Consider the following 144,179-nt stretch of genomic DNA (forward strand, 5'->3'; position numbering starts at 1 on the left):
TAAAATAATTATCCAATAAAATTTGCTACTAAAACGAGAGCAACTGCATAATTAGAAGAGTTATTATTGACTATTGCAAATACTATACGAACCATTGTCGTAAACCAAGAGTTAGTGGTAAATTCTTCCATTGTATCACCAACATATATACAACTTCTTTCATGCATTTTGATTTCGAAATACGACATGTCCTTTTACACTTGTGCTGTCAAGTACTTGTCAATTTTTTCGTCGGGTCAATCGCACTACTTTTCTTTCATACAGTTTATGACTTTGATATACAGTCTCTCTAGGTTGTCCACATTTTCAAATAATTTTCAATTTAATTGAAAATCTGAACATGCTTGTCAAAAAAAAAAAATAAATAAAAAATAAAAAAAATCAGAGAATGTAACTGCAAAAAGATGGTCCAAAACGAGTCCAGCGTTGATTGAGATTTGAGAATAAGGAAATGCTCGGCTCAACGAACCAGACAGAACTCCTCACCGTCCAATCTCGCTTAGCCTTCCACGTGTACGCATGCACTAAGCCACAGCTCCACTAGAAAACATGTGAAGAGATCCAAAACCAGGCTCTGATTGGATAAGAAAGGCCGTGACGTGACTTTATTGCTATAATTAGAAAGGAAAGCATTCCCGCTAAGGCCGACACGTGGACACCACGTGATGTTGCCGTTATGTAAAGACTTAAATTCACACTAGTTCCTTTGCCACCTCACCAGGGCGGTTCAAAGCAAATATCTATGGGGCGGTTAGTTGTCTGCCACCTGTACACTCCTCCAGTCACGCAATAATGCATTTCCCTGTAGTATCACTGTATCTGATCACGATTCTCTCTCTCTCTCTCTCAAAATGTATGTATGTGACTGTATATATCATTATCATATATCCATATCATCGTCAAATACAATAATAGGGATGGATGTGAATAATGAGCGAAGTTGGAGACACGTAGTGCCTGAAGTGCCATCACAACTTTGAAAAGCTATTAATCCGTCTCAACATGCGAAATATCTGTTGGCCGAAAACATAATTTCAAGTGCGTTATTTTAGTGACACGGTTGGTGAAGTGTCCTCCTTATTCATCGAATTTTTTCCCCCTAATTTACAACCCCCAAAAAAAAAAAAAATTCAAACTTTTAGGATATGGTCAAGTAACTCAAGTTTCATTTTAGGATTAAATTTGAGTGACACCCTTAAGTTTTGAATAAATTTTATATAAGATTATTTTTAAAAAATTATCATCACTCACACTCAAATAGCTTTTCGTCATACTAAATAATAATTTTACCTCTAATATTTTAATACTTTTTACCTCTAATATTTGAGTATAGACTAAATACTACTCAATTATCTCTCTCCAAAGCTTTTTAAAAAGGTCTTTCTACCTTATCATTCAAAACTAGCATAAACCAACATATCTCTCTCTCTCTCTCTCTCTATATATATATATATATGTGTGTGTGTGTGTTACATATTTACTTATTTAGTGAACCTGTAAATATGGTTGGAAAAGGGGATTTTTTCAGCTTGTAACAAGGTAATTTCAGATTAATATGTGTAGTGGGTGTGAATATTTTTATAAATATGTTTTGATATATAGAGAGAGAGAGAGAGAGCAGTGATCTCTTACTTTCTGTAGAGCAAAAAAATTCTATTTTTATTTTTATTAAAGAGATTAATAGATTTCTAATTTTATTTTTTTAGTACTTACCTTTTATTGTTATAATTAATGGTATTAGTAAATATTAAATTTGAATACTAGAAATTGTGATAGTAATTTTGCATTAAAAGGAAAGCCAGTATAAAAAGTGCAGAAAAGCAAGAGATCATTACTCTCTCTGTCTCTCTCTCTATATATATATAGTTAGTGGGAGAAGGGGAGAGAGAGAGAGAGAGGTGGGGGTAATTTTGGGGTATTTTGGTCACTTAAAATGACTCGCATGGATAATTATGTCATTTTGCACCTAAAACTCCTTTTTTGTAAGTCAATAGCGATGTCAAATAAATAGCATAGTCATTTTGCATGTAAAAAAGTATTCCCACTCTGTTATATTTGAAAAGTGACATTTAGAGTATGAGTAAAATACAAATAAATTTTTCAAAATATGAGTGCAAATTAAAACTAAAGTATCTATTTACGTGAGATTCAACCCAACCCCCGAGAGGGGTATCGGTGTAATTTGGCCTAGAGATTAATACGTAGTTCTCAACAAATGATGAAAATAATGCTGTTGAGTTGACCTCGAAAGAGACCCGGAAAATTATTTGAGAGTGAGTGACAAAAAAGAAAAAAATCAGTGGGGCTGGGTCTTGAATAAGTCCGTGCATGAATTGACCTATTGTGTAGATTCACGCAATATTGTCCATCGTCGCAATCTCTATGAAAAAAGTGTATGTTATGCACTAATAACAAACTTTTCTTCTATTTTCCCAAAAAAAAAAAAAAAAAAAAAAAAAAAACTTTTCTTATCTATGTGAATTTAGTCTTGTTTAACTATTTTTTGATTTAAATCTACCCTTAAATCTAGCATTTATTTACTAAGTTTGTGGGGGGAAAAAATATTATTTACCTTTCAGTAAAAAAAATAAAATAAAATAATTTCTACCATTTATTTGAGTCAATTGATTCCTCCATTTGGGGGTGATTAATTTCAACATCAATGAGAAAAAAAGGTCTTAAAATGTTGACAAGTGATGAAATTGCTTCTTTGGTATGGATTTGGAGTCTTTCAAATTCATTGATGGTGCGCCTTGCTGGGCTTTTACAAAGATGGAGCCAAAAAAACCAAAAGTAGGAATAGGAGGTGAGTACAATTGTGGTGTCTGCAAAAGAAAATGCTCTCCTCCCACTTTTCTTTTCTTTCTTGTGCTATGACTTCTTTCCTTTTTATTAACTTTTATTTTTTTTATTTTTTTTGGAGTGTTCTTGTGCCTCGGATGGAAAGAGTTTTGGACATATAAAATTGAGGGTTAGCACCAACCTAATAACTTAAGCTTTTAAGTCAAATTGCGAAACACTTGATCCATAACAAATGGTATTAGAGCAGATCTAATTTTTAATCTAGTGTTGCGCCAAGTGCTCCCATGAAAGTGTCCTAGTTGGGAATCGGGTATCCCGCCATTAGGATGGATGTCCTATCAGGTCCCGCACTATTCGGGTGGACCAACCTTAATGAAGGCATTGTGAATTTGAATGAAGAAAAATATTATGAGTTTTTATCCACATCATATTCGGATGAAGAGAGTCCCATTGTTCATTTATAATTCTGATAAGAACACATTTATTGAACTATTGAAAACATATAAATTTGGATATTAATATCTTTTGAATGTTCGTCTAATGACTTAAGCTTTTAAACAGCTAAATACTCCCATGTAACATCTTTTGAGTGTTATGCCCACGCTTTTGTTTTGCCAGGAGAAAGTTGCAATTAATGCCTGGCTGTGGTGGCGTCCAGTGAGAGAAGATTATAAATGAGAAAAGAAAAAGAATGGGGAAAAGAAAAGCGATGGCATCAATGAATCAGTCCTTTAGTCAAATAATTTTGTTTCATGTCCTTAATTGTGCACTGAACATTGTCAAAACTAAAGTGCTTAACAATGATACGAGTTCATGTCACATCCGATAGTCTCAATGGTCGCTTTTGAGGTATTATCCAGTTACCTATAGATATAGAGCATCAGCTTACTTGTATTTGAGTCTCTATTCTCCAATTTATCAGGAAAAAAAAAAAAAAATTTTTAACTCCTTTGAACTTATTTTTTAAACGTAACCTTAATGATGCCAACATTTGTCCCAAAGAACTTTTGAACGAGACGGACTCCCATAAGTCATCAGATTTTTAGAATTCTTTTGATTATTTGTATAGATTGAAGTAGAATGAGATATATATATATATAATGTGTGTGTTTATATATATACATATAAACACGTTTAGAGATATATTTTGGCTCATAAGGGGAGTGTCCCTGTGTGATTGCTATCCCAATTTTGCTTATAAGTCCTTCTATTTTTGGTAAAATATGAATTGCACCTCGAAACTTTTGACCAATTATGAAAAGACCCCCTAAGTTAGTTTTTATTTTTATTTTTATTTTTATTATTTTTATTTTTTTGAAATAGTTCTAAAAATTTCACAGTAGATTAATATAGACTTATAGACATCTTTAAACAAAAGATCTTATATAAAAATTTCATTTAACGAAACAATATACCTCTGATACCAAAATTAAATCGAATGTCGTATCAAGCTAGAAGCATGCAATAACATAGAAATAAATTTAATAATTGAATCACAGAAATGACTATCGAACCTGATAACACTATAATAATGCCCGAAAACAAATGCCAAGACACCGGCAAGACTGGGCCAACAAGCTAACAGTTCGAGTCAACTCATAGAAGGAATTGCTAAATTAAAACTAAGGTAGCTTGTACTGGTTGAATTCAAAAAAATTCTAGGATCTACACTGTCTGGCTAAAAGAAATCGATATACTAGATCTTTTTGTTGACATAAATCTTTTGTCCGAAAGAAAAGAAAATACTGAATAAGGGGAAGGAGATTCTAAATAAAAGCAAACTGGATGATTTTATTACATGAAAAATATATATATGGATACACACTGTTTATACATGGATTCACTCTCACACAATATTTTACAAAAAGAAGCACACTGAAAGAAATCACAATACGAAAATACACTAGAAAGCTGTTGCTGAAGTCTGGAATTCTAGATGGAAACTCGATGTCTGGAGCACTCTATTATTCTCTTGGGATGAATGGTTCTTTTTATAAGAAAATGAGAGATGGATCAACATTTGAGATTGCAAATGCTGCATAGACGGCTAAGATTCAAGATACTTTGATGATAAGATCTAGCTTGAATTATTACTGAACTTTTTTTCCTTTATACTGTAGCATTTTGTCCTCTTATGCGACTAATGAATCTGTTTTTTATCCTTACATTGTTGGAGAATCTGCTTCTATCCTTACACTGTTAGAGAATCTGCTTTGTGAATCTTCTTTTTATCTTTACACTATTAGAGAATCTGCTTTCTATCCTTACACTGTTAGAGAATATGCTTTGGATGCTTTCTGGATGCTTCTGGCGAAATTATTACACCTCTAGCATATTAGACAAATTTCTTTCTTCAATGTTGTCTGGTGAGCTGTTGTTGTCATAACGAGCATGTAGACATTTGTTGAGTTCTTTTTCTTTGTCCATTATAGCAACTACTTCTAGTGAGATTTTGATTTCTAGGGGAGATCTGATGACATATGGAATTCTGGTTTTGATAAAAAATCTCCATATTAATGTTATGATCTAAAAATTTGAAACCGTGATTGAAACTTGGGTTAATTAAGTTGCCGGTATGCTTTGTAATACATTAGATGGTCATATGTGGCTGGTTCTACGTGGTTACGAAAATCATTAACAAAAGGGGTATGTTGTAACTGATTCTGAACTTCCACTAGCTCTAAATTAACGTAGATCTTATGTTGTCCAAGAATTACAACTCCATAATTTACCGATTTAAGGGGAATGCTGTGGATTTGAAGGAGAATTGGACTTTCTGGCACGTAATTTTGGTGCCAATGAGATTGTTCAAAAAGAATTGCTTGGTTCAATTTGTTAGGAAAATTGAAAACTTCTAATACTTCTAAAGGCATGTCTTTATGTATGGTAATGCTGTTGACCATTCCTAGTTCTAGAAGCTTACATGTGTGGCATCTGGTGGTTTTTGTTAAAAAACCATGTCTTTCTGATGATATCAAAGGGAGAATAATGTATAAGGTCTATATCTAACTGAACTATGGTAAGTACATCATTATTCTAGATAAATCTTAGGAAAATAATAATGGTAACGGGTTCCTTTAGGTGGACAATTGTTTCTGAGGTAATTTTGGATTTCAACCCATTCATTGAATCCATCAAACTTTGTTTCTTCAAAGATAAGTTCTTTTATGTCTTCGACTTACTGTCTTAGGATTTCTCTGTAAGTCGGAGAAAAAATGGGTAGTAGATTGACATACTTTGTTTGTACCTGCAGAAATTGAATTTTTTGAAGATTTTCATCTTCATCAGTCCTTTGTTCAGACATGGTTAGTTCAGTTGTGGTGTTTGCTGCTGCATTTTGGTAGGCTAAATTTAGCTTTTTAAAATGAGAAATGAGCACCTTGTGTTCTTGCTGAAGATTATGATATGCTAAGTTAGACGCTACAAAATATTAACTTAAAGTATTTAAATTTCTGACGAGGGCTCTATCGGGATTATTTCTTGTAAACCAAATATTATCTAAAACAAGTTTTTGGTCTAGAAAAAGTTTATTTCTAGCACGGAACTGTTGAGCTGGATTTTGGATAATCAAAAGTGGGTTAGAAGTGCCTGGTATAAAAGCTATAACTATTGTTGCTACTCTTCTCCATTCCTACAAAATTTAGCAATCAATTAGTAAATGAGATAGACTATCTGCTAGATTATTATCCTTTCCTTGGACATGTTCAAATGTAGGTTTAAAACTTCTACTAGTAATGCAATCAATAAAGGAAATCCATCTTTTTGCAGACATCCTATGTTGTTTTGTTTTATGTTGATCCTGAAGTCCCTTAAGCATTGTTTGCCTCTTTAATGTCAAAAATCTGTGTGGCAGTGGCTTTAAATGGCTTCTTCATTGTCAAAGTTGCTTGAAATAAGTCTTAAGGATAGTGTGGTCATTTTCTAATCAGTGACTTATCCTTCATAACTGTCTTAATGTATTTATCACAGTATGTCTATCTGTTTCTGCTTAATTTGCTGAGTATTGTGTGGATTCAGTTCATGTAAATTGTCACAAATGGTTCCAGGGGTAGCGTTGTCATTTCTTAGTTGTATTCAACATATACACGTATGTTTTGGATGCTGCATTGCACTGGATTAACCTGAGTGAATCAGCATTGTCATTGATACAGTTTCAGGATTTTTCTTAGCTAAAAAGTTAAAAATCTGTTGCAAGGGTATTCTGGTCATTTCTTACTATGCTCATTAGTGTGACACATTTCAGTGGTCCTAAAGTAAGTGACTATGCAAGAATATTGCATTTCTTGGAGGTTAAGTCTAGAGCTGAATGGAGTATGCTGCAGTGTTATGTGTATGTGTCAATTTCAGTGTGCATAGAGACAAAATTGCTGAGGTGGCCTTCTGTTATTGGTTCTTGCTCTTGAAAATATCTGCATTATGCCTTACCAATGATTGGCTTAAGGTGACAGGTGTATTATGTGGGTGCATGAAGTTCTGTGCACTTTGTGATTCCATATATATATGCTGTTATAGTCATTTTTAGGGTTTAAGCCTTGTGTGTGAGAAGTGACATTGAGCTGCAGCCTGAATTATCTCGAGAGCCTTGATTGAACTAGTTTTTCTGAAGTTTTTGGTGATGATTCAAGCCAAAAAAACCCACTGATTCGAGCTATGTGATTGTTATAGCAGAGAAGATGTTGCTCCTGTTATTTTTCACTGCTGCAAGGGCTGAACTGAGTATTGGATTTTAGTTCCAAGGTGCTGAGGTCTTTTCAGAGAGTTGACACAGGTATCAATCACCTTTATACACTTGCTCAGTACTGAATTATTGTTGGAATCATGCTGAAATCAAAAATGGACAGTGAGCTCATCTGTTTTACTTAATTTTCTGAGATATTCTTGGATTCAAGCACTGATTGGTTATGCCTTGCTATATTATAAGATTTTAATCCTCTAGCAAGTGTATTTTGATGAATCTTGTATGTTGAAGTTAGTTTTGTGATAGAAAATTGGTCTGCTGCTTTTCAGTTTTCAACCTTTAGTCATAGACTGTGTTTTTTGCTGAAACAAGGGTTGTCTTGGTTCTATATGCTTAACTCATGTTACACTTCAGTGATTAAAAGTCATGAACATGAATACCACAGTGAATGAAGACTAACACTGCAACCAAAGTAAAACAAAACCACACTGTGTTTGTTAAGGCATCTTCAGGAGAAGTGTATGCAAGATTTCTAATCATAAAACCCTCAAGAACAAAGTTACCAAAATGTATGTAAAGAAGTCTAACATAACTTCAGTTCAGAAAGTTAAGGATAATAGATCTCTTGTAAAGTCTAAGATGATGTGGATACCAAAGAGAATGAATGCTGTGAGTATGTTAGGTGTATACTGCTTTCAAAGCTGGTAACACAAATGACAAATGGTATGTTGACAGTAGCTGCTCGAGACACATGATAAGTGATGGTTCCAAGTTTGTATCTTTTAAAAACTTTGATGGAGGAATGTCATCTTTGGAGACAATCAAAAGGCCAAGATTATTGGTATTGGCACTGTGAGTAAGTCTGATGAATTACCTGAGATCAAAGAGGTATTACTTGTTGAAGGCCTCAAACATAATCTCCTAAGAGTAAGCCAACTATGTGACAATGGGAAGAAAGTCTGTTTTGATAAAGAAAGATGTAATGTGGTTGATATTGAATCTGAAAAAATCCTATTCTCAGCTTGCAGATCCTCTGGAAATGTGTACACAGTCTCAGAAGAAGCTATTTACTGGAATCTGACCTCTCTAGATGAAGCTATACTATGGCACAAGAGACTAGGCCATCTTCACTCTAAAAATCTAATCAAAATCCTGAAATTGAAAGTTGTGAAAGGTCTACCTGATATAAAATTCAGTGACAATCATCTATGCAAAGCATGTCAATAAGGCAAACAAACTAAAGTGTCATTCCTTCCAAAGAAATCAACACATCCAGAGCTCTTGATTTGATACATATGGATCTCTGTGGTCCTACCAGAGCTACAAGCATTGGTGGAAGTAAGTACTTTATGCTACTCATTGATGATTTCAGTAGAATGGTATGGGTTTACTTTTTGAAAGAAAAGTCTGAGGCTATAACACACTTCATTAAGTTTGTAAATCTTGTTGAAAATGAAAGAAGCTGTACTGTGAAGAAGCTTAGATCTGATTTTGGTTCTGAGTTTACAATGAGGGAATTTGAAAGTTATTGTGATGTAAAGGGTATCAAGAAAGAGTTTTCAGCTGTAGCTACTCCTCAACAAAATGGGACTGTGGAAAGGAAGAATAGAATTGTTCAGGAAATGGGAAGAACTATGCTACTTAAAAAAGGTCTTGCAAAGGGATTTTGGGCTGAAGCTATTAATACAGCTGTGTATATCATCAACAGGGTACTTCTTAGACCTAATTCATATAAAAATCCTTTTGAACTATGGTATGGAAGACCTGCAATAGTTCATTACTTTAAAGTGTTTGGCAGCAGGTGTTTCATCCTCAATCATATAGAGAACTTAGGAAAATTTGATTCCAAGGTTGATAAAGGGATATTCTTAGGGTACTCTACAAAAAGCAAGGCTTACAGATGCTACAATCTTAGATCCTCCAAGGTTATTGAATCAATTCATGTTAAATTTGATGAAACTCCTCAGTTCAGCATAAATGATGACATTAGTTCTACACCAGGATCAACTAAAGCCAGTCCATCTCATTCTATTCAAGGGTTAGATAAATCTGTTAAATCTACTTCAGAACTTGATGATCATAGAGAAGTTACTTATCCAGGATTACAAAAACAGGTTCAAGCTAAAAACATCATTGGTTCTCCTCAAGCTGGTGTTCAAATAAGAAATAAAAAGAAACTCACTGAATTAGAAGTTGATGATGGTGAAGAATATAGTCATTTTGCAATGTTATCCTCTATTAAACCAAAGTCTTATTCTGAAGCATAGAAAAGTGAAGATTGGATGGTTGCTATGAAAGAAGAAATTAATCAAATTCACAAGAATGACACTTGGACACTGGTTCCTAGACCTGCAGCTAAGAATGTTATTGGTTCCAAATGGATTTACAGAAACAAACTTGATGAAAAAGGGACAGTTATTAGAAACAAGGCTAGATTGGTGTGTAAAGGATACTCTTAACAAGCTGGTATTGACTATGATGAAACTTTTGCCCCAGTTGCTAGGATGGAATCCATTAGAATGCTCTTGTCCTTTGCTTGTCACAAACAAGTCAAAGTGTATCAAATGGATGTTAAGTCTGCCTTTTTGAATGGAGAGTTAAATGAAGAAGTATACCTGGAACAACTTGAAGGTTTTAAAGATCCCAAGTCTCCCTCCTATGTTTTCAAGTTAAACAAGGCCTTGTATGGTCTCAAACAGGCTCCCAGGGCTTGGTATGAAAAACTGCATTAGTTCTTGATTGAACAAGGTTTTCATAGAGGAAAAGTGGATAACACTCTTTATGTCAAGCTTCATCAAGATCAGTTCCTTATTCTTCAAGTCTATGTTGATGACTTTATGTTTTGTGGCTCAAATACATCTTTAGCCTCAGAGTTTGCCAATTTACTAAAAACCATATTTGAAATGTCTCTTTTGGGAACTCTTAGATACTTCTTAGGTCTTCAAATTCATCAAACCTCCAAAGGAATTTTCATCTCTCAACAGAAATATGCCACTAAGTTGCTTACAAAATTGAATATGACTGAGTGCAAATCTGTTTCAACCCCCTTATGCCCTAATTCCAAGCTGTCTCTTAAGTGTACCACAGAATCAGTTCCCTCTACTCTTTATAGGTCTATCATTGCTAGTCTATTGTATCTCACAACTTCAAGACCTGATATCATGTATTCTGTGGGGTTGGTAGCAAGGTTTCAAAGCAATCCTAGACTCTCTCATCTTCAGGCTGCTAAAAGGATTCTGAGATATGTCAAGGGTACTATTTCTTATGGTCTACATTATATCTTCTCATCCACATTGCCTATTATAGCCTTTTTAGATGCTGATTGGGGTGGATCCTTACCTGACAGAAAAAGTACATCAGGCTATTGCTATCTTCTTGGTTCCAACTTAGTCTCTTGGTTAAGCAAGAAGCAGGATACTGTGTCTCTGTCTATTTCAAAAGCTGAATACATAGCTGCTTCTCAGGCTGGTTCCCAACTTCTCTGGATACACACTACTTTTGCTAATCTTGGTCTTCAATTCTCAGGTCCTCCTAAACTCTACTGTGATAATCAAAGTGCCATTGCAATAAGCAAGAATCCCACACTTCACTGGAAGAGCAAACATATTGACATCAAGTATCACTTTCTTAGAGACAAAGTCCAGAAAGGCCTCATTGACATTACTTATTTACCAACTGAAAATCAACTGGCAGATATCATGACCAAACCTCTTCTCCCTCAACGATTTTCAACCCTTAGAGCTCTTCTCAGGGTTGTTCCACGTCCTTTCTAAGCCTCTCATTGTTGGTCCTTCTCACCTTTTGTCCTTTAATGTCAAAAAGGGGGAGAATGGACTGAACTAAGGGTAGTGTTTCAGCTATCCCTTCTCTTACTTGCTGCTATATGATTGAAGTTTTGTCATTAAAGGCAAAAGGGGGAGATTGTTGGTCCTGAAGTCCCTTAAGCATTGTTTGCCTCTTTAATGTCAAAAATCTATGTGGCAGTGGCTTCAAAGGGCTTCTTTATTGTCAAAGTTGCTTGAAATAAGTCTCAAGGATAGTGTGGTCATTTTCTAATCAGTGACTTATCTTTCATAACTGTCTTAATGTGATTATCATAGTATATCTATCTATTCCTGCTTAATTTGCTGAGTATTGTGTGGATTCAGTTCATATAAATTGTCACAAATGGTTCTAGGGGTAGCATTGTCATTTCTCAGTTGTATTCAACATATACACGTATGCTTTGGATGCTGCATTGCACTGGATTGACCTGAATGAATCAACATTGTCATTGATACAGTTTCAGGATTTTTCTTAGCTAAGAAGTTAAAAATCTGTTGCAAGGGTATTCTGGTCATTTCTTACTATGCTCATTAGTGTGAAACGTTTCAGTGGTCCTAAAGTAAGTGAATATGCAAGAATATTGCATTTCTTGGAGGTTAAGTCTGGAGCTGAATGGAGTATGCTGCAGTGTTGTGTGTATGTGTCAATTTCAGTGTGCATAGAGACAAAATTGCTAAGGTGGCCTTCTGTTATTGGTTCTTGCTCTTGAAAGTATCTGCATTATGCCTTACCAATGATTGGCTTGAGGTGACAGGTGTATTCTGTGGGTGTATGAAGTTCTGTGCACTTTGTGATTCCATATGTATATGTTGTTATAGTCATTTTTAGGGTTTAAGCCTCGTGTGTGAGAAGTGACATTGAGCTGCAGCCTGAATTATCTCAAGAGCCTTGATTGAACTAGTTTTTCTGAAGTTTTTGGTGACGATTCAAGCCAGAAAAACCCATTGATTCGAGCTATGTGATTGTTATAGCAGAGAAGATGTTGCTGCTGTTGTTTTTCACTACTGCAAGGGCTGAACTGAGTATTGGATTTTAGTTCCAAGGTGCTGAGGTCTTTTCAGAGAGTTGACACAGGTATCAATCACCTTTATACACTTGCTTAGTACTGAATTATTGTTGGAATCATGCTGAAATCAAAAATGGACAGTGAGCTCATCTGTTTTACTTAATTTTCTAAGATATTCTTGGATTCAAGCACTGATTGGTTATGCCTTGCTATATTATAAGATTTTAATCCTCTAGTAAGTGTATTTTGATGAATCTTGTATGTTGAAGTTGGTTTTGTGATAGAAAATTGGTCTGCTGCAATTTTCAGTTTTCAACCCTTAGTCATAGACTGTGTTTTTGCTGAAACAAGGGTTGTCTTGGTTCTATATGCTTAACTCATGCTACACTTCAGTGATTAAAAGTCATGAACATGAGTACCATAGTGAATGAAGACTGAGTATGATACTATTGAATGAATCTCGTGAGGAAATTCCCATTTTACCGCTCAAGATCTAAATGCTGAAAACTGATGTTGTGAAGTGGTAATTTGGCAGTCTGAGTTGTCAGCCTTATTTCAATTGAAGAACTTGTGTTTGCTATTTTACATTTGCGATGATGTATTTAGTGAGCTTAAAGAGCTTGTTTGGTCCTGGCAGGGTTGCCTAGGATAGGGGGAGTGTGTGTTTACACTTGTTAAGCTAGTGTGTGAGTAGATTGTGTGAAAAACTAGTGTCTACTTCTGTGACAAGGGTGTGTGCAGAGAGTGAGACAGCTGAGTGTGTAACTGTTTACTTGCAGCTAGTGGATGATTGAATTGGCATTGGCCAAGAACCAAGGTTTTCCCTGATTAAGAGGGTTTCCTTGTAATTTCTGTTGCAGTGATTACTATTTTGACTGTTTTTAAGTTGTTTTTTGAAAGAATGTTTTGACCAATTCACCCCTCTCTTGGTCCAACATTTTATTTGCAAATTTGACAACATTATCACAATCTGTTCTTATGAGGAATACTTTATTAAGAAAAATCTAAATTTTTTCTATAGAGTTTATTACTCTTAAAATTTCTAGATCTGTTGATGGTAATATAGATTGAGTTTTATTAAATGTTCCGCTTGCATAACGATATATTTCTTCTTCTTCTTGAGAAAATTCTTTTGTAAGTCTTTGAAGGAGTAAACCTACCAATCCATGAACGGATGCATCTATTTGAATTATCTTGTAACTATTTTCAAGTGGGAGTTGTAGTGGTTCTACTTGAGAAACTATAGTTTTTATTTTCTTAATAAGTTCTATATCTTGTGTATTAAAATATTTTTGACTATTTTTTTTCCAATTTAGAATTTAGCGATCCTACTAATTGCCCTAATTTCGGAATAAAATTGCAACCATAATTTAATAGTCCTAAAAATGCTTGTAATAAATTGGTTTCTTGTAATTTGTCAGGGAAACTCAAAATCTTTTTAAGAATATGTGATTGTAGCTCTATTTTGCCTCCTTATATATATAAACCTAGGAATTCTAATTCTTGTTTTTCTAATATCATCTTTATAATTAGTCCTTGAGTTATAAATTCGTTTAATATAATTTCAAGATGTCTTCTATGTTCTTCTTTAGTTTGACTGAAGACTAGAATATCATTCATGTAAACACAGTAGAATTTTGAATGTTTATTAAATATGGTATTCATTTTTCGTTGGAATTCTTATGGTGCATTTTTTTAATCCAAAAGACATAACAAACCATTCATAATGTCCTTTAGGACATGTAAATACAGTCCATTCAATAGATTCGTTAGGCATATGGATTTGCTAAAATCCTGATTTGCAGTCAAATTTAGAAACCATTTTTTATCTTGTATTATGTTAATTAAAACATCTTTATTTGGGATTTTATAGCTATCATCATAAATATTATCATTTAATCTTTTATAATTTATAACCATTCAAGCCTTTCCTCTTTCTTCTTCCCCTTTTTTTTTTTCGTGTGACTTCTAACCATAAAAGTTGGATTCCGATGTCTACTATTGCTTTTTCTTATTACTTTTAGCTATAACAGTTCTTTGATTTGTTTCTGGAATTCTTCTTGGTCATCTAGAATATAAGGATTTTCTTGAATTTTTATAGTTATAAAGGGATTTATTATATTTAGTTTTGCATTTTTATACCAATGTTTCTGAGGATCTTCTCCTGACATCTCGGTTGTTTCAGCTAATCGTAGAAGATTGTCTAAGTTTAATTTAGGGTTTTTAAGTATAGCCTTATTATTTAGAAAAATCTTTGGTTCGTCTAAATAGCTAAGAAACATTAATGCTTCAGAGATATTTTCTAAAAATTCGGATACATCAAATAAATGTTCTGTAGTTTCGTCTATTATAGGAAAAGTATTAACATATGTGACAGTTCCTTTATTCTTTTGGAGAATGTTTGGCATTTTTGACGGAATATAGGTTCCTTTTTAAAAAAATTGTAAATCTGTAGGGGTATACATAAATCCTCCAGTGAGCAAATTTATAAAATTTAGTCCTAAAATAAAATCATAGGTACTTGGAATATCATTTACTACATCAGTTTATGGTAAAGTGAATTTTTCATTATTAATTAATATAAGAATATTTTGGACACAATGAGTTATCGGAAGTTTTTGATTATTATACTGAGTCATATTAACATTGTAGTTTAACTTTATTAATGCTTCTTCTGGTACCACATGTTTTTGGATTATGCTATTCGATGCTCTGGTATTAACATGGCTGAAGTTTGTACGAATTTTTCTTTAAATTCTAAAGTTATGAGGAATAGGATGAGGCTAAATAGTTTATATATTGAATTTATGGATTCTACTAGTGTGCCTTCATATTTAGAATAACATTCATGGTATAATAAGGTTTTATAATGGTCTTTACAATAATGTCCTTCTTCAATGGATTTGCTGCATTGCTTACAATTAAAAGATAAGAAAGGAAAATTAGTTAAAATATAACTGCATGATGAATTACTTATTGTGTAAGCAAAATCTTTCATTGAATGAAATCCTTGTCCAAGATTTTCATCGTTATCGAATTCATTATCTATGCTTTCGATACTATAAATACTTTCATTATCATCTTCGGAATCATAAACACTTTCCAGTTCATATATTTCTTCTATTTGATCTTCAATATCGTCAAGAATATTGATTTTTTCTTGTATCATTTTGATAGGATTCTGTTTGTTCCGATAAGGGCAATTGGGCTTTATATGACTGAGATCTCTACAAATAAAACATTTACAATTTTTTTCTTTTGTGGGTAGTGCCTTATTATCCTTTTTATTATCATCTTTGTGTATTTTTCATTTTTTGTACCAAGGACATTTTAGGAATTGTCTAGGATTATTTTTAAAATATGGTTTTTTTGTTATGATAGTTTTTATAGGTTTTACTTTTATATAGATTATATTTTTTAGGTGTGACGGCCCAAGTTTTTCAACCCGGTGCTTTAGTGATGAACCGAAAGATGACCCGATAAAGGATCCAAAATGCGGAAGTAAAAGACAAAACAACGGTCTCTAGAGATACAACATGGCTCTTAGACACCATTATGACCCTCAACGAGGTCACGGAACCCAAATGAATCAAATAGGGAAGCAACGTTTCAAAAACGAACAAGAATGAACCTAGGGGAAAAATCGTCATTTTTAGCTTAAAAGTGGGTGCCACTGAGCACACCATTGGAAAGACAACGAAAAATTAATGAATTTAGACTCAAGAATCACTTGATTTGGAGTCTGGATGAAGAAGATATGGCTAACGGAAGAAGAAGGGGCAAAACGGTCCAAAAGAGGCAACCCATGAACATCTAACCGGTTAGATGGCCTATCTAACTGGTTGATAGGCCAAAAACAGTGACAAAAACGCTGCCCACACTCATCTAACTGGTTATGAAACCCCTCGTAACCGTTTAGATGTGAAGGGGGCAATAAGGGTGCGACCCAAAAACCTGACAGCAGGGGTTTTTCTGGAAAAAATGGAAATTTGAGGGCTTAGATGACATTTTATGGAAAAACATAAAGAAGAAACCCTCCTCAAAATTGAGTTTTCTACTTAACTAGTGAGAAAAATTGAAAAATACACAATGTGAAATGCCCAAAATGCCCTCCCAAGAAAACTGGTCCAGAGGGTCCAAAAAGCTACTAAATTTAAAAACTGAGAGCTGAATTTTGGATGCGATTTCCAATACCAAGATGGCATTTTCTGGAAAAACACGAAGAAGAAACCCCCCCCCCCCTCCCCAAAATCACATTTTCTAAGTGACCATGTGAAGAACGGAATTTATTTCCCAAAGGAAATTCCCAAAATACCCTTAGGTCAGAATATGCAACAAAAGTGAAAAATGAGTCCGTAGGAGACTCATTTCACCAAAGAAGAATCTTTGCCCGGAAACGACCATGCACGCAAATGTAACTTACCTAATAAGATATGCTACAATGGTCCATGGCTCAAAAATATGGCCGATACAAAATATGAACCCCCAACGGCCAAAATGCCAAAAACGAAGTTTGGAACGAAAACTTGGAATTTAAAACCATGAGATGGTTTCAAAATGCCGTTTGGCCCTTGGCCATACTTCATACATGATTAATGAATGCTGATGAAAGAATCAAAATGGAATTCCCACACCCAATGCGAACATGGTGAAGCAAAAACTCAATATTTTTTAATACTTTCATAATATTCCATGAAGTCAAAATTTACGTAAGATACAAATTATATGTCATTGGCCTCCGGCTTCATCTCTTACATATCAAATACATTGTAAAGAGTGTATTAATGTACACATTACATATAGGGAATCAAATGTACACATGTTGACATATAAGACTACAATTGGCATTTCAAGCCAACCTTCACAAAAATGGAAGTTTCCAAGTCCAAAAACCATCCAAGCATAATGAAGACCTCAATTTTGATTCTTGTACCTGAAATATGCCCTAGTATCGTAGGGGTGAGTAACGTAAAGCTACTCGTAGAAAATGAGCATGCATCGATCTACGTTTTACAAGTTTGCATGATTTAATTATTGTGGTTCATTCCACCTAACGTCTATGTCAAAAGTGAGACTCAAGGAGCATCCTAGCTACCTAAGATCATTTTTAGCATCAATCACCTCCTTCATGCAATTTTAGTAACATACGATCATGCTTACACAAAGTAACAACATAGGAGCATGCTTACACAAAGCAACAACATAGTCGCATGCTTACATAAAGCAACAACATATAAATTCTCAAGGTTATCAACTTGAAGTCTAAAATGCAACATCAACTAAATATAACAATTTAGCATAATTAGAATATCTAATATCACACATCAAGACATAGATTCTCTAGGTTATCAACTAGAAATCTAAAAGTGTGAAATCAACTAAATATAGCAATTTACTATGGATGTACTTAACAACATCAAAATCGCCAATAGCCAAAACCACAAGTTAACAAGGTAAACATGATTGTCAACTTGGAATTGAATGCAAAAACAAATAGTGGAAGACTTGGACATCACGTCTCGGATTTCCGCTGAGAACAAAATGGTTGTTCCGGGCACTAACCCGTAGGGAAAACCAACCTAAGTGCGCACTATCTCAATTGGGGAGAACTCATACCTCCCGCACTAAAGCCGAACTTTAGCCATATCACATGTAACAACAATGTCCCAAGACTCCAAAATAAACCAAATAAGTTCATTACTTATACACATTACTACTACATAGTAACAAGTTAGCAATATAACTCTCAATCGTGCATAATAAGCATTTCATATCCATAATGCAATGAAATCACAAGCCAACAATATATTCATATTAGAAATACACTCTCATGAATATAAACTTAACAACAATGCTCTTCAATGCATATAACACAATCTAGTGAATACATCACAAGTCTAAATCCATGCTCTTAAAATAGAAACAACTTCTAAAACATGATTAGATCCATGGATACACAAGATATAATTTAATTACATCAAAATAATTAAACTCTCTAGATTTCAAATCATTTCCAATTGGCCCCAATTTAATATATGTTAATAGACATATCATGGTTATTACATATATTCACACACAAGCTTAATTAGGCCCATGAAACCACCAAAATAGATTTTAATTAATTCCCTTAATTAAAGTCTCTAGATTTCCAAACTCAACCAAATGCTCTCAAATTAAAGTATGTTAACAAACTTGCCAAAACTTAATTTAGAAGCATAACAAAACTCAATTCCATGCAAGGTATGGCCATGAACTTAAATCTTTCACAAAAAATAAATATTAATTAAAAAGAGCAATTCTTATTTAATTAATCCTAAATTAATATATGTTAACCAACATATTAAAATAAGAGTTTTTACCATGCCACAATTCAAATCAAAGTTACATATCATCATGAATTTTAAATCTTATACAAAGAAATAAAAATTACTAACTTTCTAGATTTGATACAAGGCACATATATGTTATATAATCATGGCAAATACACAATACAACACACAAGAAATCCTAAAACATTCCCTACCTCCATTTGAGATGAAATCTCAAATCCCCACCAAAATAAATCGGCTCCAAATCCGAAGAAACTCCTAGGTTTTGTCAGGGACAACACCACGAACATGAATCCCAAGGAAGCCCCATCAAAAACATAACTTGAATTCAAACCTGAACTCAAGAAATGGCCAAAACAAGATTCCAATCGGTTGGAATCGAATGCCTCGTCGAGGGGAACAAAAAACACAAAGGCATCACCACTTTTTAATAAAGGGAAGAAGTCCAAAAGAGGAGAGAGAAGATGGTAGCCATGGATGGAGCTTGGACCGGCCATGAGAGAGGAGAGAGAGAAAAAAAATTTGATTTTTCTTTCTAAGACCTCCTATTTATAGAAAACTCAAAAAGTGCTCCGACAGGCCCCGCCGGGTCCGAAAAAATGGAATTCGCGCAAACGCACTCAAATGGCAAAACTCTGTGAACAAAAAAGATTCAAAATGAGAAAATATGAACAACGGAGGAAACAGCGTCGAAAACTGAGTCCCGAGCAGAGAGTTATGTCCAAAACAAGTTTGGCGCAAACCGAGGCCAGAAACCCTGAAACTGGAAACATCGTCTAGGAGGAAATTCTAAGAGTCCATGACTCGACGAAATGTGAAAATGAATCCCATACGAGGATCCAGGCTCAAAACAAGGCATTGAGTAATAACTTTCATTAATTGCACAATGGTCACTCCAAAAGTGAAAACTGCGAAACTGCCCAAGAATGAAAATATCTTCCAAAAGATATTTTCTTAGATACCCCTGAAATAAAATATCTTCAAAAGATATTCATGAAAAACACCCCAAGAAGAGAAAAAGTTTCCAAAGAACTTTGCATTTATGCCCCTACGGGCACCGAGAGCAACCAGAGTACTTTCTCACGAAAGTAAAGATACGTATCTCATAAAAATCATTGAGAATGAAGATACGTGAAGTCAGAAACCAACTCCGAACACAAGAAGTGTGGTTACGCAAACAGAGTGACAAACGAGGAAAATACGAAATAGGGAAAAAGACAAAATAGGGAAAAGACAAAAAGTGAATAGTGTCGAAAAACAAAAAATATGGAATTAACTCGGTACTCAAAGGAAGTTGTCAATCCACAGAAAAAAGTCTCAAAAATCACTCCAGAGCACTCGAGATGACACTAATCGACAAGAAATCGAACTCAGAAGGGAAAAGACAACGGAAAAAAAATTATCCGAAAAATTCGGGTCATTAGGTTTATTATACTTATAAGTTTTCTGAGGTATACAACAGGTGGAAAATCTAATCGTCGACAGGTATAATAAAATTGTATCTTAATTTGTTTGGATTCTTTACGTTGTCTACATTCTGCTCTTAACATACTATAAACATGGTAGACTTTGTTTCCTATACTTGGACTATTTCTGCAAGGACTTTTTAACCATTTTCCCTATATTTTTGCTCCTATACTTCTTGGTAATTTTTGAAGATACCTATCTATTAAAGTTAGATCAACTGTTTTGCCTGTGGTCGCAAAATACTCAAAAAATTTATTAGTATAACCTCTTATATATCTAAAGTCATAAATTTGTAATAATTCTAAGTTACGTAGATCTTCTGCTTGAGTTTCTTACAGGAGTCCATCTTCTCTTATTAAAACCTTTTTTATTGGACTTGTGAAGATTTGAATTGTGAAATTATCACGTAAAAAGATATACTCTTCAGTAGCTTGAGCTTTATAAGCTTGCCACCACTTGTTGAATGTTCCTCTTAAAAAAGTTTCACAATAAGCTAAGGCTTGTGTTATATTATCAAAGTTGGTTAGAATAGCTTGCCTAATACAATCTTGTTCCCAATCTTCAACTACCTTTGCCCAATCTTGTGGGTCATGTCATGATATATATTTATATCGTTCCTGATTGCAGCGCTGGTATATTATCATAATGTCTTCAATTTTGTGCCCATGGAAATATATTTGTTATATCTTTATTTTCGACATAAGTCTCTCTTGTTGGGTTTAGACGTTGTCCAGTAGTATAATCATCATTTAATGTATTTGTATTGGTATTACTTGTGCTATCAGGCATTTTTTGTTCTCCTGAATCTATATGTTTTGCTTAAGGGGCTGATGTTCCTGCTAGTTCTTTGCTATCTCTCTATTCTATCTCGTTTAGTTATTCTTTTAATGCGTTTAATTCATTCCTTGTGTAAAAGGATTCGAACCCTACTGTTAAAATATTTCTTTTAATATCTTCATTATTTCCTTGTCCTGGGTAAATGCTTTCTAGTAGCTAGTACTTAGGTTTTGGATACATATCATTTAGGTTATTTATTTCCAGATTGTCAAAATCATACATGATTTTATCTAAAATTTCATCTTCTAATTTATTATAGAGGACATTAATTTCTTCGAGAGATTCAATTTCTATTAGAGTATTTAAGAATTCTTCTTCGATATTATTATCTATTAGGTTATCTTGTTGTTTATAATTATTGAATCATATACATGTTTCTTTGTTATGTTTTGCATATATCTTATTATTTTAGGGAGTCCTTTGGGTTATTTTATTAAGATTTGGTAATTCCCATTCAGTTCCTTCATAGGTCTCACTACTTACCATTCTAGCTTCGATCATTTGAACATATTTACTACTAAATGGCTTGATTATTTCGTCAATTTGAGCTTTAAACTTTAGATTATACTGATTAACTATTTTTCCCAGAAATAAAGTATTAATCAATAAGTTTTCATATTATCCTACCATATTATATCCCTCTGTGGATATTGCTACCTTAATATATTTGCTAAATTCTCTAGTAGTAATTGTAAAATTAGGTATACATCCTACAATTGCTGCGTTAATTGCTAAATCTATCTCTGCACTAGCAATTTGTGCTTGTAGATGGTTAGTCCATCTATTGTCGTATATATAGAAAAGTGCATTGGTACCCACTTCTGACCTATTTAATCATACTATACAGATAATTATTACGCCAAGATGCATAAGATCTAATTTACTTTTATTTAATTCACGATAAGCTTTTGGTGTTATTAGATCAAGTATCACTTGTTTGTTAACTACATTTATCCTTCTTTGGCTAAGATGGTTATATATTTTACTATGGAAATTTAATAGATTATTTGAATAAAGACCGACTTTATTAGATACTTTCTTCATACCATTTTCAAAATAATTTTCAGCATCATACTCACTATCATATAAATATTCTACTTGCATTATTTCTTTGGCTTTTCTAAGGATATGGGCCATTCTTTATAAGGTTGTAGGAGATTTACTCATTTGGTGTCTTTATTTGAGAAAGAATTAGTTGATATTTTTAAATCTTTTATTTTATCAGTTAGTTCGTTTAATTCTTTAGAAGTATGTTGGAGAATGCTTTCTTGTATGACTTCTAATTTTTCTTCAAGCTTACTCACCTTTTCAATTAACTGGAATAATAATTGGATTAAAATGTTATTTTGTCTAATTTGTATGTTGATAGATTTTACGTTTGTCGTAAAACTTGTAAATCCTATGGGTTTATTTATCTATTTTATAGATCTCAGATAAAGCTAGTAAATAATCGGCATTACTAGTGCTCATAAATTATTGTAATAACCATTGGATATCTTCTTTTATTGATTTTAAATAATCTAAAATTATTTTTTGATTTTCAGAAATAGCTTTGAGTTCACTATTTATTTCTTTAATAACAGAAATTATTATTTTATTATCTAAATTTCTGGGACTAGAATTATGATCAACTCGTGTTTTAATATAATCTAGGTTTTCTCCGAGTCGTTTAATTAAAGAGTCAATAGTATTAAATTCTATTATATTAAAAAAACTATTTAAAACCTTTGTCGCTTAACTTCTAAAATATTTTGAATAAGGATAATTTTAGATATAAGTTATTCTATTCGTCGTTGTAAGTTACGTGTTGTATTTCCAAGTTCTAGTGAAGTATAACAGTTCCTAAGTGCCACTCGACAATATTCAAGAAATTCTAAAAGTTGCTCTTTGGACAAATTGTGCGTAAATTAAACTTTATTGGTGAATATATAATTTTAACTAAAGTTTGTGGTAGATCTGTAAATATCTATTAGACTAGCTGTGGTCCACCTGTCCTAGTTGTCTCACCCTGATTGGCTTGGGTATATGTGACGGTACCCTTGGGTATTCTAGTTTTTCCCGCTCTATAGATCCAAGTATCACTTTGTTGTTTGAGTAATTGACCTTCCGCTCAGTTGACCACCTCTGATATGGCACATATGACCAACATTTTATTTGTAACTATTTGGTTGGTGTATGTGGCTAAGGTCCCTCACATTTTATAGGAAGGATAAAAGTTTTGAATGGGCCCCAAAAATTCTCCATAACAGACCGTTTGAGGTCCAACTCATTTTGACCGTTACATACCAGCGACACTACAAAATTCAAAAAATTCAAAAAGCCAACCAGTCCATAAACCACTTTAACAATTTCAAAGTACACACAAGTTGAAATCACACACAATCTAGATCAATCTTTTCTCTTTTAATTTGCTCTGTTTATCGAATGCTCTGTTGTCAATCAAACAGTTTCAGTGGGTCTCTTTCTCAGAAAACAAAAGTCAAGAACATGTTTGGATAGTGAAGAAAAAAAAAAAAAAAATGCTCGTGTCAACGAGGACTCAGATCAACACCAACCCAGAGCAAAATGAGTCCAATCAAGAACACAAAACCAGATTGATGACAGATCGAGACGAAATGCAAACCCATATGGGTCTTCCACTGAGAAACCTGCACCATGGCTTGAAAGAGAAGATGAAGGCATTGACCATTTTGTACGAGCAGCAAAAGCAAGCATCTGCAGCTCTCAAAAACCCACCTTCCAGACCTGAGTTTTCGACCCACCTGAGGGAAGAGAAGGACCCAAATGAATCAAAACAGAGTCATGTATGTCCTCTGCTGCTGATTGATGATGCAAAAGAGAATGTGGAGGTGAGTGATAACAATAGGATTGTTGGGTTTCCGGGTACAGTGGCGAGAAAGCTATCGATGGGAAGCTCAGTGGTGGAGCAGACAGGCTATGGAGAGACCAAGAATGTGCAGGAATTGCAGACCATTACAGAGAAACCACCGGACAGTACTAAAGACGGTAGTAGTAGGATTCTTGTATCTGTGAGGCTTAGGCCTATGAGCAAGAAGGAGAGAGAAGTTGGGTCTCGGTGTTGTGTCTGGATCGTTTACCGGAGAGAGGTTTATCTGACGGAAATGGCGACTGAGAATGATTATCTTCGGCTAAAGAGGATTCAGGGGCGACATTTCACCTTTGATGCCTCCTTTCCGGATTCCACTACTCAACAGGAAGTCTATTCCACAACGTGAGTTTCCAAATAAACAAAAAATGTGATCTTTTTATGTTTGTTCTTAAATTTTTGAGCTGAATTATAAGCCCCAAGTAATAATCTGAAATGAACTCTCTGATTTGTGTTAAAGTCCCGAATTTTGATTGACCCATTTTGCTCGCGAGTCGTGGACCCTATTTAGTAGAAAAAAGAGTGACAGCAAGAGTTAGGGTTTAGGGGCTCAAACTTGTAATCTCCATATTTTCTTATGGTGAAACTTTTCGCAGGATCTTCACGTGGATGTAAGCTTTGTCAAATCACAAATATTTTGTGTTCATTATGTGTAACGTGTTTATTGTTCTGTAATGTTTCGTGATTTGTTCTTGATTCTCTGTGTTTGTCGTAACATAAACTACCCAATTCTTTGTTACTGCTTTTTCACTTGTTTTTTGGACTTCCATATTGGCTTAGAAAGGTCAGATTGTGCTACATAAACTTTGAGCTAATGTTGTTAGTTAACACTTCAGCACTACTTAATCTTTCAAATTCTCTATGATTTTTCAAATTCTATGTGTGCCCAAGTAATAGACAGCCATTTAAGATTACTGTTGGCTTCCATTTCTTTGTTACACTTTATAGTTAAGCTTTACCCTTCCATTTTCCTATGAAAACAATGATATTTTGCTATATATGGTGCTCTAAAAAATTTTAGTGGCTCGAGAGTAATATTTGGTTTTACTCTTCCAAATCCCCTTACAAGAATGTGTTTGATCATGCTATGTATGGCTTAATTCTTAAAGAAGTTGCATTAGTCCTCAACACAAATTATGCAATTCAAATACTTTATAGTCTCATAGAAGTAGTGGATAGGCATTATTTGGTCAGAAGGCAGAACTTAACGGAACAATAGTTAATCATTGGATTTGCAGAACTGCGGAGCTCGTGGAAGCAGTTTTGCAAGGGAGGAATGGGTCAGTATTCTGCTACGGTGCCACTGGAGCTGGAAAAACGTACACTATGTTGGGCACGGTGGAGAATCCGGGGGTGATGGTTTTGGCAATAAAGGATCTTTTCAACAAGATTAGACAGAGGAGCTGCGACGGGAACCATGTGGTTCATCTATCATATCTTGAGGTCTATAATGAAACTGTCCGGGATTTGCTTTCCCCTGGAAGGTCACTGGTCCTTAGAGAAGATAAACAGGTCTGTTTCAGCAACATTGCATAAGTACAACTTGATTTGTAATATATGTATCATATAAATTTTCCCTTTAAGCTTCTGCTATTAATGTCCATTTCCCATTTGAAAGTTACTTTTATGGGGTCTAGTTCGCGACACAACTGTAGATTCATTGGTTATAATAATCTTCATTTAATGAAAAATTATCCAAGACTTCTGTTGAAATCTTATCAAATTGGAGTCAAGTTATATCCCATCTTTTTTGTGTGGTAACTTGAAAGAAGCATCCCAATCTATGAGATCAACGCCAGCATAATCCAAATGCTACCATCTTTCTATGGCCTTGACAATGAGAATCCTTATAAGCATCTCGATGAGTTCCTTGAAATTTGCTCCACCATCTGGTTGCAAAATTTTTACAGAGGGTGCTTTGAGGATGCGTCTTTTCCCATTCTCACTCAAAGATAAGGCTAAATATTAGTTAAATTCCTTACCGGTCAATTCGATCACTTCATGCTCAAATGCAACATGTCACTTTTGTGGCATAACAATGGGAAAGTTTTCCATGAACCCTTTTTGTTCAACAGTCTTTGAATAATGAACCTTCATAATGTCCTTTCTTTGTTCATGTAACTAATATGTTTGACATATTAGTTATAAATTTTCTCCTAAACCAATTAATTAAGTTTTTGTTTCTTTGTAAAATGGTTTAAATACTTCAGGGGATCGTGGCAGCTGGTCTTACTCAATACAGAGCTTATTCTACAGAAGAAGTAATTTTCCTATTTCCCCTTTCTGATGACACAAAATTCTACATTTACATTGGTTTAGTAGAAAGGTCACTTGTGTTTTTGTTTAATTTATGACAGGTTATGGCATTGCTTCAACAAGGAAACCAAAATCGAACCACTGAACCAACTCGTCTGAATGAGACTTCTTCGCGCTCCCATGCTATACTGCAGGTAGTTGCACAAATATGTGCATATTTTTTAGTTAATCTGGCTATTCTAAATTTCTAGTTATTCTTCATTTGTATGTTACATTCAGGTTGTGGTTGAATATCAAATCAGAGATGTTTCTAATAATGTTGTAAACGGAGTGGGGAAGCTGTCACTTATTGATCTTGCTGGTTCAGAAAGAGCTCTCGCTACTGATCAGAGAACACTAAGATCACTTGAGGGTGCTAACATTAACAAGTCACTCCTTGCACTGAGCAGCTGCATCAATGCCCTAGTTGAGGGCAAAAAACACATTCCATACCGCAATTCCAAGCTCACCCAGCTGCTCAAGGACTCTCTGGGAGGAGCTTGTAACACGGTTATGATTGCCAATATCAGCCCAAGCAATCTTTCATTTGGTGAAACCCAAAACACCCTTCATTGGGCTGATCGAGCCAAGGAGATCCGGACCAAGGTTCATCCTCAAAACTTCGCTCTCACTCCTTTCTTTTTCCACTATATTGATTGCTATAAAATGCTATCAATTTTCAAAAATAAGTTACGAAATTCGCTTGACATTTTTAGTTGGTTAATCAAAGCTGATTTTTATTACATGTCTCAAAATTTTGAAAAATTATTTATGAATCATGACAAGAGTAACATATTCATTCTCCTTACAAAGAAATGCAATTCTCTCCCTTTTCTCTATGTTTTCCCATTGGTCCGGAATCCAGCTTCCTTATAATTAATATACACAACTGCAGGCATCTGATGCAAATGAGGGAATATTGAAATTACCTCAATCTGAAGAAGATCAGGCAAAGTTATTGCTTGAGCTGCAGAAAGAAAATCGTGAATTGCGAGTACAATTGGCACGTCAGCAGCAGAAGCTATTAACTTTCCAAGTAAAATCCTTGGCTGCGAATTCCTCACAAACCCCTTCCTCAGTAACCTCTCTCTTGTCTCCTGCCCCACCAAATGAAAAAGAAAAAACCAGATCAAGTTTCTTGGCGAGTAATTTTTCCGCCCTAGAAACAAAAAAGCCAGGAGCAGACGAGACTGTTAAGGAGCTCCGTCAGACTGTGAAGGCACTAGAAGCAGAAATTGAGAGAATGAGAGAGGATCATGCATTGCAAATAAAGCAGAAAGATGATGTCATATGGGAGCTTTCACTAAAGGGTGAAAAACCAGCAAAAGGAGTGGGTGGGGAAGGCGAGAAGAAGGTTGTCACAAGAGTGAGCTTGCAGCCAAAGGAGAAAACTATGGGTGAGTTGAAGAGCCCTAGTCATCGGTTTCTGTCCCCAGCGCCGACAGCTAAGAAACGCAGTTTTTGGGACATTACAACTGCTAATAGCCCATCACTTGTGACGATAAATGGAAGAAAAATTAGAAGCCATGACACTTCTGAACCTGTAGCAGCTCCCTCCATGATTCCTCAGGTACACTGATATTTTCCTTCTTGCTTACTTCCTTGCTAGGTTTTAAAGATTGATAGGTTGGTTTAAATAGGTTCACAATTTATTCAAGAATATATGCGCATGTTTGTTTTATATGTATGTTTCTATGTATCATCATGTATGAATGACACATCAAAACTGAACATGCTAGAGACCCTTTTTTGAATGTTTTTTTGCTTCCATGTGGGAATTCTCCAGGACCTCTCTATCTCCCATTTTAAATATGCTTTTGAGTTCCTTTCTTCTGAGACTGATGCAGCTTTCATGTCCATGTTTCTGGTTTGTGTTCATGTGTGGACCGCATATCATCAAGTACATCATCCAGCCAGGTTTTGCTCGTAAACTTTGAAGCAGTAAAAGGGGGAAAAAAAGGAAGAAGAAATTGATTGAAGAAGTTGAGAAGATGGTACCTTGTTTATAACTTTTTCATCCTTTGCTACACTCTTTCTGCTCAATTTGGTGGACTGACATGGAAGAAAGGTTAGTGATGGCTTGATTAATGGCATTCCTGTTTTTACTACTTTTATGCATATGATCAACTAACACCCATAAAGAAAAGAGAGACTATATATAGTTGCTTATTGTGATATTTTTTGTTGATTATTGATTTGCTAATTCTAACATGCTTATTTCAGAAATATTGGGGTGATTGAAAAAACACATTTGGGAAAATATAATATTTGATTTGGTTTTCTTCCTCCCATAACATTAAAATTTCTAACTCTTGAAAGATAAAAATGACACATTAGTTTATGCATTTTGAGAACTTGATGGGCATATTATTTTCATTTTGGCAGCTTTGATTAGCGTCATTTAGACAATTGCTTTTACAAAACCTCGACTTTAGAATAGGGGATGGGATGAAGTTCAAGATGATTACAGACCCTTGGTGTGAAAATCAAACCTTAATTCAGAGATTTGGGGCTACATTGCTTAGACAAGTGGATAGACAGGCTTTATTAGCAGAACTTATTATCAATGGCAGATGGGATAGACCTGACTTTATACCTGAGACAGTGTTTAATGTTTTTCAGAGGATAAAGATTGTAGCAGGTTCAGACATTATAGGCTGGAAGACTGGTGGATTCTCTCTGAAAGCAGCTTTTAACTCATGTAGATATACAACTCCAACAGTGAACTGGTGTGATCTCTGTTGGAAATATTGCAGGCCTCGAATTGCTGTAGGGGTTTGCATCATTTTACACAACAAGAATTTATCTTTGGTCAACTTGCAGAAACGAGGCATTACTCTTTCTGCTATATGTCACAACTGTATGAGGAATGTGGATTCCAATGATCATCTTTTTTGCACTTGTAGCTATGCTCAGAAGGTTTAGCATGAGATTTTTTCTCTTCTACACATAGATAATCCAGGATGTAATTCTCTCATGCAACTGGTAGAGTGGTTTGGACTGCAAACCAATTCTAACTCTACAAAATCGAAAGTGTTGAGCTCAGTTTTTTCAACTGTCATTTGGAAAATCTGGGCTATCAGAAATGAAGTTTTGCACAATGGAGATCAAACTCAAGCTAATCTTGCTGCACAGTCTATTGTTTGGGAGGTTTTGTCACATCTCAAAATTAGACTTGAAGATTTCCTTCTCATTTTTTAATGAGGAAGGTTTTGTTTTCTGGTCTTATTGCTGGGGCTTGTTCAGTGTGTTTTTCAGTTGGATATGTTGCTGATCTGCTGCAGAGTACTTGACCAAATGGATGTTGATTTGGTTCATCACATTGGACTGTCTTGTTTTTCAGTATCAGAGGTTTTTCATCACAATGGAGATCAAACTCAAGCTAGCTCAAAATCAGACTTGAAGAGTTTTATGGTCTTATTGCTGGGGTTTGTTCAGTGTGTTATCGCCGGGGTCTGTTGTCAGTTGGATATGTTGCTGATCTGCTGTAGAGTACTTGACCAAATGATTTGGTTCATCACATTGGGCTGTCTTTCATGGTTTTTTTTCAGCATCAGAGTTTTGTTTTCTTGTCAAAGCAGGATGAGAACATTGAGTTTTTGTTTTTGCTTTCATTTGTCTTTTGTTTTTTCAATCTTAGATTTGGGTTTTTCTTAGATAATGGAGTTTACTCCATTTCTTGGCTTGTATTGGAGGATTTTGCCTCCTTTTGTAATTGTACCAGGAAAAAAAAAAAAAAGATTAGGATTTTATTGATTTCCTACCTCTAAAGAGTGTGGGTTCAAAAACTATATTATTGTCAAATGACCCTTTAATGTCATGAAAATTCAGTTCGAAGTCTTTTAAACATGGAGCTGTAGTTGCTGATATGAGACCAAATAGGAGAAACGTACACCATGCATATGCAAGGAGGCCTATGCTAGTTTAAATCTTGCTGCAATTTCCTTGAAATGGGTGGCTAGGGATGTATCTAATGCAATACTTTCTTTTCCCAAGTCTACTAATGTAATATTTATTAGTAAGTGTTGGAAGTGCACTACTGGTGCCCTTCTTAAGTTGATAAGAGTTACACAAATACAACATTACAAGTTTAAATAGAACATGAGAGCTACATAACTTGGTTAAATTAAAAGAGAGTAAAAGAGGTACATATGTTACTTATAGTGTCATATGTACTTTTAGTCGTACAATCATTGAGTTCAATTTTACATAACCAAAATAAAACATTAGGGTATATGAATTTAACTTCATCTAACATTAGTTACGTATGATTTCTATAAGCAGCCATTTCTGCCAAGGCTTCAACATAAACATCTCTAATGAAATTTTTTTATTTTCTTTAGTTAAAGATCTCTAACGAAATTTTGAATCGTGCCTATATATGAGTCGTTATCTAGTCAACTTATAAGGAACTAAGCTTTGAAATGTAAAATGAGCTTTTAGAACCCCAAAGCAACGTTCAATCACATTGCGAAGTGATAAATGTCCATAGTTAAACAATTTCTTTAGACTTTGCCAATTTCTACCTCTATGTTCTTGTAAATGATATCTTCGACCACTATACGTGAGGGAATCCAATTGTGCATTGGTAACCAGAATCAACTTTGTAATGTTTGCTACCAAAATATTATATTATTTAAATTTTACTAAGCTAATAATTTGTAATATGCTACTATAGATGTTAAAAAGTCACATAAGTTATAAGTAATACCTTTAATTGGTACAAGAGATCATACAGCAGCTCTTGTAATTTCATCAACAAAAACCCTTGAGTCATTTGTTGTACCCTCGAGAGTAAATGAAAGTAAAAGATTATATCAAATGACCAAGGCACATGACATTCTGTGTTGCTATAGTCTTTCTTCCTCTATAAGGAGTTTTGTGTTGGCAGGTGCAAGAGCACTTACATGTGTGCCATATAGTTCCAACACAATTCTATTTTAAATTAAATGAAGTTAAAACAAAATGCATAAAAGTGCTCATAAAATGAATGAACATAATTCAATTAAAGGGAAGTAATACCTTAAATCAAGGATAGTATTTGAAATTAGGGTAAAGTATAGTCACACTCCCTGAGGTTTGACAAAAAGACACTTAGATGAAACTTTCTTATTTTTTGGATGAAGACACCCCTTGAAGATTAAAAAATGGACAAAGACACCCCTTTACATGAGAAATTGACCAAATTACCCTTTGACCATTTAGGAGACTTTTTTAACTTTACAATTTAATAAATTGGACCAATCTACCCTCATGAACAATTTATGCATAAAAAAAAAGTAACAAAAAAAAAAAAAAAACTTTATATTGTTCACCATTTTTTTTTTAAATGTCCCAACTTCTTAAAAATGTAGACGTCTAAAATGATTTTTTGATCCAATACATATATTTTAAATAAATTATATTTTGTTATTACTTCTTTTCTTTTTCTTTTTTATTTTTAAATTAAGATGCTTAATTCTTTTATCTAAAAAAATTAAACCAATCTATTTTCCTTAAAAATAAAAATTATGGTACCAGTATAACTTTATGCATCTTAAATTATATATCAAATATTATGTATTTCCCAACATAAAAGGGAAAATAATAATAATAAAAAAAAAACAAAGGCATGCATAAAGTTATACTAGTACCTATTTTCTTTTATGTTGGGAAATGCATAACATTTGATATATAATTTAAAATGTATAGAGTTATACTGGTACCATATTTTTTATTTTTAAGGAAAAAAGATTGGTTTAATTTTTTTAAATGAAAGAATTAAGCATCTTAATTTAAAAATAAAAAAAGAAAAAGAAAAGAAGTAATAACAAAATATAATTTATTTAAAATAATATGTATTGAATCAAAAAATCATTTTAGACGTCTACATTTTAAGAAGTTAGGACATTTATAAAGTAAATAACAAAAAAAAAAAAAAAAAAAAAGTGAACAATATAAAGTTTTTTTTTTTACTTTTTTTTTTATGCATAAATTATTCATGAGGGTAGATTGATCCAATTATTAAATTGTAAAGTTAAAAAAGTCTCCTAAATGGTCAAAGGGTAATTTGGTCAATTTTTCATGTAAAGGGGTGTCTTTGTCCATTTTTGAAACTTCAGGGGGTGTCTTTATCCAAAAAACAGGTAAGTTTCCTCTGAGTATCCTTTTGTCAAACTTCAGGGGGTGTGACTGTACTTTACCTTTGAAATTATGACTTATCTAAGAAGGCACATCATCGCATCGTGGTGGATGTATGAATCGTTTTCTAAGGCAACATCTTTCTTTCAACACATGCTAAAAATATATAGAAACTGTTTCACTAGAATGTTGAAAACGTTTGGCTACTATAATGAACATTGTGCCTTATAATGAATGAAAATAGTGTCATTGACTCCTCAACTAAAATTGTATGGGTGTCGTCCCACCATCCACTACATCTCATTTTATAATAAAGTTTCATAAACACTTCTCTATGCATGCACAATACACCGTAACATCGACCGAGACTCAACAGTTTTGAATATTGATGACGTGTTAATTGCTGGGGATAATTAATTCCCTTCAACCTACTCAACGGCCAGGTATTATTAAGAATTAAATCAATCCTTAATCACATACAGCGGAAACATCATCATATCACATCAACAAAAACATATACGGAGATAACAATCATACACATCCATACATAACACAATATTTTACATGGTTTACCCAACTATAGGGTTACGTCCGTGGGAGGGAGAGATTTCACTATTATGAATCAACTCACTCGTCATCTCTTTTGAGGCTACATGTTGTGAGATTTATATGTACCACTCGCAAGTGCACAAATATTTACAGATAGGGCTTACTTGTAAGGGTGTCGTACCCAAGGGACTTGTGTAAAATAAGTTTGTCAACAGATTTCTTAAATTCCAAATTAACTTGAAAGTAGGATAATCAGATTGTGATGATTTATTCTAAATTTAACTAAGTAATAAAATGAGAATAATAATTAGATAGGATGTAGAAAATAGAGAGAAATGACTAGGGGAATGATTTCACCACTAACGTCGCACCACCAATTAATTGCATCAATTTATTGGAGATATATCATATAACATGCATAGGGAATTAATCATGGTTACAAACACATATTAATTCAGTTAGAAAATAATATAATTTAAAGCTAAGCATGGACTATCTTCGATTAGTATAAACCATCTACCTAACTACTTTATTCTAGAGTGTAGCATGGTTTATCTTTTCTAGGCATAATCCATCAAATCTCTAACATTATATTCAGAGAAATACCATTGTGTAATCATCTCATTTACAACTACAAGAAGTGAATGAGTTGTGTTTAATTACAAGATTCAAATATCCAAGACAAGATAGAAAAATATTTGTAATTGAATTAAAACTTTAAAACAGAACTAGGAAAAAAAAAACTTTAAAACCGATTTTTATTAAAAATTTAATTAAAAACACTATAGATTACACAATCATGCATGATAATAATTGTTCTCCAATAAATAAATACAATCAAACCAGTGTACTAAGTTAGGGTTACATCACAACCCTAGCAAAGCGTTTAGCCAAGCATGACTGGAGTGGAATTCTTCATAATTGAGGAAGACATCTTTACCACCATGGATCAATCCCTACTTGCTTCTGAATGCTTCTCTTCTGATCTCAGCTTCAAGCTCCTCTGTATGATTTAATGATGTAGAGAACTCCCTTTAAATAAGAGAAAATAAGCCCTAAAGTTCCCTTTTCCATATAGAAGACATATGGAAATTCTGCCAAACAAGGACTCCAAAATTCGTACAGACTTCCAGCCCAATTTTGATAAGGTAAATAACTGTTTTATAGAATCCTCTTGAAATACAAAATTGTAACTCTTCGAATTTCCTTTCAACCTGCGCGGGAATTTAACTGTTTTGACACTCGAGGAGAGAGATACTGCTAGATTACCAAAATGGGTTCAAGTTACCAACTTTGGCGAAAGTTTCCTTTTTGGAGAAGGATTTTTCCTTTTCTTCTTCTTTCCATTCTTATCAACTTATGGCTTCTTTTGGACTATTTTCTAAGTATAATTTGACTTCGATCTTCAACATTACTCGATCTCATGGAATGTCATCTTTTAAAGCTCGGAGTCACTAGTTTTGACTGATTTTACAATTAAAGTCCTGAAATAAATAAAAACAATAAAACAATGTTAAATGACAAATAAACTACAATTAAGGGCATGTTTGGTGTGGTGGAATGAATTGGAATGGAATGAGAATGGAGGTGGGAATGGAATGAGAATGAGAATGGAGTGGGAATAATGATTCTTATTCTACTGTTTGGTTGCAAACATAGAATGTGTAAAATAGAATCTCATTCGCATTACTATGTTTGGTAAGAAAGTTGGAATAGAATGAATTTATGTTGTTTCTTTAAATTACTTTTTATTATTAGTAAAAAAAATTAACTAAAAAAATTAATTTGTAAAAATAAAAGGGAAAGAGATAATAGAGAGAGAAAATAGACGAGATAGAGAGAAACAAAGGGCTTTCCGATGATTGCAAAAATAAAAGGGAAAGAGATAATAAAGAGAGAGAAAGAGAGAAAATAGACGAGATAGAGAGAGAAAATAGATGAGATAAAAGAAACAAAGGGCTCTCCGACGACTGTAAAAATAAAAGGAAAAGAGATAAATTTCCGATCATCTTTTCCGACGAGAAAAAAGAAACAGAGGGTTAGATAATGACTGAGAAAGTTGCATAACGGAGCACCAAAGCTTATAAAAGTTCAATTACACTATTTTTGTCTCATCCTTGTGTGTGTAAATCGAAGAGAGGGAACAAACGACATATATATACATATTATATATTTTATATATTATATAGTGTGTGTATGCATAAATTATCTATTTAAATTACTTTATTACTTTATTAATTCTTGGTGGGAATGGAATGGTCATTCCACCTCTCAATAAGAAGAATGGACATTCCACCTTTTTGATGGAATGGGCATTCCCTATGAATGATCATTCCACTTTTAATGTAACACACCAAACAAGAGAATGGAAACAAATGCATTCCATTCCACCTTCATTTGACTCCATTCACTCACACCAAACATAGCCTAAGAGAATAAAATATGCAAGTAAAAGGGCTAAAATGTATAACATTCAGTGCCTAACATGAATCAAGGAAGAATATACAACCATATGTCAAAACCTCACTCACTCACTCATCATCTCTTTTGAGACTACATGTATACACTCAGGAATTATATATACTCTCTCATATCCTCACAACACTCACCCTTAAACCCCTTACATCTTTTCTCTATACCCCTTCTCTCTAAACCCTTTACACCCATCTTTATTCATAGAGTCTTCATAACCCAATTCTTTGTTGGACAAGTATTCTCCAACTTGCTTACAAGGAGTTACTATATCAATCCCAACTCTAAAATAGAAACTTAATGAGACACAATTTCTTTTACAAATTTTAGCATTCCAAAATGGAAAAGAAAATTAATTTCTGCACACAATTTTGAGCCACAAGCCCAATAATCTCCACGTTGGCTCGAAATTGGTCTTCACACACTCATCCATAGCTCCACCTTGAAGAAAACTCCATCCATCATCCTCATTGGTGATTGCTCACGCATGGCAACCCACCAATCTTCATCAAATGATTTTCTGGCTCAAAGCAAAAAATATCTCCCATTTACTCTTTATATTCCCCTTTACTCTTTATCATACTAAGAACAAACCCCTTCATTATTCATACCCTTACCCCATCTTGACAATTAGCACCCACTCTTGGTTTGTCCCCAAAACTTGTTCCTCATGGGCTTCACACCTATCACCTTTGCCTCATCTTGGAAATGAGCATCCTTTGGCTTGTCACAAGACTTGTTCCTCGTGGGTTTCACACTGATTAACTTCTTCATACCTTGTGTCATCATCAACTCTGATTGAATCTCCATAGCACCTCATGATCAACCTTCTGCTTTGACAAACCTCATACCAATCTTCAGCTTTGATACCACTTGTTGGGGATAGTTAACTCCCTCCAACCCACTAAACGGTTGGCTATTATTGAGAGTTAAATCCCTCCTTAATCACCCACAGCGGAAGCATCATCACAACACATCAACATAAGCATATATGGAGATAACAATCATACACATCTACGCACAACATAATATTTTACATGATTCACCCAACTCTAGGGCTACGTCCATGGGAGAGAGATATTTTACTATTATGAATCAAGGAAAAGAATATACAACCACATTTCAAAACCCCACTCACTCACTCATCATCTCTTTTGATGCTACATGTATACACTCAGGAATTATATATACTCTTTCCTATCCTCATAACAATCAACCTTAAATCCCTTACATGTTTTCTCTCTCTCTCTCTCTAAACTCTTTAAATCCATCTCTATTTATAGAGTCTTCAAAACCCAATTCTTTGTTGGACAAGTATTCCTCAACTTGCCTACAAAGAGTTACTATATCAATCCTAACTCTAAAATAAAAACTTAATGAGCCACAATTTCCTTCACAAATTTCAGCATTCGAAAATGGAAAAGGAAATTAATTTTTACACACAATTTTGAGCCACAAACCCAACATTAACTGGGAGGTTTGCTTAAATACCTTGGAATAAAAGGAATTCTCAAGCTCCATATCATATTAATAGCTACTTATCAAAAAAAAAAAAAAACATATTAATAGCTATAATATTGAGAGTCATCATCGATCATTGACATCGTTTTCTTGCAACACAAAGGGGAACCTTAATCGGCATTGACCGTTGTGGAATAATTCTGATACAATCTGAAATGACTTTGTTTCTTGCTTGAGTAAAGGCAAAACGCCAAAGAACACCAGTGTGGTGCCTGCCAAAGACCCTCCGATGATTAAGTTAGCAAAATATAATCGTAGGAAATTAAATGAGATATAATTGTACTACTTAAGAGTTGAGTCATACCCATTTGGTAGGCTGAATTGCTTTTTATAGCTAGTCCTTGTGGGAGTAGTTGCGCTCTGAAGAATCTTTTAGGAAGCAGGTACATATTTTTTAATTTAAATTCTTTCCTTTCTACTTACGCTGGCTCAACTATTTGAATTTCAAATGGTCACTTAGCTACAATTACCACCTTATCCTTTGACTATGTTAATTGCCACCTTGTGCTGCCAATATTTCGCCTGTTGAACTACCTTATCTTTTATCCTCTATTAGTTGCCCTCTGTTTTCGTATTCTCTAATGTTCGAGGATCGAAAACGTGATAAATACTCGATATATTATATATAATTTGAGTTTAATATAAATAATTAGTGTAAAAATCAAATCAAGGAAAGCTGGCATAGTTTTTAAGTAGACATATATATACAAAATAATACAAATGAGAATTTTGTACACATATATTTATTATTTTATTTATACATATGTGAATGTTGGCTTACTTGTTGAAGGTTGGCTCATACGTGTGATGCTCAAATAGTGGGTATGATGGCAACATAGGCCTTGAACAGAGAACCATCTTGTTTCTTTCCCTTCCCCCCCTCCCTTTTTCATTTTATATAATCAAGGTAGTGCTTGAATCTGGCTTATTGGCCTTGATCAAGGTCGACATGCCTTGGTTTAAGAGCTTGTCAGCTTGGTTCAAGCCGATGGGGATTGGCGGCTAGATTTTCAAGTCGCTCCCTAAAATTTTCCTTTTATTTTTATTTTTAATAAAGCCTGAAGGCTCACTTCGAGCCGTTTAGTGTTATGGCATCTTACTGATCGAGCTACAATAGGGCGGGTGGCTCATTTCGAATCGCCAAGCCATGTGGTGTCTCACTTTGAGCCGCCCAACTTAGTGCTGGCTCAGTTCGAGCCACCAACCTTTATGGCAATGAGCTTTGCTAATTTTGAGCACTTTTGAGCCAATCCCCCCCTTTTTTTTCTAGTTCTTTTTGTACAAATGGCCTTGATGGCCTTTCAGAGACAATGTATGCTGCTTTTTGGACATATAAACTTTCACGCCACTTTATTTTATATGGTTTTTACTTGTAATCATAATTTTATTAAGGCCGTTCCTATCCCTTCACCCCTAGATTGCTTTGCTATCATTTTATCCATGTATTCCTTTATAACACACAACATTATCTTTCATCTTCATCTTTATTTTCTTTCAGTAACAGAGGAGAATTCTTCATAACAGGTAAGCCCCTTTTATCCTTTCTTTGTTTATGCTTATGTTACACATACCTTCTCGTTTTTATTTGTCTCGATCCTATTGTTTCCTCCATTTTGGTCCACTTATCTCTTTATTCGAAGAGTTTACTAGCATTCTGAGGGCAACTTACTTTTACCAATTTACATGCTCTATTTCCTATCTACTTTGTTTTGCATTGTCTGTTTTTCCCTATTCCTCCATGTATCTTCATGATATAAATACCCTAGGGAGTGGTTATAATTATAACAAGATAACAGAAGCTCTTAGTGAAAGAGATGTGCAAAGTGACCCTAACTAGGAAGAACTTGAATCGGAGAGGGTGGTGACCTTGACCAAGAAGACTTAAGTCGAAGGAGGGTGGTTAATATAAAAGACCTACTTGTAGGGTGTAGTATATCCCAAATATGCTTAACCCTAGTGAGCGAGACCAACTCAGAGCCTTGTACTCCATCTCAAGCTCTGTTGAGCTTTGCTTTTATGAATTTTCTTTTTTATCTGGTATGCGATTTCATGTTCCTTCTTTTGTCAGAGAGCTTATTTGTTACCTTCAAATTGTCCCCACTCAACTTACCTCTAATGCTTGGAGGACAATGATGGGTTGCCTGGTCTATGGATGGCTTATGGTAATGACCCCAAAACAACAAATAAATTTATTTACTTTTATGCTCCCAAGAAGTTAGGGGATTAGTGGTACATTTCCATCAGGGATTGTATGAGGGAGAAGACCCCCATTTTTGGTAATTCCTCCAATTAGAGAGAATGGAAGAATATATTCTTCTTTGTTTCTAGCCTTGGTTAGGATTCTGCTCCCTAAGCGAACTTTTCCTTTGGAGTTAGGAGATCCATCCCTCAAGCATCAGGTAGCCCCTTAACTCAGTTGGTCAGTTTGCTATACACTATTTTTCTATCTTTTACTGATGATATCTATTACTAAAAAAATCTCTATTTACATTTTCAGTTCTTAAAGAGAAACGAGGCCTTTCTCCCAGTGAATTGAGAAGGGTACAAAACGCTCTTAAATACCAAGTAAAGGACTTCTCAATTCTAGTTACTTCTTAGGCTTTATTCACTTACAATTTTGATCTTGAATATGCTAGTAAGTACTATGTGAGACATTTATTTACTCTAATTTACCTTCTTTATCTTATTGGGCATATTTCACCTTATTTTCATTTTTATGGCATGTCGAGAAAAATTGATAAGAAAGCAATCAATCAGCTTTCTACAACCACTCCCCTTAAGAGGAAGCGTGCTCAAACTAACCCAGTTCAAACAAATCCAGCTAGCGGGGCTTCCTTTCCACATTCCTCACAACCTTCTCCTTAATAAGGGAATACGGGCTTCTTGTCTTTCTCACAACTTGGGTCTGGCTTGTCTTGCTAGCTATTCTCCGCATAGACAGCGACAACTCAGCCTACAATGCCACACTATTCGAGTTTGTCTATACTTAATAACCTAGACCTTGTTATTGAAAGTTTGGAAAAGGGGATCATAGTTTAAGAGGATTAGGTTTAGCTAAAGTCCTTGCAAGTGGTCTTTTGAACGATCTTAATAATAGGGTTTATTCTCTTCCATATTTTCGCATAACCCTTCTTCTGTGCAATTTGTAACACAATTTTTTCCTAGAGCCTTACTCGTGCTTACAATCTTTGCAATAAAGTTGTGGCTGACAAGGAGGGTTGCGCGAAGTAGATTACATCCCTTTATGCTTAACACCAACTTGAGATGGGTGGTGTTTATACAGAGCACATAATATAGTAGGATGCTAAGAAAAAGGCTGATGATAAAGCTAGGGCTTTGTCAATTCAAATGAAGGATATTAGGAGGGAATAATTTGAAAAGGTATCTTGTGCAGTTGTTCAAGGCTTTTAAAGAGTTCAAGAACCACGTTTGAAAGGCATACTTTGATAGCTTTGAAGACTTTCGAGCTCATGCTAGCGCCACCTTTAGTCACCTTGAATGGACATTTCCTTCATTTATCTTGAAAGTGAGGGTGAGAACGAGGTCGAGGAAGATGATTAGCTATTTTCTATTTTTATCGTACTATTTTTTTATGTTTAAATTCTTTGAGATACTAAGACTATGTTATTACTACTTTTAAGAATGAGGGCAAGTTCATGAGGCCCTACTCCCTTAAGTAAGAACAACTTCACAGAGCCAATTCATATAAAATTACTTACTAAGGGCGAGTTTAGGAAGGTCGAGGAGAAACCCTATTCCCTTAAGTAAGAACAAGCTCACAAGCCCCACACAAATTTATTATCTCACTAAATACGAGAAACCCAACACTTTTAGTGAGAAAGAACTATTGTAGGTGATGTTAAGCTGTATGATATCAACCTCTTACAATATAGAGCTAAACATCCTCCTCAGCTTAATTCTCATTCTCACTTTCAAGCTAGATAAAGGAAAAGTCTAATTCAAAGTGACTGAAGCTCAAAAGTTTTCAAAGCCATCTAAATACGCCTTTCCTATGTGGTTCTTGAACTTTTTAGAAGCCTTGAATGTCTCAACTGCATGAGATAGCTTTTCAAATGATTCTTTCCTAAGAGCCTTCATTTGAAGTGATAAAGCCCTAACTTTAGCATTCTTCTCCATTATGAGCTCTATAGAGACACCGCCCATCTTAAGTTGGTGCTGGGCACTAAGGAATGTAAACCTCCTCATCAACCATAACATTATCGCAAATATTGTAAACGCGAGTAAAACTTTAAAAAACGTGTTACAAATTACTAGAAGGTTAGGTATAAACAAAGAAAAGTTAAAGAAGAGTATATATGGTACCTGCTCATCAATATCCTCTGCCATACTAAGTGCATAACCAACCGAATCAACATGTGAAAACCTATACTTCTCAGGTAGCCTAATATCCCTCCTAGGCCTATCTCTAGCCACACTATACTACTATAACTCTACATCTTCCTCAGCCAGAAATTGTACCTGCTTATCATTCGATTGAGCAGGACTATCCTTTAACTAAACCTCTACATGCTTCACTTGCTCACTGACTCCCTGAGCTCCCTTTATCTCCTTATGCGGAGTAAGCATCATAAACTCATGAGAGGTCACATCCCTACTAATAAGTATCTTGTTTCCCAAAGCCTTTGGGCACCATAATATGTATCCATTAACCTCGGGCTGATAAATAAGAAATATGCATTTCTTAGCCCTCGGTTCAAGAGTCCTCTCATTACACACAAATATTCTCAAATTACTATAACTAGCAGGATAACCAGACCATATCTCCTTTGGAGTCTTATAGTCGATAGTAGTTGATGGAGACTGGTTCATCAAGTAACTAGCTATAGAAACAGCTTTAGCCTAGAACCCTTTGTCTAACCCTACATTGGACAGTATACACTGTGTCCTCTTCAACAGTATTCTGTTCATCCGTTCTGTAACTCCATTCTGTTATGGATTCTTCCTCACTGTGTGGTGTCTGACAATCTCGCGAGTCTTTTAGAACTCATTAAATTCTTCGTCATAAAATTTGAAGCTATTAACTGTCCTCAAGTGTTTGACATACTTTCCAGTCTGTTTCTCAATCAAGGTCTACCGCTTGAACGTGACAAAAGCCTTATTCTTGTGCTTCAAAATGTGAACCCAACTTTCCGAGAAAATTCATCAATCAGCATCATCATATAACTACCACTACTATGTGAAGTAATCTGAGAAGGACTCCAAAGATCATAATGAATATAATCCACCATACCTTGGTCCTATAAATTCATGTACTAAACTTCACTTTGCACTACTTCTCGAAGACACAATGCTCAGAAATCTAGCTTCCCAGTTTTTTGACCACTAAGCAAATCCTGCTTACTTGGAACATTCATCCCCCTCTCACTCATATACCCAAACTATATGTGCCACAATTTGGTAGTATCTGAATCTGGATTCGAGGACGATACAATAACTAAACCCGTGACTGTACTACCCTGCAGAGCATATAAACCATGCTCCTTCAATCCCTTCATCACCATAAAAGCACCCTTTGAAACCCAAATGACTCCACCTTCAGCCTTTTAAGTGCATTCGATGGAATCGAGCGTACCTAGGAAAACATGTGGTTTAGGATACCTGTAAATATATTTCGTTCAAAACTTTCTCGGATTGAGCTTACGGGTTGAATCTTTGTTTCGAGAATTTCGAAGGCTTCTTGTCGAATATCACCGTAAAGCGCAACATTCAGAATTTCCCCGATTTGAGGTTCTAGCATTAGCGTTGAGAATCAAAGATCTTGTAAAGATCATTTTAGTTCCATCATATGGACTTGGAATTTAAATTCTTTCTTAGGTTTAATACATACCTGACATCAGTTAATGTCTTCACTATGCCGTCATATATCTTGATTCGAACTGTACTGATACCTACAACCTTACACGACGCTTCATTCCTCATCAGAACTTCCCCTCCATCAATAGATCAATAAGAGGTAAACCAGTCTCTATTTGACAAGCATGAAATGGGCAACCCGAATCAGGAATCCGCTCATCGCAAGAGCTACCGACTAAAACTATGAGAATGTTACCACCACCTGAATCATTACCCTTTACAATAGCCAAACTATCATCTTCAAAGGATTTTATATTTCCCTTCTTACATTATGTTTGTATTTCCTAAAGTGCCCTTCTATGCAATAGATGTAGCATCTCAACACCTTCGTTCTATTCTTAGACTAAGAAATATTTATGCTGCCAAACCCTTCCTTCCTTCTAATTCATTCTCCCTTTAACAACTAGCCCATCTGCAGAACATTTTGTATTACCCTCAAATGCCCTTTTCTGTAACTCTTTGGAATTTAGAGCTGCCTTCACGTCTTTCATAGACAAAGCAGTTCTGTCGTAGATCATTGTATCAACAAAGTTCTCAGGCAATCTTCATCCTCTATCTTGACATCTAAGTTATTTAAGTCCATGGTGATACTATTTATCTCATTAAACTGGTCTTTCAGAGACGAACCTTCATGCATCTGAAGAGTGAACAACCATTTCTTTAGATGTAAACAATTCGTAAGAGATTTCGTCACATACTGGGACTCCAACTTCTTCCACAGCCCATCCGTCATAGTCTCTCCAACAATTTCTTGTAGAACCTTGTTTATCAAGCACAACAAAATCGTACTATGTGTTTTCTCCATAACCTCATCTTTGACCTTAATCTTTTCTGGCAGTGCATCCTTTCCCTTTAGCGCCTTGGATAACCTTTATTGAACCGATAGAGCCTGCATTCTAATCCATCATAGGTTGAAATCATTTTTGCCGTTAATATAATGGTCCAGTTTTTTTGACATTTTTCTTTAATTTCATATTTATTATTTTTGAGTTTTGGTTTGCATGCCATGTGAGTTTCAAGTGTCATTTAGGATATTTCATTGAGTTTAGAACTCTTAGAAATGCATTATAGTTCATTTTTCTATTTTTGGGTTTTCGGGCCCAGGAGGCCCCGTGTAGGCCTGCACTCGAGTTTTCGTGCTCGAAAAATTTCCTGGTATCACTTGTGTTTATTAATTTCTTATTAGTGTGTGTATATATATATATGCATATGTGGCTGGCTAATTATATGTATTTGGCATAGTTGTGGTTATAATTAGGATTGGAGGGCATTTTAGTAGTTTTAGTGCATGAGGTGGGGATCACCATTGACTAAAAGAGGATTATATAGCCACAAGTATCATATTTTGGGCATAATATCATCACTCTTCTCTCTCCCTCATCCGGATCTCACTCTCTTTCCCTCTAGCTTTTTTTTTTTTTTTTTTTTCATCAAACCATTACTTTGAAACCCAAATTTAATCTAATTCTAGTTGGATTTGATAGAAATGCTAGTTGAAGAAGTTGTTAAGTATCACAAGAACTTTTATTTGGTACCACTCTTGTATGCATTTGGGCATTTTCGTCCTTGGAGCATAGCTAGGGATGGTTTGGATTTAAGTTAAAGTTTGTCTAACTAGTATATTCCTAGACTCTTCTAAGTAATTTCTTGTTTTTCCCTTATTTAAGCATATTTAGGAAGAGTATAGTTGCATGAATTAGTCATATAATCTTGCATATGGTTTTCATAAGAGCTTTCATTTGGTACCATTCTTGCATGCATTATGGCATTTTCATCTTTGGAGCATAGCTAGGGATGGTTTGGATTTAAGGTAGGGTTTGTCTAACTAGTATATTCCTAGGCTCTTGTAAGTAATTTATTGTTTTCCCCTTGTTTAAGCATATTTAGGAAGAGTATAATTGCATGAATTAGTCATATAATCTTGCATATAGTTGTCACTTGTCTACTTATTTTCAATGTGAGGTTCCGTTCTTACTAAGTGATCAATATGTGATATACATGCTCTTTTTGCATCTTACTTGAGAAATTCCATGTCTTATATGGTTAATTGATGGCAATTTGCCTTAAAATTTGATCAAGTCATGTTAAGCATGCCAATTGTATGACAATATAGTTGTATGAACTACTTTTTGTCATTTATGCTCAATGTTATGCTTAGTGTATTGGAGAATTTATAAATTTATGCAAAGTATGGTTAGAAGCATGCTTTTGATATTTCATTGGCATAAAGGATTTTCGTAAAACCTAGTAGTGAGGAGGTACCTCAAACTCGGAGGTGCTAGATAGCTAATAGGGGCATGGAGAGGTACCCAGTGTGTAATTTAGCGACTTGAGCCCCAAATTCCCCTTTGCTAAGGATGATAGCGAATTCCGCCCAAGGATAGAGGGAGGTACCTAAAGTCCGGCTAGTTAGCACGGTTTCAGTGTGGGTGTGTGTGAAAATGTGGACGTGTGGGTGGTATGCGATTTTTATAATTCATTGCATGCATATTATAATTTAAGATTTATGGTATTCTATTATAAATGATAAATTGAGTTGTAATCTATTTTTCCCAAGCATGACCCCGTTTCCTTTCTACTATGCTTATTATGTGCAATGTGCCTTACTTACTTGACTTGAGGAGATGTTATTTAGGCATTCTCTGTTGAGCGAGTGTTGCTCACCCCTATATTTAACATTTTTAGGAAGAAAGTAGTGGAAGATCCAACCCCCTCAAGCTTAGACGGGGACGTAGTGACTTTTGACTTCATTTTTGTGTTGATGTTAGTTTGTATAGACATTGTCAATGATGCTAGAGTGGTTTCCCATTGTACTTATATTAGTTTGAATTATTATATGCAGTTTTGTCAATGCTATGCTTAATGTTGTTTGTATAAATGAATGCATATGAATGGTTAGGAGGTGGATTATGAATGAAAATAATTTCTTTTGGTCTATTTCATGTATAAAGATGTGAATGATGTTTTTAATTACCTTATTTTATATGTATGGGCTCTTTGTCATAGTTTTAGATCATAATTCAAGGTCATATTTAATATAAAAGAGGTGCTAAGTGCCTAAGGCACTTAACCAAGGTCAAAAATGGATTTCTGGGCACTTTTGGTCGATCGATTGAAGATACCAGTCAACTAGTATATTTGGGGGGTCAAAATAGATGGTTGGGATACCTGGGTGCCTCAACTGGTTAGCTGATACACCTTTCAGCCAACTAGTACACATTTTAGGTCAACCAATACAAACTTTCGGCCGTCCGGTTTGCCTTTTTTCAGTAGGGACAATTTTGAACCTTCAATTTCAAACAACCATATCTCCCTTGTCTTAAATCCAAATTAGGTAATTCTTATGGTCAAAATGAAGGATTTTAAGACAGATTTCCAATGGTATGAACCTCATTCTCAAATTCCAAACACATAGAGAGTTATGACCTTTCTAGTGGGACATACCATGAAACTTCCTAAACTAAAAACGTCTATTTGTGGGAAAACCACCCCACCAATACCCAAAACCCTTAGGAATGCCTTTAAATGTTAAAATGATTTGATTTAGTCCTATTTGAATCATTTAGAGACAACTTATCCACATTCCTTACCTTAAAATGATCATTTTGCCCTTAGTGTGTCCTTAGGTTCAGGTAAGGACCCAGATTCATTTCATCGCCCGGTATTGATTCGGACCCTATGGATTCGGGTCATTACAAATTTGGTATCAGAGCGAAGGTTCAAAAACCTCAAGGATGATGGGTAGGGGCTTACCTAGGATGGGAATGACATTAATGTGCATGGACTGTGTACATATGTGTTAACATGATATATGTATTAAAGCTTGCCTTCTTATTTATTTGCTTATATGTTTTATGCTTATGTGTTAAGTGTTTATTGAGTTAAGACATACCTATGTGACTATGTGTTAAATGTTTGAGGTATGATTTACATATTGTGATGTTAAACATGTTATATAACTAAGTGTTTTATTATTTGATAAAACATGTTCTCTATGATACCTGTTGAGTTATAAAATTGTCACGCCCCTAGACCGTAGTTAGGATTGTGAACACAACACGTAAACAATTACAGTCTCACAATCACTAATATCCCTGTAACCTGTCTCAACCACACATCCACCTATCTAATTTCTTTTTACAAAACCAAGACTGAAAGTAAATAGGTAAGACGCACATATTACAACTTTAAAGTTTTAAAGTTTAAAATAACATTTATTACATGCCAGGAATACTCTAAAGAAATATAAACCAAAACATAGTCTATCATGCGGAACAAAACACAACAACACCAGCCCTGACTTTGTGTACAGCTGAGGAGGAACACCCTCCACACCATCTATGCCATGACCTGAAAAGATGTGTGTAAAATAGGAATGAGCAACCACAGCTCAGTGGGAGTTACTTAAAACGCACTCCTTAATACCTCCGTGAATCTAGACAAAGAATAGACAAAGGGTAATGGGATCATACAAGCTTGGGAAAAACAGAATATAATATGAGATAATAAAATGATGTGTCATGCAATGCCAATGCCAATGCTAATGCCACTAAAACTTCTCACTTCCCAAAAATCCCATTTCCATTACAAAACAAGTTAATGTAATCCGCCCAGGGCTGCTCCCCAGTACCACGGGAAGAGAGTTGGTCATCTATCCTTGATACAAGGCCACTCATTGTGATCATTTGGGGCTCTAGTGACACAATTACGCGTAGAGCCACTCCCTATGTCTCCTCTAGATTCCCATTAACTACACAGACAAGGCAACTCCTTATCCGGTTTTCAAATCATTGATTCAAATTCCTTTTCAAAATTTATAGATACAAGGCACCTCCTTGTTATCCGGTTTTCAAAACCATTTAGTGAAACATTTTCACTTCCCTTTTCATTTCAACATCATCCCCATGCTTATGTGAGATGCATGTACATTTGTATAACATGATATACAAGTAATGAAATAAATATGGAAATCTCAACTCATATACAATATCATGGTATTGCATTTTAATCCACACATAAGCATGTTGAAATAATAGGCTAACTAATCCATGGTTGCATAACATAGGAAATATGTTTTCTATCTCACATTTACCATATAACAACTTCTACAGTGCTTTATAACATTAATAAAACAAGTACAAAACTTCCCATTTCAAGAAATATTATAACTACCAATATTGTAATTTTCAGGTAGCAACCTATGTTTACAAGGTTATAACTTTTTCCACAGTTAGAATCTAAGGCTAAAATTGGTATCATTGGAAAGCTTGTTTCGAGCTAATCAATTTAGACTCAAAAATCGCTCAATTTGGATGTAAAATGAGGAAGTTATGGTCAGTTGAAATTCAGGTTGCTGTGCAAAAAATTCTGCAGATTAAGGCTGAAATTGGTATCATTGGAAATCTTGTTTTGAGCTAATCAATGTAGACTCAAAAATCGCTCAATTTGGATTTTAAATGAAGAAGTTATGGTCAGTTGAAATTCAGGTTGCTGTGCAGAAATTAAGGTTGGCAGATTCGTTTTTCAGCAATGTTTTAAGCACAAAACACACAGAATTGATTCCTTAAAGGTAAAGGGTGTGAGAGTTAAGTAATCCTACCTCAAAGAAGCTTGAAAATCCTTGCAAGAACAATTTAAAAGCCCAAGGATTGAATCAAAGCCACCAACTTTGTAAACAAAATGAAGAACACCCTCTTTGAAATATAACCACCTCTTCTCTTTTTTAAATCAGATTTTGACAACCCCACAGGTGTAAAATGCTCACAACTTCAACATCAAAAAGGAATTCTATGATCTTAGGAATCTTTTTCATTCACAAACCCTCCCCAAATTCTCAACACAAGCATCCCAAATTAAGTTTGCAAAGAAGATAACTAGGGAAAAGAAAACAAAGGCACGAAATGGTTCTGCAGAATATTTCTTTTGTGTATATCTATTGTACTAGATGACACATATCATAGATTTGCATGAGGGCAGCCACCAAGCACTAAGGTGTCAAGCCCACACAATAGTCAAAATCTAGACCATGCACAAAGACTAAAACACCCCTCAATAAACACAAAATCCCATTCATGCCATTTGTATGAAAATGTCCACAACACCCTTTCACAACTAACCAAATGCCAATTATGCTATTTTCCATAATAAAAGGGTACTTTTCCATTCATATCCTATTTGCAAAACAAAAAGTCCATAATGCCCTTTATGAAACAAATAATGACATTTAAATTATTTAACCACATTTGTAACTTAAATCATAATTTCTAATAATAATAAAAAAAACTAAAATGCATGAATGCCACCATGTGTAGAAAATAATAAAAATGCAAAAATGCAAGTCCTCATAGAGTCCTCAACATACAAGGATTTCGTTCCCGAAATCAAGTCGTACCTGGGGAAGAAAACAAACTCGGATACGCAGAACGAACATCCTGTTCCCATTCCCACGTAGCCTCCTCAACACCGTGATGTCGCCACAAAACCTTCACAAGAGTCACCGTTTTACACCTTAACACTTTGTTCCGAGTGTCAAGAATCTGAACGGGTCCCTCTTTATAAGAAACATCCTCATCAATGTCAACATCAACCCAACTCAATACATGTGATGGATCCGGCTCATACTTCAGCAACATCGAAACATGAAACACATTATGGACCCAGTCCATCTGTGGTGGCAATGCCAATCTGTAATCAACCTCGCCCACTCGATCCAAAATCTCAAATGGCCCAATGAAACGGGGTGACAACTTGCCACTATTTCCAAATCGTATCAATCCTTTTCGTGGAGAAACCTTGAGAAACACATGGTCTCCCACCTCAAAGGATAATGGCTGTCTCCGTCTATCTGCGTAACTTTTCTGTCGGCTCTGAGCAGTCAACAACCGCTGCCGAATCAACTTAATCTTTTCTGTGGTTTCCAATACAATGTCTGGCCCTATGGTGGTTGTCTCACCCACCTCAGTCCAACAAACAGGAGAACGACAAGGCCTACCATACAATGCCTCAAAAGGAGCCATCTCAATGCTTGACTGATAGCTATTGTTCTAGGCAAACTCGATAAGAGGTAAATGATCCTCCCAACTACCACCAAAATCAAGTACACAGGCCTGAAGCATATCTTCTAAGATCTAGATAGTACGCTCCGACTGGCCGTCCGTCTGCGGATAGAATGCTGTACTGAAATGCAACGGTGAACCAAACGCTGTATGAAGCCCTTTCCAGAACTTCGATGTGAACTTGGCATCCCTATCCGAGACAATGGACAATGGAACCCCATGCAATTTGACGATTTCCCTGACATATAATCTGCCCAGTGCCTCAGCAGAATCTGTCATCTTAACAGGCAAAAAGTGAGCGGTCTTAGTCAATTTGTCAATAATGACCCAAACAGACTCATTCCCTCTCGGTGACCTCGGAAGTCCGGTCACAGAATCCATAGCAATACACTCCCATTTCCACTGTGCTACTGGCAATGGTTGCAATAAACCTGCAGGTCTCTGATGCTCTGCCTTTACCTGCTGACAGGTAAGACATCTAGCAACAAACTGTGCTACATCTACCTTCATCCCATTCCACCAATACTGGCATCTCAAATTATGATACATTTTTTACCACCTGGATGCACAGTAAGACAAGAAGTGTGAAACTCTCGTAACACATCCTCCCGACAAACTGTAGGAACCACAAGCAAACCTCTGAACCGTAAACCACCATCCATATGCAAGGTCCAGTCCTTTACTGTGTCCCTACCGGAAATCAACTGATGAATAACAGCTAAATCTGAATCCTGTCTCTGTGACTCAATCACCCGTGTAACAAGAGTAGGTTGAACCACAAGACTAAACAAAAAAGCTGATTCATATCTAACACTGTCATCACAACACTGCAGTCCCATCTCTGCCAAATCCTCCAACATCTTCCATTTCCGAATGGCTAACCCAGCCATAACTCCACGAGATTTTTGGCTTAAGGCATCTGCTACCACATTCGCCTTACCTGGATGATACTGCAAATTAAGATTATAGTCTTCCAAATACTCAACCCATCGCCTCTGTCTATTGTTCAAGTCCTTTTGAGAGAAAAGGTACTTGAGACTTTTGTGATCTGAGAACACCTCGAATCTCTCACCATACAAATAATGCCTCCAGCTTTTCAAAGCAAAAACAACTGCTGCTAACTCCAAGTCATGAGTGGGATAGTTAAACTCGTGAATCTTCAATTGTCTAGATCCTTAAGCCACTACCTTGCCACCCTGCATCAACACACAACCCAGACCATAAGCATCACAAAAGACAACATAACCCAAGCCACGCTCAGGTATCACTAGTACTAGAGCTGTAGTCAATCTTATTTTCAATTCCTGAAAAGATGACTCACAAGCTTCAGTCCAATCGAATCTGATCCCCTTTCGAGTCATCCGAGTCATAGGAGCGTCTAAGCGAGAAAAGTCCCTCACAAACCTGCGGTAATAACCTACTAAGCCAAGAAAACTCCGAATCTCATACACATTTTTTGGACGTTCCCAATCCAGAATTGCTTCTATCTTCGAAGGATCAACTGAAACCCCACTGCCTGAAACAACATGTCCCAAAAACTTCACCTCTTGGAGCCAAAATTCACACTTTGAATACTTGGCATACAAATGGTGTTCTCTCAGCATCTGTAACACTATCCTTAGATGAATCTCATGATCCTCTCGAGATCGTGAATACACGAGAATGTCATCCACAAACACTACAACAAACTGATCCAGATATTTGTGGAAGACACGGTGCATCAGGTCCATGAATGCCGCTGGCGCATTCGTCAACCCAAAAGGCATCACAATGAACTCATAATGACCATACCGCGTACGAAAAGCTGTCTTTGGAATATCCTCATCCCGAACTCGTAACTGGTAGTACCCAGATCTCAGATCAATCTTGGAAAATCAAATAGCTCCCCTCAACTGATCAAATAAATCGTCAATCCGCGGTAAAGGATACTTGTTCTTGATGGTTGCATGATTCAATTTCTGATAATCAATGCACAACCTGATAGAACCATCATTTTTCTTTGCAAACAACACTGGTGCGCCCCATGGTGAAACACTAGGCCGAATAAAACCCTTCAGCCTCAAATCATCCAATTACTTTTTTAATTCCTCCAACTCTGCTGGTGCCATATGATACGGAGCTATAGAAATCGGTGCAGTACCAGGCATTAAGTCAATCACAAACTCAACCTCTCTTCTAGGAGGTAAATCCGGAAACACATCCAAGAACTCACAAACAACTGATGCATAAACTGTCTCCACATCACCATCTTCTTCAGCTAAAATGCTAGCTAAGAAGAAATCACAACGATCCCAACCACGAACACCATAACAAGCTGAAACCAAGGAATCACCCCGATCTCCTACAAACACAAAACAATCTCCCTCCGGCGTACACACTGAAACTCTACCACTGAAGTAATCAATGGTGGCACGAAATGATGATAACCAATCCATTCCAAGAATGACGTTAAACCCTATCATCTTAAGAAGGATAAGATCAAAAACCAAAGTCCGCCCAGCAATCACAATGACGTAATCCCGCACCACTCTGCTCACAACTAATGAACCACTGACCGGCGTGTCAATACACATGCTCGGTCCAAGCAGCCAACCTCCAATCCCGAAGAAAATGCAAATGTGCATGAAATAAATAAATGAGATGCACCGGAATCACACAAATTGCGAGCCCAAGATCCAAAGACTGGAAACATACCCCTCACCACTGACGGTCCCGAAGATGACTCAGGAAGTGCATACACTCGGCCCTGGGATATCTGAGCTTGTGAACCTCCAGCCTGAACCCCGGACTGCTGAGCAGTCCCTGAAGAAGTACCCCTCCCAGCTGGTCTAGATCCCTGTGAAGATACAGCTGGCTTTGGTGGTCTAAACCCAGACTGTACTGCAGTAGACTGAGATGGTCTCTGTTGTGTACCATGACCACTACCAAAACCTCTGGCTGAGCTACCAGTCCTCCTCGGACAGTCTCTAACCCTGTGGCCCTGCTGCCCATATCCAAAGCAAGCTCCCGTAGAAAAAGACTGTGGACAATAAGACACATAATGACCAGGCTACTGACATCCGAAACATATAACCTCACTTCTACCTACTCTGGATGGTACGGAAGTAGAAGGAGTAGGTCGGCCTGACTGCTGTCCTCCAGACCTAGATGAACTCTCTTTCTGCCTCTTGTTAGACTGACCCTCAACCCCTGAATCACTGGCTCGTCTTTGCTTCCACTATTCCCGAGTCTGATTTTTATCATTTAGTTCAGCTTCAACAATTAATGCCCTTTCTACAGCCTCAGGATAAGTCTGTAGGCACTGTATTGCCACAAAAGTCCTAATCCGATGATGGAGTCCCTCTACAAACTTATGGACTTTATCTGATTCCTTACTTACAATCTCTGGAGCAAAACGAGAAAGAGAAGTGAATTTATTCTCATAATCTGTCACTGTCATAGAGCTGCTCTGAAACAGAGAGATAAACTCCTTGTGCAGCTCCCATCTTTTAGTCGCAGGAAAGAAGTTATTGTAAAATAACTCTTTGTAAGCATCCCACGACAATGTGTTCACATCCATTCTGTTAGACACTGACTTCCACCACAATTTGGCATCCCTAGTAAAGTTTTAGGTAGCCAACAAAATCTTCAAAGAATCATTTTCAACTGCCAGAGCATCAATATGCTTTTCCACCTGGTCAAACCAATCATCTGCTAACAACGAGTCAGTCCCACCCTCAAACAGTGTAGGCATGAGTCTGACAAATGTAGAAATAAGTTTGAGACGTCTTTTTGTCTCATCTTCCCCTGCAGACATCACTGGTGGTGGCAAACCTCCCTATCCCACAGGGTGAGATGTAGAACTTTCCCCAGACCGTCCAACTGCAGACCCAATCTGTTGGCCTCTCGGTGCCTTGTCCTTCCTACGATGCGGCATACTACAATGAAATGCAAGTCAATAACAATGTCACTATCCACAGTCCTAAACTGACTTATATGAATAAAAGCCATTAAACACATAGCATGCTTACAAGACAAATACTAGATAAACATGTAAGCACATAGGACAATGCAAACCCCTACAGACATAGCTGTAGACAGACCTCTACTCGTTGTCCCTAGGTTATAGGAACCATGCTCTGATACCACAACTGTCATGCCCCTAGACCGTAGTCAGGGTTGTGAACACAACACGTAAACAATTACAGTCTCACAATCACTAATATCCCTGTAACCTGTCTCAACCACACATCCACCTATCTAATTCCTTTTTACAAAACCAAGACTGAAAGTAAATAGGTAAGACGCACATATTACAACTTTAAAGTTTTAAAGTCTGAAATAACATTTATTACATACCAGGAATACTCTAAAGAAATATAAACCAAAACATAGTTTATCATGCAGAACAAAACACAACAACACCAGCCCCGACTTTGTTTATAGCTGAGGAGGAACACCCTCCACACCATCCATGCCATGACCTGAAAAGATGTGTATAAAATAGGAATGAGCAACCACAGCTCAGCGGGAGTTACTTAAAATGCACTCCTTAACACCTCCGTGAATCCAGACAAAGAATAGACAAAGGGTAATGGAATCATAGAAGCTCAGGAAAAACAGAATATAATATGAGATAATAAAATGATGTGTCATGCAATGCTAATACCAATGCCAATGCTAATGCCACTGACACTTCTCACTTCCCAAAAATCCCATTTCCATTACAAAACAAGTTAATGTAATCCGCCCAGGATTGCTCCACAGTACCACGAGAAGGGAGTTGGTCATCTATCCCTGATACAAGGCCACTCCTTGTGATCATTTGGGGCTCTAGTGACACAACTACGCGTAGAGCCACTCTTTACGTCTCCTCTAGATTCCCATTAACTACACAGACAAGGCAATTCCTTATCCAGTTTTCAAATCATTGATTCAAATTCCTTTTCCAAATTCACAGATACAAGGCACCTCCTTGTTATCCAGTTTTCAAAACCATTTAGTGAAACATTTTCACTTCCCTTTTCATTTCAACATCATCCCCATGCTTATGTGAGATGCATGTACATTTGTATAACACGATATACAAGTAATGAAATAAATATGGAAATCTCAACTCATATACAATATCATGGTATTGCATTTTAATCCATACACAAGCATGTTGAAATAACAGGCTAACTAATCCATGGTTGCATAACATAGGAAATATGTTTTCTATCTCACATTTACCATATAACAACTTCTACAGTGCTTTATAACATTAATAAAACAAGTACAAAACTTCCCATTTCAAGAAATATTATAACTACCAATATTGTAATTTTCAGGTAGCAGCCTATGTTTACAGGGTCATAACTTTTTCCACAGTTGGAACTAAGGCTAAAATTGGTATCATTGGAAAGCTTGTTTCGAGATAATCAATTTAGACTCCAAAATCACTCAATTTGGGTGTAAAATGAGGAAGTTATGGTCAGTTGAAATTCAGGTTGCTGTGTAGAAAATTCTGCAGATTAAAGCGCGAACCTGACAGCCTATGTTTGAAGGGTCATAACTTTTTGCACAGTTGGAATCTAAGGCTGAAGTTGGTATCATTGGAAAGCTTGTTTTGAGCTAATCAATGTAGACACATAAATCACTCCATTTGGATTTTAAATGAGGAAGTTATGGTTAGTTGAAATTCAGGTTGCTGCGCAGAAATTAAGGTTGGCAGATTCGTTTTTCAGCAATGTTTTAAGCACAAAACACACAAACTTGATTCCTTAAAGGTAAAGGGTGTGAGAGTTAAGTAATCCTACCTCAAAGAATCTTGAAAATCCTTGCAAGAACAATTTAAAAGCCCAAGGATTGAATCAAAGCCACCAACTTTGTAAACAAAATGAAGAACACCCTCTTTGAAATACAACCACCTCTTTTCTTTTTTAAATCAGATTTTGACAACCCCACAGGTGGAAAATGCTCACAACTTCAACATCAAAAAGGAATTATTTGATCCTAGGAATCTTTTTCATTCACAAACCCTCCCCAAATTCTTAACACAAGCATCCCAAATTAAGCTTGCAAAGAAGATAACTAGGGAAAAGAAAACAAAGGCACGAAATGGTATTGCAGAATATTTCTTTTGTGTATATCTATTGTACTAGATGACACATATCATAGATTTGCATAAGGGTAGCCACCAAGCACTAAGGTGTCAAGCCCACACAATAGTCAAAATCTAGACCATGCACAAAGACTAAAACACCCCTTAACAAACACAAAATCCCATTCATGCCATTTGTATGAAAATGTCCACAACACCCTTTCACAACTAACCAAATGCCAATTATGCTATTTTCCATAATAAAAGTGTACTTTTCCATTTATATCTTATTTGCAAAACAAAAAGTCCATAATGCCCTTTATGAAACAAATAATGACATTTAAATTATTTAACCACATTTGCAACTTAAATCATAATTTCTAACAATAATAAAAAAAAAACACTAAAATGCATGAATGCCACCATGTGCAGAAAATAATAAAAATGCAAAAATGCAAGTCCTCATAAAATTGATGCCTAAACAATAAAGTATGCTTTACATATATATAATATCCTTACTATTTGTTGTATTATAATTTGCCATTCGTAATATATAAGGTTGTTGCTATATATTACATACTATGTGTTTAGCGTACCAATATGTGCAATGAAGATGTGGTATGTGATCCTATGATTATGAGTTTAGATTGCATATGACTTTGGCATTTATCGGCTAATGCTAAGGCTGTATTTTCATGAGCATAGGTTGTGTTGCATGCATGTCATGGCATTTTAGTGTGCTAGATGGATTAGCTAGGTAGGATGTGTGAATCCATAGGTTTCTACCTTATGACTAGGGTTGGATAGATGTCATGGGACGTTTGTGGTATGTGTGGTAGGTGGCATGATAGAAACCTAGTTTGTTAGTCAATGAGAATGGCCAGTGTACGAGTTTCTCTTACCAGATTTATTAGTAAAGGAGGACATGTTGTTGATTTATAAATTATGCTTTGTGTTGGTCTTAATGTTCAAAACAGTTTGCACTTTTAATGTCAAATGAGTGCTCCCAGGCCTAAAACTGCGATATCCCATTGATTCTGGTGTACTCAGACCATCTATGGTATATACATAGGTAGTTTTGTAATTCTACATTCATATGAGCTCATTTTAAATGGGTTGAGGAACGAAACATTATGTTGCAGATTCATTTCACATGCCATTATAGCTCAAATTCTGGTTCAACATGTGTAAATGGGCTACAGAGTCTCTCAAGGGCTTTTGAGTCATTTTACTTTTGTATCTAGTCTTTTTACACTTGCTTAGGATGCTGTATTGTAGTTGACAACTTAGAATTTTAAGTTATTTAAATATACGCAGATGCAACAACAATTTTTAGTAAATATTGACAAGCATCTATTCCAGGGGTATTTTGGTCTTTATGCATGACGAACACTTGTGTGACACGTGTCTAGTGGTCCTTGTCTAAGAATGCGAGGTCTGTTATTTATTTCTTTGGCCTTAAGCCTCAATTCTCTTATTAGTTTACAACTAATGCATGTGTTGATGAGTGATTAAGGTGTGAACAACATGCACTAGTAGATAAAAGAGCTGAGTTGGCAAGGGCCTTGTGGTCCTTTCATTGAGGGAATGCCAGAATATTCCCTTCTCCAATGATGGGTTGATTGTATTTCCTTCTTAGGGTAGAATTTCAGCTCAAGGTATCCTAAATATATACTGTTAAAGCAGTGGCCTGAGGTTCACAGCATTTTGATCCACTTTTGAGAACCCTAAACAAGCTGTATTATGGACACACTCTAGACACTATGAACTATAACCACATTTTTGAGTTTTGAGAACAATTTATGAGTTTAATTTCCCTCAGAAATCTGTATATTGAGTGTGAGTGTTTAAGGATGATGAGGAGCCATGTTTGTTGCTGGTTTTCTGGTACTGAGAGCTGGTTTGAGGAGTCAAAATTTGTCGTTTGAGGCAAGTTTATTTTACCATTTCACATCTGTAGAAGTCTTGTTATTGCATATACTTGTAGTGTTTTGTATTTTTTGATATTTTTTAAATTTCTTATTTATTTTATTTTTGGTTGTTGTTTTACGTGCCATATGGTTTTTGAAGTGTAATTAGGGTATTTTTATAAGTTAGAACTCTTAGAAATGCATTATAGGTCATTTTAGCATTTTTAGATTTTTGAGCCGAGAGGTCCCACATGGGCGCCGGACCTGGATTTTCATGCTTAAGAATTTTTTTGGGTTTATTTTCTTTTCAGCATTATTTATTTAATGCTTTTATGTGTAAAATTATGGATAAATATGTGTTTGTGGCATGGTTGTAATTATATAGTCATAGGAGGACTTTTAGTCATTTTGGTGGTCAAAGGTTGACCCCACCATTGACTAAGCATATGATGAGGGGACACCTTTTGTTTAGACTCTTGTGAGGTGAGTCGTTAGGCGTAGCTTTAGGGCTTTGTGGGTTGATTGTGGATTTGTTGGTTTTGGGCCATGATAAGGTTATGAACCTCTTAGGCTCCTTATTTGTTCGGGATGATTCCTCTGAGATTGTGATTTTCTTGGGTGGGTGTATGGCACTGTCATACTACCGTATTGGCTAGCTACGAGTATAGTTCGGATGGAATCGGTGCAGACTTTTATTTCGGTAGGCGTAGTCCTTTGATCGATGATGATGATGATGTGAGTTTGAGGTTGTTAGGGGCGTAAGATCTCTTGAGTTTTGTTTCGAGCGTCTTATGTTGAGACGATGATTGATGGTTGTTTTGAGGTTAGTCATAGTGATTGATTTGGTTGTTTGATGGTATGGTTATAGTTGCCATTTCTTTTGAGTTCTTTTGTGTGAAGACGCTTTTAGGATTGAGTAGATTAATTGATGTTCTGGGTAGCGAAAGCATTGCATTTTTAGTGTCACTTGTAGTGTCACCTTGAGGTTTAGAGATTGATTGTTTGGGTCCTACCATTATGGTAAGGACTCACGTTTGTTTTGAGACATGTTGTTGTCGCGTTGGTTTTTGGAGTTAGATCATGCCTAGGACTGATCTTCCTTTTCACTTTGATACACTAGGACACGATGTCCATAGGGTTCATTTGTTGCATCATTCTCTGCAGTTTTGTTTACTATCATGTTAGTAGTATTATTTGTTATATCACGATGTATGAGTAGGTGGAGGTGTATCCACATGTATTTTCTTATCGTCTGGCATTCGCATTCCCTACTTCTATGCTTAGAGATGCCATGTTGTTGTTGTGCTTTAGTGACATGATTTTGTGCCTACGTGGAAACGTGTTACATATATCACTAACTTTACTTATACGAGTAGATTTATCTTTATAGCAATGCATTCCCTTGTTATATGCATTGATAGCCATTTTTAGTGTTACCATTGTTTCATTCTCGCATGACATATGGTGTCTAGGCGTGACTTTCCTTTTGTTCACTTTAGGAGAGCACGAGCTAGTGTCGTGTTCCTTTTATCTGCACGTAGTATCTTTACGAGCTTTTGCTGTGGTTTCGTAGTGGAATTCCTTGTTAGGGAATTACCATATCTTATTTCATTTTGGTTTGTCCACTTCCCTAAGGTGGGAAGAATGTTTCATTTTTTGTGTTTATTTTATTGACACTTGTAGGAAAGCAAGGTTTTTCCTCTTTTCATGGTTCGTGTTAGGGATTTCATAAAGAGTGAGTCTCTTTTCTTCATTGCATTGTGTATAATTGTGGGTTGGTTGATCTGTGGAGATCATCATAGTTGTTTTGAGCCCTTGGTGAGGATTTGATTGATTTTGGTCGACTTACTTCCATATAAGGGGTGGAGTCTTTAACCTTGGTGTCTTTCGTTTTAGAGATAGAGTTGTAATGTTGTCCTTGTTAGGACTGGTGGTCTTCATTCCGTGTTTTCCTTTGGGGAGTTTTAGCCATGATCATTTATGGAGTTGCTGTGCTCGGTGTGAATGGTTTGATATGAGGTCATTTTACGGGGATGTGTGTCTATATCATTGAGGATTTGCTTAATTCGTTGAGTGAGCTTGATACTCTTTTAAGAATGTCTTTTGGAGACTTGTTTCAAGTTAGAGTCTTGGATGTGGTGGACTTATGTTTTGAGGGTTTCGTAGTTTATGATAGGGATTTTGATCCAGTGTTGAGATTTCGGTATGTGGCCTTATAGTAGGTCTGTTTCAGGATGGTGTGTGGGACTTTTGATGTAATGTCTTATAGTGAGGGTCGTTGTGATTTTGGAGGTATTGATATTTTCTGATTTTGTGAAGTCCGATCCATTGGCTTGAGGGCACAGACTTGTCAGGCTTTAGATTCGTGACTGGTGTTACTGATTGTGTTGTTTTGAGATGTAGGACTTGTTAGTTTTGCATGTATTGAGGATTTGAGGCCTTAAGTATGGTGGTGCATATGACATTGTTGTCAAAGTTTTGAGATTGGCCAAAATAGTTCGGCCGGACGTCTTTGGACCATATCCGGACTCTCATAAAATGCTTGGTTCCCGTAATGCTTTTGGTATAATTATTTTTGACATTAATGCTATTTGTATCGAGAGGTTTCATGGGTAGACTTAGTGGGGGCATGTTATGGATTAATACTATGTACTGTCGTGCTATCGTACGAAATTCTACTCCGTGGGTAGGTGCTTATTGCCGTCGATGCTACCTTACATTACCCAGCTAGTAATGTAAGTGTGGGCGGGCACTAAGCGCTTTTGATGCTACCAGATATTTGAGTACGTTGTGAGTGGGTTCTTGTAATACCCCTAATTTTACAAAGGATAGTCCTAAAATTTCATTAATTATTTAAGTGCAATTTTTTAAATGATTAATTGTTTAATTGCTTTGATGGTTGTTACTTTATGTACTTGTTTTAATTATTGATTTAGTTGTCGTTAATTTATTTAATTGAGTTACTGTTTTAATTATCGATTTAATTGTTATTTAATTATTTTGTGGTACTTTGTTGTTTTAATTATTACTTCAATGTTATGTTTTAATTATCTTTAATCAGTTTTATCATGACTGTAGCATTGGTTGTATATAGGTTACATAGTTCATAGCTGACATTGAATTTAACTTAGTTTTCTCTATGGGCCGAGTAAATTCAATTAGGGTTTAAGGGAGCCTAGGATTAGTGTGGCCTATAAATACTCATCTAAGGGGTCTGTCTAGGGTTTTAGAATACCATTACGACACAGTAAGGTTGTGAGAAGTTTTAGAGACGGTTGGGAGGAAACAGTGAGATAAACTAAGGTTTCGCTGGAGAATTTAGACGGGGAAAGGCTAAAGGCAAGTTCTAACCTCATCTCTTTCCCTTTTACTCGTGTTCTTTACATGCCTAAGTAGTTCCAGGAAAACATTAAACGGAATTAATTGATTGACTTAATTAACTACGCATGTTTAGAATTCATTATATCAGTATGTATTGAAACTTGTTGTAAACTGCTTATTTTGTGTTCAACTGTGCAACTGCTCTTTTAAAGTACTGTTAATCAATGTATGAAGGGGGTAGATGGGTTTTCTCTGGGGAGGTTTGAGTACAAACAAAGGTGTTAGAAGCTGTAGCAGAGAGGGACGAAAGTAGTGCAGGCAAATGGAGACGAAACAAGCAGACAGATGAGAGGGGGAAGTGGAGGCGGCTCCAAAAGCCCACGGAGCCGGCTCTACATGGTTAGGAGCCGGCTCTACCATGGTTTTGAGCCGGCTCAAGCATAAGTTGAGGCAGGTCCACCTTGTGGGAGCCTGCTCTCCTCGTGTGTTTTCCAGTTTTTTAGTTTTCTGCGGGTTCTGGGCAACTGCAGATGGATTTGTAAAGTTTTGGATTGGTTTATGGGTTGTTCTAGGGTGGTTCAATCTAGTCTAGTCTAAACTTATATTAATGTCTCAGAAACTATGGTAGTACAGAACACATCATTGGGAGCAAGTATAAGACATAGTAGGAGACCTTTCAGAAAGTTGATGTTTTGGTGTAGAGGTGAATGATTCGAGCTGCTCATGGGTTACTGAGCAAGTGCTTTAGGGAATTAATGATTTAAATTGTGTCACAGTATTATGGAAAAATAAGCATGACAAGTATGATAACTTTTTGTTATGCTTAATGAGACTTTTGTTGCTAATTTCGCAGTAACGGATCATGCAAAGTTTCTGGAGGTTGTGGAATGGTTTTGAATGAACATATTAAATTTGACGTTGTTAATTTTATGCTCATAGTGGAACATAGGATGGATTATATCTATTCTCTGTAATTTAAAATTATTAGAGAACCATGTACCAGTAGGGCAGACCAGCATGTTATATATATTTTTGTATACCTGTAATGAATTCTGGTTGCCTGTGTTATGGACTAGTTGATAAATGTTTTCATTGTTAATGTTATCAACTGTGAAATAGTTTGGAACATTTAGTAATTACAATTATTACCTGTGTTGTCAACTGTGGATGTTGGATTACATGCACCGGTATGGAACAGTTGCATGCCTAGGTTTGGATTAGTTTCAAAATACTAAATCCTACCTACACGGAATAAGGGAATGGATATTAACATAAATCCTACTTAGAATTGAGTCAAAGAAGCTGTATATGCTGAATGACTACTCGGATTGCTCGAAAGTTATGTTAAGTCAAAGAAGCTGTACAAGCTGAATGACTAACTGAACTTTGTATGGATGGGATGGACTTTAAATATATATATTATGGTACTACGATCTGAGCTTAAGTCTCAGAGTTGTCGGTTAGGGAGCGTATATGTAATAGGATGCGTAACTGGATATGAACGGTTGAGGTATACCCTGTTAGGTCTAGGTACTCATGCCTACCTTTGGGTGCGTTTTTGCATGTTGCCTTCTATTCAGGTTGAGACCCCCTCCGTAGTCCAGTGAGAGTTCTGTAGTGTGAATATACTTATGTAAGGACTATTAACTACTGTTGAACTGCTTAGGATGTATATGCGTATTGAGTTTCTGCTTGGATTATAGTAGGTTAGAACTTGTTCGTAGGCCTGACCCACTTCTATTTTTCCAGGTACGCGACAGTTCTAGACTTAGACCTGATCGTGCTGAGGAGAGATTACTACTCACTCTTCCGACAACGTAGGACTCTCTCCGTAGTTTATTTTTGGATGTTTCTTCCTGTTATTATTATTTCTTTTTGGATTGTTATTAAGGGTCCACTAGAGATGGATTCCCGAGTTGTTTAAACTATTGGAGGTTTTTGGATTATTGGGATTGAAATATTTATTTTAAAGAATTTTATTTTAATTTCTTTCAGCTCATTATATTATTTCTTTAATCACTTTGTATTCCGTGTTCGTTTTTAACATATTAATTGTTTGATATCTCTTGGGTTTGGGCCTGGGCCTGATCAACCCGTGTCTCGGATCCAAGGGGTATCACAGTTGGTTTCAGAGAACTCTAGGTTCAAGTGTCTCTAGGATGTTTCGTATTAGGTCTTCCGCATAACGTTTTCTCTTGATTAGAGCATAAGTTTAGGATTCATTGTACTCCTTACGGTTCATGTAGAAATGGTACCGATGTCTGTTTATTCCGTGTTAACAGATGGTTAATGCCAGGAGGGGACGGAACTTGCAAGGGAACAGGCAACAGAGGAGCTGCACGTAGGCAGCAGGAACACCTACAGCGTGAGCAAATGGAGGAAGAGCAACAAAGGTTTGGGTTTTAGGATGATAATGGTCAGTTTCAGGACGAGGTTCAGCAAACTCGGGATCAGGGAGGAGATCCAAAGTATCCTCCTCATATCAGTGATCTCATTGCTCGGGCTATAGAAGCTGAGGTAACAGTTGCACTTCGAAATCAGCCTTAGGTACAGCCGGCACTGCTACCAGCACTGGTTGTTTAGATTGATACTTGGGATAAAGTTAGGAGTTCTTTCACAAAGGGAAACCCACCTGAGTTCACAGGCTCCACCGATGAGAGAGCAGCTCACCAGTGGAAACAGGACATCAAGCGACATCTTCACTTGGTTCAGTGCACGGAGGTTCAGAAGCAGATGCTTGCTACATTCAAGCTAGTTGGGGATGCACTACAGTGGTGGGAGTCAGTTACTACCACAGAGGAGAGGATGGCATTGACTTACGATCAGTTTAGTGCACGCTTTGATGAAAAGTACTTTCCTTATGTAGTCAGGGCAGCTATGAAGATTGAGTTTCTAAATCTGCAGCAGGGGAATATAACAGTGGCGGAGTATGAGCAGCAGTTCACACGCTTGTCTCTCTTTGCACCGGAGGAGGTGGATACAGAAGAGAAGAAGCGCAACAGTTTCGTCAAGGGACTGATGTGGTCTATCAAGAAAGCTATTACAGGTAGTCCAACCTATACTACCTATGCTTAGGTGGTAGACGTCGCTCTACAGCAGTATTAGTTGACTGTGGACATCAGATAGGCCAAGGGTGAGAAGCGGGGTGATAGAGACTCTACTAACTAGTCAGCTGAGAAAGGGAATGGGAACGGACACCGACAGAATGACAAGGGCAGATTCCAGGGACAGCAGCCTTGGAAGAAGCACAAGGGTGGTTCAGATGCTCCCAGGGATGTGGCACCTGTTCAGCGACAGCAGAATGGGGGACCACAGAAAGGACAGGGTCAGCCACAGGCCAACCAACAGAGGAGGCCATTTGGTACTTTCCAGGGTAGTTGTTATACTTGTGGAGAGTATGGTCACACTTCCAAGCAGTGTCCTACAACAAGATAGAGACAGAGACAGGGACAGGGACAGCATGTGCAGCAGGGGTAGAGGGCGCCAGTACATTTACCAGCTCCACAGGTTCCACAGATTCAGGGACAGACACATCTGGCTTTACCGGCACCGCCGCAGCCTCAGGGACAGGCACCGCAGCAGTTACATTATGGCAGGGTGTACAACTCTAAGCCACAGGATATGCAGGCACCTCAGGCTGTTGAGGGTAAGTTTCCTATACATGATTTTTATGGACGTGTTTTATTTGATACGGGTGCTACACACTCATTTGTAGCTAGGACTTTTGTTACTTTGTCTGGGATGACGACTCGGGTATGCAATAGACCTCAGGGTATTTCTACACCGTTAGACAATACAACCATTCTTTATGAGAGTGATGGACCTGTGACACTAGACATTGGCAGACTCAGATTTCTAGCCAACCTATTGGTCCTGGACATGCACACTTATGATGTGATACTTGGGATGGATTGGTTGTCTCACTACCATGCCCAAGTTAATTATTTTGATAGGTCTATTGTGTTTACCATACCTGGTCAGGACATGTATGTCGTCGCTATGCCACGTTCTAGTGGGGTCATTAGCACTTATTTGTTCCATGTGGAGGAGGAAACGGAGGAAGGGACTACTGTATCATTGGATAACATACCGATTGTACAGGATTTCCCGGATGTATTTCAGGAGATTCTAAGGTTACCACCTAGTCGCGAGATCGATTTTGTGATAGACTTAGCTCCAGGCACTGCGCCGATTGCTAGGGTTCCCTATAGGATGGCACCAGTGGAAATGCGCGAGCTGAGGGATCAGATTCAGCAGTACTCAGCCAGGGTTTCATTCGTCGGAGTACTTAACCCTGGGGAGCACCAGTGCTGTTTGTGAAGAAGAAGGATGGTTCGCTCCGCCGCCTGTATATAGATTACAGGGAGTTGAACAAGGTTACGGTTCGTAACAAGTATCCTTTGCCCAGGATTGATGACTTGTTTGATCAGTTGAAGGGAGCTACTTATTTCTCTAAGATTGATCTGTGTTCTGGGTATCATCAACTGAGGGTTAGGGAGCAGGATGTTCCTAAGACAGCATTTCTCACGAGATATGGTTCTTATTAGTTTCGTGTCATGCCGTTTGGGACAACTAATGCACCTGCAGTGTTCATGGATTTAATGAACAGAGTCTTTCGGGTTTATTTGGATTAGTTTGTCATTGCCTTTATTAATGATATCTTGATCTATTCTAAGTCAGAGGATGACCATGCTAGACATCTTCGCATAGTCTTGCAGACGCTTCGTGAGCACCAGTTATATGCCAAGTTCGAGAAGTGTGAATTTTAGCAGCGGGAAGTGAAGTTTCTGGGTCATGTGGTGTCAGAAAAGGGGATAACGGTTGATCCAGCCAAGGTTTCAACTGTGGTAGAGTGGGGACAGCCCACTTCACCTACCGAGATTCAGAGTTTTCTCGGTTTAGTAGGATATTATCGTCGGTTCATCCAGGGGTTCTCCAAAATAGCAAGACCACTCACTCATCTAACTAAGAAGGGTGTACAATTCGTGTGGGATGAGCACTGTCAGCGAGCTTTTGATAAGCTGAAAAGGAAGTTGACTTCTGCACCGATTCTGGCTACTCCACAGAGCGGGATAGAGTATCTTGTCTACACGGATGCTTCGTTGCAGGGTCTTAGATGTGTTCTGATGCAGGAGGAGCTACCGATTTCTTATGGATCTCGGAAGCTTAAGCCTTATGAGCTTAATTATCCGACACATGATTTGGAATTGGCAGCTGTGGTCTTTGCCTTACGTATTTGGAGGCATTATCTGCTAGGTAAGTCCTTCAGATTATTCAGCGATCACAAGAGTTTGCAGTATTTATTCACTCAGCGGGAGCTGAATATGAGACAGCGCAGGTGGTTGGAGTTTGTGAAAGACTATCACTTTTCTATACAGTATCATCCAGGGAAAGCGAATGTGGTGGCGGATGCACTCAGTCGCCGAACTGTTGGTAGTCTTTCTGTTTTATTCACCACTGAGTGGAATACTTTGAGGAATATGGATGAGTTATCAGATGCTTTTATGGCTTGTATGGTGGTTACACCTTCCATCATTCACAAGGTTTTGAAAGCTCAACTCACGGATCAGCAGTGCATAGTCAAGGTTGCAGAGATAGCTTCTGGGGAAGTTCCATTTTACTATGTTGGGACTGACGGAGGCTTAAGGTATAAGGGACGCTTAGTAGTACCTTTTGCTGACGATTTGAGGAAGGATGTGATGGCTGAGACTTATCACTTTGAGTTTTTGGTTCATCCAGGAGGGGATAAGATGTATCAGGATATGAAGAGGCAGTTTTAGTGGGCTGGTATGAAGAGGGACATTGCACTTTTTGTTTCTCAGTGTAGTACTTGTTAGATGGTTAAGATTGTTCATCAAAGGCCGCCGGGAGCTCTACAGCCACTACCGATTCCGGAGTGGAAATGGGAGAGCATATCTATGGATTTTGTGGAGGGATTGCCGAATTCTTTCAAAGGTTAAAACTCCATTTGGGTCATTGTGGATAGGTTGACTAAATCAGCGCATTTCTTACCTATTTGCATTGACTACACCTTAGAGCAGTTGGTGAGGCTTTACATTTAAGAAATTGTGAAGCTACTTAGTATTCTATTGTCTATTATATCAGACAGGGATTCGAGCTTTGTGTCTGGCTTTTGGAAGAGTTTTCAGCAGGCTTTGGGTACAAAATTGCACCTTAGCACTGCCTATCATCCTCAGACTGATGGACAGACTGAGAGGGTTAATCAGATTATGGAAGATATGCTACGGTCGTGTGTTCTTGATTTCAAAGGCCACTGGGAGGATTACTTACCACTTGTATAGTTTGCTTATAACAATAGTTTCCAGAAGACTATTAGGATGGCACCCTTTAAGGCGTTATACGGCCGACCGTGTTGATCTCCTGTTTGTTGGATGGAGGTTGGTGAGAGTAGATTCTTGGGTCCTGAGTTCATCAAGGATACTTCTGAGAAGATTGCTCTTATTCGAGATTGCATGCGTACTGCTCAAAGTAGGTAGAAGAGTTATACTAATTGTCACACTCGTGCTTTGGAGTTTCAGGTTGGGGATCAGGTTCTACTCAAAGGGTCGCCTAGGAAGGGTGTAATGAGCTTTGGGAAGAAGGGGAAGTTGTCACCGCAGTTTGTCGGTCCATTCATAATTACGGATCAAGTTGGAGCTGTCGCTTATCGGTTGGCACTTTCGGATAATTTAGATCGTGTCCATAATGTGTTCCATGTTTCTATGTTGCGAAAATTTCTGTGAGATGAGGATCGGTATTAGCATATTGATGTTGGGGAGATTGAGTTGCAGTTGGATGCAACTTATTTGGAGCCACCGTGTCGTATTGTCGACCGTCGGGATCAAATCCTTCGTAACAAGGTTATCCCTTTAGTTCGTGTTCAATGGAGTCACCATAATGAGGCTGAGTCCACTTGGGAACGGGAGGATGTTATTCGCTTGCAGTTTCCTGATATTTTGGAAGAAGGTAAGAGCAAATTCCGAGAACGGAATTCATTTTGTTAGGGGGGAAGAATGTAATACCCCTAATTTTACAAAGGATAGTCCTGGAATTTCATTAATTATTTAATTGCAATTTTTTAAATGATTAATTGTTTAATTGCTTTGATGGTTGTTACTTTATATACTTGTTTTAATTATTGATTTAGTTGTCGTTAATTTATTTAATTGAGTTATTATTTTTAATTATTGATTTAATTGTATTAATTATTTAATTGTTATTTAATTATTTTGTGGTACTTCGTTGTAATTATGTTATTTTTAATTGATTTAATTGTTATTTTTAATTATGTTTTAATAGTCTTTAATCAGTTTTATTGTGACTGTAGAATTGGTTGTATATAGGTTACACAGTTTATAGCTGACATTGAATTTAACTTAGTTTTCTCTATGGGCAGAGTAAATTCAATTAGGGTTTAAGGGAGCCTAGGATTAGTGTGGCCTATAAATACTCATCTAAGGGGTCTGTCTAGGTTTTTAGAATACCATTACGACACAGTAAGGTTGTGAGAAGTTTTAGAGACGGCTAGTTTGAAACAGTGAGATAAATTAAGGTTTCGCCGGAGAATTTAGACGGGGAAAGGCTAAAGGCAAGTTCTAACCTCATCTCTTTCCCTTTTACTCATGTTCTTTGCATGCCTAAGTAGTTCCAGGAAAACATTAAATGGAATTAATTGATTGAATTAATTAACTATGCATGTTTAGAACTCATTATATCAGTATGTATTGCAACTTGTTGTAAACTGCTTATTTTGTGTTCAACTGTGCAACTGCTCTTTAAAGTACTGTTAATCAATGTATGAAGGGGGTAGATGGGTTTTCTCTGGGTAGGTTTGAGCATAAACAAATGTGTTAGAAGTTATAACAGAGAGGGACGGAAGTAGTGTAGGCAAATGGAGACAAAACAAGCAGACAGATGAGAGGGGGAAGTGAAGGCAGCTCCAAAAGACCATGGAGCCTGCTCTACATGGTTAGGAGCCGGCTCTACCATGGTTTGGAGCTGGCTCTACCATAGGTGGAGGCAGCTCCACCTTGTGGGAGCCTGCTCTCCTCGTGTGTTTTCCAGTTTTTGAGTTTTCTGCGGGTTCTAGGCTACTGCAGATGGATTTGTAAAGTTTTGGATTGGTTTATGGGTTATTCTAGGGTGGTTCAATCTAGTCTAGTCTAAGCTTATATTAATGTCTTAGAAACTATGGTAGTATAGAACACATCATTGGGAGCAAGTATAGGACATAGTAAAAGACCTTTCAGAAAGTTAATGTTTTGGTGTAGAGGTGAATGATTCGAGCTGCTCATGGGTTACTGAGCAAGTGCTTTAGGGAATTAATGATTTAAATTGTCACAGTATTATGGAAAAATAGGCATGACAAGTATGATAACTTTTTGTTCAGCTTAATGAGACCTTTGTTGCTAATTTCGCAGTAACGGATCATGTAAAGTTTCTGGAGGTTGTGGAGTGGTTTTGAATGAACATATTAAATTTGATATTGTTAATTTTATGCTCATAGTGGAATATAGGATGGATTATATCTATTCTCTGTAATTTAAAATTATTGGAGAACCATGTATCAGTAGGGCAGACCAGCATGTTATATATATTTTTATATACCTATAATGAATTCTGGTTGCCTGTGTTATGGACTGGTTGATAAATGTTTTCATTGTTAATGTTATCAACTGCGGAATAGTTTGGAATAGTTGGTAATTACAATTATTACTTGTGTTGTCAACTGTGGACGTTGGATTACATGCACCAGTATGGGACGGTGGTATGCCTAGGTTTGGATTAGTTTCAAAATACTAAATCCTACCTATATGGAATAAGGGAATGGATATTAACATAAATCCTACTTATAATTGAGTCAAAGAAGCTGCATAAGCTGAATGACTACTTGGATTACTCGTAAGTTATGTTAAGTCAAAGAAGCTTCACAAGCTGAATGACTAACTGAACTTTGTATGGATGGGACGGACTTTAAATATATATATTATGGCACTACGATCCGAGCTTGAGTCTCAGAGTCGTCGGTTAGGGAGCGTATATGCAATAGGATGCGTAGCTGGATATGAGAGGTTGAGGTATACCCTGTTAGGTCTAGGTACTCATGCCCACCTTTGGGTGCGTTTTCGCATGTTGCCTTCTATTCAGGTTGAGACCCCCTCCGTAGTCCAGTGAGAGTTCTGTGGTATGAATATACTTATGTAAGGACTATTAGCTATTGTTGAACTACTTAGGATGTATATGCATATTGAGTTTCTGCTTAGATTGTAGTAGGTTAGAACTTGTTCTTGGGCCTGACCCACTTCTAAATCCTACCTACATGGAATAAGGGAATGGATATTAAAATAAATCCTACTTATAATTGAGTTAAATAAGCTACATAAGTTGAATGACTACTCGGATTACTCGTAAGTTATGTTAAGTCAAAGAAGCTGCACAAGCTAAATGACTAACTGAACTTTGTATGGATGGGACGGACTTTAAATATATATATTATGGTACTGTAATCTGAGCTTGAGTCTCAGAGTCGTCGGTTAGGGAGCGTATATGCAATAGGATGCGTAGCTGGATATGAGAGGTTGAGGTATACCCTGTTAGGTCTAGGTACTCATGCCCAGCTTTGGGTGTGTTTTTGCATGTTGCCTTCTATTCAGGTTCAGACTCCCTCCGTAGTCCAGTGAGAGTTCTATAGTGTGAATATACTTATGTAAGGACTATTAGCTATTGTTGAACTACTTAGGATGTATATGCGTATTGAGTTTCTGCTTGGATTGTAGTAGGTTAGAACTTGTTCGTGGGCCTGACCCACTTCTATTTTTCCAGGTACGCGACAGTTCCAGACTTAGACCTGATCGTGCTCAGCAGAGACTACTACTCACTCTTTCGACGATGTAGGACTCTCTCCGTAGTTTATTTTTGGATGTTTCTTCCAGTTATCGTTATTTCATTTTGGATTGTTATTAATGGTCCACTAGAGATGGATTCCCGAGTTGTTTAAACTATTGGAGGTTTTTGGATTATTGGGATTGAAATATTTATTTTAAAGAATTTTATTTTAGTTTCTTTCAGCTCATTATATTATTTATTTAATCACTTTGTATTTCGTGTTCGTTTTTAACATATTAATTATTTGATATCCCTCGGGTTTGGGCCTGGGCCTGATCAACCCGAGTCTCGGATCCGAGGGGTATCATAGTTCTAGTCACTATTCATACTGCCATGTTGCTTTTAGCTAGGTACCTTGATTCAATATGTAGTTGTCTTAGAGTTCTTTTGGTGATTGTTGTTGGACCAGTATGTTAGCTCGTTAGGAGAGGTGTTCATGGTTTTGTATCTCCCTATTCTTTTGTTTGATCTCAAGGCTTTAGGAGTTGTTGTTTAGTACTCGATGATCTATTCCTTGATGTGACCTCGTGTTTGGTGTTTGACTTTTGACATAGTGTGGGTATTTGGTCATATTTCTTTTTAGAGTGTTTTGTGGTGAGCACGTGGGTGCAAATGACATTGGGACGGGGCCATTTTTGGTAGAAGTTGTTATGTTCGTTGTGTCATGAGTACGCTGGTGTAAGTGGCATTGGTCTGTGTATTTTCTTTTGGTTTTGGGATCGCAGATGTAGCGTGTTATGTGGGATGCTCGGAGATGTACTCCGTAGTTATCCTGGGATGGCCTTCTGTTTTGTCGAGGCTGGATTTCGTAGACGAAATCCCTTTAAGGTGGGTAGATTATTAAGACCGTGTATTCTTTCTACTTTTATGATTTTACATCATTCTTTTTATTATTTTTTATATTTTATATCTTATATTTATTATTTTATTTATTTATTTGATTTATTCTTTTTTTGCGTTGCCTTAGGGTTTTGTTACGCCCGATGTAGGTTTCGATACTCGGAAACGATTTCCGGCATCACGTGCATCGCATTATTTTATCTTTTACAGTCCGTGCATGACTTAATTTCGTAGAAAAGCATGCTCGTTTTATTTTATTTTCCAGGGGTATGGATGCATGGTTTCTTCGGAAACATTTTTTTGTTTTTCGGGGTGCTTTATGTAATTATATATTTGAGATATTTTGCCTTATGGACTTTTGTGCAATTGTTGCACTGAGATATAATGGAGGGACTAAGTTGTAATTTGGGAAAAGAGTGACAAGTGGCACTCTCCTATTAGCCCATTTGTTGACTTACCATTGGATACACTTGAAAGCCTAGATTGGTGACAAGTGTAAGCTTGAGATCAAACCTTGTGAGGAGGCCTAGATGGGTGACAACTGGAGAGTGGATGTGTGTGTGTGAGAGAAGTAGTGTTGGTATGGTGTGTTTGGCCAATAAAAGGGTTTTAAGTTAGTGGGATTTCATGTGATTGCATCTTCTTCACAAAGCCACCATTGTTGAACCACAAAACCCTTGCTGCCATTTCTCAATTTCAAACCCTCTCCCATAGGAATTTGGTGTTCCACTTTGAAGATCAAATCTTCCTCTCTTCCATATCTAGAATACCTTTTTACTGTTTTTCATTTTGACCTTGTTTGCCTCGGATTCTAGAGGGACAATCCTCTAGTGGGCAGTTTGAGAAAAACCAGAAACCCTTGACTCCATTTCTAAAATTCAAACCCCTTACCTTAGGAATTTGATCTTTCACCTTGAAGATAAAATCTTCCACTCTTCTTTATCTAGAACACCTTTTTATAGTTTTTCAATTTGAGTTCATTTGCCTTGGATTCTGGAGGAACAATCCTCTAGTGAGGTAGAGGTTGTCCTATGTTTATCCTCTTGTTGTTTCTTGTTTCATTTGTTATTAATATACATTGTATGAATGTAATATGATGTTCTAGGGTTATATTAGATTAATATTAATTATATCTAACCTAGGGTGTCATTTTTATACAAGCTTGATATGTGATTATTCTCTTATATTGTTGTTGTTTTACTTTGTAAATAATGAAATTCTAGTGTAACTTCTTGTTGTTACTATATTGTTCTAAAATTATTATTGCCATTATGCGTGATATGATAATTGACCATGTCATTGTTAAGTTAGGGATTTAATGAATAATATGTTAGTATGACTAAAACTCCTATGTTGATTACCTTGTTTCATTTAGTGATGATTTGAAATCACATGATTTGTTAGTGTAACTTTAGGGATTTTATTAAATTATTGTCAATGATTTAATTGTGTAATTAACACTATGTTGTTGTTAAATTCATGGAATTGGAACTCATTTCATATTAGCTTGAATTGATTTCATATATTGATAATGTTGTAGTGACTTGAATTGATATTTATTGTGGACTTGACATTATGTATGCCATCATAGCTTGAGGACTTAGGGCATATCTTGTGTGTAGTTACAAAATTGGATGCGTATGAAAGTTGATTACTTGCATTGTTCACATTACTTGGTAGTTGTAACTACTTGATTTGATTTTGGAAATACTTGGGGCAAAGAAACTTTGATATGGCTAGGGTTTGGCCCTAGTACAGGAGGTATGAGTTCTCCCTATAATATAGTGCGCACTTAGGTAGTTCTTTGATGGTTAATGCCTGAAACAACTTGTTGTCTTGCGTTGTAAGTTCACAACCAGATGTTGTTTCCAAGTTTTCCATATTGTTTTATTTCGTGTTCATTTTATAAGTTGACATTACTTTTGAAGTTGTAGCTTGTTATTTCATTGGAGGTTTCAATATTGTTGTACATTTTACCTTTGTGGATTTCTTTCAAATTATTTCAAATATAGCTTAGGATGCTTCCTTAGCTTCCCTTTGAAACTTAGACGTTAGGAGGCATGATCCACATGAATTCGATTTATATTACGCTTATAAAGAATCGTTGGAACTTTAGGGTATGCGAATATGTTTTTCCTACGAGTAATGCAAGTTACTCACCCTAGTTGATTAGGTTCTTTTTAGGTAAAGAAGTCCTTTTTATGGATGGACACATTTCTTAGACTTTATGTAGCTTAGAGTGGTTGGACGCTTTTGGATTTTGTATGCATGCACTTATTTAGCATGCTTCCTTTGATATACTTTGTAAGCCATGGATGCATGGCATTTAGAGGCTTGATTAGCTTCATTTGATATGTGTATTTTATACTTGAGAAACTTTTTTGATGTTAACATATCATATATGTAATGAGGCCAAGGGCCAATCTCTTTTGACAAACGGAATGTATGATGAAATTTCAGCATATTTCATTTTCATGTTCTATTTTATCTTGGGGGCAATTTGGGTATTTCATGTTGCTTTTTAAATTAAGTTTGGACCATAGTTGATTGCAGAACCCATTTTTTTTTTTTTTTTTGGGGGTGGGGTTGTTTCACAAACCTTTTCCAAAAGAAATCATTTCAAACCTTTTCCAAAAGAAATCGTTTTTGCTTCAAAAAATAGAAATTTTTTAGAAATTCACGATCGCAGCCAGACTAGCTGCGATGGATCGTAGCTGTTCTTTTTGGTCACTTTTCATCCTTCGTGGGTTCTGCGATCAATCGCATTGGGAGCATCTCATTTTTTAGAAATTCAAGTTTGGCTACTGCTTATCGATCGTGGATTTGGCAATCGATCACAGTTATTCACCCTTTGTAAATTTTTTGTAAAACTTCGAGTTTCCATATCTTTTTCATCCGAACTCCGAATTAAGCGATTCTTGAGTTTAAATTTATTAATTTTTTGTTGTCTATCCAATGGTATGCACGGAAGTATCCATTTCAGTATGAAAAGACTATTTTACCCCTAGGGTGTTATTTAGTTCATTTTTTATTCTAGCTTTCGCTTTCGTTCTCTTTTGAGTTCTATGACTTCATGGGAAGTCACTTTGATGTCTTAGGGGCGATAATCATCTCTAGAGACTTCGTTCCTTTATTCGCTAATGCATTTGGGATCCGTTATAGGGTTAGTTTCGGTTCACTCGCTGATGCACCGGGTTTTGTAAAACTTGGGTCGTCACATACTCCATGCTCCTAATTGATGATTTCATCAAGATAACTTGGGTTTACTTTCTAAAAGAGAAGTTTAAAGGCATTACACACTTCATCAAGATTGTAAATCTTGTTGAAAATGAAAGATGATATACTATTAAGAAGCTTAGATCAAATTTTGGGACTGAATTCATAATGAGGGAATTTGAAAGCTTCTGTGATATGAAAGGTATCAAGAAGGAATTCTTAGTTATAGCTACACCTCAACAGAATAGAGTTGTGGAGAAAAATAATAGAATAGTTCAAGAAATGGGGAGAACACTACTTCTTGAGAAGCGTTTGGCTAAAGGATTTTGGGCTGAAGCTATGAATGCAGCTGTATATATCATCAACAGAGTGCTCTTTAGGCCTAATTTAACTAAAACTCCATTTGAAGTTTGGCATGGAAGACCTGCAATAATCCAATACTTCAAAATGTTTGGAAGCATTGTTACATTCTCAATCACATTAATAGTTTAGGAAAGTTTGATTCAAAGTCTGATGAGGGTATTTTTCTGGGATACTCAACCAAGAGCAAAGCCAATAGATGCTATAACCTCTGAACCTCCAAGATGGTTGAGTCTATACATGTAAGGTTTGATAAAAGTCCTCAATCTGTTGTTACATATGACTGGAGTCCACTTGTAGGGTCCAATGAGGCAAGTTCCTTACATTTAGTACATGTTTAGCCCAAAGAAAATGCTCATCCCATTCTACATAAGCAGGTTCACCCTGAGAATATAATTAGAAACCCTAAGGAAGACGTTAAAACCAGAGCTAAAAAGAAACTTAGTGAACTAGCTATTGAAGATGATGAAGAATATAGCCACTTTGGCATGTTATCCTTCATTGAACCAAAAACCTATAATGTGGCTAAGAATGATGAAGATTGGATAGCTGCTATGAAGGAAGAACTTGATCAAATTCATAAGAATGACACTTGGACACTTGTTCCAAAACCTGATGACAAAAATGGGATTGGTTCCAAGTGACTCTTCAGAAACAAGATGAATGGTCTGTAATCAGAAATAAGCCTAGATTGGTTTGTAAATAGTATACTTAACAAGTTGGAATTGATTATGATGAGACCTTTGCACCAATGGCCAGAATGAAGTCAATAAGAATGCTTTTGTCTTTTACCTGTCACAAACAGGTTATGGTTTACTAAATGGATGTCAAATCAGCATTTTTTTTTTTTTTTTTTCATAATTGGGTTTGTATAAAAGAAAGAAAAAGTATTTACAGGCGCACAGAGGGCATTCCCTCAGAATGAAACAGAAATGGAAAAACCTATTTCAGAAAAAGAAATGAAATGTAAACAAATAATGCTAAATAATGTCCCCCTTAGGGACATTATAAACATCAAGAACTTCATATAAAATTTGTGGAGCCACCTCAGAGGTGGACCTAGAACTGTGGTAATGAAGTCTTCAATTTCGCTCTTGCCAAATACCCCAAAGCCCAGCAACTAGCATAGTGTGAACCATTTTGCTACTCTGCTGCAAAAACCAAGTCAACAAATCATCCATTGAGTTCAAAACAGTAAAATCAGTCCTCTAATCAAGAGTGTCTGCCAACCATTTCCAGAAATTCCTTGCAAATAGACATTGAACAAACAAATGATTTCTGGTATCAATCCCTTGTAAACAAAGAGAACATCTTGGAGCCAACTGCACCTTTCTTATCTGCAAATTATACATAGACGATAGTCTATCTTGGAACAGAAAGACACCATTAACTGACAACCTCGGTCTAGCTTTGCCCCAGCAAATTTTAGACCAATTAACCTCTGGATTTATGACCCTACAGCTTTCCCACACATTTTTGAATGTGAAATTTCCTCTATCCCAAAGTAACCTATCAGTTCTAGAGTGAATTGTCAATGTACACAAACAATCTCTAATAGGTTTAAAAATATCCTCCTCTAACAATTCAAAATTCCATCCACCATCAATCATTAGTTGCGACAATGATGAATTCCATGTGAAACCCAACCTTCTGACAATTCTATAGCCAAATTTCTGCAATAAAGTCGCCCCCTCACACCAAGGATCTGATATAGCTTTAAAGAACTGCCCATCACCAATTGAGAAATGAATTGCATTAAGCAAAGTTTCTCTAACATTAATCATGTTCTTCCACAAGATTGAATGTGAAATCTTAGGAATAGCATTCCAAAAATTAGAAGATGTTGTATACCTGTGATGAAACCAAGATATCCAAAGCCTATCCTTGCTTAATAGGAAATCCCAGGCCAAGACACACTGAGAAGTGACCTGCAGATCTTTCAATTTCCTGACACCCAAACCTCCCTCATCTTTGGGCCTGCACATCATATCCTAGCTCAAGAGATGAAATTTATTAATGTTTTCCCTGCTTCCCCAAACAAAATCTCTACACTTTTGAATTTGATTGATGATTGCTATAGGAAGTTGAAAAATGCTGCACCAGTAAAGACATATAGGAGTAATAACTGACTTGATCAGCTCAACTTTACCTGCAGTAGATAACAGCTTAGTACTCCAATAAGAGAGCTTTTTGGAGATTTTATCAATAAGAGCATTACAATGGAATTTTCTGAAACCAATAAAACTCAATGGTAACCCCAAATATTTGAAAGGAAAGACATCTTCCTTGCATTGAAGCATGTTCAAAATTGATCTCTTTCTTCTGGTAAACTTGGAAAAGATAACACTACTTTTCTGATAATTGATATGAAGACCAGCAGCATCCCCAAAAATCTTAAAAATATGTTTAAGTGTTCTAGCATTAGAAACTGAAGCTTTGCAAGTAATCAAAAGATCATCAGCAAAAAAAGTATGACAACATGTGGATTTTGCTTTCAAGGCAGTATTTGACAATGTAAGTCTCCCTTCTGAAATAGAAGTATTAATAAGCTGAGATAATTGATTAGCCACCAAAGTAAATAGCAGAGGTGAAAGGGGGCATCCTTGCCTTAATCCTTTTGAAGGTTGGATAAAACCAGTGGGAGATCCATTCACAAGAATTGAGTATCTAGTGGAATGTAAAAGGTTACTAATCCATTTGATCCAAATAGGATTGAAACCAGAAGTGATAAGAGTCTTCAAGAGGAAACTCCAAGAAACTGAATCAAATGCCTTAGTAATATCAATTTTTAAGGCCATGATAGGATGTTTGGATTTAAATTCACTAACCATTTCGTGTCCCATAATGATTGCATCTTAAATTTTCTGGCCTTTAATAAAGGCACTTTGTTCCAATCCCACCAAATTAGGAAGAACCAAAGCCAGTCTAGCAGCCAGAATTTTGGAGATAATTTTGTAACTGAGGTTGCATAAAGCAATAGGCCTGTAATCTTTAGGATTGACTGCATTTCCTACTTTAGGTATCAAAGTGAGGAAGGAACTGCTCACCCCAATTGGAATAGAACCCTCAATGAAAAAATATTTAACTGCTGCACTAACTTCAGGTTGGACAATAGACCAAAATGATTGATAAAACCTAGCTGGGAAGCCGTCTGGACCAGGGGCTTTATCTGGTTTGAAATTCATAACCACAGCTTTGATCTCTTCATCTGTTATAGGAGCATCTACAACCAATTTGTCATCAAGAGTTAAGATATGTCTTGGAGTAGCTTCAAATGCACAAGCAGTATTATTCTCTTGAAATAAGCCTTGATAATAATCCACAAACACCTTTCTTATCTCATATGTTTGAGTTTTTACCTGTCTAGTATGATCTTCCACAGATGTAATTGCATTGAATTGATTGTGCTGCTTTATCTTGGAATAAAAGAAGGTTGAACATCGATTATTATCTTTGAGCCAATGAATTCTGGACTTTTGAGCATATAGAAACTCTTGAGAAGATAAAGCATCATGGTACTCATCCTTAGCTTGGTTCTCCTTTGTAAACAAATCATTTGTAGGATTATCAAGGAGTGATAATTGAACATCTTCTAAGGCCTGTTTAGACTTGTGAACCCTCTCTTCAATATTCCCAAATGAATTCAAATTCCAAGCTTTGACAGCAGCCTTCACATTTATGAGTTTTTTGAGAAGTATATGAAAGGGAGTCCCAATGATAGGAACTTCCCAAGCTTTTTTAATCACCTCAAAAATACGCTCTTGTAAGCACTAAATTTTTAACATCTTGAAGGGCTTTGGACCACTTCCAAATTGTTTAAAAATATTGATGATTACTCCATAATGATCAGAGGATGAAGAAGCTGAATAAGAGATTTTGGTACCAGTAAACATCTGTAACCATGGGTCATTAGTAAACACCCTATCAAGCTTTGCCAAAATTCTTCTGTTGCTTCCTTGTCTATTGCACCAGGTCCAATCACCATTAGAGGCAAATATCTCAAATAAACCAGCCTTCTGCAAACAATCATTAAAATCATCAAGAAGCCTTTGAGGAACCTTTTTACTTCCTTTTTTGTCTGAATGAAATCTTGTAGCATTCCAGTCACCAACCACAAGCCAAGGGCCAATAACAATTGAGGCCTGAGAAATTAAGTGACTCCAAAGTTTTCTTCTACCTGTAATTGTATTAGAAGCGTAAACTGGAGTACAATAAACAACCTCCCCAGTCTGTAAAATATGGACTTTAAGAAGGAGACATTGATCCATCTCATTTATCATAGTCACTGAGAACATTACTGGATCCCAGCCAATCTAAAGTTTTCCTAAAACATGAGAATTATAATTGTGGATCCAACTCCATCTCCTATTAATATTTACTGTAATAGCATCAAAATTGGGTCTTCTCACCCTTGTTTCTTGAAGACAGGCAAAATGAGAGTCATTGGCTTTGATCCATTATCGAACCTCTCTTTGTCTCCTTGGCTTGTTTAAGCCCCTCATATTCCATGATGTGATCATTTAGTGGTGTGGAGTAGGGAAGCACCCCCTTAACTCCTAGTAACCATTGGTGAAATCCAAGATGCAGTAAATTTCTTTTTGGGCTTTTGCTCACTCTGTGTAACTTTTGGAGATAATCCATCTTTAGATTTATCAATGTCCTCACAAGAATGTTCTACACTTGGATCAGTCAGCACCACCTCTGGAATATTACCTTTGTTAGCTTGTCGTCTTGAGGGAATTTCAACCTGCAATATGGGGGTCTCTACTATCACAACATCTTGTTGTAATTCTTCTGAATTAACTTGCCCACTTGGAGTCTCTACAACCACTTCCTCTGATGTATTGTCTATTACATGCACAATAAGGGTCTCTTCTACCACAACCACTGATTGATCTGGAATAGGTGTCTCCGCAACCATTTCCTCTTCTGCATCATCTTGTTGTAATAATTGAAAAGTGTTTGAAGTTGGAAGGGAAATAATAGGTTGATGAACTATATTATCTCTTAGAGACGTTTCTTCAAGCACCACATCCACATCTTGAACCACCAGTTTTCCCTTCTGTTTCACTACCCATTTATCCACCAATTTTTTCTTCTTCGGCTTTGTCTGTAGAACTCTTTGAGGACAATGACCAGCAACATGATCAATTTTCTAACAGAGTGTACAAATTTGCGGCTTCCATTCGTATTCAAATTCAAGAACACAATCAACCCCATGAATATCCACCTCCATAGTATCAGGTAATTCTTCTTTGACATCTACTTCAACCATAACTCGAATATATCGACCTTTCTCCCTATTAATTTCTGTATCATCCATATAAATTGGCTTGGCAAACGATGAACAGATCAATGAAACAACTTGTGTTTTCCTGCAGTGCACTGGGAGATCATATATCTTCAACCAAATTGGCACCATTTCCAGCACTTCCTTCTTGAGATTAACATTCTTACTCCAATGTTTAAGGATTATAGGTCTTCCCTCAAATGTATGTATTCGTGACAAAACCTTTGTGACATCTGTATCATCTGTATCTCACTGAAGAAGTGTACATGGAGCAACCTGAAGGCTTTGAAGACTCACACAATCCTTCCTATGTGTGCAAGCTGAGTAAAGCCCTGTATAGTCTCAAATAAGCTCTAAGAGCCTGGTATGAGATGCTTTATAGCTTTCTAATTGAAGAAGGCTTTCACAGGTAAGGTGGATAGCATACTTTATGTCAGATCCTCTCCAGCTCGCTTCCTTATCCTTCAAATATATGTTGATGATATCATATTTTGTGGCTCCAACACTTCCTTGACCTTTGAATTTGCTAACCTTATGAAGACAAGGATTAAAATGTTAATGCTTAGCCCTCTTAGATATTTTCTACGTTTTCAAATCCATCAATCCTCCACTAGTATCTTCATTTCTCAAGAGAAGTATGCTACTGAGCTCCTTAAAAAGTTTAACATAGTTGATAGCAAGGTTATTTCTACACTATTGTGCCCTAACACCAAACTCACACTTGATTCTACCACATAATCAACTCTCGAAACTCATCTGTGGGGTGTGCCGGATGAGTTTCGAGAGTTCATCCCTAACAAATGCTCCAATCAACTCCCGGAACTCATTCGGCACACCCCACAGTGTTCGGCACGCAAAACAAGGCGAAAAAATAATAATCCGAAAAATAAAAAAATCCCCGAAATTGAAAAATAAGAAAAATCAGAAGCATCACAATCATAATGGAGCGCTAATATTAGCTCCCATTTAAAAGCAAGATAACATAAAACTAGTTCAATAATTATGATTTTGCTTTTATTTTTTGAATTGCAAAAATTTATAATTAAATTTATAATTTTTTTACTTCTAGTATATTTAAATTGGAAAAGTGATAAATTTCTCATTTATGCAAATAATATCATAAATTTGTCAGAATTATAAAATTTGAATGGGAACTCAAACAATTTGAATGGCTCCCGCAGCTATGACATGGTCATAAGCTGAATATAAAATAATCATATTATTCACACACGCAGATGTCTCGATAGTCCAGTAGGTTAGTGCCTCCGGTAAATTTTGGAGTGTCAGACTTCGACTCTATGCATCTACTAATTTAACTTCTAATACTTCTTGTATTGTGAAAAAAATAAATAAATATAAAAATGCTCACTCACATTCCTCATACCATTAATTTTTATCAAAACTTGTCCTTCATACAAATTCAGTGAACAAGCTGCCTTATATATATAATTTTAATCATATATTCAGGGTTAGATCCAATAGTAAATAGGGTTTGAGTCTCGATAGATGCATGAGTGTGTGAGTTTGTTTAACCTTCCAAAAAAAAAAAAAGGGGGGCCAAATAGCATTGTTTCCCAACCATGTAGATTTTACCAAACAAATATAGGTGTAAGTATCAATTTTCATAACAAAATCACAAAACGTCCCTTTTTAATTTATCAAAATTATTAATAAATAAAATATAAATATAAAATGACTATATCGTCTATACATACAAGACAACACCATTTAAACAACTGAAGCATACATGCATGTATTTCATAAAGAAAGCAAAAGAAAAGAACACTAAAGTGCTGTTTGATAAAACTAAAAATTATGCACTGAAAATCTTAAGTACTAAATTTTAAGCACTAAAATTTTAAGTACTGAATGTATTAATTTGAAAACCCGTTTGATAATATTTTACTTTTAAGTACTGAAATTATTAAGATTGTTTGTTATATAAAAAAGCTGAAGTTTGAAAATGTACATATTACATTATTGCCCTCAATATATGGTACTCATAACAATTTTATATTTATAATATAAAATATTAATAAAATAACCACATTAATTCACTCCTTGAAATATATCAATTTAACAATGAATAATAATGTCAAATAATCATAAAAAAAATAAAATTTTTATCTAGAAATAGAATTATATTATATAAATAATTGATGAAAATTTAAAATATATGAATTTTAAATTACATAACATTTATGTAGGATATCAAAAAAATGTGTTACAAAGATTAAAGAAAGTAAAATTTAAAATATACGGGTTTGGATTACATAATATTTGTTAAATTGTTATGTAAGATATCGAAAAAAGTGTTACAAAGATTAAAGAAAGTAAAATTTAAAATATATTGATTTTTTATTACATAATATTTATGTATGGTATTGAAAATAGTGTTACGAAGAAAGTACGTGAAAAAGAATTCTTATCCAAGAATAGAATTCTATTATATAAATAAGTGATAGAAAATTTAAAATATATGAACTTTGGATTATATGTAATATTTATGTACGGTACCGAAAAGGATGTTAAAAATATTAAATAAAGTAGATGAAAAAAAATTCTTATCTACAAATAGAATTCTATTATATAAATACTATTGTTAAATCAAAGTGAATAGGTAACTAAATACTGGTTTTAAATCAATTTGAATAGGTAACCAAAGAGACGTGTTTATAATCGTAGAATTATTATTATTATTATTATTATTATTATTATTTTGGGAATTTGGTAAAATTATATATTTTTAAAAGAATTGTTCTAAAAAAAAAAAAAAAAGTAACAACCAACCAAATATATATAGAAGAGTTTTTCAACGAGAGAACTCACTCTATTTCCAGATGCAGAGATAAACGGAAAAGATAATTTTAAAGAAATTGCAAAGAGAAGTCTAGAAGAGAGAGCATGATTATATAAGGGTAGAGTAATCATTAAAAAAATAGTTTTAAAACCTAATCACTTACTGTCTTCCGTGATAAGCAATAAGTAACTCTCTCCTTGCTTAAAATTTTAGCCTCTTTTCAGCTGTAATTACCATATTAAACGGTATCCTAAAATTTTAATCACTTACCGTCTTTAGCATTCAGCGCTGAAGTAGGAAATCAAACTGGCCCTAACTTCAATATGTATGAATATATATGATTACTACCATCTGTTTTTCTGTTTCGAACTCTAACACTATTATGACAAAGAGTTTCAACAATTAAAAAAACAAAGCTAAAATAATCCAACTATAACACAAGTAAACGAAGTAGGATGATTGGCACAAGAAGAATGCTAAAGAAACTTAAACAATATATACTGAGCAAAAAGGCAGAACCACAAATAAGTTTGCATTTTCTACACTAGCAACTATTTGTAGCATTCTATCATCCAAACATTGATGGATGGTCATCACCGCCTTTTGGTCCTGGTTATTGTAAATCAATTAAGGAGATATGGCGAAACCACCATGACTGATACAAGGGTCGTTGAAAAGATCCTTCGGTCGTTGGATTCCAAATTCAACTACATTGTTGTAGCCATTGAAGAGTCAAAGGATTTGGATTCCATGACTGTTGATCAACTCATGGGTTTGATGCAAGCTCATGAAGAAAAGGTGGTGAAAAAACAAGAAGCTTTGGAGCAAGTGCTACAAACAAAGTTTTCGTTAAACGAAAGAGCCGAAAAACATGGAGGAAATCAAAGGGGCCGAGGACATGGAAATGCACGTGGCCGAGGAAGAGGAAGAGGCCGTGGAAGCGGAGAAAGAAGCGGTCAACACGCAACCAACAATGAAGAAAAGGTCCATGACTCACAGCAAATAAGAGGTCGTGGTAGAGGCAATTACTCAAGGTCATATGGAAGGAGATATGATAAGTCTCAAATTCAATGTTACAATTGTCAAAAGTATGGTCATTATGCTTCATAATGTAGAAATGTTGCTAACGATGTTGAAGAAAAGGCTAATTTTGTTGATGAAGATGTGGAGCCAACTTTGTTGTTGGCATACAAAGGTGAAAGGAGTGATCAAGAAGATGTGTGGTATCTTGACACCGGTGCTAGCAACCATATGTATGGTAGCAAAGAGAAGTTCGTTGATATTGATGAATCAATAAATGGCAAGGTGACATTTGGAGACTTATCACAAATTCCGGTAAGAGGGAAAGGTAAAATATTGATTCATTTGAGGAATGGGCATCATCAATTTATCTCTAATGTTTATTATGTGCCTAATATGAAGAATAATATTTTGAGTTTGGGACAACTCTTAGAAAAAGGCTACAATATTTCTATGAAGGATTGTAGTCTTTCGATAAGAGACCCATTGGATAATTTGATTGCCAAGGTTCCAATGACAAAGAACCGGATGTTTTTGCTAAATATTCAAGCCGACGAGGCTAAATGTTTGAAAGCTTGTGTTAATGATTTAACTTGGCTTTGGCACTTGAGACTTGGGCACTTGAATTTTGGAGGATTAGAGTTATTGGCCAAAAAGAAGATGGTGAAGGGATTGCCTTTCATTAGCAATCCAAATCAATTATGTGAAGGATGTCTCGTTGGAAAGCAATCAAGGAAAAGTTTTCCTAAAGAAGCAACCACAAGAGCTACGGCGCCACTACAACTTATCCATTCGGATGTTTGTGGTCCAATTTCTCCATCATCATTTGGTAAGAATAATTATTTTTTATTATTCATTGATGATTTTAGCCGAAAAACATGGGTGTATTTTCTTAAACAAAAATCGGAGGTGTATGGAATTTTTAAGAAATTTAAAGCACTTATTGAAAAACAAAGTGGCTATGATGTAAAGGCTTTTCGATCCGATCGAGGTGGTGAATTCACATCAAATAATTTCAAAAAAAATTGTGAAGAAAATGGAATTCACCATCCTTTAACGGTTCCGAGATCGCCCTAACAAAATGGAGTTGCAGAAAGGAAGAACAGAACCATTCTCAATATGGCTCGAAGCATGTTGAAAAGTAAGGAAATGCCTAAAGAATTTTGGGCTGAAGCGGTTGATTATGTGGTATACTTGTCCAACCAGTATTCTACTAGAAGTGTGCAAAACAAAACACCACAAGAAACATGGAGTGGAAGAAAGCCAAGTGTCTCTCATTTGCGGGTTTTTGGGAGCATTGCCCATGTGCACATGCCGGATGAAAAGAGGACCAAGACAGACAACAAAAGTGAAAAAATGGTGTTCATTGGCTATGATGCAAGTTCCAAGGGCTACAAGTTGTACAATCCAAGTAATGGGAAGATTGTCATTAGTAGAGATGTTGAATTCGAAGAGGGAGCCACATGGGATTGGAACACTCCAAATGAAGATTATAATATTTTTCTAATTTCTGACGAGAAGCAAGAAAATGAAGGCATGGAGCAGCCCATTTCTCCACCAACATCACTTCCACCACCATCAATTCAAGATCAATCAACTCCATCATCATCAAGTTCAAGTGACACACCACCACTTCGCATGAGGAGTCTTCGTGACATATATGACGAAACAGATGAGGTAACGGAAAGGTTAGGTGATCTAACACTTTTTTGTCTCTTTGCGGATTGTGAACTCGTAGGATTTGAAGAGGCGGTACAAGACAAAAAATGGAGAAATGCTATGGATGAAGAAATTAAATCCATAGAGAAGAATGACACATGGGAGCTTGCTACACTTCCGAAAGAGCAAAAGGCAATTGGTATCAAATGGGTGTATAAAGGAAAGAAGAATGCAAATGGTGAAGTTGAAAAATGTAAAGCAAGATTGATTGCCAAGGGGTACAACCAAAAGCCCGGGATTGACTATGATGAGGTATTTGCACCCGTAGCTCGTTTAGAAACAATTAGAGTGTTAATTTTCGTTTACATTTATGCTCTGATACCACTTTGTTAGCTTTTGCTCTGATACTACTTGTAATTTGTATTTTGAAGTATTTGGTATACATAATGCATGTGTGAATTTCATATTAGTGGGGTAGTAAATGGTCTTGATGAAGAAGGTCTGGGAATTAAGTCTCCTAAATACTATGTTAGTGGGAGTTTGTATTTGTGTTAGTGGAAGATATGAGAGTTAAGTCTACTAAATACTATGTTAGTGGGATTAGTGGAAGTAATTGGGCATTGAAATGTAATTGGTTACATATGTCTTAGAGCCTTTATAAACTCATGTACTATGCCTATTTTATGAGAAGAGAAAAGTTGAATAAGTTGGGATTAATTGAAATAATATACTTCTTTATTCCATTTTTCTTCCAAATTATAGTGAATTGTATTTATTTGTCTAGCCCACTTATTTCCAACAAAGCGGTATCAAAGTAAAGTAAGAAAGTGGTATCAGAGCAAAAGCCAACAATATATACTGAGCAAAAAGGCAGAACCACAAATAAGTTTGACCGAGTACAAATAAATCGGATGCATGAAGTTGAACAAATAAATTTCTCTTTCAAACCTACCATTTTAGAGAACAATGAAAAACATAGCTAGCAAGCCAACTACAAAGCAACAGTACAACTAGACAAAAGATCAGCATTGAAGAACAAGGAAATAAAACCGAGAACATGAAGCTATCAAACTGACAACCGAATGAATATTAAACTGGCAAATCTCAAGTTGATAGAAGGAACCATCTACAATCCTACAATAAATCCACAAAGTACAGAATTAAATAGTCATAAACAAACACTCAACAAAAGTTGCAAACTTTATATAACATATAAATATATCTATATACATCAACTTTGACTCACCACAAATTTGGACCCAAAACACACTGACCCAGCACACAAAGGAAGCTCTTCACTTCAACTCCTGATGAGAAACCAGCAGATACCCAATAAACAAAGAGAGGAATATTATTACCCAACTGCATTCGATTGGAATTGAAGAAGTGATGTAGGCCACCATGGGAGCACAAACGGAAGGGCCATCAAATGCGAAGCAGTACCATAAGAGTCAAGAAAGCATACTTCTTTCAAAGTTCTGCTCCTCATGTTGCAGAGTAGAATTCTACGATTAATATGTAGATATATAATGTCTCCATCAATGGAATGAATTGACACAAGAAAGAATCTTGGATCCATAGTAATCATGCAATGATCCAATTCCATCCTGACAAAATCAACATTGTGCACCAAGGACCATTCAAGCTCATTGTAGTCCTTAAGTTCCCAAATGCTGAGATTGGGAGGATAATATTGAATGAACCTCAGGTGTCCTTGGCACTCTCCTAAGAGATGTTGAAAGGGCTCAGGATAGCCATCCTCGGGCTGACTTATGGTACGAAATTGATCAGTGTTGTTGAATGGATCATAGGCAAAATTCTTGCCACGGTAAAGGTTCATCCAGTGGAGTATTCCGTTGCAAGCCACAACACGAGTAAGGTAGAAGCATGGACGAAAGTTCCGTCTGGGGTGGATATGATGGTTTCGGTCCATTTCCATTCATCTGACGAGAATATCTCCAATTTGAGATTGGTCGACCATGGGCCTGGATTGAACACGTGGATTCGAACTACTCTGAAGCTACTGGTGCAGCTAGGACAATCAGATGGTTTGCAAAGGAATCCAATGACAACCATTTCGTGGCAAGTGGGTGGTGAAGGAAGCTCAACCCAATGCATTGTGAGTGGGTTGCAGACATAGTAAATCTTCTGAAAAAATAAGGATGCTGAGCATAAGAGTAAGCCATTGCTGGATGCTAGGTGACGAATTGGCTCTGGTTGAATTCGATCTGGTGACGATGGTGATGGGTATGAAGAGGGAAGGAAGTTTAGAGAGAACCCAGGAGATTTAAAAATGGGTGATTTGGTTGTTAATTGGACAGCACATAGTCGATCACTGACTTGGTAGAAGAGGGCAAAAGGAGGCACCAAAGATGACCGATGGTGAACATAGCATCGAGCAAAATGAGGAGTGGAGATCAAAGCATACCAGTGTTTTGAAACGCACTTGCAGATATTGGTGAGTTTGAGAGGGACTCTTTGGAGAATTTCTTCGAACACTTGGTCGGGTAGTTTATCGAAGAGTGATTTTGTGGTAATGGAGAAGGTCGTTGAAGATTCGAACAATTTGCGTTTTCTGAAAGGTGGAGAGCTAAGCACCACCGTCGCCTCCACCGTATCTTCATCACCCATCTCCATTCTCTCTCTATTCAAATACTGTGACCGTGCGCAAGTTTTGTCTGACGAGTGGCCAATTTCTGTTATTTCAACATTCGGGTTATTTAAGCTTGCCCTCGATCTCTATTTCAATCATTCCCACATATATATATTTTAATTTTTTTAACTCCTCCTCTGCTGTTGGTATTTGGTAGTTATAGAACTTTTGCTATATATGTGTTCACTTGTTTTTTTTTTTGCGTGTAGAAAAATATATATATTTTTATTTTATGGTGTTTGGATGTCGATAAAATATGTAGGAAGAAAAAAAACTTACCCATCAATTTTCTATAAATTATTTTACATGCCTCCCTGATGGAAGAAACAAAGAGGACACAAAGAAAAGAAAAGAAAAAAAACACAACCCACCCCCCACACCAACCGACCAAATTAAGGAACAAAAGCCATGGTATCAAGCCGAGCAAGATCAACAATTCGGGATGGGATAGGAGACAACACCCGATCAACATCCGAACAGGCCCGCAATAAAATTGCAATAGCATAAGCCACTGGAGCGTCAAACATGATGCAAATAGGCCACTGCTCCACTTGAATATCAAAACAAATAGTCACAATCGTCGTCGGACAAACTGAGGCATCTGCCACCGCATCAACAATAACCTTAGCATCAGATTCAAAACAAACACATTGATAACCAAAAAAGGAGGCCCAAAAGATAGCACGTTGATAAGCAAGCGCTTCAACCATCATTGCCGACGAAGCAGCGAAAGGCCGAAACACTACTACATGAAGAATAGATCCTTAAAAATCGCGAAACACAGCACCCCCACTTCCACGGGACAACTCCTAAGAAAAACTAGCATCAAAATTACATTTAATCAACCCTTAGTTAGGAGGAACCCAACACACCGGAGAAGATGAAAAAATAGCCTTAGCCAATTGTTTACGTTGGAACTTAGCCTCCTCAAATTCCCAAAAGCTCGCTACAGCTTTTTCAACTACCATCCCTGGCCTCCATAACGTGATTTCAGGCTTTCCAAATACCCCATGCACAAAATGAAATCAAACCAAGAACAGCCGATTGATCCGACGAAGATACAACCCGAAACACCAAAAAAGGCCAACCATCCAAAAAAGAGTGGAAGAAGTCGAAAAGTCAAATCAAAGTGGAGACAACTTCCATACCTGAACAGAACGCGGGTGAGTAAACAAAAGATGCACAATCGATTCTTCCTCCAACATACACCGAGGGCATAAGGGAGAGTCCACACATCCCTTAACCAACAAAGACTATCCAGTAGGCAACGCATTATGACAACATCACCACAAGAAGTGCTAAATATTAGATAGAGTGTTACAACGCTATACCAATTACCAAGAGAAACTCACCGGTTGGGCAACCAAAGAATCAGGCAACAACAAAGCAAGATAATATGCAGATCAAACAAAAAATTTACCCATCCTCTCAGGCGCCTAAATAGGAATATCCGGTTTATCCCAATGGCTAACATGCAGCCATAAAATTTCCTAAACTTCAGACTGAGAAAAAAATTAATGCAAAACATCTACATTATTAGTCATAGTATGTGGATTAATCAAATCCACAACAAAATGGAAAGAAACCTCAAACCGTGGAGGCGGAAGCTTGAAGGGAAGCGCTTGAACCCAATGGTCATCCCAAATATGAATTGATTTACCATTTCCAACCACCCATCTCAAACCTCGACTCAGAAGGGGCTGGGTTGACCAAATACTATGCCATCCCCAAGACGAATTGGAACCTAGCGGGGCTTTTAAGAATGAACTCGAAGGGAAATATTTGGCCTTAAGCAAGGCAAAGGCCAAACCTTTCTGGCGCACTTCAAAATTCCACACATGCTTCGCCAGGAGCACTATATTAAACGCCTTAAGATCCCGAAACCTGAGACCCCCTCCCCCCCCTTTTTTTGCTCCTACATAAAGAATCCTAGTGAATCCAATGAATGTAGAGCTGTAAACGAGCAGAGTAATGGTGTGCTCGAGCTCGGCTCGGTCAGGTAAGAAGGGTGCTCGAGCTCGAGTTGAGTCTAAAAAATTCAGTTCGAGCTTGGCTCGGCTATGTTTAACAAGTTTCGAGCCGATAGCTCATTTATTTATTTATTTATTTTGCTGGTTGTACTTCGCATAGAAGTTCTAACGGATGGAACAAAAAAAAAAAAAGTTTGAGAGAGAAATAGATTTGCAGGCACTTCTTCGTCGATGGTTGGGGATCGGCACAGAAAAAGTACTTAGAGCCTTCGAAGCCTCTCAAGGTTAGGTTCAATGAACCAGCGAAGCACCAGACCAATGCTATTCCCATCAGCAATGGCTGTCTCGGGGCTATGATTTGGGGTGGCATCACTTTGTAGACTCTTTTTTGATGTAAAATAATAAATTAAGGAATATAAAATTTTCTAATGGAGAGAGACAAGAGACGGAGAGAGAGAAGAGAACAGAGAGAACATAATTTTTTTTTTTCTTTTTTAATGGTTGGGGATCGGCTCTGTTGATGGTCAACGATGGAGAGAGAGAACAGATGGAGGCGTATGGCTTATTATTCCATCAACCCTAAACATAAAAAGTGTTTATATACAAAGACAAGAAAGACGTATTTGCATAATAACCACAAACTCTATATATAATTACAATTGGACCCCAACATAAATACATATCTATATATAAATGTGCTACATATAATTACAATATAACCCTAATTTTTGTCTATATTATAATTGGGTATGTATATATATATTATAGTCGAGTATGTTCGCGAACGCCTTATCGAGCTCAGTTCATGAACGGTTCATGAACAAACGAGTTAAACCTATTGATGTTCAGGCTCGACTCGTTTATGAATCGAGCCTCATAATTTGGCTTGAGCTCGGTTCACTTATAAATGAACTGAGCTCGAGCCGAGTAATTAACGAGCCGAGCCCGAGTAGGTCGCGAACGGCTCGACTCGTTTGCAACCCTAAATTAATGGAACGAGATTTTTCTTTACTACACCACCAGAAAGATCGAATATGTTGCATTAACTCAAGACACAACGTACGAGGAATCTTAAAAGAAGACATCACATACGTAGGCAAGGAACTCAATACAGCTTTAATCAATATCTCTTTCCCACCAGTCGACAACATTTTGGCTTTCCATGAAGATAACCGCTCTTGCAACTTGGATAACAAGAACTGGAAAACATCTCATTTTGACTAACCTACTATAGTTGGCACAGCTAAATACTGACCATGCAATCCTTCCACTTGCAAGCCAAAGTATTGGCTAAGAAAACGGCGCCTATAAAATGGAGTGTTCTTTGAGAAAAATATAGACGATTTTGCAAAATTCACTTGTTTCCCAGACACCTTCTCGTAATCATACAAAATTCTTTTCAATAATCGGACTTCAGATTCCACTGTCGCACAAAAAATAATAGAATCGTTCCCAAAGAAAAGATAAGAAACTGAAGGAGCCATCCGGCAAATTTTTACGCTTGACAACAACCGTGCTTGCTGAGCTCGAAGAAAAGCCAGAGAGAGAACTTCAACACAAATAATAAAAAGGTACGAGGAGAGTGGGTCGCCCTGGCGCAATCCCCGAGTGGGCTGAAAAAAGCCAATAGAATTCCTATTAATTTTCAGGGAGTAGGAAACTGTAAAGACACAAGCCAAAATCATCTTAATTAGGGGTGGCAATTCGTGTTGACGTGTCGTGTTCGTGTCGACACGATTACGACACGGACACGATTATTAATCGTGTCTAAGACCCTTGACACGAACACAACACGATTATTATACGTGTAACACGACACGACACGCATAACCTGTTTAATAAATAGGTCAAGACTTGACATGACACGAAAAGACACGTTTAAGTCATTTTTGACACGAATACAACATATTTATTCTACACGTTTTGCTAAATAGGTCATTTTTGACATGAACACGACACGTTTGTCTGACATGTTTAGTTAATCGGGTTAATCGTGTCATAATCGTGTTTATAGGGTCAAACACGAACACGACATGTTTAGTTAGCAGGTCAATCCGTCTCGACACGATTATAACACGAACACGATTAGCCCCAACTCAAACCCGCTTATCTCGTGTCGTGTTAGCGGTGTCGTGTCAAATATTGCCACCCCTAATCTTAATCCAATGAGAATTCATCCCTAACCACTGCAACATTTGAAACAAAAACTCCCATTCTACCCTGTCATAAGCTTTACTCATGTCGAGTTTCAGCGCCAAAAAAGCTTTCCACCCTTTTCGCTTATTTTTGAAATAATGCAGGATCTCATGAGCAATGAGAATATTATCTATGATATGTCTGCCTGCAACAAAAGCACTTTGGGACTCATTGCTAAGGGATCTAATAGTCCTTTTCAATCTGTTAGTCATAACCTTAGCAATGATTCGATAAGAAACGTTACACAACGAGATAGGCCTATAGTGGAATACAAGAGTAGGAGACTGAATTTTTGGAATCAACATAATGTTAGTATGGTTAAAACTTGATAACAAATTCTCAGATTAAAAAAAACTAGATATAGCATGAACAATATCAATTTTAATTACCTCCCAATAGTGTTGATAAAAAAACGGCGTCATTCCATCAGGTCTTGAGGCTTTCATTGGGGCCATAGGAACACAGCCTGCTTCACTTCTAATTCGGATGGGGCCGCAAGAAAAATCGAGTTCGTCTCCTCAAAAATTCGACCAGGAACATGACGCAAGAATTGATTAATATTTGGAGGGTGTTGAGATTGAAATAAATTATGAAAATAGCTCGGGAAGACCTCATGAACCAGCTCCTCCTCAGCAACCCACTTGTTCTTGGCATTATAAACAACCGAGATCATATTCTGGGCTCTTCTCCTTCTAGTAGTTGCATGGAAAAATTTTGTATTCCGATCCCTGTCTTACAACCATTGAACACGAGATTTCTGTTTCCAAAAAATCTCTTCCGCCAACCAACAAGAACTTAAAAGTTTTTCAACCTAAACAACCTCGGTATGCTGATAATTAGAAATTCGAGCTTGAAGTTGCCGCAGACGTCGTTCCACTCTATCAATTTGAATTCGTGAATTTGACTTTTTAACTTTAGCTTAATGTATGAGATCAGCTTTGCATTGACGTAATTTTTGAGCCCACCGAAATTGACAAGAGCCACGAACCGGAGTAGACCAAGCAACATCAATAATTGGAACACATTCATCATTCAATGTCCAACGGGCATTAAAATGAAACTGTCTTTTCTACGGTTGAAACACAAGTTGAAGTTCTAAAAATAAGGCATAATGATCAAAGCCCAATACTGGTAGGTGTGATAATTTAGCTTTAGGGAAGGAAAAGAACCAATCTTTTGTCGTTATTGCCCAGTACAGTCTCTCTTTAATATGTGCCTACTCATCTCGCTGATTAGACCATGTATAACATAACCAAGAACCAATAAATTACACCGTTCCAACAAAGATCGGAAAGACTTAAGCTGCCAACCCTGTTTAACCCGCCCTCCACACTTTTCCAAGACATGGAGAATATCATTAAAATTCCCTATAAGAACCCAACAACTAGGCCATAAATGAGGCCGTTGTTCTAAACACTGCCATTGCAACGTGTGATACCCCTCGATTCTAGAGCCATGGGTGATAAAGTCCGAGCACAGAACCGAGGGATATCAGACAATCAATATGTAAACAAGCAGGAATACAAAATGAAATAAAGAAAATAAATAATAAGCTGAGTAGAAATCTAAATACGAAAACCTCCAAATAAAAGTTTAATAAAATTTAAACCATTAATTCTGCACAACTCGGGAATCCAACTAGTGGACCCCTAATAATCCTAAATGATAAAACTTTACAGAATTAAAATCCAAAACTAAAATCAGAAAAAAAATCTTATTTAGTCGGAAGAATGAGTGACTGTATCTGCATCTCCACGAACAAGCTCTAAACCTTGTACTGTCAAACACCTGAAAAATAAGGGGGTTAGGCCCACATGCAAGTTCTATAGTACTACAATCCATACATAAACCCGATACGCAGATACATCCTAGATAGCTCAACAATAGCTAAAGTAGTCCATATAGATATAAGTACACACTATAGGACGTTCACCAGCCCACATAATCCGTCTCAACCTGAGTAGAACAACCCGGGAAACGTCATCAGGTCTAGTTATCAATCTTAGGCGATATACGCACCCTAACCGTAATCAGGAGACTCAAGCTCGTATCACGGTACCATAAGTATATATATAAATTCCTTCCTAATGCAGAAAGATAAAACAACCATCCGTTATGTCGTTCAACTATTTTATTTGACAGGACATGAATCCATGTAGGAGTTAACTGTTTTAGCTAATCCATTCTGTATGTATAAAGGGGTAGGACTTAGCTTTTTGATCTAATCCATCCCTGATATGTCACCGTCCCATACCGGTACATATAATGCATATGATCCAAGAATGATGCACATTCCAAATGAACATCAAGTAAATCCAGAAACCAACATAATAGAAATCAGATATTGATAAGATCCTATCATGCATCCAGTATATGATTATAATCATAGATCCTCCTTTTAAATTGTTAAAGTACTGATAAACAATTTAAGCCATCCATTCCCATATAATTGACAGAACAGAAATTATGACAGTTCAGCAATTATCATCCATAACCTAATATAATGAATATCAGAATTATAAACTGCATATTATACTAGAATTCCCAACCAATACATCCATACTAGTTCATTTACATTATTAAAACGAAGACTAGCATTTAAATCCTCCTCAATCCTTGTCGGCATGCAAATTAATATTTAATTCTCATGGCGACTATTTAATCCCCAACTATAAGTCCGGAGTATGATCCAATGATACTCAGATATAAAAACTGAGCACACCCACTCAGATTTTATAACCACACTCCTATTAGTCCGTTTACTTTGCTAAAACAGCCGCTAGCATTAACCCTTCTATATTTCGTGACGACATGCAAATTATTATTCAAAATTTCACGAAGTCTATTAATCCTCAAATATAAATCCAAAGCATAATATATTGAGACACAGAAGTATAAACTGAACACATTTTATTTGAATGCCAAAACCACCTCCATGGTAGTCCATTTAGTTTTCTAAAGCGAGACTAGCAATTACAACTTCCACTACTCCTGACAGCATATAATTTAGTATCTAAATTTCATGATGTCTATAACTATAGTAGAAACCAACATTCCTGGGACTTAATAATTTTATATAAATCATTGATATAAAATCCCAAAATTACCTTTCAATTCAGTCTATTTAATTTGCTAAAACAACTAGCAATTAAATCTTCCTCCTTCTTTGACAGCACGAATATTATTTTTTTTATATTTCATGATATCTATTCCCATAGCCTACACCAACAACCCTAGGTCTTTAATGTGTTATAAACATCTTTTAAGAACCCTTATCAAAGTTCAGCATTGCCTTTTAGTCCCTGAAGTAACAAAAATCACAAAAAATCCACATACTGGGCATTTACAAAAATTGGAGCCGCTTCCAATTTTAGTTTGAGCCGGCACCAATTTTAGGTTGAGCCACCTCAACACTTTGTGGAGCCGGCTCCACTTCAATGGAGCCGCCTCCATTGAAGGATGGAGCCACCTCCACTTCTCTAGCCTTCGTTTTTCCTTCTCTGCTTCCTCTGTGTTGCTTTCTTCGCATCCGGCCAAGTCTCAATCCTCTGCCCCAACTTTGTTAAAGATTTTTAAGGTTCAAATTAAGTCCTAACAAGCCTAGAAACGTCTTTAATTCCAGCATGAATTACGTAGCAAAAGCTTAAACCATTAACGCAACAATTTATGTTTTCTCCGTTTGTCTTCTTCACTACCGGCGAAGTTCAACCCTCCGTTCCAGAATTTTTCTTATATTCCTAGGGTTCAATTCAAGTTCATTCAATCCCAGAACTCCTCAAATTCTCTTGTGAAATTTATGACAAAGATTTAAAACAAAAAAACAACAGTTCATAGTTTTAAAAGCGAACAGGGGTTTAAAATTGTACAGAGACTCTATCACGCATAAACATCCATTTTAATAATTAAATTAGATTCCTGGAGACTATAGAGAATGCACAGAACACAAGTTTACAGGAAGGAGATAGAATGAAACTTGCCTTTAGGCTTCGATTTGAAACCTTTCAACGCCGGGTCTCTAAATTCCGGCAACCCCAACACTGTTATCCTCTTCTGACCATTGTTCCCCTCCTCTGTGACTTCTTGATTCTATCCAGAACCAACCCCTTCATTATTCGTTAGCCTCACAAGCTATCATGAAAACCCTCTCTGTTTCCCCTTAAGCTTCTCTCTAGTTTTCCTCTCAAGACCTCTCTTTGGTTTCCTCTCAAAACCTTATTACGTGAATAGAGTTCTTCCCAACCCTAGCAGACGTATCAAGATATATATATAGGCATCCCAATCTTAAGTCTGATTGTATCCGTATCTCTATAGGCTTTAATTATTCCCTAATATAAGTCAGCGACCTAATTATACAAAATCAATAAAACCCTACGACACAAACAACTTATAAAAGCTACCAAATATAATCTACCAAAGACACGTCAATTAAAACCAATAAATCAAAGAAATAAATTTAATCACAATTAAACAATTAAATAAAACCAACCAACAAATAATTTTAATTAACCAATAAAATAAAATAAACACATAATAATAATTAACCAATTAATTTAAAATAAATTCACATTAAATCAACTAAGCAATTAAACCACAAAAGTCACATAATTAAATCAAAATGTTATAAAAACAAAATTAAATTCTCTTTTTTATCCTTTTGAAAATTAGGGGTATTATATTCTTCCCCCTTAACAAAAGGAATTCTGTCCTCAGAATTCACGAAATTCTGAATTATTGTCGTTTTAAAATTTATTTCCGTTTTCGTGTGGTATAGCCCCTTTTAGGTAATCTATACCAAATTCCCAACATAACCAACAATATACTAAGTTTCCACGTAAAAGAAATATAGCATAAATGTATAACTCCTAGGTTGTATCTATCAACGATCCAATCAGACTCATATTTTGCGAAGGGTAACAATCCCTATTCCTTCCAGTTCCATAGAACAAACACATAGAATTCCTATGCATTCAGCACTTAACAAGTTGGTAACGCTAAACAATAGGCTACTGCCTAAACCAATAACCAAAATCCGTGAAGAGTCAGTGCGATACGTGAACCTGACCTTCCTCCAAAGGACAATGTTTTACCATAATCCGATTTCCTGTCTAGAGATGCGAAGCATAATTATTGCTCCCACACCTTCAAAAACTCCGTTAACATAGCAGTGTCTAACTCTTATAAGAGATAACCACATACTACAACTCCATTATCAATGCAATGTAAAACTGACACAACACATCAAAACAAACCCGACTAACAATAATGTCCACAATCGAACTTGCTTGATCCACGACTCTTAATCCATATGGAATTAAAATTCCAACCAATGGCGGTACTGTCTACCAACCATCCACCTCCTGATGAGTCTTACTTCCCTGTTGAGATAGGGAGTGGCTAAAACCTCCAATGATATCCAAGTATCAAATTTCCACCTTGTTAACGAGTGACACTTGGAGACTGTGATATACATGTATTTATCCGTACCGGCTCACCAAGACGAACATAATAAGTCGTACTGTAACTCCTATCCATTTGACTGCACTGTAAAATTTATAAATATTACACCGCAGTCACTCCGACCTTCCTAGAATCAGAACGACAACTACCAATCCTCCTTCAGTACCCTAAACTCATCCAAGTAAGGTACTACTTCTTGTGGGATCAGCTCCAATATTTTAAGTTAACTATCTCCATTCCCCTAGTAATAGCAAGTGCGATTATTTACACATGTTAAAGCACAACAGATTGCGTAACAACCACCGAGAGTTTAATTACCATATCGGTGAATAAAATCATCCTCCTCCCTATTACTTCCACCAGACGAAACTGAATGCAAAGTGTGAGTCACCACAGTTATACATTTAAGCCATCTCGTAATCCGTGCTAGTAATAGGAACTGATATCTTACCAGTTCCGAAATAGACAAAATGAAACTGATTTAATTGTATCAGTCAACCAATATTCCGATCAGGATCCTCACCTTTGTGTAAACTCAGCAATCTCTCCTCTAGATCCCTGGAAACTACTCTGTTAGTCTCGCTCTAGCATGAGAAGTGACTACAAGGATCCAATGATCTTTGACGATCCATCTAGATTACCTACTAGATATCAGACTTTGAGGCAAATCATTACGTCCCTCCTCCTACCTGCCTCCCAAACATCTGCTTCCTTTTGCGAAGCATCATGTTTCCTCCGAGACCAATTAAAGAACTAAGAGTTGTAAACCTCAGTCCTTACATCCTCCTTCCAATTTGTCAAATGAAAGTATTGTTAGTCTGGTAACACCAGCTTCCATAATTAGATGTTCAGTCTCATCTTCAAGTCTTTGACATCTTACTTGTCTAACACAAGTAAGTGTCTATTAGACATCCTGTTTAACTGCAACCGCATCTGGAAATCCTTTCATCCTCTAAATAGGCAACAATTTCTGAGCAACAACTATTTGTTGCGAGTTGTGACCTTATATAAAAAAAAAAATCCATATTATTCGTGCAAATGAAGTGATTTTATTTTCTCCTCAATATGCAACTCCGGCAACTCCTCCTAACGACACACCCTTAGGAGCCAAGTTTTTGATTAAGGATAGACTGATGAATAGTTAATTTACTTTCCTCAGTCGGTGTCATTCCTACAAGTACTTAAACCAGTATAAAATCTTCCTGCTGACTTGGGACCACCTCTTTTATAAATTTTCGAGACGATATTAAGCCAAGTCAGTTCCTCTGATAAACCCTCGTGACGTTACAGTCTATCCAATTAGTCTATATCATTTGACTCGAACTGCCAGTTTACCTATCCTATCCTGAAAATGTACTATAGCTACGCATGTCCAGGTTCATTATATTGGCTAAGGGTAGCTATACTTACCAAATCCTATGACCACACGCCAAAAATTCTAGCGTAATGAACGTTATTCCTCAAAAATGGTAGTTAGTTGCTTCACTCTTGTATCCCTAACTAAACCGTATCCCAATCCTGAATAATTAATGAGAATGAAACATGTAATGCACACACAATAAAACACAATAATACACAATAGAATCCTATGTAAACATCGTTCCTCCTAGTAAAGAAAATCTCTTTTACAAATCAACTTTACTTGATTGGTTCACAATCATTTTTTTTTTTCCCAGTTTCGGAGGTAATCACCCAACCTCAAAACGTAAGCACAAACCATAACTCAAAACAACATCCATTTGCCTCAGCAAATTCCAAAGGCTTAACCTTCACCCTCCTTATACGCGGAATGCAAAATGTCTAATGTAGCTTTAAGGGAACCAATTAGACCCTCACAACCTAATTCCCATACTCCCCGGAACGTGATATAAAATCATTGCCTCATTCTGAGAAGAACTCCATCCAATTCCTGAACCCCTGAAGAGTTCCTTTATCTACCTCGTTTAAAGGTAATACAAAAGGTTAACTATATGTAGGTCGATCCCTACCAACGCCACCAACATCAGTCCCTTTTCTGTTAGTGAACACGAGTGATCAATACGCGATCCCTGATTATCAAAATTCAATACCCTCTTTCTTGGGTATGTTGAAAACTCCTCCACTAGAATCCTCTTCGGACTCCCATTCCTCGGTTGTTTCCTTTAGGAGAACAACTGAAATCGTGTTGGTCCCTTTATACGGTGACCTAAAACACACTCCTAAATTCTTCCATGGCTTATACTTCTAAAAGTAGTGCCAATTAGAACTAAACCTTCGATCCCAAGTTCTACTTCTGATAGAGATTTCGATAACGCACTCCTCTACTCTGTCGGGTCTGATTCGCTGTCGACGCGGACCCCATCCTTCTTCTAGTGTCAACCATTCCATAATTATGAAACATAATTGACATCTGCTCCTCCTAACGAACCATAAAAGAGTACAACGAATCCTAACATAGCTCTAAGTTTTTAAGAGACGCAACGCGGAAGACTTCGGACGAAAGACACTCCTAAGGACACTAGAACCTGGAGTACTCTGATACCAACTGTGATACCCATCAATTCTAGAGCCACGGGTGATCAAGTTCGAGCACAGAACAGAGGGATATCAGACAATCAGTATGTAAACAAGCAGGAATACAAAATGAAATAAAGAAAATAAATAATAAGCTGAGTAGAAATCTAAATACGAAAACCTCCAAATAAAAGTTTAATAAAATTTAAACCTTTAATTCCGTACAACTCGAGAATCCAACTAATGGACCCCTAATAATCCCAAATGATAAAACTTTACAGAATTAAAATCCAAAACTAAAATCAGAAAGAAAATCCTATTTAGTCGGAAGAGTGAGTGACTGTATCTGCATCCCCACGAACAAGCTCTAAACCTGGTACTGTCAAACACCTGAAAAATAAGGGTGGGTCAGGCCCACATGCAAGTTCCATACTACTACAATCCATACATAAACCCGATACGCAGATACATCCTAGATAGCTCAACAATAGCTAAAGTAGTCCATATAGATATAAGTACACACTATAGGACGTTCACCAGCCCACATAATCTGTCTCAACTCGAGTAAAACAACCAGGGAAACGTCATCAGGTCTAGTTATCAATCATAGGCGATATACGCACCCTAACCGTGATCAGAAGACTCAAGCTCGTATCACGGTACCATAAGTATATATATAAATTCCTTCCTAATGCAGAAAGATAAAACAACCATCCGTTATGTCGTTCAACTGTTTTAGTTGACAGGATATGCATCCATATAGGACTTAACTGTTTTAGTTAATCCATTCCGTATGTATGAAGGGGTAGGACTTAGCTTTTTGATCTAATCCATCCCTGATATGTCACCGTCCCATACCGGTAGATATAATGCATATGATCCAAGAATGATGCACACTCCAAATGAACATCAAGTAAATCCAGAAACCAACATAATAGAAATCAGATATTGATAAGATCCTATCATGCATCCAGTTTAAGATTATAATCATAGATCCTCCTTTTAAATTGTTAAAGTACTGATAAACAATTTAAGCCATCCATTCCCATATAATTGACAGAACAGAAATTACGACAGTTCAACAATTATCATCCATAACCTAATATAATGAATATCAGAATTATAAACTGCATATTATACTAGAATTCCCAACCAATACATCCATACTAGTTCATTTACATTATTAAATCGAAGACTAGCATTTAAATCCTCCTCAATCCTTGTCGGCATGCAAATTAATATTTAATTCTCATGGCGACTATTTAATCCCCAACTATAAGTCCGGAGTATGATCTAATGATACTCAGACATAAAAACTGAGCACACCTACTCAGATTTTATAACCACAGTCCTATTAGTCCGTTTACTTTGCTAAAACAGCCGTTAGCATTAACCCTTCCATATTCCGTGACGACATGCAAATTATTATTCAAAATTTCACGAAGTCTATTAATCCTCAAATATAAATCTAGAGTATAATATACTGAGACACAGAAGTATAAACTGAACACATTTTATTTGAATGCCAAAACCACCTCCATGCTAGTTCATTTAGTTTTCTAAAGCGAGACTAGCAATTACAACTTCCACTACTCCTGACAGCATATAATTTAGTATCTAAATTTCATGATGTCTATAACTATAGTAGAAACCAACATTCCTGGGACTTAATAATGTTATATAAATCATTGATATAAAATCCCAAAATTACCTTTCAATTCAGTCTATTTAATTTGCTAAAACAACTAGCAATTAAATCTTCCTCCTTCTTTGATAGCACGAATATTATTTTTTCTATATTTCATGATGTCCATTCCCATAGACTACACCAACAACCCTAGCTCTTTAATGTGTTATAAACATCATTTAAGAACCCTCATCAAAGTTCAGCATTGCCTTTTAGCTCCTGAAGTAACAAAAATCACAAAAAATCCACGACTAGGCACTTACAAAAATTGGAGCCGCCTCCAATTTTAGGTTGAGCCGGCTCCAATTTTAGGTTGAGCTGCTTCAACACTTTGTGGAGCCGGCTCCACTTCAATGGATACGCCTCCATTGAAGGGTGGAGCCGCCTCCACTTCTCCAGCCTTTGTTTTTCCTTCTCTGCTTCATTTGTGTTGCTTTCTTCGCGTCCGGCCAAGTCTCAATCTTCTGCCCCAACTTTGTTAAAGATTTTTAAGGTTCAAATTAAGTCCTAACAAGCCTAGAAACTTCTTTAATTCCAGCATGAATTACTTAGCAAAAGCTTAAACCATGAACGCAACAATTTATGTTTTCTCCGTTTGTCTTCTTCACGACCGGCGAAGTTCAACCCTCCGTTCCAGAATTTTTCTTACAATCCTAGGGTTCAATTCAAGTTCATTCAATCCCAGAACTCCTCAAATTCTCTTGTGAAATTTATGACAAAGATTTAAAACAAAAACACAACAATTCATTGTTTCAAAAGCGAATAGGGGTTTAAAATTGTACAGAGACTCTATCATGCATAAACATCCGTTTTAATAATTAAATTAGATTCCTGGAGACTATAGAGAATGCACAGAACACAAGTTTACAGGAAGGAAATAGAATGAAACTTGCCTTTAGGCTTCGGTTTGAAACCTTTCAACGCCGGGTCTCTAAATTCTGGCAACCCGAACACTGTTATCCTCCTCCGACCATTGTTCCCCTCCTCTGTGACTTCTTGATTCTATCCAGAACCAACCCCTTCATTATTCGTTAGCCTCACAAGCTATCATGAAAACCCTCTCTGTTTCCCCTTAAGCTTCTCTCTAGTTTTCCTCTCAAGACCTCTCTTTGGTTTCCTCTCAAAACCTTATTACGTGAATAGAGTTTTTCCCAACCCTAGCAGACGTATCAGGATATATATATAGGCATCCCAATCTTAAGTCTTATTGTATCCGTATTTCTATAGGCTTTAATTAAACCTTAATATAAGTCGGCGACCTAATTATACAAAATCAATAAAACCCTATGACACAAACAACTTATAAAAGCTACCAAATATAATCTACCAAAGACACGTCAATTAAAACCAATAAATCAAAGAAATAAATTTAATCACAATTAAACAATTAAATAAAACCAACCAACAAATAATTTTAATTAACCAATTAAATAAAACAAACACATAATAATAATTAACCAATTAATTTAAAATAAATTCACACTAAATCAACTAAGCAATTAAACCACATAAGTCACATAATTAAATCAAAATGCTATAAAAACAAAATTAAATTCCCTTTTTCATCCTTTTGAAAACTAGGGGTATTACACAACACCCTCAGCCGATCAATTGTACTGGCATAATACGTAAAAAAAAAATTATTACGAGGAAGGAATATTTAATTCACATATGCTTCCACTTGTAATATTACGTTTTATATTTTAAAAAGACTGAAATTTGAATTTAACAAACTTTTTAAATTCTAACTTTCTATCAATTTGTCATCCTTATTCTTCATCAATCAAGTAATAGTTCCAGACTTTAACTTGAGTTCACCTTTAAGGAGTTCCTTTTTTTTTCTTTTTCTTTTTTTAAATCTATTCAATTGAGTTGTCTAACTCAACTAATTGTTTAAAAAAAAACTCAACGAATTGTCTTATGGTCAATTTGGTTTGATGGATTTTAATACACCGGTAGAAAAACATAAATATAATTTATATACACTACTTGTAAAATATAATATATTGAAGCAATTTGTTAATCACCATACTAGAAGAAGGCAAAATATTTTATAACAATAATGAACATAATAGTATTAATACCAACAAAAATAGAATGTAAAAACAAATGCTATGATACAATAGCTCCTAATAGGAAATGTGGCACATATCCTTAATATTTAATTCAAATAATATTCTTAAGAATTTATCAATTATAAAATAATATAAAGTTAAAAAACTATTAGTTATTTAAAATAAACATAAAAATAAACGTATTAAGAGAATCAGCCAAGCAGTGGAGTTTGTGTATCACACAACTTCTTGCCACTTCTATTTTTGAATAAATTTAATAATATCTTTTCTTAAAAATTAAAAGAAGCATAAATAATCTAGGTACATTTGTGTATTATGTTTGAAAGTTAGAAGCATTTATCCATGAGGGAACAGACCAAATTAAATGGAAACATGGTCAATTTAGTTTGAAAGGAGCATGGAATGTTTGTCGATCTGCAGGTCAAAGAAAGAAATGGGCTGTGTTGGTTTGGAATAAATGTAGACCAAGGATTACCATGGGTACTATCATAATTCTGCATAACAAAAATCTTTCGTTTGTGAATTTACAGAGAAGAGGAATGCAGCTAACATCTATTTGTCACAATTGCTATAAAGGAGATGATTCAAATGATCATCTGTTCTGTGTTTGTGAATTTGCCACGGCTGTTTGGCGGGATGTGTTTGATCTGCTGCATATTGAATTTCCAGGTTTTAAAGATGTGAATCAGGTGGTGGATTGGTTTTGTCAAAAGACAGCTATTAAGTCTATCAAGTCCAGAATTTTAAGTGGTGTGTTTGCAGTTACGTTTTGGAAAATATGGTCTATCACAAATAATGTTCTACATAAAGGGATGAGAGATCAGAGTATGCAGGCTGCACAGGCTATAGTTTGGGAAGTTATCACATACCTAAACTTTGGTCTAGAAGATTTGTTCATTATTTTTGGCCATTAAATGTGTTGTGATTTTTTGTATCTTCTAAAGTTCAAATTGTGTCAAGTTTGGTGTGACTTCTTAGTATGGTTTGTCCGAAGCCGAAGCAGTGGTTGAAGACCTTTATGAGTGGACTGGTTTTTGCACCTGATTAATCCTAGTAGAGCATATTTCAATTTTTTGTGAGGATAGGTTGCCTTTTGGAAATGGATTATGTCTATTCCAAGATTCGTCATGGAGATTTATCTCTTGTTGTAATTGTACTTTATTGTTGATTTATAATATATATAAAAAAAAATCCCATTCAGGGAAAAAAAAGAAAGTTAGAAGCATTTGTGTTTTTCTTTTTAATTAATATCATATAAAAAATAAAATTATATAGAGAGAGAGTTTGCGCCTAACACAACTTTTAGACCTACATATATCTCCAATTTGTTTGTGTTTTGCAGATTCTAGTTTCATTTTTATGACTTGTTTATTACTTCAAGGTAGGGAAGGGGGTCAAGGTTAAAATTTTGTAATAATTTCAGGGGGGCATTAGTAATATTTTAGGGGTATATATTAAAAAAAAAAATAGCATGGCATATTAGGAAAAAATTAAAAATTCAGGGAGGCAATTGGCCCCCCGGCTACTATCCCTGATTACTTCCTCTGTCTATAAAACTTGTTCACTTTGACAACCGAGACTCACAAAATTAACTTGTTTACTTTGAAAAAAGTTTTGCGAATCATTTTCTAAAGTGGACAAATTTTATGGGGCAGGGGGAATATTTTCTTTCGTTTTGTCCCAAAATTGCATAAAAGAGATTTATTTGCTCATTAGAACTTGATATTGGCAAATTATAAGAGTAGGAGTACTCTCATGCATCACCGTAGCTTTAATGCTTTGGTATATTAATGACATGATATAAGCACGAAATTTTTTTTTTTTTTTTTTGATAAGTATATAAGCAAGAAATTTTTACGGATACATAGTAATAGGACTAGCTAAAGTAAATACATGTTTACTTATGTAACGAAATATAATTGGTAAATAACACCGAAGACGTGGTATAACATGTGCAAGGAAGTCTTTCTTATAGAAAGAAAAATGCTAGCAACACGGCTAGCATAAATCCCCTTAAAATAATCAGGAGCAGGTATATATATCCTAATAAGCCTATTTGGATCATGGTTCAGGTCGCGGTCACGGTCTCGATCTCAATGTAACTGTCTCGAATAAAATCAATACAAACTGGCCAATATAGATCACGTAACAACCGATATGGCGAACCAAGATTTGGATTGAAGTTACAGGAGCTTATGTTTTCTGGCATACAAGGGATACTCTATGTTTAGCAGAACCCACCAAATACCAAACATTTTCTTACTATTGAGAACATGAATCATGTAATGGAACCAAAATTTGCAAATCATAATTAAAACATTGTAGTCTATTCGGATTAAACATTGTTCAAGCTTGGAAACCATTATTAGTAGTAATTAAATAACATATTCAGCAATTCTACCAACTGCCTACTCTGCAAAGTTCCGATTGAAAATTATAGGGAGGGCCGGTAACAGCGATGCATGCACCCTTTTGAACTGGAAATAACATCTTCCTAGATTTTTTATACAAGCAAGCAACATTGTACTGAAATGGAGGCAAATGGAACAAACTAGTTACACAATAAATATAAATAGATATTCATAGAGCACATTTAATTCGAACCTAGAGATGCCGCCATGTATCTAGCAAGGGCTTATGTACATAAATAAGACGGAACAAGCGCAGATCCTGAAGAAACACAGATGGAAGTCGATGATTCTTGCCTATGGTTCAAGAGAACAAAAGGGTCCTAAAGCTGGTCATCCATTCGTGGCTCAGGGTCCGATTGTTTTGGGATTGTTGCCACACCGTTCATTCTTGCTCTTGCCTCTGCAAACATCCTCTGCTGCTCGGCCAATGCTTCTTCCTCAGTCATTTCGGCAACATTGCTCCACTTCCCACCTTTTATGGAGTCCTGTGAGAGGTTATTCCCAAAAGAACAAGTACTCTATTTGAGGGTTTGGAAACTGTGATGATAATCAAACATCAGTTTACTTGATTCCCCTATGCACTGGTCTAACAAGAACTTTGGTGAAATAAGAGGTGGTTCAACCAAATCGACGACCGATATTGGGTCCAGTTGTGAGTCTCATGGGCCAGTTCTATCCTATCGGAAAATCAATTTTAATGTAGATAAGAATGTTAGAAACGTATAATTACCATTGTTTCAAGCCTGTGTTGTTCGTATGCAGCATAGACCTCTTCAATGTATTCCCCAAAACCAAGAACCTGACAGAATCACAATTATGAGTTACAATGAGTATTTTTTTTTTTTTTTTGATAAGTGAGTTACAATGAGTATTTAACATGCTATTACCATCAAGACAGCTACAGGAGCAGATAGTAACATTCAAAAAGAAAAAAAAAAAAAAAAAAGGAACATAAGGTGGTATGCACAAGATTGAATCAACTAATTCTCATTTAGGTATCCAGATCAAGAACAACATATACGATAAGCTGACAATCTTTGCTGGTTGCAAACGCCTGGAGGAAAATCTACAATGCATTTCTTCCCAGAATACCAATAAAAATCACTAACCCTGGTTGAGATTTAGTTCACTTTCACACACATTAGTTTCCATTCTACAACTGAATAATCAGTGTAACCCTTCATCTAAATGCCGTGAATCACTTGTCCTGGTGTTTGGTGGGTGACACAGATAAAGTCCCCACCAAGAAATATGGGGCACCACATGAGGACGGTCACTAATGATAAACCTACAGCAGCAAAGGATATAGAAAGATGATTACACAAATGCATATTTGGTTTCTCTAGGAATAAAAAAGTGGAGCTCAGGAGCTCACTGAGAGTGGACAGACAAAGATTCAAATGGTCAGACTTGAATCTCCCAAATATAGAAAGGTAGAAAATGGGACAAGTAAATGATGGAGAACAAGATATAATTGGCACACATGAGCTGTACCTGCACGTGCTTTGCCTTTGCTTTTGGTGAAAGGGGGAAGATAGATAATTAGGACTAATTTTTACTTATTTTTATTATTTTGGTAATGTTCATTCCCCATTTAAGTTAAGGATTGAGACTGAAAAATTTGAAGATGACATAAATATTGTGTGCACTAATTTGATATTCAGGAGCTGTAATTCTTAGGGCCGCTTTTGAATATTTGCAATATTTGGAACGTCTGCTACATCAATATTGCTTTCTTGATTTAAAATTGAGAAAGCTGGGAGGAGACTACCAGCACCATCGAGATAGGAATATAGGAAGCTTATGATCTACTACAACTATTTGAGGATAATCATATAGTCATGTTTCCAGAACTGGATCCTAGAAGCTCCACTACGAACACAGAAGCTTAACAATGCACTGCATTCCAATTGCATGCCTCACAAATGCTACTCAACCCACCGGCTACCTCAGCTCATGAATATTTTAGCATTATATCTAGGTGTGCTCAACCCCCGCGTGGCAGTATTGGGAGCGATGGAACACAATAAGATGGTTTACCATAAGTTAGATAATCAAGCGCATCAAATCAAACCTCAAGACAGGTCTACAAAAAAAAAAATATATATATATATATATATATACCTGCATACACATGATGCTAACAGTAATAGAACACAAATGTGAATAACATCATAAGAACTTGCAATATGGATAGATAAGCAAATAACACAAAACCAAAATTAAAAATGGAAAATGAATAATTGGATAAAAAACCTCAAGAGCCTTGAGTACATGCTCTGGTGCAATTGTTCTCTTCTCTTGTCTGCCACAAACTTCATTGGACTCTGACGAAATAAGGTTTATAAACTCTGAAAAGCATTGCAGAAAGGAAAAGAAATCATTCATTTATAAAGAAAACAGAAACTGCGATCTACTTATTATATGAGCTGGCAAACACAATCTTATAGGAATACATCAAGTCTGAAATTGGTAATAGATTCATTTAAAATTCATCAATTGGAATCAGGGTGTATATCATCTTAACAAGTGATATATAAAGTGCACAATTGAATTAAGTACTGAGTGAATTTTAAATTTGGGTATGTTTCCGTTGTAGACCTATTTCCCCCCAATGCAAGAATAAGCAAGTGGGTGCAATTTTCAACAGCACAGGAAGGATCAGCTAATGGATACAACATCAAAATGAAGTAATATTTACCACCGGAAAGGTTTAAGGCCGTTCGACAACAATTGACCATAGTTCCAAAAGCTAATAGATTGAATTGTTGTTAAACATAAGAGTTATAATTTGAATCCTCTGAGTCACTTTGAATGGAAAAATAGGTTAATTTTACAACTAGAAGAATTAGTTAGCTATAACCTATCAAATACAAAAATAGAGTATAGAGCGACTGCTTCTTACAGAAAAGATAAACATGTCATTCCATGAGAACCAATAGTCATCAAAAAAGAAGTATGAGCACGAATGAGAAATAAAATTCATAGGAAACAGGAAAAAATGCGAGGAAGTTGCACTTAAAGCAAAACTGGTATTATGTTAGCAGAGAAGTTTTTAGTAGTCAAAACATCCCCTAGGTTAAAAGGTTGGCTTCTGAAATAGCCAACTAGAACCTAACTGGAAAAAAAAAAAAAAAAAAATCAAATGATGAAATATAAACTTTCTTAGGATGGTTAAAGAGTTTCCAAGTACCTCAAAACCGTCTCTAATCCACTGGATGACACTGGAACTATTGCATTTTATACTTAAAATATCAAACCCAAGCTTGGCAGCTTTATGCAAAACCACAAGAGGACCCCAAGCTTGATTAGAATCACCAAGCTCGATTTTCAGCAAAAACCCATCTGTCTATGTCCTTCATGAACACCCACCAAAATTAGGCTAAGCAAATCGGGAGGGGACTACCGAGCCTTTAGCTAAAGTAGCATCTCTTCCTCCTCTGACATGGGACGTTGAGGGTTCGAGTCCCCTTTGCGGTAATAGTGAGTGTGTATCATACCTAGGCATACAAGCTAGTCAGGCCAAATCAACCCAACCCAGCCCAGGCCGAATTAAGGACGGACCTAGGTAGGAGTTTTATGTTTTAGGGTTGGGCCAGGTACCCAACCCTAATCCAGTTTCAAGCTGGATTGGGTTGGGAGATTTGTAACTCAAACCCAATTTATAATATAATAATACTTTTTATCATATTAAAATATTAGAGATGATCATGGCCATTCATTTTGATCCAATGGTCAAGCTCCTTCATAAATAAAACCTTTCTCTCTTTCACTAAATCAGAATTTCTAGAAAGGGAGAGAACTGTAGCCCTAGCCGTCCTCATCGCCCTTTCTCTGTCACTGGCTTCTCATCACCCCTTCTTGTTGCCATGTTCAACTTCACGGTTTCATCAGAGCTAAATTTACGAAGTATAAATCCTAGCCTCCGACAGTCTCCTGTGAGCCTGTACCAAACCTCATCATCGGCTAAGGCATATTGTTAAGTGGAGTTATATTCATGTTATTTTTGTGGATTTAGTTGCATATCATGTTATATGCATGTTATTTAGTGGATTTAGTGGCCGGTCATCTTGAAGCTAATTTCAGGGAGCTTACTGAAGTGAGAAACTGAAAAGTGAAAATGCTTTTAAATTTTTTTTGGGAAGATATCCAAACAGATCAATGCATTCAGGTTTTGATAGATGCCCAACCCGACCAAGGTCAAACTTGGGCTAGATCTCTCCAACCCAAGGAGAGATTCAGCAGGTCATCTTTGGGTTGAGCTAGGTTGACCCTCCAACCTCCCAGCCCACCCAAGTTGCATCCCTAACCATACCTACTAAAAAAGGAAAAAAATAAAAAAATAAAAAATGAAAAATCAGAAACAGGGCAAGATTGAATACTGAGACGATGACAAGAAGAAGCATTGCTAACAAAAGCCCTCCAATATCTAAGAATCAGGTTAGCATGAATATACAGAACTTGTTGCATGAATCTTCTTGATATTCACCAAAGTGATGCTCAGATAATAATTGCATGGGGATGAAAATCATTGGACAATGGACTCTTTCATTTCAAGATATAACTCTCCAACAGTCCATTTATTCTTGATAAAAATATAAGATTAAAGGGATCGCTCTACAGGCTCCTATGAATAAAATTAATTATGAATTTACCAATACCACAAAATAGTTTATAGAAAAGGCAAAATGAATCTGATGGAGGTAATCAGAATTGGAATTTTCCACATCATGTAGTTCTGCTACTATTAATGTCAGGATAAAGAGGAACCCATAGCAGTGTCTGCAGAGCGGCTGACTGACCCCTTCTAGGTTAAACAAATCTCCCACCAACATGAGTTAACATCATGCTCAAGGAAACATGGTGACATCTACACATGGAGAGAACTTAAAATCTTTTTTCTCTTTTAAAGCATATCTAGGCTTCCGTAATATGAAGAAAATTGTTTTTCCTTTTCTTTCCAGCACTAAACAATGCAGAATAAAGAGACAATGGAAAAATTAAAGCAACCGCAGAAGCATTTTTAAAGTTGTACTGTACAATCATTACAGTGATCTAGCCACCAACGTTCTCCAACCCAAAAATAAAGGTTTACCACGACAAAGGGACTACAGAGAGACACTTTGACATTGGAACGAACCAATGAGACCAAAATAACATGGAAAAAGATAAGGTGTAATTTGCAAAAAATTGAGAGAACTTTCAAGGAAGAGGGAACATTGCAAACGGTGACAAAAGCTCTTCTTCCAGAGCAAGGAAGCATTTGCAGAGTTATCTATTCTCTACAAGGTTAAAAAGCTTCTGAGACGCAAGACTTAGCACATAAAATGCCTCCAACTGATCTAACAGAGCCATGGGTAATATTATTCAAGTTCAGCACATACAGATAACAATCTAGGAACTCAAGGTGGAGCTTATTTCATATGAATCATATAAAAGAGCTAGATAAGTTACCAAAGACTTGAGCTGTATCTATCCACAAGCAGCCCAGTGTTTTACCAGAAAACTAAGAAAAAAGCATTGGTTTGCAACTTTAAAGGCTCAAATGACTTAAGGTATGCTTTAAATTAAAGGGTCATAGTTTCTTCATTTCCATTCCTTGTGTAAGAAGCTCAGTATGTCTTGGGAGATTGGAGACAGACCTAACTATGAAACTACAATCCCTCCCTTTACAGAGTTACTAGTAAAAGACCCTCCATCTTCTCTGAATTACTCATTCTAGCCATCAACTAGTAAACTTCTTACAATTACACCTAAGGTTCAAAATTGATCTGAAAAATGTTATATATTTTTCATGTATACACATATCCACCTCCTAGACTTTCAGTTAATAATTTATTATTAGAAATTTCTAATGTTCAAAAACTTGGACATCTGCGTTCAAAACTTGGATGTCTGCATTCAAAGATGGAATGTGAAATGTTAACATGAATTGTGATAGATTGTTTCCAACACTTTACATGCCTCTCAGATAGAAACAACCAAAATTTGCTCCTTACTGCATCATCACTGCCAATATCCAGTTTTGTAGATTTAATTAGTATGTTTAACTTAAATGATTCTGTTAATTACCCCCACTCCCAATAAGTTTTTCTCAACTTTTTTAAATTAAAAAATAAAAAATAAAATTTGTTACATTTTTTATGACATATATATATATATATAATATCACACCTCTAAAGACTTTCAATTTGTTATTTATTAATGTTTAAAGACTTAGATGTTTGTACTCAAAAGATGGGATGTGAAAGTTAGTGTGAATTGTGATAGCTTGTGACCAACAGTTTACATGTCTCTCAAATACAAATAACCAAAAAACTGCTCCTTACTGCATCATCATTGCAAAGATCTAGTTTTGTAGATTTAATTAGCATGCTAACTTATTTGATTCTGTTAACAACCCCCCATCCCCACACCCAATGAGCTTCTTTCAATCAAAGATTTGAGGGCAAAAAAATTTCAAATAAAAGCTTATGGGTATCCCTCTCTGGTTCACTCTTCAATCTCACGTCAAACTCACCATCCTTAATTCCCATCAACCTCAGTACAGTGCCTCCCATCATGCCTATCTTTGTCCTTATTAAACATTTGAATTCCATCTCATGACAACACACTTGTTTCAAAAATAAGTCTCCTTCCACCAATAATATGGAAGTTCCATGGCAGTGACGTTTCGTTTAAAAAAAAAATGGTTCAGTTACTGTGTCAAACCATGATTTTTGTGGAAATTCAGGATATTAATATATATCAAACAGCTTGAGGGAAGAATGTCAAAGAGAACTCATATGTCACTAGAAAGACAACAATGACCTTAAACATTAACCTAATATCTTAGACAAGTATAATGAGTTCATAGAACTTTCCAAGACAATAGCAGCAATGATGTATTGATTTATCAAACAAAAATAAATAAATAAATAAATAAAATAGAGGTAATTTACAACCAGAAGATATTGACAATTAACTGAGCTGGCTAAGTAAAGGATGAAGCAGAATTAAAACTACAATGTTTCTATAATATTAACTCCTCACCTACACAACACTCGATTAAAAGATCTTGAGCATCTCTTGCAACACGAACATCTGGAGGCAACATCTCCTTTATGATCTTAGTCATAGTTGCTGGATATAAATCATAAGTTGCATTAATGAAGCAAACAAATAAGAACAAATGAGCCAACTTAAATGACATTAGTGTCAAAAACAATGAAGTATGGTATCAATTAAATTTGTTAGTCCTCAAACTTAGATATTAAAACGTTATTAGGTTATATAATAGAATTTATAAGTTTTCACAGGTCGTAAAATGTAATGCCCCTGCAGGCTTATATCGACAACTGATGCTTCCGCCCTTACATGCTTTTGGTATCATTCATCTCAACAGCAGCTTAATGTACCAAATTATAGGCTTTGTCAATTGCAGAAGTAACCCACTTGAACTCGAGAAGTCATAAAAATGGCACAAACTATTAATTCATAAATACTATGACTAAGTATTACACCAGCAAGGCCATGAAGAGATATTGCACAGCTAGTCCAAATATATTGAAGGATTCTTCTCACCTTACCATCCGAGTTTATGGGATGCAGATGGTGCTAAAACCAAACTCACAAAATAATTTATGTCAAGATCTCACCCTAATTGATCCAGAAACACAATATTTTGTATAAAAATAACAACCACAATAATGAATTTATAGAAATTGGCATCAATAGGGTTTACGAATGGTATTACAAAATTAAATTTGTGAATCATTTATGTGTACCAAATGTACATACATACATATATATATATATATGTGTGTGTGTGTGTGTGTGTGTGTGTGTATATATATCTATCCTTTAAAAAAACTTCTCTTTTTTTTTTTTGTTGCAAATGCAAATTAGTGAATGGAAATCATTTTTTAAGGGTTAATAAGTTGTTGATTGTATAAGAAAATTAGAAAATGAGAAATCAATTACTTTTACTCGAAGTGATCTCATGTGAAGTTTTCTCAGATAAATCATTTTCTCATTTATTAATATTCTTCTTGTACAACGAATATTAGCTAGAAGCGCATACAATTCATCTATTGGATCACCAGCAATAAAAAACTAACAAAAAAGGAACAATAATAACAACAAAGAAACCAAATTGACCGAAAAATATATATTTATATTTACATGTATATGAATATATAGGAAAAAAACAGAAAACAGTATCAAACCTTTTGGAAGCGAAGCATCCTCTTTCGACTTCCCAACGATATCCATAGGTTCCATCCTAACCTGCAGAAATCAAATCTCATTTTCATAAGATTCAAATCAAAATAAATATTGTATAAATATTATATACACGAGGATCAAACAAGAATTACAGATCTACAACTTATTCAATCAAACTGAAAATCAACTCACCTAGATTGTGAAATCTGACGATCAACAAGAGATATTGGTGACAAATCAAGCGACCGTAAATAATCGAATTCGAATTAAAATAGAGGATCGGTGTTGCAGAAATATAGAGAGAGAAGTATAGAGAGTTCGCAGGCGATTAGGGCAAATTTCTCTAAAGCGCGTTGAGCAACGATTACTCACGCGCCTATGTAGCGCGTTGGATTCGTCCGTTTTGGAGCCACGGAGAATAAGAACGGTTATGGAGAATAGTTGGCACGTTTGACGAGGGCGTGTTTGGACATTTACGATAAAATCTACGTTTCGTGAAATTTATTATATATCTATATCTTTCTTTCTGTTTATCTTCTAATAAATTAATAAATGTCGGTATAATTTTTATTTCTTATTTTAATTTAATAGTGTTACACCAAGGAAGGGAGAGAGTGAATTGGTCTAAGTACTTTTTCTTCCAATTGGTAGGGTGGGTTTAAAGAGGAGGATAACATTAGTTACGAGGGAAAGGGAAGGGAATGATAATTTTAATCTTCAATAGTGTTTGGTTGATTAACAAAGGAAACTAAATGAAAGGATAACAACCATGTTTGGAAAAGAAAAGAAATAGAAAGATAATAATAAATTTACTATTATACCCTTTTATGTTTTAAAAGATAAAATTTGAGATTTAAATATGCAACAAAATTTTTGCCCCAAGATTCCGTTCTAAGCAAATTCCACATTCATCTTCCCTTTCCAAATCAATATTGGAAAGCTCATTGTCTCTTTTCAGTCTCATTTTGCTTATAATCTCCCGCTCAACTAAGTCCCCGTGGAGCCGCCAAAGAGATGGCAATATAATAGCTGCAAATTTGATTTTTGTAAAAGCAAACACGTAAGTACATGCATAACAGGCCAACTAGAACTTTCCCTCAAAATCAGTTAATAAGTACATAATCCACAAAGCATAGAAGACACTAATAGTTGCCTTCCTTCCATTTGTACATATGTTTGGTCTTCCATTTGAACAGCTGTAAAAAGAATAGAGGAAACAAAGTTTTCACTAAATTTAGGGACCTGTGGTTTCATTACTCAGTAAACCCAATCCATAATAATGACACTTATTTTTAAAGGCTATAACAATATATTTAAATGAAGATTATGTAATGTATGGACATTATTTTGCATTTTGTACAATGCCTATAATCAAGGCACCTCCATAATCCTTGCAATAGATAGAAATTGAAAAAAACACCATTAGAACAAATTAATCAACCCTCAAAAAGTTGTGTTTTTTCAGACGTATAGAAAAAAACGAACAAAAACTCGATGGCAGAAGAAGAACAATGCCCCTAACAAAACACCCACTTCTTGGGTTTCAAGAGCCTCCTTCACAAAGTTGAGTCGAGCTTACTTAGTGCGCTTGCTAGGAACTGGAGAAAGCAAGTGAGAAATAAGAATCAGTTATAGTGTCATTGTGGCAATGGTAACGTGCAGGTAAGAAAGAAGGAAAGAGCTTCACCACCTGATTAAAACTCAAATATACTGTTGTAAATTGCCTATAGGCATCATCATAAAAATCATACCAATAATAAAATAAGAAGTGATAAGTGAAAATATACACCTATGGTTGACCAGCTAACATCAAATAGCAATTTTGAAGGCAGAAGCACACAAATTCTTGCTTTATTTGTACACCCAGTTGTTAACACTATCAAGCTGGTGCCAAATTGCTGATACATATAGTCCACTAAAAAAGAAACCAAATTTTGGAAGAGTATCAAACCAACTGCAATTTACCTGGTAATTAATTGCTCTTTTCTAAAGATCACGAGGCAACAGTGGATGTTGAGGATACTTTTCTTCTAGATACTGTACAACACAATGCATATACAATAATCCTTTTGGTGAAGTTCAAAACATTTTAGAGTCAAATTCACATTAAAGGACAGCGAGAATAAAAGTCTTTTCACTATTAAGATCGCCAAAGAGTCAGCAACTACAATGTCTTCATCTACCAGCACGGGTACATAACCAATAGGATTGAGCTTTGTAAATTCTGTACTAAAAAAAAATTGAGAACATGTTAAAAAGCCATATGAAGACTAAAAAATAAGTGTATGTTTGGTCCCCTCAAAAAACATGGAGCTAGCATCCAAAAACTTTTGGGCCAACTTTTTAAAAATTGTGACAATGATTCAAGACTCAATTTTGTAAAGCCAAACTGAACATATAAAAGATTACAAGCAATAGATCATAATCAAGTTATACATATTTTCTCTTATAATGGTGGAAGCCTCGTGCACTTGGCTGCCCCCCTCCCCCCCTTCCTCCTTTTTCATAAAATTTCTCTTATAGATTTGTATGAAATAGACCAAAATAAAATAAAATAAAATGTATTTTATGAAGACAAGCACATATCCAATTAGTGTTGCATTTCCAAATTCAACTTTAAAATTCATGTCTATTTCCAGCCAAAATAACTTTCTTTGATAATTATACATCATGAAAAGAAAGCTATTGATCGTAATTTGTGAACAAGAGAAAATAAAAAAAAAATAATTGAAGTTGGAATGTCTATGGTATAACATTAAAGCCGGACACCCAATATGTTTATTATTATTAATGTCATATTTCATCATCATAGTATCATATAATCAAGCCGAAATACTATAATAAATCTCATAAGCCACTATATGCATATATATACACATATATATATTATTCTCACCAGGACTAAAGTGCTCTCCTTTCAGCAAATTAACTGGTTTGTACTCATATTTGAGACTTGGTTTGAAAAGGGAAAAACTCAATGGTCAATACTTAACGAAATAAAAAATCAGGGAGAGAGTAGTAGAGTGAAAGACCTTTCAAGTTGAGATTCATGAGATTGCAGGTTGCAGCAAAAAAATGTTGTCATAGAGGTTTTAATCTTGTCAGAGAACAATATTCTTAAATGTAATGCCAACAAGTATATAAAAAATCAGATTGTATGCTAATCCTTAGTTTTTGGGGAAAAAAAGGACCAATTGACCTCTAGAACTTTCACATATTTCTTAGGCCATACAACCGTGCTTGTGTAAGCATGAAAATATAACAATTGTAATCACATAAAATGGAACACGTACCTGTTCCATCAACAAACCTGGGTTGAAAATCATGCCCAACAATGCGCTCTAGCACTGAAGACTTCCCATAACTCTATACACCACATCAATAAGAAGTAGAGAAATCAGTAGTATATGCTGTAATTCGAAGCATAGTTTCCTATTTCGCTCTGCTTTGATAGTCCACTAACACAACCCCAATTTCAATGAAAAATGAATGCTACAGAACCAACAAAAGAAACCCCAATAAACACAAACATCACCTGCTAAATAGAACCAAGAGACCAAAAGTATAATCATTATAAAATTCCATAACCAAAAGAGTAGATAATAATAATTACATCATAGTCAAGTTCCTAGATTTACATCATTGTAAAAGGGTTCCAATAATTACATCATAGTCAAGTTCCTAAATTTACATCATTGTAAAAGGGTTCCAACACATAATTTTTCAATAATATAGCATCACAAAGTTTAACAAAAAAAAAAAAAAAAGGAATTCATAGCATTCCCAAAAGTGTTTCTCAAAAAAAGAACCCATACCCAACAAAAAAAAAAGACTACCCATCATCAATCAACATCATTTTGAACCATACATCCTACCCATCACCAGCATCATGTTGAACCATACATCATTTTCTCTAAAATATTCTTACGCCTTGCAACTAGAACACCAAGGAATATCCTCGTTTGATCAGGATGGCTAGCGAGATAAAAGTAAGCATCATCAATTAAAAATGGCTCAAGTCCAATTGATTCCAGCTCATTATAGATTTCCTCCTCCGAATGCACCTTACGATTGTATTTTCCATAAAGAGCATTTCCCACTTTAATAGATTCTGCAACAGAGGAAATTGCATTTGCTATTTCTTGGGTATCATTAGAGACACCACGTGAAGTCCGTTTCCTCTTTCCTTTTGCACTTGAAGATGCAATAGAAGTTGCCTTAGGGGACATTGTCCTTTCAATCTCATCAGCCATATGCTCAGCATTCTCCAAAGTCACCTCATTTTCCACTACTAGCTAATCAATACCATCAATGCTTCCCATTAACTCGTCATTGGTTGAGCTAGCCCATTGAAAACGTTTCTCCTTAGTAGTTGCAGCCTCATCACTAGTCACTCTATCTTTTGCAAACAACTCTAACAATTTATCATAGTTATTAATAGGTGTAGTTCTCCATTTCTCCGCTTACGGTTTTGCCTATTACAAGCATATAAAAAATATATATATGCTAAACATTTCATAGTGTTTGAAGTAAAAATAACTCCAAAATTGAAGGAACATGAAAGAAGAAATTAAAACTTTCATAGATTAAAATTTTATACAGAATGCCCAACTCATGATTTGTCACTTTCCAACTAATTACACAAGGCAGCTCAAGGAACATGGTATAAACTAATGAATGTGTAAACTGAACAAAATAGAGAAACCCTAGTATTAGTAATTAAAGAATATAGGAGCAAAAAGTGAAGTCCAGATAAGTTCAGCGAGGTAGAAAGCGACTGTGATGGAATGAAAAGAAAAATTGGAGCTTTTAACAAAGCTAACTAATTAAGGTACTGCATTACCAACAAAGAAGAATTACATACATTTTTTAGTATTATTAACACATAATTACATGAATTTGGGTAAACCAACGACACTAGAACAATAAAGAAAAAACATTCAAGAGTACCCATATGAATTAAGCCTTAAACATACTTTAATAGTAAAAATAACTCCAAATTAATAAATAAAAAAAAATAGTACCTCAATCAATGAATTCCAAACCTCTGGCTCCGCACTCCACATCTTTGTCTCGCGGCTCCAAGCAAATCCGCTCAATCCATTCTTAAACAAGTCATACCACTCATTGAAATGAGTCTTTATAGTCTTCAATTGATTTTTAATCCTATCTTTGGTAAAATCCATTTCAAGTTTTGCACACAATTCTTTAACCATTTCATCATATGTTTTACTAGTAAAAGTTCCTTCAACCCTATTCCCTTTAATATGTTGGTAATATAGCACATCAATGAATGCATCTTCCATTTGTTGCGTCCAAACAAATCTATCTTTCTTGCTCCCTTCATTTTTGTTTGCTGTGTTACTCATTTTCTTATTTACATAACAAATTAGCAAATGAGTAAAATCCAATGTAAAATTTCAAAATAAAGTGTGACCAAAAAAAAAAAAATTAATAACATCATGACAAACAAATTAACATGAGTAATATAAGATATTGACTATGCTTTTTCTTCTTTAACAATATATCATCAAATAAAACTTGAGCTATCAATAAAGTCTTAGTAAAGATTAAGTACTTGTCATAAAAGAAAATAAATAAAACTAAGGTTTTAAGCATTTATCAAACAAGCAAAAGATTTAGACTTATAACACACATAACATTAGTCACATTTGATTTGCTACATAGTCATTCCACATGTTCATTGCAATGGTGTCCCTTATATGTTCTCCTTCAGCAATATCCCTTGGAGTTCGATCATCATCTGCATCTTCATCTTTATCTTCAACTTGAACTTCAACTTGGTTTAAGATCTCCCGATCTACTTCATCAATATGTCTTTCATCAGGATTAACGCCTATTAAATAATTATGCAGAATGCAACATGTAAGGATAATCTATGTTTGTGTTTCGATCGAGTAAGTGGGCTCAGTTGTGCTTCCTATAATTGGAAATCGTTTCTTTAATACACTAAATGCTCTCTCGATCGCATTACGTAACGACGCATGTCGTAAGTTAAACAATTCTCGAGGATTTTCAGGTTGACGTGAAGCAAATTCTTTCAAGTGATATCGAACACCTCTATAAGGCGTGATAAGTCCACCTCGTAGCATATATCCACCATCAACAAGATAATATTTACCTATTAAGAATAAAAGTTGTTACAATTGAATATTTATAAATCAGAAAATAATATTTTATAAACTTTATATAGAAATTACCTTTAGGGATTCTCAACTTATCATTTCTTTCAAATGCACTCTTAATTACTCTTGAGTCTGATGCAATCCCTTTGTAATGACCTGGTCATTTCCTTCCTTTCCTTTTTCCTCAGAATTTTACGGATGAATTTTTTTCGTTGAAATTTCTTTTCTGAGTTCAGTTTCTCGTCGCTTAGTGTCCTCTCGAGTGCTCGAAAATGGTTTCTGAGACTCTTTCCTTTGTATTGACAACTTCTTTTGAGGACCGAGTCATTTCCATAATTTTCGTTTTTCAACACTATTCATTTTTTTGTCCTTATTCCTATTTCGTCCTTTTCCTTATTCTGTTTTTTCCCCGTTTGTCACTTTGTTGGCAAAACCTCACTTCTTGTACTCGGAGTTGGTTTTTGACTTCACATATCTTTATCGTGAGTGGTTTCCACGAAATACATATTTTTACTTTTGCAGGAAAGTACTCTGGTTGTTCCCGGTGTCCATAGGGGCATGGATGCATAATTCTTTGAAATTAATTTCTTTTCTTAGGGTGTTTTTCATAAATATCTTTTGATGATATTTTATTTCAGGGGTATCTAAAAAAATATCTTTTGGAAGATATTTTCATTCTGGGGCAGTTTTGCAGTTAACCCTTTTTGTGGGGGCCATTGTGCAATTAATGAAAGTTGTTGCAAATTATCTTGTTTTGAGCCTGGATCCTCGTATGGGATTCATTTTCACTTTTCGTCGAGTCGTAAACTTTTAGAAGTCCCTTCTGGTCGATATTTTCCAATTTCAGGGTTTTTGGCCCCGATTTGAGCCAAACTTGTTTGGGGCATAACTTTCTGCTCAGGACTCGGTTTTTGACGTCGTTTCTTCCGTAATTCTTATTTTCTCATTTTGAATTGTTTTTATTCATAGAGTTTCATCATTTGAGCACGTTTGCTCAAATTTCACTTTTCCGGACCCGGCAGGGCCCGTTCGGGGCGCTTTTTGAGATTTATATAAAAGGGGGATGAGATATTTTATTTTTTCATCTTCCCCACTCTCTTGCACGAGCTGAAGCTTCCATGGCAGCCCAAGGGAGGCTGCCACCTTCTCTCTCCTCATTTGAACTTCATTTCTTTGTCAGAACATAGTAGGGCCTTTGCGTTTTGTGTTCGTGTTGACTACACGCTTCTTTCACCCTTATTAGAACCTGTTTTTGGCCAAATTTTGAGTTTGGGTTTGAAGTCAAGTTGTGATTTTGATGGGGCTTCTTGTGGATTCATGTAGATCGTGTTGTCCCGACAAAACCCTTCAGTATCGTCGGATACGGAACACTTTTTTTTGGTGGGCTTTTGAGATTTTAATCTCAAATTGAGGTAGGGGATGTCTTAGGTTTATATTATTGTTGTATTGATTGTTTTATAAGCATATACAACTTGTGAGCATGCCTTGTTCAAGTTTTTAGAATTTAATTTATTTATTTTCTTTGTTTAGGATTTAATTCTAATGATGATATATTGTTTAGAATTAAATTGTGGAATGCAAGTAAATTAGGCCTTGGTGAGTTGTGTAACATATATTAAATTTGGAGCATTTGAGTAAGACTTGCAAAACTTATTTAATATTTATCTTTTGTGAAAGATTAATTCACATAGTTGTATCAAGCATGAAACCAACTTGTAATATGATATTAAAGTAGGCCTTGGTGAGTTCTTTAACATATATTAAATTGAGGACATTTAGATATATTTAAAAATCTAGAGAAAAATTAATTAATAAGTTTAATTAATTTTATTTTAAGTGTGTTGGTCACTTAAATTGATATTAGAGGTAAAAGGTTGATAATCCCTTGAAATGTAGTCTATTTAATCACCTTGTGAGCATGTTACTAATTTGATGTAGAATTAGTACTTGAGACCTCTTGAAATGGTAATTGACTTAGCATGATATAGAATATCATTGACTTGCATAGCTTGTTTAGATATATCTTGTGTAGGTGTATAGCTTGTTAGAATATTATAATTGTTTACCTTGGAAGCTAGTTACTAAATTGGGACTTATTTAGTACTTGTGGCTTAGTGTGGTAATATGGTTCAATTGTTGTAAAATATTCTTGTTTTGGTGTATAAATTGCATATTGGAGGCTTGATATGTCATATGCTATCTAGACTTGAATTATAGAATATGCTTTGTGTGGATTCAACCTTATTTAGGCATTAGTGAATTTGGTATAAGTTTGGTCTAACTTATTGATTTTTGTATAAGTTTTGGACTTATTGATTTTGGAAAACTTGTAAGGATATACTTCACGTGATGGCTAGGGTTTGGGTCTAGTACGGAGACAAGAGTCTTCTAAGTCATAAGTGCGCACTAGGTAGTACCTTGTGGGTCATAATTGCCCGGAATAACTTATGCATGTGCGCATTAGGTAGTGCCTTGTGGGTTGTAATTACCCGGAAACACTTGTTTAGTCTAGTGACCACATGTCCTAGTCTTTCAACTTTGATTTCGCATTCAATTTCAAGTTGTTAATCATGGATTACTTGTAACTTGAAAATTGGTGCTTGCCTATGTATTTTGATCTTATTTAGTATACTTGAAACTGTATACTTGAACTTGTATCCTTGTTGGTGTATCTAAACTCTATCTAGTGTATTTACGCTTAGTATGCTTGTCTTGTGTGTGCGGATTTCATTTTTGTATACTTGTGCCATGTATACTTGTCTTGTGCTTATGTGTTTAGCTTAGTATACTTGTGTTGGTATACTTGATTTATGAGTACTCTATACATATATCTTATACCTGTGTATGTATGCTAGATATTGCTTATCCCGTTTAACATGATTTAGTATACCTGTGAGCATGTGTACTTGAATGTCGTGTATCATGTTTTAATACGGTTTAGTGTACTTTGGCATGTATACTTGTATGCTGTAGTTCATTTCAATTGCATGAGTAGCTTAGGATGCTCCCTGAGTCTCATTTTGATATAGACATTAGGTGGCATGAGCCCTTTTAATATGTTTCACTATAAGGTGATCTTATTGTAAAATACTAGGTCGATGCATGCTCATCTCCGGCGAGTAGCTTTATGTTACTCACCAACGTAGTGGGGACATTTTTCAGGTACAGGAATCAAGATTCGAGATTCTCATATGGCTTGGATGATTTGTAGCCTTGAAGGTTTCAATTTTTGTAAAAGTTGGCTTAAAATGCCACTTGTTGCCTTATATGTCAAAATGTGTATATTTGATTCTAATTATGTAATGTGTACATAAGTACACTCTATGCAATGTATTTGACATGTATGAGATGAGGCCGGAAGCCAATGACATGTATCTTGTATTCTATACAACTTTAACTTTATGAAATATTATAAAAATATTGAAAAATGCTACGTCATTACTTCATAACTTTTGCATCGGGTGTAGGAATTCCATTCTTATTCTTTTATAGGGTCTTATAAATCATGTTTGAAGTGTGGCCAAGGGCCAAACGGTAATTTGAACTCATTTGATAATTTTGGTTTTCAAATTTCCCTTTTCTTGTTCATTTTTGCCTTTTTGCTTGTTGGTGGGTCGGATTTTGTATCGGTGGTATTTTTAAGCCGTGTACCATTATAGCGTATCCAAATAGGTAAGTTATGTTTGTGTGCATAGTCATTTCCGGGCAAACCTTCTTCTTTGGTGAAATGAGCCTCCTATGGACTCATTTTGAAATTTTGTTGCATAATCTGATCTAGGGGCATTCTAGACCTTTCCATCAGTTTTAATTTCTTCTTTCGACATGGTTGAATAGAAAATGTGATTTTAGGGGGGTTTCTTCTTCGTGTGTTTCTAGAAAATGTCGTCTTGGTACCGGAAATCCCTCGTGAAATTTCAGCTTCCAGTTTGCATTTTAGCAACTTTTTGGCCTTCATGACCAGATTTTATGGAGGGGCATTTTGGGCATTTTACATTGAGTTTTTTTTTTTTTTTTTTTTAATTATTTCGTGTGTCACATAGAAAACTCGATTTTAGGGGGGGTTTCTTCTTCGTGTTTTTCCAGAAAAACTCGTCTTGACTTCCGTTTCAAATCTCAGTTCTAGAAAACCTGCTTTGGACCCTTGCTGTCAGCATGGGCATGCCATTGGGCGCCGGCACGCACGCCAGCATGGGCGCCGGGCACGCATGGGGCATGTCGTTGCCTTCGTTGGACCGTCGCGACATCAAAACTTCAAACACTCGTTTCTCCCTCGTTCGGACTCCAAATCAAGTGAACTTTTTTTTGAACTTGATTAATTTTTCACTATCTTTCCAACGGTGTGCTCGGTTGCACCTGGATCTTCCTGGATAATTACCAGTTTACCCTTTTAGCCTTAAGTACTCGTTTTTCTTTGTCATGCCATTTCTCCTTCGTCCGGACTCCGAATCATGCGATTCTTGAGTCCATCTTGATTAGTTTTTCGTTGTCTTTCCAGCGGTATGCTTGGTGGCACCCGAGTCCACAGTTTTTAGAAATGACTATTTTGCCCCTGAGGGCTTATTTGTCATATTTTTGATCTTTTGCTTCCGCATCAGTTCTCATTGAGTTCCACGACCTCATGGAAGGTCACTTTGACTTCTTAGGGTCTTGTTTTTTTATTTTCACTTCCGCAATTCGGATCCGTTATCGGGTCAATCTTCGGTTCATCACAGGACGCATTGGCTTGAAAAACCAGGGCCGTCACAGGTGGTATCAGAGCTCCTAGGTTCGAAAACCTTAGGACGATGAGTTTTGGGTGCATATCATACTTGTGTTGCCATGATCTATATGTTTAGTGGCTTCTTGGTAACATGTTTACGTGCTTATGTGGACGTATGTTTAGAAGTTTACTTAACTGTCTTAGCATGATATATATATACTTGTTGCTTTAGCATATAGTATATATTTGTGGGTCTTAGCATGTTATATGTGCTTGTCATCTGGTACATTGTATATGCTTGTCTGTTTCAGCATGTTGATTAACGTTTGTCTGCTTAGCATGTGGGTTATTGTAACACCCCTAAATTCAAAAGGATAATTCTGGTATTTTATTAATAGTTTATATTGCATTTTTAATTGATTAAGTGTGTATTTGTATTAATTGTTGAATTATTTGATTTAATTTGAATTTGTTTGAATTAATTATTATTATCTGTATTACTTGAATTAACTGTTTTATTTTTGGGTTTTAATTGAATTATTTTATTTGTTTAATTATTTAATTACGTGAAAGGTAGTTTAGGGTTTTGTTTTAGATTTTACGTGGTAGCTGACTAGATGTTAACTTAGGGTTTGCAATTTTCAAATTCTAAGTGTGCTAGGGTTTTCAGAGACGTCTATATATGTCCTCATATTAGGTCTGTTTAGGGTTTTAGGCTTTCAACATAGTTTACGCAGAGAGATACAGGGAGAAACAGAGGGAGATTAAGAGATGAAGGCTAGGGTTTTGGCTTAGGCTAAGACTGAATCAAGGAGGGGAGTTTGGCATATGCTCGTGGGTTGAACTCGGAGCAACAGAGGTCAGTAAAAGCAATTAGTGTTGTCGGAGTTGCTAGAGACGACAGTTTAAGATTTCTAACCAGAAATCAAAGGCAAGTCTTGTTCTAGCTCTTTCCCTTTAAATCGTGTTCTGTGCATGCCTAGGTAGACTCCAGGGCTTTAATGGATGTTAAAAAAAGTCTTTATTTCATGCTTGAAATATTTTTAGTTCCATTGAATTAAATTGATATGTGAATTTCTTTAATCTCTGTTAACTAGTTCCTACCGTTGTTGTGTTTAAACTATGTTTAATTGAGAACCTTGATGCATATTGATGTCTTAAAAATTAGTTTGGGACATTGATTGAACAATAGAACACATAGTAAAAGATTTACAGAGGCCTGGGTAAACTGAAATAGCTTTGTTGGAATTAAACTGTATTACAAGTTCTTTCAGTTCGGTTAATTGATGCATGCTTCGTTTAAGTTTAAGCTTTATTTAATTGATGTCTTTGATGCATGTAAATGCTTTATAACTGTTGTTGGACACTAATTAAACCTTCGAGCAAGTATTAAAACAAATACAGAGGTCGTGGAACACGCCGGAATCGAGGAAGACGAAGCAGAGATGGGGAGACGGCTCTTAGGGGTGAGAGAGACAGCTCCAAAAGGAGGGAGCCGCCTCCCACAATGCAAGAACCAGCTCCCACATGTAGGGAGCTGACTCTCAAGGCATTAGAGCTAGCTCCCAAGGGTGGGGAGCCAGCTCCCATGTCCATAGAGAAGGCTCTGAAGTTTTTGAGCCTTCTCTTGCTCCAGAACGCACTGTAATGAATTTTTGGGGTCTGTTTGGTTGGTGCAGGGTGTTTCTACTTGGTTTAAATTGTGTTAAATCATGTATATGAATGTTATAAACCTGTATAACAATAGGGAAACATCAATTCATAGTTTGACTAAGGAATGCAATAGGTTGAACTTGAGGAAAAACCTATAGGTTGTGCACTGTATTGCTTTAAAAACCTAATTACTGTAACTTGGATATTGTTTTATTTATGATTTAATACTGTAAATCATATCTAGATAGAGTTATAAGTATAGTGATTTATCTAAAATTAACTATGCTTAGTTTGGAATAAAATTGATACATGTTTGATATATAATTGCATCAATTTATGAACAGGTTGTAGAATGTAAATGCTTAGATTATTTTGGCAGTTTACATTGCTAGAATGTTATTTTTAGGCCCTATAATGAATGCCTAATATGGTTATATATGTATTAAATTGTATTTATGCATATCCTGTTTAATGGTTGATAAATAACAATTATTGTCTTAACAATTGTGTTATTATATGGAGGTTTGTATGCACCGGTATGGGATGGTGGCATACTAGGGACGGCTTAGTTCAAAACACTAAGACCTACCTATGCTAGGGATAGATTAGTATAAAATACTAAGTCCTACCTATTCTGAAATAAGTTGAATTAACTATAAAAGTTAAGTCCTACTTATCTGGATGTATCTGCACCGGTATGGGACGGTGGCATATTAGGGATGGCTTAGTTCAAAATACTAAGACCTACCTACTTTAGGGATGGATTAGTTGTAAACACTAAGTCCTACCTATTTTGAAATAAGAATTGGATTAACTAAAAGTTAAGTCCTATTGATTTGTAGTGTCTTGGCAACGACTAGTTGAGCGGCACTACTAGGATACAGGATTGATTTTAAATATATTGTTATGATACCTCAATATGAGCTTGAGTCTCAGGATCGATGGTTAGGGAGCGTATATGCATTGGGATGCATAGCTGGATATGATGATTGGAGGTGTACCCTGTTTAGGTTTAGGTACACATGCCCACTTCGTGTGCGTTTTAGCATGTTAGCTCTATTCAGGTTGAGACAGACCTGTAGTCCAGTGAGAGTCCTTTAGTGTGACTATATATATATTTATGGACTATTATCTATTGTTGAGCTATCTAGGATGTATCTGTGTATCGGGTTTCAGATTGGATCGTAGTAGAATAGGACTTGCATGTGGGCCTGACCCACTCCTTTATTTTTTTCAGGTGTTCGTCAGTTCCAGGGTTAGAGCTTGTTCGTGCAGAGCAGATACAGACTCTCATTCCTCTGACAACGTAAGTCTATTTTCTATGTTAGTTTTAGAATTTTAATTCAGTTATTTCAGTTTCAGTTTGGACTTTTATTAGGGGTCCGTAGAAGGGATTCCCGAGTTGTAACTATATTTTGAGGATTTAATAAATAGTTTTCTTTTCAGCTTTAAATTCTTATTTATTTATTTATTTTTATCTATTTTGCAATCTGTGTTCGTTTATATATTAATTGTTTGGTATCCCTCGAATCTATGCTCGGACTTAATCACCCGTGGCTCTAGAATCGAGGGGTATCACAGTTATGCTTATTTTCCTTGGCGTGTTACATGTGCTTGTTATTCTTAGCATGATTGTATGATGCTTACATTGATATGCCTTATGTGATTATTTTCTACTTGTGTGAGTACGTAGTCCATTGTTATATTACGTGACAACTACTTGTTTTATGTCTTGTTTAGGCATTGCGGGTTATCCTAGCTTGGTTGGTTGAGATTGATGCTAGGGCATCATCTCTTGGAGTTTCGTGGTGACCTTGATGTGATGACGTCATTGGGGTCTTGTTTTTAAAGCCACGGGACGACGAGTTGAATTGACTTGAGTCCTTCCTTGGGGATTGGGAGATTCGTTTTTGTGAGCCTCAATGGCAAGGTCCTCGCGTTTCTTCTTCTTAGAGTGATGGTTGGAGATTTGATAGGTGCGTTGACCTAGGATTCTTCTTGTCTTGCCTTAGATAGCTCTTACGAGCTAAGGTTGGGGTGTGAGTGGTTACGCATAATTAATTGCATTGGTGTAATTAATTATTCTCCCTCGTCCTTGGAGACTTGGGATTTTGTATGGATAGGATCCTGTAGAGTTCTCATCGAACTCATTAGCATCTTGAGTTGAGTTCTCTCGTTGGTGTCTCGTAATGGTTAGTATTGGGACTATCCATTACACCGTTGTTTGTTTTGTGTGGCGTTAGGATTCCACCTTGTGTTTGGGCTAGTCTTGGGAAAGACTTGTAGACTCTTTGTTTCGGAAACCTTAGTGTTCATTCTAGGAGATGATTCCTTTCCTCACGGAGAGAGATCAGACTCATCCGGGTTTGGGATTCACTTTTCGTGAGTTTGTCCTTCTGAGAGGCATTTCATTCCTTTTTGCTTATGATTTTGCAGGATTGTTATTTGCATAGTGATTCCTACATGTTTATATGCTTTGTGGTTTTGAGCATGCCTTAGAAACATGTTAGGAGATGTGACTATTTGGTGGTTATGTGATGATATAGATGATGTGTTTTTCGTTTACTATATCTGCTTGTCATGCTAGCGTCATAGGTGATGTGTAGCATGTCTCTGATGCTTGACCTCTATGTGATAGGTAGCATATTTGATTGCCTTTGCACACTATGTGTTTAATTGTATGGTGCGATATTGTTTCTGTAAAATTGTTCGTGGAATTTCATTTACGTTTAGTATACTTGTACCTAGCATGCTTGCGCGTTGTTTATTTCAGTTCGTTTTGGGTATAGTATACTTGAACCTGTATACTTGTCTAACATGGATTTAGTACTGCTTAGTATACTTGCGAATGCATACTTGTACATATATATATATATATAGTATTTCCATTTCGATATTTCTTAGTATACTTGTGAGTGTATACTTACATATATATATATATGTTTCATAACTAATTACTTTATTAGTTTATTCCTTTTTTATCATTCCGCACTGTGCTTGGGGTTGTATGACCTTGGTTGTCGGGATTGTGTGTGTGAGCTTGATCCGATGTCTTGATTTTTAGGCGTAGCCTTATAGTAGGTCAGCTTTAGGATGACGTGGAAGATTTTGGGTGCATTGTTTTGTTAGGAGTCGTTGTGACTAGGGCGATGATGATGTTGTTTGATTTGTAAAGTCCGATCCATTGGCTTGAAGGCATAGACTTGTCAGGCTTTGGATTTGTGACTGGTGTGGTTGACAACACACCAGTATTTTGAGACTTGTGGTTGTCAGTTTTTCCAGTATTGAGGATTTAAGGCCTTAACCGTAGCGGTGCCTATGACATTGTTGTCAGGGTTTTGGATTGGCCAGAATGGTCTGGTCGGACATTTTGGACCATATTGTAACTCTCACAGAATGCCTGGTTTCCGTGGCGCTTTTGGTAATGATTGTTTGACATTGATGTCATTTGTATCGATAGGTTTCACAGGTGAGCTTGTTGGGGGCAGGTGATGAATTAGGGCTTTATACTATCATGCTACCATACAGGTTGTGTGTGGGCGAGTGCTTGTTGCCGTCGATGCTACCTTACATTACCTAGTTAGTAATGTGAGTGTGGGCGGGCACTTGACACTATGGATGCTACCACACCTTGGGTACGTTGTGGGTGAGTTCTAGTCAGTATTCGTGCTGCCATGTTACTTCTGGTTGTGTTCCTTGTTTAGTTATATAGTTTCCTTGATCTCTTTTGGGTGGTTGACATTGGGTTAGTATGTCAATTCGTTGGAGAGGTGTCTCACTATTCGTGGTTTCGTGTCTCTTTGTTGATTTTGAGACCTTTGGAGTTGTCCTTAGGTATTTTATGATCTGTTCTTTCGTGTGACCATGTGTACGGTCCTTCTTCGGTTCTTCTGGGAATGTTCCTAATTTCGGGGACGAAATCTCTTTAAGGAGGGTAGGTTGTAATGACCCGGTCATTTCCTTCCTTTCCTTTTTCCTTAGAATTTTACGGATGAATTTTTTTCGTTGAAATTTCTTTTCTGAGTTCAGTTTTTCATTGCTTAGTGTCGTCTCGAGTGCTCGGAAATGGTTTCTGAGACTCTTTCCTTTGGATTGACAACTTCCTTTAAGGACCGAGTCATTTACACTATTTTCGTTTTTTGATACTATTCACTTTTTTGTCCTTATTACTATTTAGTCCTTTTCCCTATTTTTTCTTTTCCCCGTTTGTCACTTTGTTGGAAAAACCTCACTTCTTGTGGTCGGAGTTGGTTTTTGACTTTACGTATCTTTATCGTGAGTGGTTTCCACAAAATACGTATCTTTACTTTTACAAGAAAGTACTCTGGTTGCTCCCGGTGTCCATAGGGGCATGGATGCAAAATTCTTTGAAATTAATTTCTTTTCTTGGGGTGTTTTTCATAAATATCTTTTGAAGATATTTTATTTTAGGAGTATCTAAGAAAATATCTTTTGGAAGATATTTTCATTCTAGGGCAGTTTTGCAGTTAACCCTTTTTGTGGAGGCCATTGTGCAATTAATGAAAGTTGTTGCAAATTATCTTATTTTGAGCCTGGATCCTCGTACGTGATTCATTTTCACTTTTCGTCGAGTCATAAACTCTTAGAAGTCCCTTCTGGTCGATGTTTTCCAGTTTCAGGGTTTTTAGCCCCGGTTCTCTTCGAGTCGTCAACTTAGGACAAATCAAAGATGTCGTAAACTCTTAAGATTTTTGTATAAGTTTTGGACTTATTGATTTTGGAAAGCTTGTAAGGACATATTTCATGTGATGGCTAGGGTTTGGCTCTAGTACAGAGACAAAAGTCTTCTAAGTCATAAGTGCTCACTAGGTAGTACTTTGTGGGTCGTAATTGCTCGGAATAACTTATGCATGTGCGCACTAGGTAGTGCCTTGTGGGTCGTAATTACCTGGAAACACTTGCTTGGTCTAGTGACCACATGTCCTAGTCTTTCTACTTTGATTTCGCATTCAATTTCAAGTTGTTAATCATGGATTACTTGTAACTTGAGAATTGGTGCTTGCCTATGTATTTTGATCTCATTTAGTATACTTGAAACTGTATACTTGAACTTGTATCCTTGTTGGTGTATCTAAACTCTATCTAGTGTATTTACGCTTAGTATGCTTGTCTTGTGTGTACGGATTTCATTTTTGTATACTTGTGCCATGTATACTTGTCTTGTGCTTATGTGTTTAGCTTAGTATACTTGTGTTGGTATACTTGATTTATAAGTACTCTATACATATATCTTATACTTGTGTATGTATACTAGATATTGCTTACCCCATTTAACATGATTTAGTATACCTATGAACATGTGTACTTGAATGTCATGTATCACGTTTTAAAACGGTTTAGTGTACTTTGGCATGTATACTTGTATGCCGTAGTTCATTTCAATTGCATGAGTAGCTTAGGATGCTCCCTGAGTCTCATTTTGATATAGACGTTAGGTGGCATGAGCCCTTTTAACATGTTTCACCATAAGGTGATCTTATTGTAAAATGCTAGGTCGATGCATGCTAATCTCCGATGAGTAGCTTTATGTTACTTACCCACGTAGTGGGGACATTTTTCAGGTACAGGAATCAAGATTCGAGATTCTCATATTGCTTAGATGATTTGTAGCCTTGAAGGTTTCAATTCTTGTAAAAGTTGGCTTGAAATGCCACTTGTAGCGTTATATGTCAAAATGTGTATATTTGATTCCAATTATGTAATGTGTACATAAGTACACTCTATGCAATGTATTTGACATGTATGAGATGAGGCCGGAGGCCAATGACATGTATCTTGTATTTTATGCAACTTTAACTTTATGTAATATTATGAAAATATTGAAAAATGCTACGTCATTGCTTCATAACTTTTGCATCGGATGTGGGAATTCCATTCTTATTCTTTTATAGGGTCTTATAAATCATGTTTGAAGTGTGGCCAAGGGCCAAACGGTAATTTGAAATCATTTGATAATTTTGGTTTTCAAATTTCCCTTTTCTTATTCATTTTTGCCTTTTTGCCCTTTTGCCCGTCGGGGGGTCGGATTTTGTATCGGTGGTATTTTTAAGCCGTGGACCATTGTAGCGCTTCCAAATAGGTAAGTTACATTTGCGTGCATGGTCGTTTCCGGGCAAACCTTCTTCTTTGGTGAAATGAGCCTCCTATGGACTCATTTTGAAATTTTGTTGCATAATCTAATTTAGGGGCATTCTAGACCTTTCACATCAGTTTTAATTTCATATTTTGAGATGGTTGAATAGAAAATGTGATTTTAGGGTGGGTTTCTTGTTCGTGTTTTTCCAGATAATGTCGTCTTGGTACTGGAAATCCCTCGTGAAGTTTCAGCTTCCAATTTGCATTTTAGCTGCTTTTTGGCCTTCATGACCAGATTTCATGGAGGGGCATTTTGGGCATTTTACAGTGAGTTTTTTTTTTTTTAATTCTTTCCAACGGTGTGTTTAGTTACACCCGAATCTTCCTGGATAATTACCAGTTTACCCTTTTAGCCTTAAGTGCTCGTTTTTCTTCGTCATGCCATTTCTCCTTCGTCCGGACTCCGAATCATGCGGTTCTTGAGTCCATCTTGATTAGTTTTTCGTTGTCCTTCCAGCGGTGTGCTCGGTAGCACCCGTGTCCACAGTTTTCAGAAATGACTATTTTGCCCCTAAGGGCTTATTTGTCATATTTTTGATCTTTTGCTTCCGCATCAGTTCTCATTGAGTTCCACGACCTCATGGAAGGTCACTTTGACTTCTTAGAGTCTTGTTTTCTATTTTCGCTTCCGCAATTCGGATCCGTTATCGGGTCAATCTTCGGTTCATCACAGGACGCACTGGCTTGAAAAACCAGGGCCGTCACACCCTTCCCATCCAGGCCAGACATTTGTGAATCTCAAGTCAAATGAACAAGCAACCAACATATTTGTTGTTGGAAAATTCTTTCAACCACGGTACCTTGGTGCATCTTCAGTAGGTACTCTTACACGAACTTGTGTTCCATCAATCGCACCTACACAATTCTGATATAAATTTATTTTATAAATTTTTTATATCAACATGTGTATAAAAATTTTAAAATAAAATGATCTATTTACCTTAAAGTATGGATAGAACCTACTGTTGCTAAGTATCTCCGGAGGGACTTCTAAACCATCGGGCTGTCGGAGAAATTTTTCTTCTAACGAGATTATTGATCTTAACACACTATGGAAATGGTGACTTGTAGTCTCACCGGAGCGACGAAAAAAAAACTGAATCGTGCGATTCCTCACATTGTGTGATAATATGTGAAGAAATTTTGCAACTTGTTCCTCAACTGATGCATTTTTTGTTGCCTTAAGACCAACATCCCTTATAAGAATTTCACATAAATTTTGGAAAGCCTTTGGTCCCATTCGAGTTATATCACGACATCTTTGATTTGTCCTAAGTTGGTTCATAAGTTCATTTCGTACCATTTCTCTTTCAAAACTTGATTGTCCAATGAGTCGATTAACATAGTTTCTCCTTTGAAACTTTTTCCGTAAAAGCCAATACACAACCATACAAATAACTTGAGTTACAGCCAAACGCCTTCTTTGTTCCCAAAAAAACCATTCATTTGTTGCCATATTATTTCGCCTCTCCATCTACCATTTCAAGACTTATTGTCACCCTCAAAATTCAATAAGTGTAGATTAATAAAATAAGAGAATAAGACACACTCAACAAATATATGATGACTTGATAATATATATATATATAAGAATGCCCACCCAAACATCAAATCTAACATGAATAATATAACAATATTCTGAATGTTAGAACCTAAAAATATAGAGCAATAACAGAGGAAAATGAAATTAACAAATAATGAAAATATCCTCCCAAAAATGAAATTATAATCTTATCTTTTAACTTTATGCCTATATGCTGTTGAAGTTTTTAACTATCCTCCAAACGAACACGATGGGATGCATATAAAAAACTGAAAAAAGTTTAAAAGAATCATAACACAATTGCCAAACTTAAATTTCAGATTTTTGAGATGTCATTTATTAGCTATCTCTTTGTCCTGCAGAGCTTACGGAAATCCACACACAAAACTGCATATAGAAAGTGGGATTCCCTCTCCATGAAAACAACTTATTCTATCACAGATTAATGTTAGGTGCAGATACCAGAGAACCCTGAAGGGCAGTTCATTCTAAATCTTTAGGGTATGTTGTCTCCACAACAGCGATCCAACAAAACTTACTAATAACTTAGGTTAGGCCAATCAAACGTTAGTTGATCAAATGCAAAAGTTGTGATAGCATTTGATAGAAAGGACAAAATAAAATGTGTACAAGATACAACATGGAAGGAGAGAATGATCTTTTCTTTTTCTTTTTCTTTTTTATATTTTTTATTTTTATACTTCTGAACAAACAAAAGATGGATGCATTTGTAAGTTGACATACTAAAACTTTCATTATCAAAGCAGAATACACATATAAAATTTTTGTCATTCAAATTGTGAAGAACATGAAATAAATTAAAATTGGGCAAGCAATGAAGATGTATAGGAATTGATCATTTGACTAATAAAGGCTGCTTTAAGGAAACAAATTATAACTGGGAGTCAAAGTGACTCAAATCTTTTTGAAAACATTTCAAATGGATATTTTACAATAGTAGACTTTATCCCTTAGTTTGATCATCTAACCCTCAGAAGGGAAACCATATCAAATCCTTTAATATTTTGTAATGATTAAGCATCTATACATATACCATTCTCATATGACATCCCATGTACATATGGCCCTGCAATTAGTATAATATGAGAAGCCTCCCAAATCTAGAAAAGTAGAAAAGAAGGGGTATAATATCCATGTAAACCGTATGACACACAGAATTGCATAAAGTTAGAGAGAGAGCCCCCAAATTTTAACCTCACGTTAACAAAATATGAAATAAAATCTCATAAACCATACTTTAAAAAGCATAGCAACACCAAAACTACGCACCAGATAGATCAATTCATATCTTAACAAATTGAAACAACATTATGTATTTAAATCTACAATAAAAACAATTTTTACAGTTTCAGCTTCGGAACTGTCAGAGAAGATCTGTATACTTCCTCCTCTGGGAGCGAGACCACAATGTGAACCCACTTCCCCTTCTCTCTCTCCTATACGTGAACCCACTTCCCCCTTTTCTCTCCCTTATTTCTTCTTATAGCAGTGAATTTTGGCAACTTTGTTCCCGCGTTGAATACATGCCTGCCTTTGTTCTCGCGCTAAATATATGATACCCCCAGATTCCCGAATGCGGGTTAGCCAGACCCACGCCCGAATACCCGAGGATATAAAAAACAAAATCGGTAATAACGAACACAGAGTACAAAAGAATAAAGAAGAATAAATAAAATGCTGAAAAGAAACTAAAATGATAATCTAATAATAAACCTCAGAATATATTTCCATTAATTAATAAACTCTTCCGATACAACTGATCCTCCAAAATACAACTCGGGAATCCATACTGTGTAGACCCCTAAAAAATTCAAACTAAACAAATGATAGCAATAACTATCTAAATTAGGAAACTGAATCATAAAGGAACTCCTATATAACATCGAAATAATGAAGTAGACTGATCCTGCTCAGCACGAACAACCTCTACTCCTGACGAACACCTGAAAAATAATGGTGGGTCAGTCCCACAAATAAGTTCTACTCTACTACAGTCCATGCAGAGATCCGATACACGTATACATTCTAGTCAATCCAACAGTAACTAGTAATCCGTATATATATATATATATATATATACACACACACAGACAGACACTAAAGGAACCTCACTAGACTATAGGGTTGTCTCAACCTGAATAGTAGGCAACATGCAAAACGCACATATAGTGGGTATGAGTACCTAGACTAACCAGGGTACACAACTACACTATATCTAGCTACACATCCCTGGCGATATACGCGCCCTAACCACTGATCCTGAGATTCAAGCTCGTATTATGGCACCATACTTATATATATATAACTAATAACCATCCTATCCAGTATAAATTAATCCTCCGTAAGTCATTCAACTTATTCAGCTGACCTGACTTGAATATAAATAGGACTTAACATTTTAGTTAATCCATTCCATTATATAATAAATTAATCCTCCATAAGTCATTCAACTTGTTCAGCTGACCTGACTTGAATATAAGTAGGATTTAACATTTTAGTTAATCCATTCCCTTAAATAAAATAGGTAGGACTTAACTGATAAGTGAATCCATCCCTAAAATGCCACCGTCCCGTACCGGTGCATTAAATCACACAATCCAACAATTGATGTAACGATTAAGGAAATACATCAAACAATCCAGAAATAACTATGATAATATGATATCAAGTTATCACAAAATAGGAATGACTTATTATTTATTAAGCTTCCTATATCATATGTTTTACACAAACTGAATCTTATACATGATGATATTTTATTATATTATCAAATAAGTATTCTCCATATCCAATTCATCCTACACATTTAATCTCAATTGTTAAAACATTTTAAAAGATTAAATCCATTCATTTGTTTAAAACATTCAAATAGCAAGCATTATTATGATTGAGTCTATTTAAATTTATTTAAACCCAAACCTAGTTCCTATTTAATGTTTAGGAATCCTAGGCATGTTTCTATGTTCCATCATTCCACAGATATGAAAAATACATAATTAAAATATGTAAAAATTCACACCGGAAATCAAATCAAAATCATGTATTTATCAATTCATAACACAAGAACAAATATGAACCAAATTCATAAAAACCTATGTTCTAATCCAATTAAACATGCATAATTATTTAATTTTATGTGTTTAATAAATTCTGGAATTTCCTAGGCATGTACAGAAACACGATTCAAAGGGAAAGAGATAGAAGAAGAACTTGCCTTAAACTTTCGGATTGAAAGTTAAACTTCTTCTTTCTTGATCTTCTCTCTACATGATTTTTCTCACCATTCCTTCCTTTTCCTCCTTCCTTCTCTAACTCTTTCTCTAGAATATATCACGTAAATATTTCTAACCCCTTTTTACAACCTATAGCTATATATTTATAGGCTAATAAAATAACTCTAACCTTTTTCCCAATCCAAGTCAACTTAAATATATATATATATATATATATATATATATATATATATATATATTAAAATATTAAAAAGGTAAGTAAAATATGTTACGTATATAATTTATGTATATCTTTATTAAATAAATAAATTATACACATCCCATTATTTATTAATGGATTATCCAATAATACCTAAGTTACCATAATATTATAAAGTAACTTAAAATATAACACGTATCAAATTTATGTATATTTTTATTATTTAAATATAAAACATATACATCAGATTAAATATTACTATTCAAGTTACCATAAAAGTAATTAATAAATTACCCATTATTTATTAATGCATTATCCAATACTACTTAAGTTACTATAATATTATAAAGTAACTTACAACATAACATTTATCAAATTTATGTATATTTTTATTATTTAAATATAAAACATATACATCAGGTTAAATATTACTACCTAAGTTACCATAAAAGTAATTAATAAATTACCCATTATTTATTAATGCATTTTTCAATAATACTTAAGTTACCATAACATTATAAAGTAACTTAAAACATTACATGTATCAAATCTATGTATATTTTTATTATTTAAATATAAAACATATACATCAGATTAAATATTACTACCCAAGTTACCATAAAAGTAATTAATAAATTATTTTCCCTTTTATATATGTATATAATATATATCTATATACACAACTATCCATGGGTAAATATCTGTACCCATCCAACCTCCTATCCAAGTAGTCCATGGGACCCAATTGGTTGGCCCATTACTACTAACCATAACCATAAAAGGAAAATAAAAGAAAATAATAAAATAAAAGAAAACATTTAATTTACAATTAATCAAAACACTATTTAAGCACGTAATCTAATTAAACAATTAACACATAGACAAATACAAATAACACATAGACACATAATCAAATACTCAAGTAACACTTAATTCAATTAAACCCATAAGCAATTGGTCAAATAATAAATTAAATAATTAAAAATACAATTAAAACAAATAAATAAATATCGAGACTATCCTTTTAAAATTAGGGGTGTTACATTCTTCCCCCCTAACAACAGAAATTCCGTCCTAGGAATTCGCCCTTACTTTCTTATATTATGTTTGGAAACTATGAGCGAAAAATATCCTCCTAGTCCCAAGTAGATGCAACCTCACTATGAGGGCTCCACGTAACTCCAATATACCAAGTAGTATACAAGGTTCCTATATTTAAGAAACACAATAATCATACAATGCATAGGTTATATCAAACAACAACGTAATCCTCCCATTTTGACAAGGGAATGATCTACATACCTCCAAGTGCCATAGAATATACAGACAAACTCCTATGTACCCAGCGCTAATAATTTGGTAATGCTAATCCAAAGGCGACTGCCTCAATTGCGAAACACAATCCTTTAAAAGTCAATGTAATAAGTAAAATTGACCTTTCTTTAAAAATCGCCTTTCTTCCTACATAGAAGATATAACAAGCCAACTATTCCCTGATAGAAAAATCTAGTATACAAGGTCGACTATTTACAACATCCCACTGCTGCCGCCAAATTATGCGTAGTCCATTACAAAGGGGAGTATTTTTCTCCAGCATATTTTTAAATGAAGTCAAGGTCTGATTGTACAACCCCTTACTTCCATTTCAAACAAACAAATGAGATGTATGCATGAGGTAATATACAAAACCTCAAACGTTGTCACCCCAAGCATATCCTTTATGGTTTAATTTAATTTCTCGATTAATTCCTCTGTTTATAGATATAAAGCAAAACTGTTGCTCCAAAATCGTTATAAAGCTCCTTCGAAATAGCACTTTGCATCGACTATAATGGACATCCACATGATATAACACCACTATCACTGTACTATAAAACTACTATGAAGCTCTAAAATGAATATCACTCCAATTAATGTCCTCAAGTGAACTTTCTCAATCCACCACTCTTATTCTACATGGAAAAATTGAAATTCTAAATCAATGTCGATAATTCCCACCGACCATCCACTCCTGTTTAGTCCTACTTCCATATTTGTTATAGAAAGTGGCTAAAAATCCTATGATATCCGATGATCAACTTTTCACCTTTCGAGCAGGTGTTACACTTAGGGCAATTATATACACGTCCCTATCCGTATCTGATAAGCGCTGAAAAGTACACATTTAAACCCCTTAAGTTTGAGTATTCTAGGACCTTTATCTATCTTATTTTTTTGTCTTATACTAATTTTGTGTTATTTCTCTTTGTACGTCAATAAAGCTAAAATGAGTTAAAAATGGTTTCTAAAGGCCTTTTTGGAGTCAAACTAAGTCTTGGTGAGGATTTGGAGCAAAAGGAAGCTGATTTGGAGCAAAAGGAGGCTAATGCTGAAAAGTTGCCAAGTGAGATCGATCGCAGGAAAAGTGAGATCGATCTCACCAGATCGATCGAACTTCAAAGTTGGATCGATCAAAAATAAAAGTTGGATCGATCAAAAATCAAAGTTGGATCGATCGAACATGTGCTGGCAGTGAGCTGTCTTATTCCCGCGCGCGCCTAAAAGTCCACCTAACACATAATATGGGATTAGATATTTTTGGGGCTATATTCCTGACTTAGTGACTAAGAAAAGGACCTTCTATATAAAGGGAAGTGACCCATTTGTAAAGGAGCTTTTTATCATTTTATTTTTACATTGTAATTTTTTATTTCTCTCTCTAGAAAAGTTAGAGATTAGGGTTAGAAGAAAAGAGGGAAGTGGAGGCACATCTCAAGAACCCATCTCTAATCCACTCTCTCTCCATCTCTAGAGCTTCAAAGAAGAAGAAGAAGAAGAAGAGGAAGAAGAAGATGGAGCCATGTTTGGAGCTTTCCCTTGAGGATTTCATGACCACATCCACCTCCTCCATGATTGGCTAGATCTACACTTAGGGCTTGGATGAGCCCTAAGTCTTGTGTAATCTAAACCCTTATATTTCTATTTTTGGGGATTTATATATATTGTTGTGATTATTGTTCTAGACTTGTGAATTTCATGAATTTTGGTATATTTCTATAATTTCTATGGTTTAATTCTTCCTTTTAATTCTCTAGTTTATTTACATGTCTATGTGTGATTAAATTAGGAATTATATCTCACATGATTCATATGATTCTTCCTATTGATTATTTATTTTAATTACATGTTGTCTTATGTGTGATTATTTGGGAATTGATCTCTACTCTAATTTTTCTATATTAATTGCATGTCTATGTGTGGTTGATTGAGAATCTAGTGATGGCTAGACATCGGTTTTTCACTGAATGGGTTTGTCAATTAATTTGATGGTTTATACTTATGCTTGATGGGTTGTTCTACAATTTAATTCATATTTGTAGGTAAGTAGACAATCTATACTTGATTTGATATTCCATGGCTTATTATTGCAAATTCTATAATTCTCTAAATTGATGTGTGCTACAATTGTGACTAATTTGATGGGTCATGCTTAGAATTGATGGGTTGTGCTACACTTAGTTTAAGTAGACAATTCATTTTTTAATTTGATGGTCCATGCTTAATATTGCAATTGGTAGTCGCATTTTGTTCACAATAATGTATTCCCCATTAATGGAAAGCAAGTGGTTAATTACATGAGCTTAGTGGTGATTCCAATACCCTGAGTCCTCTCTTCATATATCTTAAATCCCTATCTCTACTTAGTTTTATTTTTATTTCATTTTAATTAATTATTTTCTAGATTAATCAACCAACCCAACTCTCTTTTGTAGTCTTTTGATACGCTAGAGTCAAAGTTAAATTCCAACACGTATAATCCCTTGGGACGATCCTTACTCACTCTTGCTACGTTAGTAGTAGTGTTGGTGGTGGTTTTTATAAATTTAAATTTGACCCAAAAGGCTTTTCTTGAACCACACATTCACTACATTATTTTGGCGTATAGGAACGACCGTTGTCAGTGCCTGTTCACAAAAATCAACATTTGATGTCATGATGTACCTTCTAACCATCTGAGTGTACTGAGAAAAATTATAAACTTTCCATCTCAGTTACCCGACTGTCATACTACTATTTACAAAAACTACTAAATCCTCCTCTAGTACCTTAAACTCCATCTAAGTAAGGTAACACCTTCTCTAGGGTCAGTTCCGATATTCAAAGTTGACCTCCTGAACTACCTTGGTAATAACAAGTGTTTTTATTACACCTGCTATAAACTCATCAACGAACTGAAAGATTTAAATATCCTATCGATTGTTGAGAGCTTCCACTCCATAATTGCTTCTAGCAGACAGAATTTGATATAAAGTGTGAATCACCACCTCTATCCATCTAAACCGTCTTGTGATCCTTTCTATTTGTATGAACTGAAGTCCTACCAATTTAAAATAGACAAAAAAATAAACTGACCTAATTTAGTCAGTCAACTAATATCCCATCCAGAATCCTGACCCTTGTGTAAAATTAGTAATCCCCTAACTAAATCCGTAAAATGTTCTCTCATTTCCACTTGAGTATAGGAAATGGCTGCAAAGGATCTAGTGATCTTTGATGGTCCATCTAATAAATATTAGACTTGGAGAAAAATCACTATGTCCCTTCTCCTGCCTGTCTCCAAACATCTGCTTCATACCGTGAAGCATCATGTTTCCACCAGGATAAATAAAGAACAAAGAGTTGTGAATCTTGGTCCTTGGATCCTCCATCCAATTTGTATGTAGAAAGTACCGTTAGTCTGGTACCCCAAGCTTTCATTTGTACCCATTGTTTAAATTGGAGCATCTTCAAAAGCGAATTCTGTAACTAAATCTATCCACCACTGATCTGTGATAAACTTACCGATATTGAAAGTCAATTGGTAATTCCATTTATCAATAGTCAACTATGACTTTAACTCAACAAAAGTCAACAAACTACGACATTTTCATACATACCGTGCACCTCTTCTTTATATAGGTGTTTGGTCTCACCATCTTGTCTTTGACACACCCTGCTTCTTTAAGACAAGTTAGTGTCAATCCGACATCTTTGACTAACTCAAAAAAATATATATATGAAATCTCTCCATTCCTAAATAAGTCATTAAGTTCGTAGCAACTGGTAATTGTTGCAAATTGTCACCTAAAAACTTTATATTATCTATGTAAATGAAAAAAACTTGGTTTCCTCCTCCATGTGCAACACTGGCAACTCCTCCTAATAACACGCCCTCGTGAATAAATTCCTAATTACAAACAGACTGATGAAGATTTATTTAGCCTACTATCTTTACTTGGCATCATTCTAATAAATACCTAAGCCAGTACTAAATCCTCCTTTCG

At 35.8% G+C, this 144,179-nt stretch overlaps 6 protein-coding genes across 6 annotated transcripts; 2 read left to right on the plus strand and 4 right to left on the minus strand.

The window, feature by feature from the left end:
• Positions 1–10,044: 10,044 nt before the first annotated feature.
• Positions 10,045–11,253, plus strand: LOC132280987 (uncharacterized mitochondrial protein AtMg00810-like). The gene is made up of 2 exons (XM_059782730.1): positions 10,045–10,111; positions 10,229–11,253. Exons 1-2 carry the CDS (start codon positions 10,045–10,047, stop codon positions 11,251–11,253), a joined length of 1,092 nt encoding a protein of 363 aa, XP_059638713.1.
• A 12,026-nt stretch (positions 11,254–23,279) lies between these two features.
• Positions 23,280–29,886, plus strand: LOC132286503 (kinesin-like protein KIN-8A). The gene is made up of 8 exons (XM_059788852.1): positions 23,280–24,176; positions 25,070–25,343; positions 26,042–26,092; positions 26,189–26,281; positions 26,367–26,732; positions 27,022–27,696; positions 28,028–28,194; positions 28,512–29,886. Exons 1-7 carry the CDS (start codon positions 23,464–23,466, stop codon positions 28,061–28,063), a joined length of 2,208 nt encoding a protein of 735 aa, XP_059644835.1. The 5' UTR covers positions 23,280–23,463; the 3' UTR covers positions 28,064–28,194; positions 28,512–29,886.
• A 21,903-nt stretch (positions 29,887–51,789) lies between these two features.
• Positions 51,790–53,513, minus strand: LOC132280988 (uncharacterized). Its single transcript, XM_059782731.1, has 5 exons — positions 53,338–53,513; positions 53,097–53,202; positions 52,818–52,934; positions 52,412–52,736; positions 51,790–52,310 (listed from the first exon to the last, which is right to left on the minus strand). The coding sequence occupies exons 1-5, from the start codon at positions 53,511–53,513 to the stop codon at positions 51,790–51,792; spliced, it is 1,245 nt and encodes a 414-aa protein (XP_059638714.1).
• Positions 53,514–76,518: 23,005 nt separating this feature from the next.
• LOC132280989 (uncharacterized) lies at positions 76,519–78,108 on the minus strand. Its single transcript, XM_059782732.1, has 2 exons — positions 77,441–78,108; positions 76,519–77,287 (listed from the first exon to the last, which is right to left on the minus strand). The coding sequence occupies exons 1-2, from the start codon at positions 78,106–78,108 to the stop codon at positions 76,519–76,521; spliced, it is 1,437 nt and encodes a 478-aa protein (XP_059638715.1).
• Positions 78,109–87,763: 9,655 nt separating this feature from the next.
• LOC132286128 (F-box protein At5g49610-like) lies at positions 87,764–89,255 on the minus strand. Its single transcript, XM_059788394.1, has one exon. It carries the CDS (start codon positions 88,714–88,716, stop codon positions 87,916–87,918), a length of 801 nt encoding a protein of 266 aa, XP_059644377.1. The 5' UTR covers positions 88,717–89,255; the 3' UTR covers positions 87,764–87,915.
• A 17,638-nt stretch (positions 89,256–106,893) lies between these two features.
• Positions 106,894–115,648, minus strand: LOC132284584 (protein Dr1 homolog). The gene is made up of 6 exons (XM_059786697.1): positions 115,419–115,648; positions 115,229–115,289; positions 114,054–114,143; positions 109,278–109,372; positions 107,752–107,820; positions 106,894–107,506 (listed from the first exon to the last, which is right to left on the minus strand). The coding sequence occupies exons 2-6, from the start codon at positions 115,281–115,283 to the stop codon at positions 107,342–107,344; spliced, it is 474 nt and encodes a 157-aa protein (XP_059642680.1). The 5' UTR covers positions 115,284–115,289; positions 115,419–115,648; the 3' UTR covers positions 106,894–107,341.
• Between the last annotated feature and the right edge of the window lie 28,531 nt (positions 115,649–144,179).

Source organism: Cornus florida, unplaced genomic scaffold, assembly GCF_030987335.1.
Source record: "Cornus florida cultivar Cherokee Brave unplaced genomic scaffold, ASM3098733v1 CherokeeBrave_3.0.0_Hap2_Chr11, whole genome shotgun sequence".
Lineage (NCBI taxonomy): Eukaryota > Viridiplantae > Streptophyta > Magnoliopsida > Cornales > Cornaceae > Cornus > Cornus florida.

What these genes read in the sequence shown, in the direction of transcription:
- LOC132280987 (XM_059782730.1), top strand. Translation starts at nt 10,045, where the DNA reads ATGGATGTTAAGTCTGCCTTTTTGAATGGAGAGTTAAATGAAGAAGTA. An exon ending in ATACCTGGAACAACTTGAAG is followed by an intron (nt 10,112 to 10,228) that starts GTTTTAAAGATC and finishes TGATTGAACAAG; the next exon opens with GTTTTCATAGAGGAAAAGTG.
- LOC132286503 (XM_059788852.1), top strand. Translation starts at nt 23,464, where the DNA reads ATGCTCGTGTCAACGAGGACTCAGATCAACACCAACCCAGAGCAAAAT. An exon ending in CCAAGGAGATCCGGACCAAG is followed by an intron (nt 26,733 to 27,021) that starts GTTCATCCTCAA and finishes ACACAACTGCAG; the next exon opens with GCATCTGATGCAAATGAGGG. An exon ending in CTCCCTCCATGATTCCTCAG is followed by an intron (nt 27,697 to 28,027) that starts GTACACTGATAT and finishes CATATCATCAAG; the next exon opens with TACATCATCCAGCCAGGTTT.
- LOC132280988 (XM_059782731.1), bottom strand. Translation starts at nt 53,513, where the DNA reads ATGTCTGCAGGGGAAGATGAGACAAAAAGACGTCTCAAACTTATTTCT. An exon ending in AATGATTCTTTGAAGATTTT is followed by an intron (nt 53,203 to 53,337) that starts GTTGGCTACCTA and finishes TGCGACTAAAAG; the next exon opens with ATGGGAGCTGCACAAGGAGT. An exon ending in GACCTACTCCTTCTACTTCC is followed by an intron (nt 52,737 to 52,817) that starts GTACCATCCAGA and finishes TATTGTCCACAG; the next exon opens with TCTTTTTCTACGGGAGCTTG.
- LOC132280989 (XM_059782732.1), bottom strand. Translation starts at nt 78,108, where the DNA reads ATGGCCTTAAAAATTGATATTACTAAGGCATTTGATTCAGTTTCTTGG. An exon ending in GGTAAAGTTGAGCTGATCAA is followed by an intron (nt 77,288 to 77,440) that starts GTCAGTTATTAC and finishes TATGATGTGCAG; the next exon opens with GCCCAAAGATGAGGGAGGTT.
- LOC132286128 (XM_059788394.1), bottom strand. Translation starts at nt 88,716, where the DNA reads ATGGAGATGGGTGATGAAGATACGGTGGAGGCGACGGTGGTGCTTAGC.
- LOC132284584 (XM_059786697.1), bottom strand. Translation starts at nt 115,283, where the DNA reads ATGGAACCTATGGATATCGTTGGGAAGTCGAAAGAGGATGCTTCGCTT. An exon ending in GGATGCTTCGCTTCCAAAAG is followed by an intron (nt 114,144 to 115,228) that starts GTTTGATACTGT and finishes ATTTATATCCAG; the next exon opens with CAACTATGACTAAGATCATA. An exon ending in AACACAGGCTTGAAACAATG is followed by an intron (nt 107,507 to 107,751) that starts GTAATTATACGT and finishes AACCTCTCACAG; the next exon opens with GACTCCATAAAAGGTGGGAA.